Below are 144,179 nucleotides of genomic sequence, written 5' to 3'. Positions count from 1 at the left end.
AGTTGTTTGTAATGGCACAAACTTCTATGTAAAGCATTTTTGGGCTGACTGAACAATTGTTCTACAATTCTAGAAGATGTATATAGATGTATATTATGAATCCCTATGTAGTACATGCAACCAATAAAATTAAGGGATGTTCTAAGTGGCAAAATGGATTAACCACATTAGTTGATTCTAACCTAACCCTAGCCAACTTGTGTTTGCTTAAGGAGATAAATGCTAAATAGGTTGTATTGTGTGAAGAAAGAGGAGATGCAAGAGAGATGAATGCTAAGTGCAGAGAGAATTCATGTTGGCTATGGAGGTTGTGATAACGTTATGAATTGCAAAATCAATTAGAGGAGAACAAAGAAAAGAAAAGAGAGGACAAAGGAGACATATCTAATCAGAAGGATCAAGTATACACTAGGAAAGAGAAGACCTAACATCTAGCAATAGAGTGTTAACTGAAGGATCATGGTGTTGAATCATTCTAACAAGTGATTCATAGAAAATCTCCTAACATAGTAGTCCTAAAAGGCTTGTGTAAATATCTTAACTGATTTCTTGTTTTATTGCAAGTTTAAGTTGTCTAATAAGGCACACTTTTAGTAGGGTGTTTAAATCCTTTAACAAGGTGAAACCTAATAGTTTTTGAAAGCCTTTAACAGGGTAGACCTTTTAAAAGGTAGATCATAGTTATGGTCAAACTTCTTGTAAACTTCATTGGCTATACTTTACAGTTGCAATAGTAAAGATTTTTTGGTGTCATCTCCACCGCAGTTTTACCTTCTCATTAGAGGGTTTTTGGGTAACAAACTTATTGTGTTATGTGTTATTTGCTCCATGCTATGTATGAACAGTTGTAGTTAGCTATTTCAGTTTACATGCTAAATGATTAGATGGATGTGTGGTGAATGTTTTATGGTTAAAGTTTTGAAGCACTGACTCACACCCCCCCAAAGAGTTTACTTTTCCATTGTTATTTCCAACAATTGATATCAGAGCCTTATTCTCTAGAAAGGAAATCTTTGTAACTTTGAGGAAAGATCTTGAAGATGGAAGTCTACAAGTTGGGAAAGACTATTGAGAAACAGAAGATTGAAATTTAGCTTGCCCTACATTGACTCATGGAAGAAAGAGATGAACTGCAATGTTCATTAAAGAGAAAGAAAGAGATAGCTATTGAGGAAAATGGCACTCATTACCAAGAGGAAGACACTACTAAATTATTTCCAAATGGGAACTTAAGAGACTTTGATGTAGCAATTATAGATCTGATGGAAAAGAATGGTGCCCTAACTGAAGAGGTCAGAAATCTTAAGTTAGAATCAGAAGTCCTATTAGTATTGCTATGTGAAGTGACCGAGTAGAAAAATAAAGTTGAGGAAGGAAAATTCATGATTGAAGATGACAAAAGAACACTGACCAACAGATTGGAAGAGAAGACATTAGAGGTATAGATAGTTGCTAACATGAAACTAGAAACAATGAATCAAGTGATGATTTCCAATCATGAATTGAATGGAAGGGACATTGACACAGCCCTAAAGTTACAAAATGAACTGAGAAAAGAAAAGGACTTTGCTGAAAGTTTCAAAAAACCTAGTAAAGCCATCAAATACTTTGAGAGACTGATGAGATTTCCTAGATCTAACAATGATACTATTGGATTAGGATACTCCAATACTAAGGAAGGAGAATCATCTAAAAGTAGTGAACAAAGAAACAAAAAAGGTAAGAACTACAAACCCACTTGTCATAATTGTGGAAAGTTAGGTCATGTAGCAAATGTTTGCAAGAGCAACAATGCAAATTAGAAACCTAAGAAAAAATTCAAGAGTTACTGTCATAAGTGCAACAAGCAAGGACATCAAGCACATGAATTTAGGACCAAGACCTTAACTACATAGAGACTTGAAGGATATTATCATAATTGTCATAAGTATGGACATAAAGCATATGAATGCAAGTATAATGCCAATTGGACATCAAACAAGTAGACAAAGGTACAACACAACGGAAAATCCTACAATTGGGATTACAACATAAGGTACAGTTATCACTATTATCAAAAATATGGACATGCTCCTAATAATTGCATTAGAACACATTTTAGATGCAACTATGATAGATGGTTGAGTTAGACTACATGGTTAGTTGTTTAAAGACTAGTCATATCAGTAGAAATTGTCTAACCAGATCACTAACACTAAGCAATGGAAAAAAAAAATAAAGGCTAAGAAAAGGTCAATGTTGAAAAGGCCAAAGTGCAGATGAACAAGACATGGAAGAAGAGGAAAGATAGCAACACATGAAGTTCTGGTGAGGTCACTTCATCCAATGGATTAGGTGATTACATCACCTCCAACTAGACAATCAAAAGGTATATGTGGGACTAATATTTCAATAATATATTATACATCAATTACAAGAATCTAAGTTCTAAACAAATAATATATGCATTAATTGAGATGTAATGAATTGGTTAGAACCTGGTAAAAATCTATAGTTTTGTTAGTTTTCATGTTGTAAATGAGCATGAAAGGTTTCATAGTTACTAGCAAGTGTGAATGAAATTTTAGTTGTTGCTGAGTAATAAAGGTATGGTAGTTGCTATGTGAACTAAACATGATGGAAATCATGTTTAAGCTGAGTGAGTGGAAAATCCTATGTTAGCCAAGCTTACAATATTACAAGCATTAAGCATTTATTATTGAATATCAAGGGTCATATAGTCAATTTTTGACTCATTTTCATTCACCAGCAATTGAAAAGAGAACAAAGAGGATGAGGTGGATTGCACTTGGAGATTCTTGCGGTTGCAAAAAAAATTCAACTACAACTCGATATATTCATCAAATTGGAAAAGTATTTTACTAGTGTCGAGTTTCATTGTTTGGATTTTCATGAACCCTGAGTATCAACTATGGTAGCTAGTTCTTCTACAAGTATTAGGAAGGAAGGAAAGGAAGTTTTTAATGTGAAATTAATTAGTAATGATGTAAGGAAACCACCTTTCTGAGTAATACTTGAAATTGCATATAAAGGAGACCCGTCTAGTGCATTATCAATGATACCACCAAAAGTCTTAATGATTTAGGATGTTAGGTGTTGCTATACATGCAAAGTTGGAAGTATAGGAAACATGGAGATAAGGGATTTGTTCAGTCAACTTGTGTAGATGGAGTCTTAATGGAAGAAAATAAAATTGTAGAAAGGAAAGGGTTGACCCGCACCCTAGATTTCCCTAATGTATTCAAGAATGAATGGATAAAGATTGTGCTCAATAGAATACATGATGACTTCATATGGATGTAAAATGGACCAATTAATATCACTAAAAGTATCATCAATCGAGTGATAGGGCATCCTACCCTAGACATACCTAAGAGAATGCAAAGTGATTCAAAGGAGATTATTGAGAAGAACAAAGGTGCAATATGGAACAAGAGGACAATGTCTATAGATTCTATCTCAGACCCCCTAATTGCCTTTTTTTGTGAGAGTGATAGCTCACAAGTTCTCACAAGTTATTTCAATCTAGTAGATTGAATAGTGTGTCTTGCATGGTTGTAGATTTGGGATACAAAATAGTGAAGAAAGACCACACCTATGACCTTGCTGAGTTACAACTTTAGCAACTGTTTGAAAACCTAGAGGCCATAAGGAAAATAAATAGTGCATCTTACAAATTTGGCTCTTTACTAGTTTGCATATTCTTTTATGTGCAAAGCACATTTCCTTCATTTGAAAAAGTTGCTTGGAAGACCAATAGGTCTATCACAGTGCAGATTGTAGAATTCATAGAGTAACTTGGAGATAATTGAGTCAATGATGACTAGTTATTTTGAGGATTTTAAGAAATCCATGAAATAGAGAATAAGGATTCCTATGTCACTACTGTAGAAACATTATAATGATGTTTTCTTCTTAGTGGATGTAGATTATATGTATGTGGAGGTGGCTATTCTTAAGGTCAGATGGCTTAAGCCCTTTCCATATGAGGTTAATGTTGATGAGGCATATTTACCTATCACAAATCTACTAGAAGAAGAAATAGATAATAATGCCACTTCATTTGGGAATTATGAGGAAACCAAGTCTAGAATTATAATTGACTTGAAGAAAGCTTTTATGGTAATAAAAATGAAAAACTTGTGAAGAAGCTAAAGGAGAGATTTGGCAAAAGGGAAGAATAAGAAGTAGGTGAAGAAGATGAAGAGAAAGAACAAGTCCAAGCCCCTTTGTAAATTACTCAAGGACAAGGAGAAGATGAGGAAGCAAATGAAGAAGGTGTCAAGGGAGAAGAAGTCAAGGAAGCACCTAAGCCTATTGAGGAGAAGAAGAGAAAGGCTAAGGATCCTAAAGTAGAGAAACCAAAGAAGAAGCTTGTGAAAATCTCACAACAGAAGCTAGTAGTACTTGCTACCAGGTTTAGCACAAGGGAAGTCACTAACAAAGTCAAGGTTGCTAAGAAAACCTAAAGGAAAGAGGACTATTGTTTTAGCAAAGCTGAGCCAGCCAACCAAGAAGACATATGCAAGGAGGAAATACACTTGAGTGGCTGAGTCAAATGAGGAGAAGATTGAATCTAATTGCATAAGTCAATTCAATGTGGTAAGCCATAGTCCCTCCTTTGATTTAGATAATCTGTGTGACAATACAAAATCAACTGCAAATTTATTTGGTTTTGCACACATAGATTTTGATAAGCTAGGAAAGGTTGAACAAAATACTATTAAGGAATCCATATATGTGATGATGGCTACATTCAAATCAACTCCTATTGAGATTTCCAACTCACTACCTAAGAGTTTATATGACCGAGTTGACCAGAAATGGCAATATAGTTTACATACTAAGACACAGATTAGGGAATCCAGTCTAGCCCAAGTAATGCTAGAATTGAATAAGAGGATGATTACCAAAGTAATGGAAAAGCACAAAAAAAAATTTGCCCCCAAATATAGAGTTTTCAATATACTAAACAAGTAGATTTAGAATATGGTAACCAAAAGAACATTTATTTGGAGATCTATTTATGGGTTACCTACTCTTGTAATAAAAGAGAAAGGTGAGAAAGAATTGCAAGAACTTAAGCAAAGTGAGAAAGAGACAACTGCACAAGTACAAAAAGTGTTAGCAAAGGATGGTAGTGTGGGAGGCACTAATGTAGCAATAGTAGAAGAGGCTACAATTGAAGGAAAGTAGTAGGATGATCAAAATGTACAAGATGTACAAGTGTTGAGTGTTAGTCCTCCGCATGTAGACCAAGTGAGTCAACATGACTCAATACAAATCAAGGATTTTCTTGACAATTCTGCTTAGAACATCAATCCTTTGACTGATGATGACTTGAAGAAAATATTAAAGAGTTCCACCATGGCAGTATAGTTATGCACAAATCATGTATTGGTGAGAACATATGAAATTGATAAGGCATAAGTGGTAGCAGTAGGGAAAAAAATTTGACACATCTAGTGTGCCCCCTATATCTACAAAGACAGAAGATCAAAGTGCAAGCACTAAACAACTAAGTGTTATTACTAAAACACCTGTAGCATTGTTTGTAGTGCCACTCATTTCAACTAAGCAACCCTTAGTTACAATTGAGAAAGATAGAATAGAAATCAAATTAGGTCAGGAATCTAGTCATGCACCTACTCCACAAATTCAATATGAAGATCGATAGGGAATGAGTCAAGTTGATAGGACTGAAGTATTGAAGGTGACTAATGTTCTAGAGGAACAAATTGCTATATAGATTTTGGTTACCTTACCAGTTTCTATGACTCCTACCAGTAGTCAAGACCTTCATAGGTCAAGCACTCATTCCACACCATTGTAGATATCAAGGCCTAGTACAGACACATCAAGGAGCTCAGAAGAGATAACTTATGGAAATATTAGCCTAGATGAGGTGATTAAATTACCCAATTTTTTGATCTTAACACAATCACCATTAAGCATATGATCATTCTATAGGAAGGTCTACATAGGAAGAAATAACAAGAGTTGCTAAGAAGGGAGCATAAGCACAAGTAAGTGCTTCATGACATCAAAGACATATTTCTCGATGCCTTCAATCTCCTAGCTACAAATGAAGACAAACCAATTATTGAACAATTGGTACATACTGTGGATAATATTAGTGATGAAGACCTAGATGAAAATACTAAACTATTAGAATGATCTAAAGGTAAATTTCACACTAAAGTACTTGAAAATATATCTAGTGCTCTTGCACTATGACAGGCTGATTTAGCAACCAAAATGCAAAATGTGAAAAAGGTGTTAGATAATATCTTTTTTCTATACAAAAAGCTTTGTGGTGTGAGTTTATTCAAAAAAGAAGTATAGAGGGCTATTGACCAACTACAAGGAGATCTATAGTCAATAGGAACAACATTAAAACTATCTCTTGTTCAAAGCCAAACTCATTTTTGGAGATTACTATCTACTCACGATAAGTTGGCCACACTTCAAGCACAAGATTCTAACATTCATGCTACCTTGATCAGCATCCAATCCATGTTGACCCCACACATGGAAGTTTTGAACAAGGAACTAGACCATGCTAAAACATTGATGAAGAAAGATTCTCATCTTTCCAATCATGATGGCCTAGTTAAACTTGTTGCCAAGCTAGATATCCAATATCAATCTCTAGAGGTAGCATGCAACAATTGGGAAGTAGAATAAAAATAAAAATGGAGATCCATAAATCATTTTTGGATAAAAACACTATCAATGTACCACCCATGACATAAGTTTCAAAAATGGAGGATAATGAATATAAGGGGCTATAGTGCAAAAATAGGTACAACAAATATACTCAGAAGGAGTATCAAATTCAGATATAGAAAGGGAACATTTACTCAAGGGGATTAATGGATTAAGTAATGGAAGAATGAGGTAAGATTGTAAGTCATCCATTTTGCAAAATTTTGAAATTTTGAAATTTAGTATGAGAACTGGGTCACTGATATATATTGTCTAAGTTAAGCTCATAATATAGATTGTATATGCATGACAGTGTGTTTCTTCCACTCGTGTCAAAGGGGAGGATTGTTAATCTCATATTAGTTTTGACAAGACAGTGACAAAACACTTTGTCATTATTTAGAAAAAATGCAGTACAAGCCAAGTGATCAGAACAAGCCAAGCAATCAATGTGAGTTGACTGATCAAAGTATGTTGAGAATAAGGTGCCAGACAATACATGCCAAGTAATATACATAGTTAGTGTCGAGCACCAATATCTGTCGAGTGGATAGTTAGTGTTGAGTCACTCTAGAGCTGAGTAAACAAAGTATGCCAAGTCATTTAGGATCTAAGTTACAACATTGAAAATAAAATGAATGTCGAGCATTAGAGACTTTAATTGTTGAGTGAATAGTTTTGGAAATAGTTGTTTATAATGGCACAAAACTCTATGTAAATCATTTTTGGGTTGACTAAATGATTATTTTATGATTCTAGAAGATGTATATAGATGTATATTATGAATCCCTATGTATTACATGCAACCAATAAAATTAAGGGATGTTCTAAGTTGAAAAATGGATCAACCATAGCTGTTGATTCTAACCTAACCCTAGCCAACTTGTGTTTACTTAAGGAGACAAACCCTAAATAGTTTGTATTGTATGCAGAAAGAGAAGGAGACACAAGAGAGCTGAATGCTAAGTATAGAGAGCATTCATGGTGGCTATGGAGGTTGTGATAATGTTATAAATTGTAGAATCAATTAGAGGAGCACAGAGAAAAGAAGAGAGAGGAAAGAGGAGACATATCTAATTAGAAGGATCAAGTACACACTAGGAAAGAGAAGATCTGACATTTAGAAAGAGATTGTTAACTAAAGGATCATGGTGTTGAATCATTCTAATGAGTGATGTAGAGAAAATATCCTAATAGAGTAGTCCTAACAGGCTTGTGTAAATCTCTTAACCGAGTACTTGTTTTATTGCAAGGTTAAGTCCTCTAACAAGGCACACTTTTAGCAAGGTGTTTAAATCATTCAAGAGGGTGAGACTTAATAGTCTTTTTAAGCCTTTAAAAGGGCAGACCTTTCATAGGGTAGATCATATTTTATGGTCAAACTTATTGTAACCTTCATTTTCTACACTTTATAATAACAACAGTAAAGATTTTTGGGTGTCATCCCTACCCCAGTTTTACCTTCTCATTGGAGGGATACTGGGTAACAAACTTATTGTGTTATGTGTGATTTGCTTCATGCTATGGATGAACATGTGTAGTTAGGTATTTTGGTTTCAATGCTAAATAATGAGATGGATGTGTGGTGAATGTTTTATGGTTAAATTTTTGAAGAACTGATTCACCCCTCCCCTACCCCAGAGTTTACTTTCCATTATTATTTCCAACATATTTAACTATGTAGTTTTTGAGTCAAACTCATTGACCCATGTATCATGACTAGTGATTCACACATGAATCCATCTCTCATTAGAATAATTGTAACACTTAGCACTCATTTGATCTAGGTGATGCTCACATGGGTGAAGTATTGGGACTTCCCAGAAGGTCACTTATCTTAGTACTACTCCAACTCTAGCATGCTTAACTATGGAGTTTCCTCCACGGTTAAACCCACTCTACTTGCAACGCCATTTGTAAAACCTTCATCATGTGTTGTGCCTTATGAACCATTCATTAGAAAGCTCCTTAAGCTCATCAATTGATAAATAGGAGATATTTTCCCAAGCAAGTCAAATAATGATATTGTTGTCAGGATTTAACTATGTATTTTTTGAGTCTAACTAATTGACCTCTATGAACATCACCTAGATCTAATGAGTGCTAAGAGTTTCATTTATTTTCACAAGAAATGGATTCATGTGTGAATCACTATTCATGATACATGGACACAAAAACTACATAGTTGAATCCTAAAAGCAATATCATAATTTGACTTGTAGAAAATATTTCCTACTTATCAATTATATTAGTTGTTAATATCTTCCTTTTCTCTCTTTTTTAAGAGTTTATTATTTTAGACTCTCATTCTCTAATATAATGATTAATCATTGTATCTTTTTAGCAGTGAAATGAAAGCACTCTAATAAGATGTATACCTCCACTTCATGTGATAAAGCATTCAAATATGTGTGTAGGGAAAGGGAGAATCTCCAAAAATGATCCCTTTTTAAATTCAAATTAGATTAGAAAGGCCCAAAAGGAGGAAAGGATGCCAATACTAAATTTGAATTATGAAAAGGAAGGGAATATAGGGGAAAAATATATTTATCTCGTATGTGATAATGTGTATGTAAAATTAAACTAATTGACTAAGTAATGTAAATCTAGACATCAAATGTATACAATCATCCCAATTAGGATACTAATTATGCTAAAATTATGAATTGAAATGAAAGATAAATGACTCACCTTGAAATATGTAGAGGAAAGTATTCTTTTCTTTAAAAAGTGTAAATATGGACCTATGACTAAAAATGTAATTACGGATCTCTAAACATAATAAAAAACCCAAAATAACCCAAAAACTAATTTTTTGGTCAAGAAGCAAAGAACAGGTTGACTTGGTGGAAATCCTTTTGGAAGGATTTTTGTGATGTCACCATCTTCCCGAGGCATTGTAACAAGGTCAACCTAGATTTTTTGGAAATATTTTAGGGAGTTAATTCCATATTTGCAATTACCATTTCACTATCCTTCTTGTGCACACATGAAATTAAGCTTTTTGTTGTTGGGTGGATAAGGGATTTCCTTGGCCAAGCCCTAGATTGAGGAATCAACCTTAAATTGAGAAATGTAAATGTATGTAAATAGAAAAATATAAATGTAAGTATTCACACTACTTGTAAAAACCCTTGTCAATAAGGACTTTACCTTGTTGTATGTTGTAGATGTTGAATGTGGTATGTGAATGTAGGATATCTCCACAAGTTGCAATGGAATCTACTATAACCATATCATGGAGCCATTATTTTAAAAGTTCATCAATGAAGAAGATAATGAATATCTCAATGTATATATCCTCCCTTCATGACTAACAATATGCTATATCTTGAAGAGGAAATACTAACAAAGAATCCTTCAATTCTTGATGAAAAGTCCTTTGCTTGAATGCTTGAAATGCTTTAGTGCTTGAATGCATTGATTTCCTTGATTGAAAAGTGTAAGTTTACCTTGCATTTATATGAGATATCATGAAATTCTAGGATGTAAAATGAAGCCTTCAAGTCTTCTTGTATACTAGTTTTCGAAAAATAATAAAAGATGATTGAAGAGTGTGAGTTTATTATTTAGAACCCCAAGACACTTCACACACTAAGCCCCACAATAACCAAGGAAGAGGTCAACTTCTTCTAGAATAGGTCATTCTAGAGTCAACCTCTTTTAGAATAGGTCAACCTTGGTTGACCTATTCCCTAATAAGGAAACAAAAGGTCTTAGAAGTCTTAGAGGGAATGCAAATAGACTTAAGAAAAGGTGGACAAACACATGAGAAAGAGGGAACTGAGAGAAAATTCACCCATGGTAAAGGAAGTTACTATGAGATGGGTGTTAAAAGGTCTTAAAAAATGAGTGTGTCCATTTTAATATGGTACATTTAACCCCCACTTTAGGAGGAGTATGAGTTGCCTTAAACTCATGGTAAAGTAGATTAAAAAGAAAAGAGTGGATCTTATCATGACTTAGGAGACAAAAAAATCATCAAACCCCTAAGAAAATTGAGCATTGATAATATCCAAAATCACAATAAGAGAGATAGCACTACAAAATGAGTGTATTTAATTTCCCAATAATTTTTGTGTGCCTTATTGTGAACCGCAAAAAGAGAGTAAAAAGAGTGTGCTATTGTAGGAGATGGCGTTGAATAGTCTAGACAGTGTGTGTGGCATGCTAATGAACCCATAAAAGATGAATTGATTGGCCTAGTAAGTGTGTGTGGAATGAAATTCAATCCATCAAGGGATCCAACTTCAAGGGAACTCCATGTCCTAAAAAGAAGAATAAAAAAATTGAACCAAGCATAAGGATGTATGTGTCTCAAGGGATTAAAAACTAGATCAGACTTCCCAAACTATTAGTAGTCCAAAGATGGGTAAAAGTAAAGGACCAAGCCTCCCAAACTCTTAGTAGTTTAGAGAGTGATCCAAATAGACCAAGCCCCAAGAATTTTTAATAGTTCATAGAAAATTATTAATAGTTCAAAGAAAATTGATAGTGCACAAAAGGAGAGAGAGAAAGAGACGAAGAAACAATGCATAGAGTTGAGGATAACCTAGAAATCATAGCAAGCATATAAGGATAAAGTACTCGAAGACATACTCATAATTTTTTTGCTACTCCATGATCATAAAGACCCCCCATGTTAAATTGTTTACAAATACCTTAACTAGAGTAATATCTTTAACATAAGTGTTAATGCATCCACTAAAAATGTCTCCACTATGAAATGCCCCTAAGAGAAAGAACATATCAAGAGAAATGAATACATGATATAAGAGAGATCACGAAGGGATCTGCCAACTTGGGGATCAATATGATCATATGATAATATGCAATATTATATCAAGTGTGAAATATCATCATTCCTCAAAGGAAGTAGAACTATGACACAATAGAGGAAAATACACTTAAGAGGTATAAAAAAGAGTTTTTTGAGGCCAATAACATGGAGACCAAAAGAATCGGTGGTACCATGTTGTAAGAAACCAAGAAGACTATACAAGATCATTAGTAAAAATAGTATCACATGCACAACATAACTTCTAACAACATATAGAATAAGTGAGATACAAATAGAAGAATGTATACAATATATTAAATTACTTTATCCTCTTGCACCAATAGAGAAACAAGGATTGTCTAAAGCAATATAAACAAAACATATAATAAAGAGAACAACATAGGGGAAATACAACATGAAAACATAGAGACTACCATGCTAAAGGAAGTTCAATTGTTCCACAAGCCCCCCCCCTCCATCTTAGTCTGAAATGCTAGAACAAAGATGATGGCTCACAAGAGGAATGACATCAAATATTGTAGAAATCACAACTAGATCCAAGAAAAGGACTCTAGTTGGAGTCACCATGCTCTTCACTAGAGGTCATTATAAGCTATGTAGAAATCATGTTAGTCAAATCATAATCCAGATCAATATATACATCATCACTACTAAGATGTTCATCATCAAGAGTATCTTCCATATAAAGAATAATAGAATCTAAAATATGAACAAAACCATTATTTTTGTATTCATTTTCATACTATTATGTTGATTATCTTATTCTAAAGGCTTAAGCATGGGTTGATCAAAGGAAGTAAAAGGTTGAGATGTGACGTGCAAGAAGAAAGAATTTAAGCCTTAGCCTTAACTTGATGATTCTTACAATGTTAGAAATCATGTTGATGATGAATGGTTTTTCAAGATAGACTAGAATAATTAGGATCAACTGCCATAGGTTCTAAAGAGGGAACAATTATGGATTTAAGAACACTAGTTGAAGTTATAGATGGAGAAGGTAAAACAAGTTCAAAAGGGGTGGTTGAATGGACATATGGGTCAACTAAGATAGGTATAGGAGAATCACCCTTGGGAAGGCTAATATTAATAATCTTATCTATCTTGTATTGTTGATAGGATCTATAAAGATGATTAGGGTAAGTAGGTGGTTTTTCAGGAAGAGATGGCCAATAATTTTTTTATAATATATATCTTCATTGAATTATCTTAGCTTTTAAACCAAGATATATATATATATATATATATATATATATATATATATATATATATATGGGGCATATTATTGATTCTTATTATTTAATTATTTCAATAAAACATATTTATTTTTATCTTTATTGTTATTCATTTCATTATAGAGAAGGGGACATAACAATCCACCCTTCCCAAAATTGTTCATCCTCAAGCAATATAAACCTTCAATGTAAGAAATGTACACAAAATACTTTAATTAATTTTATTTAATCATCAAAAGTTAAATATATTCTCGAGTGAAAAAATGATTGAGTTTGCAATTATATACTTATGAGAAATCACATTGATAAAAGGGGTTATTTTTATCAGTGAAGGATGAAATTATGGCTTAATAAACAATATGTTTGAATTATTTTACCAAAGGAAAAATGTTTGGAGAAAAATTAATGGGATTTTTTTTCAAACAATAATATGCAAAGAAAACAAAGATAATATTTAGGGTTTGTGTTGAGTGAATGAAATGCAATTGCAAATAAAGTAATGAGGAAGATATTCTTGTAATGAGAATTGTTATATATTCAATGAAGATAAGTGAATTGTGGTATAAATAAGAAGGATTATCCTAGAGCCCATGTATTTTCATAAAACGTGATAAGAGTTATTTTTTACATGAGCATAAAAAAGCCAAGTTGATCTATATTAAATATGTTAGAAGTAGTGATTGATGTTGTATGAAAAGATCAACCTATTAATGCATGATACAACTATTATACTTTTAGAGGACACAAGAGGTTATTAAACCATGTTGCAAATCCTCATGAAGGAATCCCCTCACAACATTACTCATGCATGATCTTCACAGATTTAAACCTATGACCAAGCTCTAATACTACTTATTATAAGTAGTAACTATTGTTGTGCCGAAGATCAACCTATTAATGGTGCCAACGATCAACCTATTAATGCATGATACAACCCCTAGACTTGTAAAAGACACGTGAGATTGTTGGAAAGTTTAAGAAATATGAGATTTTAAGAGAGGGAGTGAATTAGATCTCTTAAAAAATTTAACCCTTAATAACTTTTACCCTCTTGAATACTTAACTCGGTTTACATGTATGGTCATAATAACATTTATTGAATAATATTAAACAAATATATGAACTATGATAAGAACACATCACAATAATTCATCAATATGAATAACACATTTGACCCAAAGACTTGGTCACACAAAAACCTTTGGTTAGAGGGAAAACTATGGTGGGGATGACGTCCACAAATCCTTCACTACTATGGTAAAAGGGTTGTTTGTTAGGGCATACAAAGATGTCACTTCTAGTGCCTCACCCTATTAGGAGTAATACAATAGAACTTTTTAAATTTCACCTTTTTAGAGTATTTAGCAATACTCTTCAAGTGTGCACTCAGTTAGAATATTTTTGTAATGCCCCGCTCGGGAACCCAAGAGAAATAAACCTAACATGTTACAATGTTTACTGAACTTTTTTTTTTTTGAAGTTTAAACAACATCAAGATAACATTAATGCGGAAGCAATAAGAACATACATATCAAATACACATAATCAATTACAGATATAGTTTCAATTCCTCAAGAGTTCCTTTACGTTGAGTCACATTTAATGATTTTAAATTAATTAGTTTAAGTTCTGAGTACAATGTCTCATGATCATAAAGAAATAACAGATACATAATCGCATAAGCAAAGCATAAGTATAAACAATACAATGAAAGTACATCCACTAAATAACATCCACTGCACATGTCGCAGAGTATGTGAAAATAGATACAATAAATCAGAATACATGATAACATATATACATCATCTGAAAAGAAGTCTCTAAGATAAGAAATAAGAATGATAAAGGTACATCTTCTGCAACGAACATCCAACAGCTGACAATGGGAAGGGGGACCCAAATGGTAAGAAGGCACTACCTCCTGACCACGTGGTTACCTAGTCAGGCTTCCACTCCCACCGTGCAGGCAAGATAATGAACGATCCACAAACGGCTATCAAACATAAAACATTCCTAGGCAAGGTACCCCTAATAGCCAAAACTACCTCAAAGGTAACACATGCTACTCAAGAAGATAAAATAATCCAAAAGTAAGAACGCTCAATCCAATACCGACACCACATAACCAAACATCATACACAAACCAAGTATAAACCAAATACCAAGATCATAAGATAAAGTCAACGAAAGATAATCATCTCAAGTCAAAAGCCACATGTCAAAAGTACAACATCCATGAATCACCAATCATCCTCAATGAAAGTAATTAACTATAATAAACACATCCGACAATGGATACACCACCAATAATAAGTACACCACCAGAGGTACACACAAAATCTACAGAGGAGACTCAGGCTAAATACTAGGGAGTGTCATCACATGGCTGCTTGAGTTACCCTGGACTGATCTCTTAAGAGACCCCGGACCCTCAAGCGTTGAGTTACCCTAGACTGGTTACTATGAACCCCAGACCCTCAACATCACACATATGGAAACTAGAAAGCCCTCTCAAGAAGACAAGGCACTCATCTCATTCCCATCCTTAGTCTATACAAGCACTAAAGGCATGGGTAGACCAAATATCTCTAACTTATCTTTTTAGTGTATTTTTCCCCCCATAAATTTTAGTTACTAGATTATCACTTATTACATAACTTGCATTAGGTTACCCTGGTACTGACCACTTTGGGTCCTGGACCCCTATGCAAGCCACTCCCAAGTCACATACCTAGAAAACCTCTCCTAAGCACATAAAAGCATAGTTGCGTCCCATACCACAACACCCATAAAGATCAAACTGGGTTCCTTAATAGGAAACCTGATAATAAGATCGTTCTCCCATCCAAGTACACATAAATGCTCCACAAGATACACCTCATAAATATAATCTCCAATATGAATCACAAAACTCATCATAACATCCAGCCACTTAAAATAGTATCAAAGAAATCTCACAAGGCCTTTGGTGTACATCCTAGACTGGTCAACATCTAATCGACTCCAAAAACCCAAAGCATAGACAGTATAAGCAAACAATACAGTTTCATAGTTTGGGTTTGATTTAAAAAGATATTGTTGATATTAAAGTAGGGTTTAAGTTCTAGTGCATATATTTTCAAGTAATAAGTTTCCGCATTTAGCCCTTTCAATTAACCTATTTGTCGTTCTTATAATTAGAAAATCATATCATAACTTAAGAGCAATAGTAGTCATTTATTAAATTAACAATTTATTGATTATTAAATTCAATACTCCCAATTCCATTAATAATCCAATTATTAAATAATAAATATAACTAACATCATTAATTGATATTTATCATTAATTCAATCTTATTCTAATAATTGCATACATTATTAAGTAATTAATAATCAAGTTATTGGTAAAATTCTTAGATAAATCATAATAATCAAATTAATAATTAATATTTAAAGTATGAATTAAATCCTTTTGTAAATAAGATTTAATAATTCACCACTTAAATAAATAATTAATAATAAAATTATTAATTAAAAATTAATAATGACTAATGAGTTAAAAATAAATTTAATTAAGTAAATTATATTATTTTAAATGAATTCATATTAACATGGATATATAAAAATATACTATAGGTAATTAATTATATAACATTAATAATAAACTTATCTAACAATTTACATTGAATATCATATAGAACATTTAAACAAAATTAATTAAAAGAAATGGTTTTAACCTAAACCACCACGTGCGGCCTAAATTAATGCAGGCGCCATATACTCGCTTTGAATTAAAGACTGGCTCCCACGCTATATGCTCGGTTATATCAGCCGCTTAAAATGGTAAGTGGGGTATGGGGTAAAATGAAGATGTGTTTTATTTTTATGTTTAAAGCAAAATAACCCCCATTGCATGCAAACTGCGATCCACGCAGGCATAGAAAACATGAAGCTGCCGACAGTATGAGAGGTAAGTCGGGAGTGGTGAAAACCCTCTCAACATACATTATATTATATTTAATAATTAATTTTGGTTTTTATTTTATTTTTATAAAAAGATTTAAAATAAACAATCTCCCCTCTAAAGAATATATATATATATATATATAATTCAAATAATTTTGTTTTATTTAATACAAAACTCTCCTTCCTAATAATAATCAAATTTTAATATATATATTTTGCAATTATCATCTGATAGAGAAAATCCTATTAACCATTCAAATTTTCAATTTAAAATTTTTATTTCCAAAATCAAACATTTATCCAAATTTAAATTTCTCAATCCCATTTTAATTCAACCCAAATCTCAATTTAATACTAATTCCTTTCAATTGTAGAAACAAGGTTTTCTAAATAGTTGTTTCAACCCGGGATTCACAGATGAAATCGAATAGTAAAAGATCCAGAACGAAGGATGGCAAGATTCAGACAACAAAATTTGAGAAACAACTTTCAACAAGCACGAAGAAGACAAAGATCTGAAAGTGTTTCTAGAATGGTTCACAAACCCTACCTTGATCTGATGCTAACAATCTGGTGAAACCCTTGCTATTCCGAACCCTTCCAAGCTTCCAAAGATTTCTTTGTTCCCCTTTCCAAAAGTGTGTTCCCTGAAACCTGTCTCCAAAAAATCTCCCTTCAAAAATGAACCCTCAAATTTTGATAAGGAGTTCTCTTCCTAAAATTGGGGCACTAATTGTGTGTTTACCCAAGAGGTCTCTTGATCCATTTCGTTAACTCTAAAATCAACCTTTATTTATCTTATCTTTCATATTTTCATGCATGTTAAATGGATTATTAAATCTCTTTATTTAATTTCCACTCAACTTCTATTTTAATCAATTTATAACTTATAAATCTCATGCGCACTTAATTCGATTAAATATCTTTATTAATTTCACATGTTTAATCTTTTCAATTAATTTCTTTTATTTTCAACTCATGCATAAATCATGCGAACTATAATCTTTATGATAATTAAATATCTTTTCACTTTTAATTTCATTTTTAGAAACTTAATTGATAAAATATTTATTAACTTAAATAACAATAATATTTAGCATTTATTTAAAAATGCACTCTAAATATATTATTATTAAATTAAATAAATATAATCACGTTCTAAATTTAAACTTTAACTTTTATCTCCAATATTTAATTCTCTCTTATTTAATTAATTCATTCATGCACAATTAATTTCCTTTTTAAATTAAAATATTTTTTTATTATTCCTTCATGCACTTTAAGTGAATTGTTAAATTACTTTATTTAAATTTCCACTTTACTTTACTTTAATAAATTTATAACTTTAATCTCATGCACACTATAATAAAATATCTTAATCAAGTTCACATATTTTTTCTTTTAAATTAATCTCTTATATTTAAAACTCATTCATGCGAGCTTAAATCTTTTCCATAAATTAATATCTTTTTCCTTTTTAATATATTTTTGAACGTTTTAATTTGATAAATATTTATTAACTTAAATAACAATAATATTTAGCATTTATTTAAAAATGAACTCTAAATATATTATTATTAAATTAATAAATATTATTACGTTCTAAATTTAATCTTAAAACTTTTATCTTCAATTTAATTCTTTATATTTAATTGATTTCTCAATTAATTAAATATAATTAAATATTCATAATATCATAATAATTTTCCATTAAATTAAATCATTAACTTAATCTTTTAATTTAATTAACAGAAAATTCATCAAAGACTCACAAAACAACATACGCACAAAAATACTCACGGGTTTAAAAAGGGTAGACAGTCTATTACGAGTCCTCCTTGCAGGACAAGTATTATAGGCTTATGGCTAGGATTGGACCTGATCATTATCTTCCCATTCTCAACATTTGAGTATTTGTAATAGGGCACGCTCATCCTGGCAATTCAGGGAAGTCGATGCCCGGTACCTGCATCCTGCATAAAAGATGAGCATGTACATGTATATAATATATCTAAACTAAACAGGCAATGGTAGAGAGTGGTTCATCGTGTAGATCCCGACTAGCAGGTGACTACGACTCCCTCCCTTAACCACATCAAACACGTCAGACAGAAAGATAAAACAAACACGCACACCATACACATGCAAGTATGGGGTAAGTATTGTAAAAATCATAAGTCTAACATCAAATGCGTACATATAATAATGCATCTCTATCAATACAACATAATCATCATTAAAGACATCATGTTAACATTTTTATGAAAGAAACCATATTTACTAACTAGGATCATTAAGACATCATTAACGTCATGTGAAATGAAATCAACAAGTATATATATATGTAATCCAAAACATGAAATAATATCATAATATTGTAAATCCAGTATCTCTAAACTAATCAAAGCATAAAATCAACCTAAAGCAAATTGACAATGATAACAGAAATGCGATCTAGGGGCAGGCACTACAATTTTACAATGATACTTTTAAGCCCACTCTATTAGGAGATTTTATGCTACAATGGTAAGAAAGTAAGAATAAATTGATCTAGATTTATCCAACTTACTTTTCTTGATTCAAATCTATTTTTCTCTATATTAATATCACCTTCTTGTGATTGATTTCAATCAATCTTCCCGTGTTCACTAATTGATATCTCTCTTCTCCTTTTAATTATCTTAATCTAAAAATTATCATCTCTTTAACAAATCTTCAAAACCTTTAAATTTGATCTTAATCCTTCCTTATACAAGAATCCCATGGCTTCTATCATACATAACCTAATTAAGATTTAGATCCTTCTAGAATGCTCGATCAAATGAATCAATAATCTCAATTCATTCTCCCTTACCAATATTCCTTGCTTTATTTTCATTGGTTCAAATTGTTTTCTTGGGATCCATAAAGTCATGTTTTATTTCCATTATATCTTGACCAAATCTTCATATCGATTTGTGTAAACCATTTCTTAACTCAGTAGGAATCAAACACATAAAATTATGTGCAATTATAAACACTCATGATCATCTTGTGTTACTCAATAAACACTAATTATTCTTCTTGGTAAACTTGTTATCCTTCAGTTATAAACATTATTAATATCCATATACGATTTGGTTACTACAATGCTTAGTTTTCATTCTACTTGCTAACTTAAACTTTGCATGGTACTTGCCTCTGTTTAGTAACATTCCATCTGCTTGGTATCAAGGTTCACCAACCAATTTGTCTTATATTAATATACCTTCCTCTATATCATAGTTTTCATATAATGAAAACAATTAAATTCATATAGGAGTAACATTCTTCCACTTTGGCATTAGTGGCAAAAAAATTCTCTTGTGATCAAAATTGAACTTCATGAAAATTTGAAGTGTTCCCTCTAAACTTGTGCTTCTCGATTTACTTGAGGTTTTTCAAAATCATTTTCAAGATTTATATCTTCCTTATTTCTACTTTTCTTTATAACTCATTATTAAAAAAATTCACATATCATCCCCTTTAATCATACTATATTATCCTTCATTTATTCACCATACTACACGTTATCCCCTTTTTTGACAATAATGTCAAAAAAGCATGTCAAAAATGAAATTATGTACAAGGTGTACTTACAAATTATCAAACAAAGTCTTGTGTTCATTTTTTTCACTATTCATGGTAAAGTTACATTATTACTTTATAGCTTAGAGCGCTAGTTGGTATGCTTGTAGTTGTGATGATAGCTGAAGCATGTGATCCATCATCGACATTTCCTAAATTGTGATAAATTCTATGGACTTCTTGACATTCTTTTGCATTACCTCCAATAATGGTATGAGGAATGGATGTAGCTCAAGAATTTTAGCTCTTATTTTAGCCTCCTCTCTCCTAATTTCTAACTGTAATCCCATAAAGTGCTTAAGCTTTTGATAGTGAGCCTAGAGTGCAAGGTTCCTTGGCTAGTTTATCAACACTTGCCTTCAATTCCTCATCAAGTTTCCTCAACTTCTATAAATTTTATTGTGTGAATTTGAGGTACATCATATAACTTCTAGAATAGTTGGATAAGATTTTTTGATATGGTCTCCTAATCAGTTGTCAATATATCAAGTTTAGCTTCCTAAACTACAATGAACTCACTCATTTCTCCATTATTTTATGCTCCATCTTCTTCTTAGCTCTTTCCATTAGTTTCTCCAAATCATCTACATTAGGAGCATTTACTTCCTTAACAAGTTATACAATTTGATCAATTATCTATGCCTTATCATATAGTGGTGTGTTGGGATATTTGACATCTAATAGTGCTTGTTTGTTTTTCACTTCTTGCTTTATCTTGTCTTGAGTAGACTTTCTCTTGCATATTTCACCATACTTGGATAACTCATTAGAGTCAAGCTTTGTTGGGTCACATTGAGGTATCTCAATGACTTCATTAAGTGTGACATGATCTCTCATAGTCTTCTTCTTCTTCTTCTTCTTCTTCTTATGCTTTTCTTGAGAAGTAATCAAGCATGTGCTTGACGATGTTATCTTGGGTGACATTGGAGCCTATTGATCCACATATTTTTTTGGTTTCTCAATATTGGAAGGTTCTACCTTCTCCATTTTACTTCCTTTTTTTTATGGAGGGGCCTCAGTGCCAATATCTTGTGTAGAGTTATCCTCCTAGTGAAGTTGTTGCTCAATACTTGATTCTCCTTTTCTACCTCTTTTCTTTCCTACTTATTTTTCTTGGGATTATATTTATTTGTCCTTATACCATTATTAGATGTGGAAATTTAATTCTCATTAATGTTATGTTTTCCCATCTTAGTGGCATCATCACCCTCATTTTTCTTGGTAGACTTAGGCACTTCATAATTGTTTGTAGTATTTAGTTTCTCAATGGTCTTCCATGTATCATATGTATCTATTGGAACATTAGAGGGTAAAGAATTAATAAAATAAAAATAATTTTTTACAATTTCATAGATACTTTGAGGGGTTGAATATGTTTAGGCTTTTTCGAAAATTGGTACATCACTAGTTAATTATACAGTAGCTGACTCAATAACTAGAGTCTCTTTAGCTAGTTGTCCCTTGCCCTCCATTACATCCCAATCCTTATTAATAATATCATTTTTATTATTCTCAATAATATCAACAATTTATATCCTTTCTTCTTCACCTATTATAATGATGATTTATGGAATGTTATCAAGTACTTCATTTATTTGATTAGTAGGAGTCACAGTTGGATTTTTCAACTGAATTTTTCTTGAGGTGCAACGTCTTGTGTATCATCCTTATCTTTGTCAGCTTGTATATTATTATCGAAAGCTTTAAGCTTTCTTCCTCAATATCTTGTCTTCTCCCCATCATTATCTTTAATACTTGACCTTTCACCTAAAATTATGGGGTATATTAGATTACAACTTCATAAATCTCTTCTAAAGTGAGGCTTGGCAATATCACCCCAAGAATCCTCTCTCTTATTTTCTTCTCAGTGGGTAAAGAATATTTCTATCATACAAAGATTTTATTATACAGATCATCTAGACATAGCTTTTAATTTCAATGGCAAGAAATTTCTATGTGTACATGGAATAAATAATAGCTTCATCAATTTTTAATTCGTCCTCACCATTTAGTGTGAGATATTTTAGAAGTATTATAAAGCCTATTCCTCTAGTCTTCCTTATTGCTTATGCATGCTCATTTATAGTTTTAGGAACTAAATTTCTCGCCACTTTAAATTGGCTAATATCATCTGACTCTATCTATTCACTATCATCATCTTTATTTTAATTCCTCTATTTCCTCTGTGCCTTTGTCAATGACTATTGAGAATTCTTCATTTTATAATAGGTTTTGGTCTGTGTTTTCTCAATTTGAGCATATTTTATTTTACTTCTCTTGGTAGGGGGTGTGGAAGCTATAAAAAATTTAGTCCTAACTTGGGTAGCCTTAGGACTTTGTGGTTTTTTATCTTGAAATTTCTTCCCTTTTTTTGTTATGAGCTCTTTAGGCTCGATTTCCTCTTATTTTGCTTCTTCATTTAATTCTTCTTCATAGACTTCAACTCTTTCTTCTCCTTCACCAAACTTACTTTCCAACCTATCTATCATTTTCTTCAATTTCTTCTCTATCTTGGGGACCAATATAACCATCTTAAATATCTTCTTGTATTGTTCATAAGTGTCATATGGTTTGACCTTCCTATCAATTGGTTCCTTTAATAATTCTTCAATGGATTTTGTGGCTTGGTTAATGTTAAGTTCATACTCCGTTGGTTCATGACATGTTTTCTCAATTAAAAAGCCTTAATCAAAGTTATATATGTATCTACTAGGAATAAAGTTGTGTCCTTACATTTTTATACTAGCTGGGGAGGTATCGTGAATCTCTTATGCATCTTATCCTTGAATTAAGTAAAGTGCTCATCCATGACTCATTCAAAGTTATCACCAAAAATCTTAATGTAATCATTAATTTGATAGGAAACTAGCCTATTTGCATCGTAATCCACATTTCCAATAGTATGGAAATAGTTCTACAAAAAAAAAAGCATCCACACCAACAATGATCCATATTTACATGTGTTGTTTTTTGCGACTCGAATTATCTTCATGTTCTCCTCAATTCATTTTAACAATACCTAAAATAAGTCAACTTTAAGACCTTACTTTACAATCTTGCATGTTAGGTCTACTGCACTATAGGACACATTATTTGTTTTGTTTCATTAGTATATCTTGTATCCAATGATACAGGTATCAAATTTGGTTTTAGGATCACCGATTGTTAACAGTTTCAGATATCTACCATCCCAAACAATGTCGATATTTTCCTTAATTTCTTTCCTTAGTGCAACTCAAATTTACTTGACCTTTTCGATAACTAGATAGCCTATCACCATGTGCATCACATCCTTGGTAATTCCTTGGTTCATCTAAGCACATTGTTATCCCATGTACTCTTCTAAGCATGGTTAGTTTGTGCTAATTGATCATGAAAGAACTATACACTCACCATGTATCCTCATAGGGGTTTGGGATATTTTTCTAGCTATTTTTCTAGGGGCTAACATGTTGTAATTATTCTAGTCCTAATTTTGTAAGCGACAAAAAAATATTGTATAAAATGGCTTAGGATTATGGATTTCATAATCAATGATGAGATAATAGCTTCTTGTGGAAGTATTGAATCAAAAGAGATTGCAAACTATAATTACATTATAATCACTAGATAATAAGAATATTGGACTTTTTTTTGGTGGATGCAACCTAGGGATTGGGTGAACTACATTGAATATTTGTGTCTTGTGTTCTCTTCTATGTGCTTTGTTATTTTTTGATAATGGATATATTTTCATGTAATTCTTATTTATGTCTCACTATTCCTAACAAGTGGTATAGTAAGGATATGTGTCCAAAGACACAAGAAGAGGGGGATAAAATGTCCAAGGTAACTTATGCTTCAAATATAGGAAGTTTGATGTATGTTATGGTATGCACTAGGATAGATATTGCACATGCAATGGGAGTCATTAGTAGGTATATGATTCATCTTCGGATTGAGAATTGGAATTTAGTCAAATATATTCTTAGATATTTGAGAGGAACATCCAAAAAATGTTTAAAATTTGGGGGCTCTACTAATGATTTACAAAACTATATTGACTTGGATTTGGTAGGGGATCTAGATACAAGAAAAAGTACTACAAGATATGTGTTTACACTTGATGGTAAAATAATGAGTTGGGCTTCTCAATTACAAAAGGTGAATACTTTATCCACTATAGAGGTAGAACATGTCATTGATACAGAGGGAACCAAGGGGATGATATGACTTCAATTCTTCATGTAGAAATTGGGGCACATACAAAAGGATAATTATTTATTTATAGATAGCCAAAGTATCACTCATCTTGCTAAAAATTTGGCTCTACATTCAAAGATAAAACACATACACTTGCAGTACCATTTTTCATTTAGTTAGTCTTAGATGATAGATAGTTAAAAATGGAAAAGATACACATAGACGATAATTTGACAAATATGTTTACAAAGGAAATGGCATGAGAATATTTGAACTCCTCTTTAGCTTTGGTTGGTTTTCTTGACTAAACAAAATAAAAGAACAAATGAATCCAGGGTGGCTCGATCCAATGGGGGCTTTGTAGGGTAGTAATATTGTTAGAATGTTTAGAATAATTGGGAGGGGGGAAAATTAGTTATCTGAGGTCTAGATGTACTAATTGAGCAAACAAACACTTCAACAATTTTAGATCTTAACATTCAATAGCTCAATTTCTATAATCAACTTCTATAAACATCAACTAGCTATCCACTATCCTAAATTTAACATACTTGCATATGTTGGAAATATTCAAGATATGACAAGTTACTGAGAGGGGAGGGGTGAATTAGTAACTTTTAAAACTTTTCTTTAAATTTACCACACATCCATCTATGCTACTGCATACATTAGTACTGAAAGATAAAACATTTATCACACAAAAGAACACAATATTTTGATGACCCAAAAACCTTCCAAATAGAAAGTAAAATTGAGGTGGGGATGATACCCACAAAACTTCACTACTACAATATAAAGTTGGCTTGTTAAGGCTTTCATTGATCACTTCTGGTGATCTGCCCTGTTAAGAGCACAAAGGACTGCTAGGTCCACCTTGTTACAGGATTTACAAACATACAATGAAGTATGCACTCGATTAAGCGATTTATACAAACACTGTTAAGTCTACCCTGTTAAAGGATTTAGAAACCGATTCACTTGTTAAGATGAAGCAGTGGATCTACTTACAACTAATTGCTGATAAGATCCTTTATGCATTGATCATCTTATGTGATGGATATACCTTTTCTACCTATGTATTGACCTTGTTGTATTCTTTGTATTGCTGCTGATAATCCTTCGCATGTACTTCTCAAAAATATTTCACATTACTTCTCTATTACTTGATACACAATGACATCTTACAATACACCTTACATATATACCTTTCAAATTCACAAAACTACAAGGTCAGCCAAAACACAAGTGAACAACATATTACAAAGTCGGCCCAATAGTAAATAACTCAGGTTCATTGAACTGACTCAGTGACCTTCTGATACTCAACATCCACTGCATTACTCGACATCATCATGCACTCGGTAGAAGTGAAGGCTTGGTCCATACTAATCACTCGATGTAGTTCTGAACTCGATGACCACTGGTGACTCGATAGATGTAGTGTCACTCAGTAGATACTGCACACTGAGTTTACCTTGCTTCACTCGATAAACACTACTTCTTCCAATACTCAGTTTACACTGAATCTCCATCACAAAAACTTACTACTTGATAGAAATTGTGAAGCTCGGTAGACACTGTTGGTCTTCAAATTGTTTGTATTCACTCGATAGCTTCAGGAATGCTTGATGTGAATTACTCAACTGCTAAGCTTACAAGGTAACCACTGAATGCTCAGTATAAACTGTAGACTAAGTGATGAGCTCGGTAAGCATTTAGAATCAAATAAGTGTTGTCACTAATGACAAATACAACATAATGCCAACAATCTCCCCCTTTGGAATTTGTGACAAAAACACTAATGAACCAAAACTTATGTTCATTGACATTCTGATTTTGATTTTTCAAAATTGATCTTTGTAAAGCTATTGTATATACATATCTTATATATCTCCCCCATATATATGGAATAATATACACATAGCTTTTATCTGTACATATATCAATTTTCTTATTTGTTATTTCTCCACAAGTCTCTTTTACTCCCCTTATTCATCTCATACTCCCCCTTTTTGACAATAATGCCAAAGATTATATACAATAAATTCAAATAGGGACACTAAAATGTGAGAGAAACTCAGAGTGCACCTTGAGAATAAGAGACAATGTCTTATCCCAATTTTCTTGCAAAATTTTGTAGGTGGAGAGTGAGGAAGGGAAGCAATGACTTCTGCTACAATCTTCATTGGATCATCTTCTTCATCCACTTCCTCCTTGTCTTCCTCTTTAGCTTCTTCCCCTTTCTCTTCATCATCAGCCCTTAGTGCCTGATAATCTTCAACATCGACAATAGCACATGGAGTGCTATCATCTTCTTCATCATCACTATCACCATCATCATCCTTGATCTCAACTAGATCATCACTAGGCTTATGTAGATGATAGATATTCTTCCACACGTTTGTTGAATCTCTTACAACATGCTCAATGTCCTTAATTAAAATAAAAAAATGTGTGAAATATGATCATCATTTTACCTTCATTATTCTTCATGGTTTCCTTTACTTCTGCCTCAGTGAGATTTGGCAATAGTTTCTTCAAGGATTGTTCATAGATATCCTTGGCTATCTATGTGGCTGACTCCCACCTTGGCTACAATCTTACTAACAATTCTTTTGAGATCTGAGGAGTAATCTGGTCTGGGGAATGCTTCCACTTTCCCATTTTGGTGAGTTCCAGCTCCTCAATCTGCATCTTCTTGGCATTAGTTCTGGTTTCAAACTTTAAAGCCTTGAAGTTTGTGATGCCAGCTCCTTCATCTATTTTAGCCTTTCTTGGAAGGTAAGTTGGGGCTTGTTGAATATTACTTCACCTTTATCTTTTCCTTTGCCTCTCCTGGTGAAAATAGTTGTGGAGGCCTTTGGAGGTTTAGTAATGATAACCCTCCCTTTTTTCTTAGCTAGCTCTGCCTCCTTTTCTGATTCATGCTCTTCATCTTCTTGTTCTTGATCCTCTTCTTCATCCTCTCCTTTTTCCTTGGTAAGCATTAAGGGACCAGTGGTAGTTTTCATCTTAGCAGTCTTCCTCTTGCCTTTGCTGATTGCTTGAGGTAGCTTGATTTCCAATTCAATTCTGGCTTTTGCCTCATCATATGTGCCAAAGACTAGTTGCTTGGGATCTATAGGCTCATTTACCAGTGCTTCAATGATGTCCCTAGTTTCATCAATATTGACCTCATAAGGGAGAGGTTTCACCATGCAACTCGGGGCCCGACTGCCTAAATGTATACTGTATCATAGTCTACCATGAAACACACATCATCTTTATAATCCTCAACAATTTTAGGAGGAATCATGAACTTGTTGTTCATTCTTCCTTTGAAGTCTTCAAAATAATTGTCCATTATACTATCAAAATTTACACCCATTTCTGCAATAAACTCATTTATTTGATACAAAATGGGAACATCCTTTCTCCATATGATAGAACCTTTGGATGGAAAGAATTTTTGCACATAAAAGAAGAGACATGTCAATAAATAACCAAATTTGCAAGGATTATTCTTTGATGACCTGATGCTGTCCATATTCTTGTTTAGTTGCTTCAATAGTAGCTCTGACAGGTCAAATTCCAAGATTTTCTTCACAAATTTGAATGCTAAGTCCACTGTCTCACATGGCACACTATTTAAATGACTGGAACTATAGATTTTGTGGGCAATCACATGAATTCTGAACCTCAACTATACATTAGTAATGGTGCTAATTTTCAAACCTCTACCATCCCACTTGGCTAGGGTTTTTTTCTAGTGTTCATCCCAACCTAGGGTTTTGGTGGATTTAGCTTTGCTCAAAATGGGAAGGTCAATAATCTTGTGAATCATCTTTTTGGTGATCAATACGAGCTGCTCCAACCATAACTAACCATTGCGTACACGACTAAGAATATACCTAATCCATTTTATCTGAAAGCTTCTTGGTAGGTGTGATATGTGTTAGAGTAAAGCATTGATTTAATTTCATTTACTAAATTCGCTTTACTCCCTTCTTAAGATTTTACTTTTTGCATCTTTTGCATCTCTATTTAATAATTAATTATTAATTATTAAATAGCTTTTCCTTTTAGGTTACCCTTTTTAGGGTTTTGATCTCCTTTTATAAGAATTGATCTCCTTTGTAATTAATTATCTTTTTCATTTCTAAAAATACATTAGGACATTTTCAGAGAAAAACCCTTTGCCTTCTCTTGTCTTTTTCTTCTGTGATAGGTTTTTGCATGCAGGTATTCGAAGGCTTTGTGGATTTGTGTTGATCAAATCCTTCATGGTATCAGAGCTTGGAGTACATTCCTACTACTGAGCAAGTTGCAGATATCTTCACTAAACCTTTTGCATCCCCGTGGTATCTTCAGTTGCATTCTATGCTTGGGGTGAAGGAAGTTGTCCTTGGGGGGTCTCAGTGATGAGTCCTTCCTTCCTTCTTTTTACTGCTATCTCTTTTTGGAGTAGAGTGATCTTATGTCATTTCCCACTCCATCTTTTTCAGGTGCTTGATATGTGCTCACCTTCATTGATGACTTCTCCAGATGCACATGGGTGTACTTTTTGAAGTACAAGACTGATGTCTTTGATTCATTTCGAATCTTTAAGACCTTTGTGGAGAAGCAGTCTAGTTTTTTCGTCAGGCATATCCGCACTGACAATGGGGGGGGATATGTGAATCATTCTTTCAAAGATTTTTGCACTAAGCATGGTTTATAGCATCAATTCTCTATTTCCCATACACCTCAGCAAAATGGGGTTGCTGAGAGAAAAAATAGGACATTACGGGAGATGGCCAATTGTATAATACAGTCTCGTGCTATGAGTTCTTCATTTTGGGCTAAGGCTATCAATTGTGCCAACTATATTTAGAATTGGATGGCTCATAAGGCATTGCGACACATGACTCCTAAGGAGGCTTAGACTCATGTCAAGCCTGATGTTTCTACTTTCTGCATTTTTGGTAGTGAGGCTTGGGCATTTATTCCAATTGCTCAGCGAAAAGCCATGGAGAAGAAGAGTTGACCACTCATTTTTTTTGGCTATTATGAGGATGTGAAAGTGTACAGGTTGTTTGATCCTGATTCCAGAGATGTCTTGTTTCGGCGAGATGTTCAGTTTGATGAGCATTATCCTTCTATGGATCCTCCATCTTTAGCTACTTCTTCACTACCCAATCCTTCATCTACTCCTCTATAGGATTATGCCTCCTCTAATGATGATCTTGATATTCATCCCCCTTTGCCTCCTCCACCAGATGTTCTGTGAGTGCCCAAGTGGGCTCGTGATACTGTTGATGCAGCTGGACCTCTGGCAGGTGATCCTACAGATGTTCATCGTACTCGTTCTCAAACTGCAGGTAGTGGCCTTTTGAGTCATGACATTTCTAATGATCCTCAGAATTTTTCACAGGCGTTAGGACACTCAAAGTGGGATAGGGCAATGAATGAGGATTATTCTTCTTTGATGAAGAACCACGTGTGGGATCTGTGTCCTCTTTCAAAAGGAAGAAAGTTGGTTCGGTGTCGTTGGGTGTATCATACCAAGTATGCTACAGATGATTCTATTGATAAGTACAAGGCACGTCTTGTTGCAAAGGGTTTCACATAGGTTGAGGGTATTGACTACTCTAAAACCTTTGCCCCTATTGCCAAGATGAACTCTATTTGCCTTGTACTCTCTCTAGCAGCTTCACAGAAATGGACAATTTTTCAGATGGATGTGAAGAGTGCCTTTTTGCATGGAGACCTACATGAGGAGATCTATATGGAGTAGCCTCATGGTTTTGTGCAGGACTCTTCATTGGTATGCCAGCTTTGAAAGTCTTTATATGGTCTCAAACAGGCCCCTAGGGCTTGGTATGAGAAGATGGATTCCTTCTTGCTTGCTTCCCACTTCACACAGTGTCATTCTGATCCTACAGTTTACATTCAGCATCATGGGGCTGACTTATTGATACTTGTGCTTTATGTTGATGACCTCATCATCACAGGAAGCTCAGTCTCCATGATATAGGGTGTTCAACAAGCATTGAGAGAGCAGTTTGAGATGACAGATCTTGGCCTTCTGCACTATTTTTTGGGGCTACAGATTGTTCAGTCTTAAAATGGGATAGCCATACTCCAGCAGAAGTATGCTCATGATATGCTTCAGAGATTTGGCATGCTTGATTGCAAGCCTACCCCCACACCTTTTCAGTCAGGTGTTGTTTTATCTACCACTTGCTCTACTCCTACCATGGATTCCACTCTATATAGACAGCTTGTGGGTAGTTTGTTGTACTTGACACACACACGTCCTGATATTTCCTTTGCGGTTGGACTTGTCTCTTGATTCTCCCATGACCCTCATGAGAGTCATTGGCAAGCATCCAAACGTATCTTAAGGTATATTAGAGGTACAACATGTTATGGCATTCACTACACATCAGGGGATCCTCACATTGTTGGTTTCACAGATTCAGACTGGGCTGGTGACATTGATGATCGCAAGTCTACTTCTAGTTTTGTATTTTGTCTTGGTTCTGGTCCTATCACATGGTCTTGTAAAAATCAGCATGCTCACACATTATCATCTACAGAGGCAAAATACAGGGCAGCTGTATTAGCTAGTCAGGAGGTTTTGTGGCTTCGACAGTTGATGACAGAGTTTGGATCTCCTCCTGATAGTCCCACCTTTCTATGGTGTGACAGTCAAAGTGCTATACACATTTCATGCAACCCTGTTGAGCATCAGCAGACCAAGCACATTGAGCTTCACATGCACTTCATCAGGCATCTCATTCAGGATGGTGCTTTGAGCTTGGAGTACATTCCTATTGCTGAGCAAGTTACAAACATCTTCACTAAACCTTTTGCATCCCCACGGTATCTTCAGTTGTGTTCTATGCTTGGGGTGAAGGAAGTTGTTCTTGGGGGGTCTCAATGATGAGTCCTTCCTTCCTTCTTTTTACTGCTATCTCTTTTTGGACTAGAGTTTTTCCCACTGAGTTTTCTCTATTTCTCCATTTCATAGAGATTTAGTTGTTATTGGGTACCTCATCAGGCCTTGTTGCCGGGACCCAAGATTTTTTGTAGTTGCATTGTTGCTCATCTTAAGGAGGGGTGTTAGAGTAAAGCGTTGATTTAATTTCATTTATTAAATTCGCTTTACTCCCTTCTTAAGATTTTACTTTTTGCATCTTTTGCATCTCTATTTAATAATTAATTATTAATTATTAAATAGCTTTTCCTTTTAGGTTACGCTTTTTAGGGTTTTGATCTCCTTTTATAAGGATTTATCTCCTTTGTAATTAATTATCTTTTTCATTTCTGAAAATACATTAGCACATTTTTCAGAGCAAAACCCTTTGCCTTCTCTTGTCTTTTTCTTCTGTGACAGGTTTTTGTTAGGAATAAGGTGTCTCAACCTTGTATAGTTCCTATTCTTATTATTATTTTTTTTGTAAAATGTATTTTTGCAAATAATATGTAAATGTGAGTGTACATGTCTAGTTGGCATGTTGATCACTTACATGTGTCGACATCTTGAAGTGTATGAAGGATATCATGGCTAAAATGGTTATGACAGATTCTTATGACACGTAAGAGCTATTTAAGGAATAAGCTATGATAGGTGTAAGAGCATCTTATGACATGAGGCCTATTTGGGCGCCCAAGAATGAGTGGTTGGTGTGTGTAAGAGAATATCGCAAAAATAGGTTGGTATGACAGATTCCCTTACACTTCTCTTGTGACCGCTATTTTTGGTGGATTCTATGACAAGTTGTCATTGCCTATTCAAGGGATGGACACCCTTTTCTTGGTATTGGATGTACATGTGGCATTGTGCATGTTTCTTGGTGGTTGAGCCATGAAAAATTCCCAACTCCTTTGTGGGCATTTTGTTGGGTCTTAAGATGTTCATAAAATGAGTATTGCATGTTGTAATGCAATAGTGTGATAGATGAAAGTTTGCAGGTACTGAGGTGCTGCTGGAGTCTTCTATTGTTGATGTTGAACTTGCATTGCAAGTGTATTGTAATCTTGTGTTGAAGATAATACATTGTGCAGGTTCTGGAGGGGTGGGGTTGTTTTACCGAAAGGTTTTTCCCCACCGGCAAATCTTTGTGTTATGTGTTTCTTTCTCTGTCTATTTTCTATATGCATGGTTGGATGCTATATTGGTATTTACATGATATTGAATCTGTAAGTGTAGAAGATTTTAAAAGGATTTGCACCATACTTTCCTTATGAGATTAGTGTAGGACGTTGTTTTCGCACCTGAGTTTCCTTACAATTTTTGCATGCAGGTATTCGAAGGCTTTGTGGATTTGTGTTGATCAAATCCTTCAATATGTTTGTCAACCCTTTTGTTTCCAAGTGCTTGTGATTGGGTTTCAATGAGCCATCAACATGCATTTCTTATAAAGCACTATCCATTTCTAGGGTTCCTATCTCTTGAATTGAACACTTAAAGTGAGTGTGGATATCGTTAATTAGAAATACCTTTGGTGGAATTTCGGATTACGCACCATTAGGGCTGAGTGCCTCTACCACTTCTAGAACTATCTTAAAATTTGGTGCTTTCCACTCTACACCCTTGACCAATATCTCTAATCCTCTTTTTGCCTTACTGCTACTGGTGCTTTTGGATGCCATTGCTGCTCAGTAAGTGATGGAAATTTTTGAACAAATTCCCTAGCTGCAAATTCACTTGAAATCACTTGAATGCACCTAGAAATCTCTTTGCTTTGAAGACATGGTGAAAAAAGAAGTCAAAATTTTCCCATTTTGATGAAAATTTCCATTAATGTTAGGTACCATACTAACATAGTGCATGATAGACTGTCATCCACTGATCTAACTCAGCAAGAGTATCAACTCGATAGACGAACCAAATTCCTTTTACTCCTAACCTCAATCAGTAAGGTCTTTAACCAACTTTTCTCAATGGAGTCTAATGAAACTCGGTGAATCATAACCTTTCTGTGATCCTGGTGTATCTGGAATACTGATTGGATCATTTGCATTCCTCATATTTCTTGGAATTTCTTATGATTTTCTTACTGAGTACAACTCCAACACATTCTTAGGAATTTAGTTTGAGGGGATGGAGTCACCCACTTCTTGAGTGACTTCACTTCCATGATTTGAGCTTGTATCCTTAGTAGATTTAGGAATCCATTGCTGCTTCATTTGTTTCCTTATGTTGTCAGCCCTTACTTTCTTTTCAACTTCAACTTTGCCTATATTCATGCAATTTTTAGCAATATGACCGAGTTCAATGCATGTGTAACACCTTATAGTAGTATATTTATTTCTTAGGTGATGCCTTGCACAATTTAGACCAGTGTCTCCATATTCTCCACAATAATGACATCTACACTAGGTATTGTAGTCCCATCCAAATATTGCCTTTACAAGTTGTTTAGCTGAATTGAATGATTTGGATCTGCATTGAGATGCCTTGTGACCATGCTTTTAGCATTTGTGACATTTACCTTCAAATTTTGATTTCTCCTTGGATTTCTTAGCTTTGTGACCATGTTGATTGCAGTTGTAGCACTTTCCATTGAATTTTTCTTTTCTATTGCTCCAGCATTTGCATGATGTATGACCAATTTTCCCACAATGATTGCATGAGGATTGTTTATTCCTTTTGCACCTTACTTGGAAGATTCACCTTGCTCTTCATTGTATCCAAGTCCTGCTTTACCTTTTTGCCTATGAAGATTCTATTCATTTTGTTGATTCAATTGATTCATGTCTTCTTGTAATTTCAACATTCTTTCATTGATTTATCTTTTAGCATTTAGGTCATTCTTTAATTTTTCAATGATTTTCTTTTCACATCTTAGTTCTCTCATTATTCTCTCATTAATTTCCCTTTCATAATTTAGATCACTTCTTATTCTTTCATTCTATGCTTTTAGAATCTTGATTTCTTCATTTGGTCCAATGATTTGATCAATGAGGTCTTCATGTTGATTGGATTGATTATGTTCTTCATTGTTTCTTGCCTCCAAGTCTTCATTTTCCTTATTCCTTTGTTCCCAAATTTCCCATAGCCTGATTGATTGAATTTCTTGTTCTCTTTTGAGTTTCCTTACTTCTTCTTGTAGAGAGCCATTCTTTGCTAGGAGTTCTTTGATTGCCTCATTAGCTTCAACTGAGCTGCTTGATGGGAAAAAGACTTCAATCGTTTCTTCAACATACTGATGGTCATCCATTTGTCTTGCAAGTTCCTTTCTTCTTTTCAGGGAATGGGAAAGATGCTTCTTTGAGTTGAGTTATGGCCATCTCTAGATCTAGCTTTTCATTTTCAATTGCCTTGTCAAGTCTAAATATCTCCATTTTTCCTTAGATCTTTGCTCAAGCTGCCAAACTTTTATCCTAAGAACCATAAAGCTTTGATACCAATTGTTGGAAATATTCAAGATATGACAAGTTACTGAAAGGGGAGGGGTGAATTAGTAACTTTTAAAACTTTCCTTTAAATTTACCACACATCCATCTATGCTACTGCATACATTAGTACTGAAAGATCAAACATTTATCACATAAAAGAACACAATATTTTGATGACCCAACAACCTTCCAAATAGAAAGTAAAACTGGAGTGGGGATGATACCCACAAGACTTCACTGTTGTAGTATAAAGTTGGCATGTTAAGGCTTACATTGACCAGTTTTGGTGATCTGCCCTATTAGGAGCACAAAGGACTGCTAGGTCCACCTTGTTAGAGGATTTACAAACATACAATGAAGTATGCACTCGCTTAAGAGATTTATACAAAGACTGTTAAGTCTACCCTGTTAAAGGATTTAGAAACTGATTCACTTGTTAAGATGAAGTAGTGGATCTACTTACAACTGATTATTAATAAGATCCTTTATGCACTGATCTCCTTATGTGATGGATATAACTTTTCTACCTCTGTATTGACCTTGTTGTATTCCTTGTACTGATACTCATAATCCTTCGCATGTACTTCTTAAAAATATTTCACATTACTTCTTTATTGCTTGATACACAATTATATCTTACAATACACCTTAGATATATACCTTTCAAATTCACAAAACTACAAGGTCAGCCAAAACACAAGTGAACAACATATTACAAAGTCGGCCCAGCAATAAATAACTCGGGTGCACTGAACTGACTTGGTGACCTTCTGATACTCAGCATCCACTGCATTACTCGGTATCATCATGCACTTGGTAGAAGTGAAGGCTTGATCCATACTAATCACTCAATGTAGTTCTAAACTCGATGATGACTGGTGACTTGGTAGATGCAGTGTCACTTGGTAGATACTGCACACTGAGTTTACCTTGCTTCACTCGGTAAACACTACTTCTTTCAAAGCTCAATTTACACTAAATCTCCATGACACAAACTTATTGCTCGATAGAAACTGTTGGTCTTCACACTACCTGTATTCACTCGGTAGCTTCAGGAATGTTCAGTGTGAATTGCTCAACTACTAAGCTTATAAGGTAACCATTGAATGCTCGGTATAAACTATAGATTGAGTGATGATCTTGGTAAGCATTCATAATCGAATAAGTGTTTTCACTAATGACAAATACAACATAATTCCAATAGCATAATGTAAACATTAACAGTAAATCATCACATATAACATCCACACAAGTTTGACACTAGGATTTAATGTTGAAACACAATTTGGGAAACCTTCTAGTAACATTTCACCAATTTTTTACTCTTTTGAAGTAAGTTTTGTTAGGATCCAACCATGTTAAAGGTTACAAACACACTATTAAATATGACCTTGTTAAAGGATTTAATCACCCTATAAGGAGTGGCCTTGTTAGAGGACTTTAGAACATTCCATTAGAATGCCACCTTGATTAAAGGATTTACATATGGTTGTTAGGTCAACCTTGATTAAAGGATTTTAATATTGATACAATGGTTAAAAAGTAAGAGAAGGTTTTGAGGTATCAAGTACAACTCACTTTGCAAATCTAGATCTTAATTCGGCTCACAAGTTGATTCACTATCTGGCCTTCATTGTCATCTTAGTCTTTGATTCACTTGGAAACCCTTCAAGAAATCACACTTCTCCTCCTCTCAACTCTTTTCAACCTTTTGTTAAAATTCATCGGTTAATAGTATCAGCAACAGCTCCAACCTTTAATCTTGATTGAAGTTAGCCCATGTACCTCCTTAAATAGGTAGTTTTGATCTTTTATCACTTAAAAACCACTATAAATCTTATAGTTATGATCAGATTCAACACATACAATGAATTTGTCCACCTTGTTCATCCTCTTCTTTTCTAGAAACTTCTTCATGAAACCTTGCATAGAAATGTGCAACTATGGTTTCCCTTTATTTAAATGTTCCAAGTCATCCATCCTTATCTTCAACATGCTTTCCATATTCCACGAAATCAATTATGTTAACTAAAAATTATAATTTCTCATAAAATGTTAAAATGTTGTTCCTTGGCCAACACTATGTTCTAACACTCGATCATCACTAGGTTACTCAGTCACTACTAAATTTCATGCTTAACACATATGATGTCACTCAATCAATATTAATGCTCGATCAACATTGTTTTACTTGGCACTTAATGTGGGTCAATCGACACTAGCATCACTCAACATATATTTCAAGATCCTTAATCTTCTGCTCTATTGCTTGGTCAAGCCTATGCATTTGATTTGTCTTTGATCTCTTCTTCAAGGCTTTAGTGTAACTATCTTCTCCACTTATAACATTATTTAAATAATCACTTTATCTTGTCAAAGTCCAACTAATAAAGTGTCCATTTATAGTTTCCTATTCATATCTCAACCTTTCTTCTAGATACTTTTGTTATGACCAACTTCACAAATCCTCTTCATCAATCAACTAGATATGACACTTAGATCAGATAGAAAAATGTCTCACCAATAGGGTTTGACATTAATGACAACATAACAATTATTCCAATTATAGTTTTCAACAATCTCCCTCTCTGGAATTGATGGTAACACCTCTAGTTACTATGCAATTCAAAACATGTTCTGTCTCAAGCAACTCCCTCTTTGGATAGTACCACATCTTCATTAATATCCTTAGTTTTTTACTAATGCACATTATTGTGTCTAAAAATATCTTTCTTTATTTTCATTCTAATTTGCATCCATGCAACTTTAGTATGCAACACATAAGCTCCCTCTATCATATTAGATCATGAAATCAATCGTATTCTTCTATATTGTAGGCAACGCCTGACATTCAATTTCTTCCTCTTAGTAATATCTCCCTTTTGCATGGGTAACTTACATTAATTATCTCCCTCTTTGACAACAATGCCAAAAATATTTCAACTCATGCATCTTTTCTATATAAATATCTTCATGTCAGTTTTGAATTCATCTTTTATCATCTTTGTATGACTCATTCAACATTTTTTCCTTCTTTCTCACTACTACCTTAGGCAACTCCTAAAGTAGGATTGTCTACATCAATTTGTAAGATAGTTTGATCAACATATTTGATGCAGAGTACCATTTTTCTTAAGTAGCTTTGTCTAGGGGAATCACCCCTAGTTTACCTCTAAGATATCCATGAGCATCTTTAGGTAAATCTTTTGTGAACATATCAACTATTTTTTATTTAGTGTTCACATACTCCAATTTCACTTCTTTGTCTTGAACTAGTTCTCTCAAGTGATGATACTTGATAGCAATATGTTTTGTCTTTGTGTGCATTACAAGATTCATTGATATGCTAATAGTACTAGTGTTATCATAGTAGATAACTATTGGCCAGTATTCTCTTCTTTCGTACCTTTCAACAATTATTTGAACAATTTATTGTTGTTGCCACATATTTAGCTCTAGTTGTTGATTGATAAATGCAGTTCTACTTCTTTCTTGTCCAAGAGATTAGTCTGGTTCCTAGAAAGAATTCACCTCCATTTGTGTTCTTTCTATCATCAACATTTCCTACTCAACTAGAATCAATAAATACTTCCATAGTATTTTGTTCCTTTCATGTATCTGAGTATCCTTTTCACTACCATCATGTGATTCTCCTTAGGACTTGCAAAAAGCCTTGCAACTAGCCCCTCTACTAATGCAAAATCAGGTATGTTGTGAACAACATATTGTAGTTTTATAATCATTGATCTATATAATATATAGTTTACATAAGTAGAATCATCATTCTTAGATAACTTACATATAGTAGACATAGGTGTACTAACTAGTCTTGAATAGTCCATTCCAAAAAATTTTAGTATCTCCTTGATATATTTGGATTGAGTAATGAAGATACCTTGCTTCATTTGATATACATGTAAAGAAAAAAATAATTTGATCTCACCAATCATTGACATTTCAAATTCCTTCTTCATCTCATCAGCAAATGATTTGCATAATTCTTCCTTGCCTCCAAATATGATACCATCAACAAAAAAATTAGATAATAACACCTCATTGTTCTTACGAATATTCAAGTACAAATTTTTGTTATCATTAGTTTTTGCAAATCCAATCTTCACCAAATAATTGTGTAGCCTTTCATACCATGCTTTAGGAGCCTGCTTCAAACCATATAGAGCCTTATGTAGCTTGCACACCATATTCTTCTTATTGGGGTCAACAAAACCTTCATGTTGCTCTATGTACATTTCTTTTTCAAGTATTTTATTAAAAAATGCACATTTGACATCATTTGATATACCTTAAATCCTTTGTAAGAAAAAAACGCAAGTAGTGTTCTAACTCCTTCTAGTCTTGCAATAGGGGAAGATATCTCCCCATATTCAATATCTTCTTCTTCTTGTGTGTATCCTTTGCATACTAGTATAGCTTTGTTTCTTGTGACTTCATGTTTTTCATTTAGCTTGTTCCTAAATACTGATTTTGTTACAATAACATTTATGTCTTTAGGTCTAGGTATTGGTGTCCATGTTTTGTTCTTTTCAATCTGCTCAATTTCTTCATTCATTGCTTGTAGATCCAATCCTTGTTCTCTAAAGCATCTTTCACATATTTGGTTTCAAACTCACTAAGTAAGCATGTATCACTTCTGAGTCTCTTTCTTGTCATAAAACCAAATTATTTATCCCCAATAATTTTCTCAGGTACATGATGTCTTCTCACATATTTAGCTAGTATAAGTTCTTTTCTTCTTTGTTCTTCAATAGGTTCATCTTGAAAAATGATTTTAAGCTCATTATCTCTCTTTGATTCAAGTTCTAGTTCATTTTTTGCATGTATGGCATTGTTTTCTAGATGTTTGACTCTCTTTGGAAATGACTCGACATTGATTCACTATTGCTAGACACCCACACTCTATTGCTTGACAACTAGCTATTGCAACTCAGCATTCCCATTCTTTTGCTGATTTGAAGCTTTGTTCTCTTGTTCAGGTGGGGTGTTGGGAGCACTATCAGTCACACATATGAATGGACTGTGGTCTTCAGGTTTTTTTTTGCATTCAACTTTATTCTTTTTTGCATATTCATCAACTTTCACATTTGTTATTTACACAACTTTGTTAGTGTTAGAGTTCAATCAAAAAGCCCAAGCACAAGCACAATAGTAGACCAGAAAGAGTATGACAACACAAAAGTAAGCAACTCTAATTCAGCACATGGTGTCTACAACACTGGAGTTTGCATAATTAACTAAGTTTTCATGTAGAAAACATAGTTATTGGCACTCCTATTTTAACACATGGTGTCTACAACATAAATTTGTGTGCTACACCTTTGTAGGCTTATCCTCTCATCGTCACACTTACTCCTGTGCTTAATAAAGGATAACCCATACCTAGTGGACATGTATCTAGTTGTGTGACTTATCATGTTGATTCCTATGCATTCTAGAAGCATTCTAGAGGCATTTATATACAAACACTCCTAGTGTACTTTCACATTGAATCAAATACATATCATTATTTTGATCATACTCTTTCTAATCTATTGTTGTGCTTGTGCTTGAGTTCTTTGGTCTTGGGTGAATTTTTCCCTAAAGAAAATTCTTACATGGTATCAGAGCTTGGAGAATTTCTTTTCACATAGTTGTTCAAGACTATTGTTACTTTAGCACCTTGGCTAGATCTAGAGTATCATGGTCATTGGGAGCATCTACAGCCAGAACATACCTCGTCATTATGTCTAGAACATCAATTCGATGAAAATTGACTATAAATTCACCTACCCAAGGCCAAAGTCAATTTTGAGGCAAATTTTTTTTTGTAAACTGGCACCTAAAGGCCCAACTTGCAACCCTGAGAAAAAAAATTTGTACAGACATCAGGCAGCGACACCCTAGCCCTACACCTTGCAAGGAATATTCAATTTAATCAGCAACATATTCCACTTTCTTTTTCAGTGGGCGCATAACACTCCAAATTCAGCTATAACACACACTACCAATCTACCACTCCAGTAGGTTCACTTTATTTTAAGTCTATGGATTGTGCTTTCTAAATAACAAAGAACCTAACTTCAGGGTGCATGTGGGACTAAAAGCCCCCAAGCCCCCTTCACCAGCATTTCCAATTGACCACCATCACACAAACTTTCTAGCATACTCCCGGCACTGCCCATCTTCCACTATGAATGCTAGTCTATGCACTCCCTGCTAATCAAGTCTCTGACACCAATACTCCAAGCTCTAGCACCTCCACATAGACCACCCTAAATCTCCACATGTTATTCAGACTAGGCCACATGACGCCTACTCAACCGTAGTGACTCAACAAACTCTGCCCAATCAACACTCGAGTACACATCATCCTAATAAGTACACCACATCAACAAGACATGCAAGTAGGCCACATTTTTTTTGCAAGTCCATACAATTTTGTACACTGATGTCATCATTTTTATAGGACATGTCAGCATGACATCACCTAGGATGGCTATTTTTTGTTGACGTCAACATTTCACGGTGTTAAAATTGATAATCGTCTAACTATCATTTCCAAGTATTTTTTAATTGCTGCGATGACCATTTGACCATCAAATTTAAGTTCATAGTTTTCTTCCTAGACCCCTCTCTAGATGTAGTTTTGATTTGACAGTTCGACTTTGGGAGGCCATAACTCAGTCATTGGGACTCCAAATCAGGTGTCATTAATTTTTTTTAGGTAGAATTTCTTGAATTTTTTAGTGGTGCAATTATTTTTTGGTTTTGGTGCATGGATTTGTTAGAAATTGTGTTGTTTGGTGATTGTACCTATCCAATCCTACATTTTGCAACTTGAAACACTTCGTACAGGCTCATCTAGACTTGAAAATAGGTTCTATTTTTTTAGAGTGCTTAATTTTTTGTCTACTTTCTAGATCTGCAATTAGATTATAGGATTATGTGGACAAAAATATCACTTTCAAAGTTAGAGCCTTTTATACATTGTAATGCTTTGATTACTTTTCAAAATTGTTGTACATTTGAGCTATAGTTCTTAGTGATAGATTTGAGCCTCAAAAGGTAGTTGTATACAACAAAATCATAAGTCCACTTTTTACATTTTGACAAGTGGCCTATTGTACACACACTACATATAAAGTGCCAAAAGCATCTTCTTCTTCTTTTTTTTTTTTTTTTGGGGGGGGGGGGTGTTCTTTGATTGAGTGAATAGGGGGTGTGTATTGTGTTCTTTTGTCTCTCTTTTGTACTCTTTTTAATTTTTTGCATCATGGGTTCACCTAAAGGTCCACTTCTAACTTCACACAATTATTCTACATGGAAAGATATTGTATGGAGTAGATTAATGGCAAAAGGTTTAAATCTTTACATTGATGGTACAATCCCCAAACCCACTGATGCCACATCACTCTCTAATTGGAAAATTAAAGACCAACAAGCTTTAGGAATTATTAGGACTTGTGTACATAGAGATATCTTCTTTTACATTTCCAATTTCAAGGAAGCCAAACCTGCTTGGGACAAACTTGAATCATTGTATGGTAAAGTGGATGACGAAAAGAGATACTAGATTGAGGATGACCTACTTCTCTTGGATCCTAAGAATTTTGACACAATTTAAGATTATATCAACAAAGCCAATGAGTTTAGGACACTACTTAAAGATTGTGGTAATCCCATGAAGGATGATAGGTTGATTCATCACATCCTAAAGAGGCTAGCTTCAGAGTATGCTTCCTTTGTTTCAAGTTATAACACTCATAGGTTAACCACGGGAAGTGCTTTCAAAAGCCTATATTTGATGGTTTTGTAGAAATGTTGATTTTTGAACAATCCCACTTGATACATATGGGACTTCTCACGTCATCAAAGACCAAAGCACTGGTGGCTAGTGGTGAGAACCACTCAAGTCAAGGAGGAAAAAGTTCTACCAACAACAAGAAAAAGCAATGGAAGCCAAAATCACAATCTGAGACACAACAATCCTCCTCATAGCAAGGCAATTCTTCTTCAACCAAGAAGGGAAGTAATGAAAAGAAGGACAATTTTTTTGGTGCATATTGCAAGAAACTAAATCATGATGAGAATCATTGCAAGACTAAGAGAATTGATGAGTTGGAAAACCTACTCAAGAAGAAAAAAATTCAAGTGTCAAATGATTCAAAGGATCAACTCCAACCACTTCAAAGGGAAAAGGGCAAGCACTTATGGCTGGTTCAAGTTCTTCATTGGAATGGATTCTTGACTCAGGTGCCTCATTTCATATGGGTTCTTCAAAGGGAGACTTTTCTTCATTGAAGCAGTCATAGGTACCATACATCTTTGTGGGAAATTATACAAAAATGGAAGATGAAGGGAAAGGACATGTGGAAATGGAAAATGGGGAATTTAAAGAGGTTCTCTATATTCCAAATCTTAGCTCTAATCTCCTCATAATTTACCAAATCACTCACCTTGGAGATGGCAACAAAGTTGAGTTCTTTCCAGATTTAGTAATGGTGTGAAGTCTAAAAGATGATTCATTGGTTGTAGTGGGGAAAGTCAATCATGACAAGATGCTTTGTTCCTTCTCCCACTTTGTGCCTAAGTCTCCTTCGCATGCCTTGTTAACTCAATCTAATTCACAAACCAAATTATGGCATGAGTGGTATGGTCATCTTGCCTTTCGCTATCTTCGGAAACTTTTCTCAAAAAACATGGTTAAAGGTCTACCTATAATCAACTTTTCTAAGGGTGAATGTCCAACATGTTTAGTGGGTATGCATCTTGAGAAGTATGATAAAGGGGAGCCTTCAAGAGCACTAGTTGTTCTTTAGTTGGTTCACATGGTTTTAGCAGGTCCTTTTGAAGTGACTTCGGTTAGCCAAGACCACTACATCCTTACTTTCATTGATGATTTTTCATGCTACACATGGGTCTACTTCCTTCATCACAAGAATGAAGTGGTTGATAAGCTTCAAGCCTTTAAGAGCCATGTTGAACAACAATCAAGGAAAGTCCTCAAGGTTCTTTAGATGGACAATGAAAGCAAATATGTGGACACAAGACTTAAAAACTTTTGCAAACTTGAGGGTATTGTCCTCAAAATCCACTAGCATTTAGTTTGCACAAGACAAATATTGTAGCATTAAGGATACGAACTCTTAAGTCCATGGAAAGTTGCATGATACAAGCCAATTCTCTTGATCCTACACTTGAAGTTGAAGCTATAAGCAGTGCCACTCACATATTTAATAGGTCTCCTCATAATGCCTTAGATGGTAAGACTCTTTTTGAGGCATGGTGTAGTAGAAAATCAGTTGTGAAACACTTCAGAGTCTTCGGTTGTCCAACATGGGCAAACATATCTTCTAGGGGATGTAAGGCACCACCACCTAGGCCTTGTACTTTCATTAGATATGAAGATGGAGTTAAGGCATATAGACTTATGGATCTTGAGACTCATGAGATTTTTGTAGAGAAGGATGTACACTTTGAGGAAAGTTGACCTAGCTTATCCTCTAATCATCCTCTTTGCACTTCATACATTATGGAAACTGATAGTGACACTAGTGATAGTGATTCAATAGAATTAGATATGTGGGATCCTATTGATAGATGCAAAGAGAGGTCACATCATCAACACATTCCACATGCATATATTGCCATAGTGATAGGTCCAGTACAACAGGGGATGACTACATAGCAGACATTTTAGGTTTGTTTGTGGAGTCATACAAGCAAACTTGGAAGACATCATTGATGATATACATATTCTCTTTGATGAAGAAGATCCTTCTTCAATTGTTGTGAGGGTTCACTCTAACCCTCATGTCTATTCTCTACATGATCAATCTTCATAGGTTAATATGATTGTGGATCCTTATGTACAATAGTTGTAGGAGGTCTCTTTATCATTTGAGGAGACAATGGGTTCTTTGGGATAGGTTTCAAAGGCATCATTATTTTTTGGGATTCTTTCTCTACACATGGGAAGCATCTCACTTGTACCTTTGTCATTGTTTCTTCCAAAAGGCATGAACATTATTCATCACTCATGGACCAACTTCTTCCTTGTAGTAGCTATCACTAATTGGCACTCTTCATTGGGGGGGACTACCTTGTCTCTCTTCTTCTCTTTTATGGGGGGACCTTTTCCTCTTATGGGATTTTGTCCTTCTCATATTTCACTTTTGTATATACTTGATGTATGTCACAATGGGGGGGTCTTGATTACTCCATCCATCCATGCATCTTGTTTTTCATCTCTCTTTTTGGGGGAGGGTTTTTCCCATGAGGTTTTCCCTCTTTCTCCACTTTATGAGAGGTTGCATTTCATTATGTACATGGGTACCTACCATGGCCTAGTAGCCGGGACCCATCATGCATTTTCATCCTAGCTTTCGTAAGCTTAAGTGCATTCCCCTAAGTTGCACTTAAGGGGGGTTGTTGGTGTAAATATGTATTTACTATTTACACTTTACTTAAGTTTACTTAGGTTAATGCATTATTTTATTATTTCTTAGGTGAGACACTTAGGAGTTTGCATAATCTTATGAGTTGTCATGTTGACAACACAAAAGTAAGCAACTCTAATTTAGCACATGGTATCTACAACATTGGAGTTTGCATAATTAACTGAGTTGTAATGTAGACAACATAGTTATTCATACTCCTATTTTAGCACATGGTGTCTAAAACATAAATTTGTGTGCTACACCTTTGTAAGATTATCCTCTCATCATTGCACTTAATCTTGTGCTTAATGGAGGATAACCCACACCTGGTGGACATGTGCCTAATTGTATGACTTATCATGTTGTTGATTCCTATGCATTCTAGAAGCATTCCAAAGGCCTTTATATACAGGCACTCCTAGTGCACTTTCACATTGAATCGAATACATATTGTTATTTTGATCATACTCTTTTTGATCTACTATTGTGCGTGTGCTTGAGCGCTTTGATCTTGGGTGAATTTTGCCATAAGTAAAATTCTTACACAAACACTTATAAGATTTACTCTTAGTGGAATGACCTAGGAATATGTCTTCATTAGTTTTAGCATCAAGTTTTCCATTTCTATTGTCCTTAAGTATATAACATTTGCTTCCAAAATTTTTGAAATATTTTACATTAGGAGCATATCCATACCATAATTCAAAAGGTGTAGCATTTGTACCTTTCTTGACTTGCACTATGTTCATAGCATAAAATGTTGCACTTACAACTTCTCTCTAACATTTTTGTGATAGATTTTTTCCATCATCAATGTTCTAGCATGATCCATGATTGATCTATTTCTTCTTTCAGTTATTCCATTTTGAGGAGGGGTCCTAGGTCTTGACACCTATCTCTTGATTCCTCTATTATTGTAGAATATGTTGAATTCATTGGAAATAAATTCACCACCTCTATCAGATCTCAAGCACTTAAGACTCTTTCCTATCTCCTTTTCAACTTTGGCCAAATGCCACTTAAATAATTGAAACAGATCATGCTTTTCTTTAAGAAACATCATAGTCATCATTCTAGAGTAGTCATCAAGAAATAGATTGAAATATTTGTCTCTACAATAGCTTTGAACACCAATAGGTCCACATAAGTTATTATGAACCAATTCCAAAATATCATTAGATGAATATTTCTTACTCTTGAAACTAGACTTTGTCATTTTTCCCAATTGACATTGTTCACATATGGCATTATCAAGTTTCTTTAGTTTTGGAAAACCTCTTTTCATCTTACTAATGCTAACCAAATTGTCAAATTTTACATAACACAACCTCTTGTATCATAACCAAATTATATCTTCATATTGTGCAAACAAACATGTCTCATCAGATAAATCTAGATAGAACACGTAACCTCTTATTTGGTCACCACTTACAATTAGTTTACCATTGGCATCAAATATCTTGGCATTTCTATGATGGAATTCAACTCTGTAACCTGATTTGATCAAATGTGAAAAACTCAACATATTATAGTTAAGTCCTTCAACCCAATAAATATTCTCATATTTGATCTTATCAACTAGTTGTATTGATCCTTTACCTTTCACAAGACATGGTACATCATTACTGAATTTAACACAACTACCTTTGTATGGTTCCATATTCTCAAATTTACTTCTATCACCAGTCATGTGATTTGAACAATCACTATCAATTACCCATCTACCACTTTTATTAACATAAGAGATTAATGTAGTTTTCTCATCTTCATCATAATCTTCTTTCATAGTGACATAGACTACTCCTTTGTCATTACTTTTAGATTTTGTATTAGTTTCTCCTTCAACAATATCACAATGTTTCTTACCTTTAACTTTGTAGTCCTTGTTTCACTTTTTATCTTGGTCATATCTTCTCCCTTTCTACTTGCTTTCCTTTCTTTCATCCTTGTCTTTCTATCAGGACATCTTGTAGCAATATGACCAACTTTGTTACATGAAAAATAGATTATAGGAAGTCTACCTTTATATCTCCATCTGCCTCTTGAAATTCTTCTAGCCATCATTGCTTCAAGTTCATCGAGGTTCATCATTAGAAGTATCACTATCACTCTTTACATGTTTCCCTTTTCCTTTCTTGCTAAGAACTAGTTATGATTTAAATGTAGATTTAATAATAGTTGGAGTGTAATTATTAAAATTAGACATCTCAAAAGCAATAAGCCTGCTACTCACACCTTCCAGGGTTAAGGCATTACCTAGAGTACATCTCATTTCATATATTATAGAAGCTCTAATAGCATAAATAAGAAGTAGAGTTCTCAATAGCTTTCTTATTATTGTTTCAACCTCAATCTTTCCATTTACACCTCTAATAGAATTGACAACCTCTTTGATTCTTGTACAATACCAAACTATATTCTCACCTTCTATTATTCTCATTTCATTAAACTTACCTCTCAAGATTTCTGATTTGGCTCTCATGACATTATCATCTCCTCAATATATGATCTTTAGTTTATCCCACATTTCCTTTGCATTCTTGCAATCTTTTATGTCATCAAACTCAACGTAGCTTAGGGCTGAAGAAATCTCCAACATTGCCTGATTGTGCTCTTACTTCTCTTTTAGCTTTTGAGTGGTCAAAGGGACTATTTTTATCTCCACATATGCATTGTCCACAAAATGTATTGTACCTTTTCCAATTATTTCTCTATGTAGCCTCATCAATCTTTGTCATGTAGGGAAATTCTCACCTTTCAACTTTGGTACCTCCTTTTTGTACATAATGATCTTTGGCTTTGAGTACCTTCAAACTTTTATCTACAAGAACCAATGCCCTAATATCAATTTTTAGAATGTTTATAATAACTAAGAGGGGGGTGAATCATTTATCCAAGGTCCAAATGTACCAATTAAACAAACACACACTTAAACAACTTTAGATCTTAACATTCAATAGCTCTGATCTCTATAATCAACTTTTAGTAACATCAACTAGTTGTTCACCATCCTAAATATAATAGACTTGAATGTAAACATTAACAATAAATCATCACATATAACATCCACACAAGTTTGGCACTAGGATTTAACATGGAAAACCAATTTGGGAAAAACCACTAGTAACATGCATAATATTTTTCTGGATTTGATTGTGTTGTAATTTTTGCATCAACATTTCGGATCACACTTTGTGATCCATCATTAGGATGAAGAAAGAGAACATGAATGATCACAGAGTGTGATTCATGTTCTCTTTCTTCATCCTGATGATGGATTGCAAAGTGTGATTTGAAACATTGATGAAAAAATTACAACACAATCAAATCCAAAAAAATTCTATGCATTCTATGGATTGTGGAAATATGCTCTCCACTAGTAACATGTAACCAATTTTTCACTCTTTTGAAGTGAGCTCTATTAGGATCCAACCTTGTTAAAGGTTGCAAAACACACTATTCAATGTGACCTTGTTAAAGGATTTAATCACCCTATTAGGAGTGGCCTTATTATAGGACTTTAGAACATTCCATTAGAATGCCACCTTGATTAAAGGATTTGCATATGATCGTTAGGTCAACCTTGATTAAAGGATTTTAATATTGATACAATGGTTAGAAAATAACAATAGGTTTTATTCTGTCAAGTACAACTCACTTTGCAAATTCATATCTCAGTTCAGCTCATAAGCTAATTCACTGTCTAGCCTTCATTGTCATCTTAGTCTTTGATTTTCTTGGCAACCCTTCAAGCAATCACACTTCTCTTCTTAACTCTTTATGGCCTTCTTCATAAATTCACAAGCCAATAGCATTAGCAACTGCTCCAACCTTTAACCTTGATTAAGGTTAGCCCTTGTACCTCCTTAAATCTATAGTTATGATATTTTGTTGCTTAAACACTACCATAGATCTTAGGGTTACAATCAGATTCAATGCATACAATGAATTTGTCCACCTTCTTGTTCATCCTCTTCTTTTCTAGAAACTTCTTCATGAATCCTTGCAGAGAAATATGCAAACATGGTTTCCCTTGATTTAAATGTTACAGGTCATCCATCCTTATCTTCAACATGCTTTTCATATTCCAAGAAATCAACTTTGTCATTTGGAAATTATGATTTCTCATAAATTGTTAAAATGTTGTCCCTTGACCAACACTATGTTTTGACCCTTTGTCATCACTGGGTTACTCGATCGCTACTAAATTTCTTTCTCATTACATATATTGTCACTCGATCAATACTGATGTTGAATCAACATTGTTTTTGCTCCACACTTAATGTGGCTCAATCAACACTATCATAACTTGACATATTTTTTGAGTTCCTTAATCTTCTACTCTATTGCTCGATCAAGCCTATGCATTTGGTCTATCTTTGACCTCTTCTTCAAGGCTTTAGTGTAACTATCAAGTCTTCACTTGTAACATGATTTAAACAATCACTTTATCTTGTCAAAGTTCAACTAATCAAGTGTCCATTTGTAGTTTCCTCTTCATAACTCAACCTTTCTTCTAGATAGTTTTTTTATGACCAACTTCTCAAATCCTCTTCATCAATCAAATAGATATGACACTCAGATCAGATAGAAAAATGTCTCGCCAACGAGGTTTGACATCAATGAGAACATAACAATTGTTCCAATTGTAGTTTCCAACACTCTTTAGCTTTGGTTGGTCTTCTTGAATAAAAAAATAAAAGAACAATTGAATCCATGATGGTTTGATCCAGTGGGGACCTCGCAGGGTTGTAGTATTGCTATAGGATCAATCTCAAAGTGGGAGGTTGTTGTTTAGTGTGAAGGCTAACCACTCACCAAGTGAATGATTGCTAGCTTGTGGTGATTGATTAGGAAAGTACTATACATTCACCTTGTATCCTCACCAGTGTTCAAGGATAGGTTGGGTCTCAAAAAAGGGTTTGGGGTTGTAGCCCCCAAGGAATTTTTTGGGGCTATTTTTCTAGCTATTTTCTTGGGGCCAACATGTTGTCATTATTATAGACCTATTTTTGTAAGCTTCAAAAAAAGCTTGTATGAAATGGCTTAGGGTTAGGGATTTTATAATAAATGATGATATAATAGCAAGTCTTGCGGTAGTATTGAGTCGTAAGGGATTGTAGATTGTAATCCTCTTTCAATTGACCATTTGTACACAATTTTGTATATGTTTGTTGTAGCTCATAATCACCAACTTCATAGATTTTATAATGAATGTGGCTCAGATGTCTCATACTAGCAAAACCGTAGGGGGTATCGATGATAATGCTCATGTCTCATAAATTTGGGAAACTATCTCTAGATGTAGCTTGCAATTCAATTCTTCACAATCCTTATTCCTCACCAATTTCACATTGCTCACATTTGATGTTTTCACTAGTGTAGAGTTGGATGCCATTGTTGTAGTTTCATAGTTAGGATTTTGGAAAATATCACTAAATTATCTCAGAATCACTTGAATCATTTAGTAAATCATCCACATGGCTTGAATCATTGACAAATTTTCTGAATATAACTTCGAATTCAATAATGCACAATGATAGCACACAATCAGGCAAATTTTCTTTGAAATGCTCATGAACGCAAGGTAAACAATGAGCTATTTGAACCCTTATTTATAGGTAGCATTCATTTAGGATTAGATAGGGAATACAAAATGACTATTTCCATCCTCGATTACATATCAACTTCTATTCTGATAATCTTTCTATCTTAACACTATATTAACATTGACAACCTTTCTATCTTGGTTGAGCTAACTGACCAAATTGTCTTTCAACTATACATGAGTTTTCCTAATGCATCTTTCCTTATGATAATATGGACTTGATTCCATGATTCTAAGGAACTAATAAATCATCTAACATTTCAAATGCAATTCCCATACTCACCTTTGTGGTTTAGTTTGAGGTTGTGGAGTCACCTAGTCCAATGGATGAGGTTTTGCCAACTATTTCAGTTGTAGTTCCACTATATTTTGTCGTCCTTCTCCATGTCATGTTTATTTGGTTTCTGATTTCTTTAATATTAACCTTACCTTTTCCTTTGGTGTCTTCTTCATTAGGTTTTGTTGCTCAATATCTGCAATTCTTGCTTAGGTGATTGACCTGATGACAATGAAAACATGGCATGACAAAGTTCTTCCAAGTTCTAGATATTCCTCTCATGTGTATTCTCATCCAATTTTCTACAATGTGACCATATCTTCCACACATTGTACATGTTATCCATGTGTTGTAATCTTAGTTCATTGTATTACCTTGTTTGCTTGATTTCCAGTTTTTCTTTTTCTGTGATTTGTAACCTTGTACCCTATGTCCATACTTAATGCATGTGTTGCAATAACCATCAAACTTCTACTACTTAGGAATCTTGTTGAACTTTGATCTACACTCAAATGCTTGATGACCATACTTATTGTAGTTATAATAGTAGCCATCAAACTTAGGAATAACATTAGTCTTATTGACCTTGCTCCTACATACATTTCTAGTGTGACCAGTTTTTCCACAATGATAGCATATTGGTTCTCTTTGATTTTGAATTGGCATACACATTCCTTTGCTCAACTTTCTTTCATGATTCTCCTTGCTTAGTTGTATACAACTTGGTATAACCTAGTCTAGTGGTATATCTCAGTCTTCTTTGACTTTTTAGTTGTTCATTCAATTTCCCAATACTTTCATCAGGTATCTTCAACTACTCATTTGTTTCCTTCTCACCCTTCAGCTCATTTCTCAATTGTTCATTTTCTGACCTTAATCAAACAATATCTTCCAGCTTTCTAGCAATCTCATGATTAACACTGAGTAGTTCATTTACTATGTCATACTAGTTTTGTGTCAACCCTTGAATTTTAATGTCTTTCTCATCCATTCTTGTAGTTGTTTGCCTCTTATCTTGTTCATTCATTCTCTTTTCCTCTTCATCTTGTCTCTTTTATTTTAGGACTTCACACATTCTCACAAATTAAGCATCTTGTTATTTCTTCAATGATTTTCCCTGCTCAGTTAGAATTTGATTATTTTCCATTAGATTTGATATAGCAACTTCAAATTCATTAGATATGCTTCCCTTAGACATTTCTTTAAACTCTTCTTCCAAATATTATGTTTTATTCTATTGATGTGCTAATGCCTTCCTTCTGCTTAATGAATCCTTTAGCTTCTCTTTCATTTCATTGATCTGACCTAGGGCAATCCTCAGTTCCAATCTTTGATTCTCAATCAACTTGGCAAGCCTATACCTTTCCATCTCTTTTCTCTTAAGTGGTAAAACCTCTTATATTCATTATCTCTTAAAAATTTTAGCCCTTAATAACTTTTACCCTCTTGATTATTGAACTTGGTTTGCATGTATGTTCATAATAACATTTGCTTGAAAAGTTTAGGAAAGGTGAGATGTTGAGAGAGGGGTGGGGGGTGAATCATTATATCTTAAGACTTTTAACCCTAATAACTTTTACCCTCTTTATTACCGAGCTTGGTTTGCATGCATGTTGATAATAATATTTGTTGAATAATATTAAACAAACCTAAGAACTGTTATAAGAATACATCACAAGTAATCATCAACATGCATAACACATCTGAAATAGAGATTTGTTCATGAAAAAACCCTTGGTTAGAGGGAAAATTTAAATGAGGATGACACCCACAATTCCTTTAAAATTGTAGTATAAAAGTTGCCTATTAAGGCATACAAAGTTGTTAGTTCTAGTGACTTACCCTGTTAGGATCAATCAAATAATAGAACCTATTAAAGTTCACCTTGTTAGAGGATTTAGCAACACTCTTCAAGTGTGCACTCGGTTAGAAGAGTTTATAATGAGATTGTTAAGTCCACTATGTCAGAAGAATTTTTGCTATAATAGCAAGAAAGTAACAGTAAATTAATTTGACAATATATAACTTACTTTGCCTGATTCAGATCCAATCTGCTCTATATTGATATCACCTTCTCATGATTGATTTCAACCAATTTGCCCTTGTTCACTATTGGTAGCTTTGTTCTCTTCTTAGCTTAATCTTCAATCTGTCAACCCTTTAACAACTTTAAATATGATCTCGATCCCTCCTTATATATGAATCTCATGGCTTCCATCATATGTGACCTAATTAGGGTTTAGATCCTTTTAGAATTCTCAATCAAAACAATAAATGATCCATATTCATTCTCCCTTACCAATATTTCTTGCTTTATTTTTATTGGTTCAAACCTATGCCTTGGGATCCATAAAGTCATGTTTTATTTCCAATAAATCTTGACCAAATCTTGATCATCTCAATTTTTGTAAACCATTTCCTGTCTCAGTAGGAATCAAACACATAAGACTTTGTGCAATTGCAAACATTCATGATCATCTGGTGTTTCTCGATAAACACTAATTAATCTTCTTGGTAAATTTTTTTCCTTCGGTTATAAACATGATCGGTATCAATATATTGTTCAGTTACTACTATGCTTGGTTCTCATTCTGCTTGCTAACTTAAAGTTTACTTAGTACTTGCATCTATTTGGTTACACTGCATCTACTTTGTATCAAGGTTCACTGACACTTTGTCTTATATTAATTGACCTTACTCTAAATCATAGGTTTGCACTAATGCCAATAATCAAACACATATAGGAGTAACAAAGGCAACTAAACCATGTTGTGAATCCTGCGAGGGATGCTGGCACATTGCCAACAAAATAAAGGCATGCTAGAGATTTATCAGAAAATAGTGCATAGTTTTTTTTGTAATTTAGGGCCACTACATACTTCTTTATTTCTTAAAAGATGTAATGGTTTGAAGCAGCTCTTAATGTTAAAAATGGGAAATCAAGACTGAGAAGGATTGAATCATGAATTATAATAATTAATATTGTAAGCCCATTTATACGTTTTTCTTTCTATTGGACAATGGAATATAATTTAGTATTATCAAGATTCTTCTATCATATTGACTCAAGTAGCCAAGATTATTTGATGTTTCCTATGAGTCATGGCTTTCCTAGTTATATTAATTTGGGTATCAAGGAAATTGTAGATTAGTCAGAGAACTCTTATTATCTTTGTTTGATTTTCTTGTTTGGTTCTCTCAAGGATAGATTAGACGCATGTACACAAGTCATACTAATTAGCATATGATAGTAGATGTACAATGATTCAAATAATTGACAAATTCACTCAAGGTGTGAATTCAAACATTATTTGATGGGGTGATGCAAAACCATTGAAGGGCTATGTGGTTGACTCTATTTCTCAATAGAGGGAAGACACTGATTGAATTCCATTTCAATACCAATCAAGTTATTTTGCATTTAATTTCCATTTGTAGAGATAAAAGTAGGAGTTAGTTTTGTATATAGTTATCTATTGCAAACACTTATGTTGGTTTGGGGTAGAGGATAATTCAAGTTAGTTTTGTATATAGTTATCTATTGCAAACACTTATGTTAGTTTGTGGTAGAGGATAATTCAAAAAGAGAATAATCCACTTAATTCATCAAAATGTATACCTACCTTGGTCTAGTCCAAAACTAGAATTGTAGGTAAGCAAAAGTATATTGGTTTATTTTGTTAGTTGACCAAAGCTGAAAGTTAAACTTGATTATAAAGCTTGACACACTTTTAGGGTTTAGCAAGCTTGCAATTTTGAGTTCCAAAAGGGCCACCACACGAATAAAGACCCCAAAAGTATTCCAATAATACTTGTATCTTTGGGGAGTCAAAGAAAAATACCTCTCACAATTGCATGAGCTATAATCATACATAAATCCTAAGGCCAGAGGCTACAAAAAGTAACAATTGATATTACCTAAATAGAAAGGTAGGGGCTAACATTCACAACCATATCCAAAGTCAAGTCATTAAGTGACCTTTGCATTCAACTCATATTCTCCTTCAAGAGGTACTCTAACTTGCAAAACAATCCATGTATACATATAACGAAAAAAAGAGGACGCTCAACTAAAACAACTTTATCTCTTATAAATCAAGGTGTGAAACTCTCAGTTATATCTTTGTGACATTTCTCCTAATCATCTCACCTATAGCTTTCAAGCTATATAATTGCTTTGGAAGCTTATTGTCTAATCAATTTGCATTTGATTGTTTTGCTATATATGCATTCTCTAACTATAGTATACCATATTGTTGATGGCCATATTCTTATAAATAACAAATAACAAAACTACTCAATTTTATCTATTTAGCCGATTTTATGCTTCAATGTATTTTGGAATATACACACAATGATAGGGGAAAGAAGGGAGTTTGGTTACAACGAGTATTTCTTAGGAAATTAAGGTGCACAACTCTATGTCTTGACAACCTTGCACCTCAATTATTATCGAAGCATTAATTCCATTGCCACAAATTTCTCTTATGCAGAAATCTACATCAACCCATGAGAGAAACAACTAAAAGTAAGTTAATTTCAAGATTCCAACATGCACATTGATCAACATCAACACTTGCACTCCACTCAACAATAGAAAGACATCATTTTGTTATAATTCTTGAGTCTTAAAGATAGCAAATACTAACAAAAGGATCGTAAACAAATAGTGTATCAAATTAATGTTTAATGTGTCTTAAAAAATTATGTTAACTGTCCTCTAGTGTTGATTTAAATTACTCAAACTTTTCTACATTGATTTCTTTTCATTTACATAACCATTCCACATTATTATTATTATTATGAATAAAATACCCATCTTCTTTTAAAAAACAAACAATTTGTAAATTTTAAAAGAAAAAGGAAAACATTCACCTCTTCTTCTAAAAAAATATAAAAGCAGTTCAGGGAAAAACAAACAAACATGAAGAACTTGTAAATGTGTCAATCATAATTAAAATTCCTGCAGCTTCATGTTAACTTTTCTTCGCAAAAACTGGACGAATTCTACGAGTTACCACCATTAGACTGATAACTACCACGCTTATAACAGCGATAATTTGCTTTGTTTTCTAATCATCTCCAAAGTCCTCTGGACGAACAAACTGAAAAAGTTGCTTAAAGTAGCTCGAATTTCCTGTCAGACACATTGTCGGGGGCGGTGGCGACTCACTCCGAGCTCTGTGGAATTCACTCCAAGTTCCCTATGATGAATCTACACCTTACACGTTTGGAGATTTGAGCCACTTTAATGAATGCCAAACTATACTGTTCCCCATATAGTGATTGCAACGACATTTAGCTCATCCGAGCGAGAAGAAAGGGGGCAACCCTGAGCAGGTATGGCGCATTCTTTGGGCATGAAAAACATCTGCCTGCCTTCGAAGTCATATTTATCATCCCATTATACATTTCAACTTGAACCACACTCATCGTATCTGTTAAACGTGCTCAAATGTCGCAACTCGTCTCCCGTGTTTCCTGTATTTATTAACAAGCTGGATGGTAAGAGAAGCTACAGCGTTCTGAAGATAAATTGCCTGTCGGGGTCCTCTGCAGCGGAGGTACATGATACTATCAAGGCCCAAGTCTCTCAGAATCCAGTTGTAATCTACTCCAAATCTTGGTGCCCGTAAGTGCTTTATTTTATTCTCTGAGATTCCGACTGTTTTGGGCTTTTGCTTCTTTTTGTTTTTTAGTGAAATTAGCACCATGGAATTGAATCCGTGACCTGTCAGTGACAATTTGTTGGAAGAACTGTACTTGCACTCTGTTGTGAAGAGATAAATCGCCCGTATTAGCAGGTGGATAGGAATTCGATTAGTCTTCAGAAATCAACAAAGTCTCATGTGGGAACAAACTAGTTTGTACTGGTAGAGATGTATTCAGGAACTCCACAAATTCACAGTTGAGAGCAAACCAATTTGAACCTGTAATATTCCAGAAAAAAATTAAAAAGATAATCATGGTAAATTGTGTATTTAAAATAATATAACAATAAAAAAGAAATGAATAGAGAGTTTTAAGATGAGATCATTCTAGTCTAATTAGTATGATTTAGTAAATTATATGTAACATCTGTTTTAATATGTTTCTATATGGAAGAATTTTAAAATCTAGAAAACAACAGGGATATTCTGATGCCTACCGGATTTGGTAACTCTGGCCAATAGCCACATAAGAGCCTTGCGCAGGTGTATCCAGAATGAGCCGTGGTGCAGCCTTTTTGGAGAGGGAAATTTAGTATTTTCTACAGGAAACTTTAGTATCCGAACTGCATTCCGTATTCCGATATAGTTAAATGTAGTACGATTCTATCCTTCCTTTTTTATTCTATACCCTGATTTGGAATGATGTTTCCATTCCTGTTTCCATTCCCTTTCCCTCGCCCCCATACTGGTGCATCGTTTCGTAGGGTGGCAGTGAAATTAAGCACAGGGGAGTTTTTTAATCAAAACTAGAAACAGCAGATCTGTACTCGAGGAAAATCCACTAAAGATTGTATGTAGGTCTATTTCTTGTGTATGATTCTTTCTGTATGTTTTCAAAACTCTCTTAAGGCTTGTATTTATGTCTATTGCTTGTGTATGATTGTTTCTGTACTCTCCCATTTTTATAACATGTAGCAGGATTCTGTAGCAGGTTTGCAGGCCTATCGATTTTTTGATGTCTTGTTGGCATGAAAAAGTTCCTCCTCCTGCTATTCTCATCCCATTGCTTATCTTGGTACAGCTGCCCTGGCCCATTTGGTTGCTAGCATTAGTAAATGCTGCGTTTGTCTTATATCTGGAATTTGGCTTATATTAGGAACCAAGTCATCAATAGGTCCATTTCCCATAAACCATGGTAGGGTTTGGACAAGAAAAACCGCAAAGAGGTCCTGGAAACTGTCCAGCCCAATTCAGCAGTGCGCAGCATTTAACTAAGACAACTTACCTCTTGGCTTACAAATGGTAGAAATAGCCAACTAAGACAATTCCATCACTTGGGGTGCCCTACTTAATTTTGAGCGAACCCAGGTTATCGAGGACAACTGTTCAGCCCAATTAAGCCCAAGAGAGTGGAGCATTCTGCTAAGACAACTCGCCCCATGGCTCACAAATGCTAGGAACATCCAACTGAGACAATTCCCAGTTGGGGCGGCCTACTTAATTCAAGGGAATCTGTCTTCTGTCTCCCCTGAAACATATTTCCTTTCATTCCTGTATGATGGCTCGTGGGAATAAAGATTAGCTGAAATTATTTATTATTTAAGAAAAATAATAAATTTACAAAGTTCATTAACAGCTTGGTAAAAGATATATTAAGGAATATAGATGCCTAATAAAATTATCCCTATTGCATATCAAATACTTGTTATTGCATAGGTCTGCTGTTTTTCCTTAAACCAATCTAATCTGCTGCTTACACTTTGATATATATATGTGCGTGTGTGTGTTGGAGAATCTTCTCTTACTTAAGTTGATCCGTTACTTCAAATGGAGTTCTTTTTATAGCTCCCAAGGGTAAGAAGTCACACTCCACCTTGGAAGGATGCCACTTTTCAACTAATCACTTTGTTGTTAACCCTGACATGCATCACTTAGCCTCAATGAATAATTCTTAAGGGGATCACTGTATTAACTGTTGCTTACACCTTTTAATCTAGTCATGGCTCCTCCTTTTGATCACAAGTTTTTTTGCCACCTATTCCATTCCTTTAGGGTGAATCAACTTGTTTGGTGCCCTTTTTCTTACCTTGTCTAGTGCAATTTTTAGTTTTGCACACTTTTCCTTCACTTTTGTGCATGTACCAGTGAGTTTAGATAATATTTGTGTTTTGGTGAACTTTTGCAGTTTCGTTTCTACTGTGCACCCTTCTACTAGAGGCTTTAAAGCATTTTACCTTGGCAAGTTTGGCTATATTTGCTTCCATCTTTTCTTGTGCCTTAATGAATGAAATGTCTATCCTTTTGTAGTGGGTTCCATAACAATATCTATTGATTACCTTTATTCTTCTTGAACCTGATCACAAGCATTAATTGTTTTCTAGGGCTAATTGGGCATTTACCTAACTTAGTCCAACAGTTGCAAGTTTCTATATGGCATGCAATGATGGCATACAAGTCATACTCAGTTTTCTCAAATCCAAGAGAGTAACCACTAGATGCTCCCAATTTTCAAAACTCATCTACCATTTCCTTAAACCACATTACTGCATTGTTCATGTAGCTCCTGGATTGACCTAATAATGTAGGCTAGTTGTCTAGCTTAACACATCAAAGTTGCCATTGAACTCAAACATCAACATGTTAACCTTTGTATTATGGAGGACCCTTAATGGTTGTGTCATGGTCTTATTTTCCATGAGCCATAATTTAGATACTTACAACCTTGTGAGTAATCTTGTGATATATTGGGCAAGTTACTTTAACTTGTTTGAGAGTTGGACAATTTCTTTGCAAGTGACTGATGAACTTGCTAAAACTTGTGAGATTGATTGACAAAGAAACTCATCTAGTGATGCATAATAATAGTTGACAGAAAAAATACCAGCAAGATACTCCATTCTTCTCAAATTTTTCTTCCAATCCTCGCTTTTTAGACATGCCAACAAGATTTAGTGTAACAAGGGATTCAAATTTTCAATGGATTTTGCATAATCTTTGATTTACTTTGAATTTCAATGGATTTTGCATAATCTTGGGATTTTTAGTCTTTTGATGATTGACAAGCTTTTTGGTAGCACTTGCAAGGTACATAACCTAACAATGTAACTACTTGAGTTTCATAATTCAAATTTTGTTTTGTTTTTCCTTCTCATGCTACAGTTTATATTTTATAATTCTTTTTTTTTATTTGATTCTTGAATCTTTCTTTTCTTTAACTAGATGCCAGGGTTTACATTTTAAAATTTAATTTATTTAATTATGTAAGGGTTTCAAATTGTCTTTGGCTTGAGATATAGCATTAGGTGGTCACCCTATGGACCTTGCTCAGAAGCATAGAACCCCAGAGGAAGTAGTGGGAAAACATTCTGGGAAGAAGGTTAGAGGCATCAACTGCTTGACATGTTATCTTGCATGGATCTGTGGAAGCTATATTTTGCATTGTGATATAATAGACATTGATGTGCTATGATAGGTTATAGCTCTTATTTGTTCATATATATAGAATAAATAGAATTGACAATAATTAATATAGTGAAATGAGGTGTTATTATGATTCTGATTTTATGTGAAGTGGGATGCTTTTCTGGCCATAATGAGATATTTGAATTCGTTTTGAGCCACTATGATTGCATTCCCTGATAGCGGATGTTGGAAATCGGGTACTGTAATGTTTGAGATCTGATTATCATATGATTGTTGAACTTGGCACTAATTAGTAAAAGTTATGACTATGATCACTGATGTGTATTGGGAACTATTCCTTTTTAAATCTTTTAATGAATGAAAATATACTATATATAAAGGAAATACATATAAACTACTTTTTTGAATTGATAATATATTATTACTAAGGAAATCAGAGTACAAGGAGGGCACCTGCTCAAAATACTACCAGCAAGGCCATTGGTTCAGCACCAAAGTACAGTGCAAAGGTCCTTTACATCCTATTATATGCCAAATACAATCCAAACAGAAAGACAGAAGATATCAGAAAATCTATCCCTGGTACTTTCTGCAAAAATTGCATCTTCAGGAAGGCATAGCGTTAACATCCATATTATTAGCACAGGAGGAAAAATGAGTGCTAGAGACTGTAATAACCTTGACCCCAAGATCAAAATCATAGAGCATTGTATAGAATCAAGCAATAGTTTCACAGTAGGAATCCATATCAATCCACCCTATAGGTAACTCTATATCAGAGATCTCCTCATTAAGCTTCTTGCTTTCAGGTACGAGATCTTCAACAGCCGGTAAATGAATATTGGGCACATTATTGAAACCAGTGTTCCAAAGGAGTGGATTGAAACTTTTGGTTGTATAGATTTTGGAATTCTAAACGAATCTTTAGGAACTGCTCATTAGCTTTCCTTGACTGTGGCCAAAAACTAGAAATAATTATCTCTGATCTGATGGCAGTGGTGTGGCCAAAGTCCCTCAACTCCTCGAAATCTCTCTGGACATTTAAAGAGTAGTGGTGACCTGCATAAATACAGGACTGAAAATGAGTCTTGTACTGTTCCCCATTTCTTAGCTTCCACAACAACCGCTTAATTGTAACTGACAAGACAAGGCAGAAATTATTATTCCAGCAAGATTTCAAACATTCAGTGATTCTTGTTAGAAGTTCAAGAAGTCAATCTAGAAAGAAAATTAGAGGAGACCTCAGTAGCAAAGAGATGAGAAGAAAACATGATCAACATTCTTAGGAACTCTGGTGGACAAGAATTAATAGAATGGCTATGCAATGGAAGCTTTTTTAACAACAAGAGCCATTTAAAGCAAGACTTCTTGTTGATGTTATAGCGCCAGGAGCTATCTTTCTCTCCTAAATTCAAATTAAATAAATGACTGTTGAAGTAATCTCTGTCTCGTATTGCTGCTACATTTGCTGTTGAATTTGAAGCAACACAGTCATTGCAGATGTATTTCTATATTGGCAGATGCTTTCACTTGTAATGGCAGTCTTTTCATTTCTCACAGAAGACTCTTCATTTGTCACAGCAGTCTCTTCAATTGACACGGCAGACCCTTTTGCATATAAATAGAGTTCAACTATGAAGGGTTTTTCTCTGGCCCGAGGTAGTTTGTGTGAACTGTAATTCAGACTCCTGCTTACTCATTAATAAAAGTGATATTTTTTGTGGTTGGGTTTTCTCCCTCAAGTTGGAGGGTTTTCCATGATAATTGCTGTGTTTTTTGTTCCTTTATTTTTTTTCTGTTTATCTTTATTTCTGGTTGGGATATTCAACATGGTATTAGAGCCATGGTTTCAAATTTCTTCTTTTTCTTCATCTTCCCTTGCTTTCAGCAATGGCACTAGTTGTTATAGAGGGCTGGATGGTAATTTGGTTCATCTGGAAGTGGTAGATTCAAGACAGAGTCTACATTTGTGCCAATTTGTGGAGTTTGATCCAGAGTTATTTACAGCTTTTCTGAAAAGAATAAGCATTGCATAACATTATGACTGGTATTTCAATATTATTATTTTGGTAATAAGACTTTGGGTGATTGAATAAATATATGAATATCTTTACGACACTTATTGTGGTTACTAATATATCGTTCGAGCCAAGAAATACAAGTTTTCCTGTGGAGATTATCCTTTGCGTTTTCAGATATTTACTTCTGCCTGTGATTTGGGCAAGTGCCGTGGTGGTATCATACTTCCTTGTAGCTCGATTTCTATATTGGCCATCTATCTTATGGATGGGTTTTTAAATTCTAATTGCCAGTAAATGAGTGTGTGATTTTTACTCAATGAAGAAGTGTTGATTATGTATTTGGAAATTGATATAAATTATTTTGGAGACCATTGCAAGTATTGAATAGTTTAATCATTTCCATGATGACGATTGTTAGCTAACATCATTCAGAGGGAGATTATTGGAGAGTTGAGTCAGATATCCAAATAATTATTTGCATTGCTACTGCGGGGTGAATGCTATTGCCTGAGTGTAATACCAGTGTGGGGTGGTGTGATTGTTTATGAGCTCTTACCATTTCTGGGTGCCTTCAAGATTCAATTCAAATCAAATAGTATTAAGATTTGCACTTATTCTCTCTTGCCCACAAATTCCATTTTTCAGTTCCTATCTTCATCATGAATATTAAGGCAATCATTTGTATGGTGGTGTGAGTAAGTTTTTCTGTAAAACAACTCTATTGCATCTGGCAATTATTATTCGCTATAAATAAAACATTGCTGTAAGGTTTGAAGAGCCGCTCAAAATAAATATCTCATTCATTTGAAATAGTGGTTCAAACATTAGTGTGGAGCGTAAGAAGGTATCAATTATTATCTGTTGAATTATTAGAAAGGCTGAGCTTTGGAATATATATCTAGAAGATTCATAGAGGCACTATTGTTTGCTGAGCTAGTTTCGTCCTCTCGCATTTCAAATGGGGTGCTTTGGGGCTTCGCCAAGTGTTCGAAGCTACCTGGAAGTGAAATGACATCTCCCTTAAATATTTGTGTTTTGCTTGGATGATTGATGAGGGGACTCTAGTGCGAGCTATTATGGTGAATTATGGACTCAGGAGATATCAAAATGTTCCATATCAAATCAGATCATTCGCGAGCAAACTTTCGGGGAGAGAATACAAGGTGAAGGATATATCGTAGGCGGATTTTGGTCGTATGGATTTGGATTTGGCCAAGGTGGAGATGCTAGGGCTCATGGCCTGCAGGGGAGACTACAGGCCCTCACAACTGTTTAAGGGTTGAGCTAAGCATTATTGCCGTTCTCGAGAGGAATGAAGTGGATGGCTTATTTGAGAAGATTCCACCATGCAATATCTGATGAGCTATGCCTATGCCATACATGCTTGCTAGAAGCAATGGTGAAAGAGAATGCTAGTGAGAGTTCACAAACAACTGTAATTGTGTTCAATATGCAAGCATAGGATGTGATAGAGTCTTCCATCACCCAATGTTTCTATTCCCATGCCATTGCATTTAATGTGACATGTTCTTCAAACAAACGTTTAAAGATACAACTTGTATTGGTCCTTCATTCACCCCCTCAAAGAATATAAACTATGAACCATCTTTCTTGATAAAGAATATTCTAAGGTGAGTTAGGTGCTGGAGGATATTAGGTAGACTTTGCTTAGGAAATGTTGCTCTATTGTCATGGATGGGTGGTCTGATATTAGACAATCAGCACTCATCACTCATAAAGATTAGTCACATGTGTCATTGTCTCTTATTTCTTAGAGATCTTGATTGTTCATGGAATTGCAACAATGTAGACTCCCACTTTCACATTTTGAGAGTGGCCATATTGGAGGTTAGTGCTTCATTATTTTAACAGGTGATCATTTTTGATGCATGTATGCAAATCGGATGGCATATGGTAGAGGACACTCACGATTACAAGCACATCTTATGGACTCCATGTAGTGTTCATGTGTTGAAACAAAATGCACACAAGATAGATAGATTGGGTGAAGCAAGTGGTTGCAGAAGCTAGAAATATTCTGGTGTTTATTTGCAATGAGCACACCTCATGCCTCTACTGAAGACTTTTTGAAGAAAGAATCCCCCAAACATGTGGAGACTTGATATGCCAATTATTTCATTTTGTTAGGGAGGATGCTTGAGTCGTAGTGGAGAAGATGATCAAATGTGAACACCGCTAGAGTTAAATATGTCAAATAAAAGATCCCTGATGATAAAATCACTTTTCTATGTTTTAATTTGTTGATCTAATAATCTTGATTTTTTTACCATATATTTTGAAGGCTTAACTCCTCCATCATATGATTAGTCAATTTGGAACTTGCTATACTATTTTCATGTCGCCTTCTTCTCCACCACATGATCATCTCTTGGCTTTTCCTTAATAACCTGCATAATGTCATTTTGAACCATTTGCTCATAATGATTTGTAGTTGTTTTTAAACACTTATCGTTCTCTATGCAATTTGCTAGAAGCCATTCTACAATTTATTGAAGGAAAATTTCCTGTATGTTTTGTTCATTTATATTCTTTTGCTATTGTTACATGGTTTGGTACATAATATTTTTCAGTTCAAACAATCTTCGCATCATCTACTGCATCTTGACAGCCTTCTATAGTTGGCATTTCCTGAGATTGTGGATTTGCTAGAACTAGGGAGTTATTCCAACAAGCTGCTGAGTGGGGAGGGGGAACTTCCCTTTCCTTTGAGAGAACTGAACAATGTTTTCATCGTGTGAAGAATGCTGAAGTGCTTGAAATGCCATCTTTTATTGCTTCGTGATAGCCTTCTACAATTGACTTTTCCTTAGACAACGGGTTTGTCAAAACTAGGGAGTTATTCCAACAAGCTAGTGAGTGGGGAGGAGGAATATTCCTTGTCTTTGAGAGAATCAAACAAGACTTTCATGGTGTTAAGAATTCTGAAACGCTTGAAGTACCATCCAGGCACAATGATTAGCTTGGTAAAACATATTTAGAGTAATGCATATTAAACCTGACTACTTGTTGTTTGTATGGTCCTTTATTAATGATTATTAAATTTTATGGCCACTAATGACTACATTTTTTCGTACAATGCCATATGTTCTGAGTTTGTTTGCTATGTTGATGATCATAGTAATACTTCATAAGTTTTGCTTTGCATAGTTTATGTGTCAAGTTGTGGTTAGTTGTTAGTAGTTGTTGACTGTTGTTTTCTCGTTGCAATCATTGAGTACTTTAAATAGTTTTCTTGCAGTTAGGAAAATAAGTATAATTCTTGGCTGATCATCTCTACTCTATTTTTGTGTAAGAATTTCATATGAATAATGTTATACTTTTGTTATCGTATGTGGTATGCATTTTTGTACATGTTATTATGCAGTGTTTCATTTTTCCATAATCTATTTTGTGGTCCAAAATGTCCATTTCCTATTACCAAGATTCCTTTGCTCCAAGTTTGTGTACAAGTTCTTCCCCTCTACTTCTCATGCATTTGCTTAAGATCCCCAAAGCTTAAGGACGGATGCATGACTAATTTTCTATGTTAGTGTGAGCCATTGGAGTTGTGGAATTTCTCTTGCCAACATAGTTTTTGATGAAGCGCAAGGTAGGAGAATCCCCAAAGGAGATGTCCTAGCCCCCAACAATAAAACCACACAGCAAAAACATAACAACAAGAAACAATAATGCAAGATCTGATATCAAATCACAACTCTCTAATTATAGATATGACTGATTACATGCAATATGCCCGGCTGTAAGGCCTTTCGAGTTAGGGCCAAATACAAATAGCAATTACAAAACAATCAGTTCTACAAGATCCAACAAGATCCAACTTACAAACCCAATCCCAACTAGTCCAGATACACAGCTAGATAAGAACACCAAGAAGAATCCGCACTTGTACCCTCAGGTCCACCAAGCAATCCTTTGGTTCCCAAGCCGCAACCCTAGCTTTCCAAAATTCGCCTCCACACTTCCTCCAAAAAACTGAATTGCCAAAAGACTCAACAAGACCCTTATTTATACTTGCCAAAACTGCTTACAAAACATTCTAGAACATACAAAATAGGAAGGCCGACCCAACAATGGTCAAGACACATCCCAAGGCAAGATCTCATCATAAACGTTGCGGTTGAAATAAATCCTGCAAGTCAGCTCGCACCAAAAACGCAGAAATAACGTCCAAAATGTTGACACTTAGCATAAATAGGAAAACTCAACACCCACTAAGTGCTACAGTAACTTGGCACCAACTAAGTGCTATAGTAACTTGGCACCAAGTAGAGCTACAGTAACTTAGCACCAAGTAGAGCTACAGTACACCAAGTGCTACAATAACTCGACACCAACTAAGTGCTACAGTAACTCGGCACCAACTTGAGCTACAGTAACTCGACACCCACTAAACAGTTCGGCAGCAACATAAGATCCAAAACCACTGGCACTCGGCTCCAACATGAAGGATTGCAAGAAAGCCTAGGATGCTCCTGCATTAGACACCCCAAGTTCAAAAAGATGTTCAAATAATTGGAAGAACATCTTTTGGGATTCAACACATAAATCCCAAACTAGTTCTTCACATAGATATCCTCCAAATCTTCAACTTGTACACTCTTCCCCTTGTTCTTCTTCTGCTTCTTCACATCCATCTGAGGTGAGCATGCTTTGGAAGTGAGGGAGCAGTGCCTTGTCGATTTCTAGATTGGGCAGTATAAGGATCAAGTGTTGTGTGATATTGTGGACATGAATAGTTGTCATGTGTTGCTTGGTAGACCTTGGCAATATGATTGTAGGGTTGTGCATGATTGTGTCAAGAATGTGTTTACTGTTGAAAAAGGTGGCAGAAAGTTTTCCCTGATTCCTTTGTAGAATGAAGAGCTTGGTAGGAGGAACTTGAGTATTGGCAGCCGAGTTGAGTTGGCAGATCATGAGAAGGTTGGAGATCAGTATGGAAAGTAGACCTTTAGCACACAAGGTTCAGAACCACCTCTTTAGCATCAAACCAAGTTTCTGAACCACCTCTTCAGCAACAAAGTTATCAGTACTACCACCATCCACAATCACCTTGCAAATTTTGCCACTAGACTTACAACAAATCGTGAACAAACTAGTCCTCTGACAAGGATCCAATGCCCTCTCACCAACCAGTGCTCGTCGAGCCAACAAACTTTCTCCTTGCTCAGGCTGACTATCCTGGACTTCAACCTCATTTACAACAGCAGCTATCCTATCAATCGAACATTCAAAAGATCTATGCCCTTCTTGACCACACTTGAAACAATTACCTTTGAACTCACCTCCACTTGTCCTTCTTTTCTGTTCAACAGGTTTTGGTTCACCTTCTACTTTTGGTTTAGCTTGTGCTAAACTATCCTGCTTCTCCTTCCCTCGGGAACTACCTTGATTCTTTCTCTTTAGCTTCGCCTCTGATCTCAAAGCATACTGATAAGCATCCTCAACTGAAGAAATATTCAGCATACCAACCTCATCCTGAATATTGAATCTCAAACATTAATATACCGTGCTACCTTTTCCTTTGACAATTCTCTATGACCAGACTGAATAGTCAACTTGTAGAACTCCTCTGTATAGTCCTTTACAGTCATATCCTTCTGTTTCAGATTCTGCAACCTCTTAAATAACTTAGCCTTCAACTTAGTCACCATCAATTTCCATCTAGTGATCTTCATTTCACCTTCCTCTTCTTTGTCTCTTTGCAGTTCCTTTCACCAAAGAGTAGCATATCCCTTCAACTTTGTTTGTGTCAACCTCACTCTAAGTGGATCCTCAATATCCTCAAGCTCAAAGTAGTCTTCTAATTCACCAATCCAATCAATCAAGTCTTCAAGATTCAAAGTACTCGAGAAATTAGAAACCTCCATCTTATGCTTTAGCTTCAACTGAGATCCAAGTTTAGAAAACTAACCGGCCCTAGCTCCCATAGGTCTCTCCACACGATTAGTTCTGTCCTCACCACTAGATCCAGTAGCTTCAAAGTCTTCAACAACTTGCTCATAACTTCTTTCAGTACCCACATGTCTAGGTACACCACCTAAAGCACTTACAATTTCAGCAATCATGTCACTTTTCAACAATGCAATCTCAGATCTGAACTCTGCTCTCATCTTCTCTGAGATCCGTTCTTCTACAACGTCACTACGATCAGCAATTGCCCTAGGGTCCAATCTTCTTGGAGACATCTTCCAAAATTTTAGCAAATCCTAAGCAACAAATCCACCACTTCAGAAGATCAATCAGCCACAAGATCAACCTTCTTTGCAAATCCTGGTGTAAATTGCCTCAACTTTGGCGATCTGTCAACGCACTCAAGAAAAATCTTCACTCTGATACCATCTGATGCAGCGCAAGGTAGGAGAATCCCCAAAGGAGATGTCCTAGCCCCAACCATAAAACCACACAATGGAAAGACAACAACAAGAAATAATAATGCAAGATCTGATATCAAATCACAACTCTCTAATCATAGATATAACTGATTACATGCAATATCCCTGGCTGTAAGGCCTTTTGGGTTAGGGTCAAATACAAATAGCAATTACAAAAAATTAGTTTTGCAAGATCCAACAAGATCCAACTTACAAACCCAATCCTAGCTAGTCCAGATACACAACTGGATAAGAACACCAAGAAGAATCCGCACTTGTACCTTCAGGTTCACCAAGCAATCCTCTAGTTCCCAAGCCCTAGCCCTAGCTTTCCAAAATTTGCCTCCACACTTCCTCCAAAAACTGAACTGCCAAAAGACTCAACAAGACCCTTATTTATACTTGCCGAAACGGCTTATATAACATTCTAGAACATACAAAAATAGGAAGACTGACCCAATAATGGTCAGGACACATCCCAAGGCAAGATCTCATCATAAACGTTGCGGTTGAAATAAATCCCGCAAGTCGGTTCACACCAAAAATGTAGAAATCATGTCCAAAATGCGGACACCAGGCATAAACAGGAAAACTCGGCACCCACTAAGTGCTACAGTAACTCGACGACAACTAAGTCCTACAGTAACTTGGCACCAACTAAGTGCTAAAGTAACTCGACACCAACTAGACCTACAGTAACTTGGCACCAACTAAGTGCTATAGTAACTCGGCACCATCTAGAGCTACAGTAACTTGGCACCCACTAGATAGTTTGGCAATAACATAAGATCCAAAACCATTGGCACTCGGCTCCAACATGAAGGATTGCAAGAAAGCCTAGGATGCTCCTGCATCAATTTTCCTCCCAAGTCTGTGCTATTTTGTACTTTTTTGTCAAATGTTTTAGACTTCCCCATGTAGGCATACTCACATCCATTCCTTGCCTTCATTCCATATTTCATTGAGCTGTCAGACTTGTCTATCCCACTATTCATCTCCCTCAAACCCCACCCCTTCACAAGCCTTTGTTGAAGAATTGGACTTCCTTTCACTAGCTTGTCACCCTTTGGGACCCCAATCATTGATTTGTGTAATGATATGTAGGCTTAACTTCAACCACTCTTGCCATTTCTCATTGTCCATCCCACCTATTGTGTGACATCTTAGTATGCGTCAATGCTTATTTTTGAAATGTGGCTTCAACTAGGGTACTAAATTGTCAACAACATTATATGCTTGGAGGACAAGGCTCCATGTATATTTTCTCATTGGGGGAGTTAAGCATTTAACCATATTTGTCATTAGTGATTGTTAGAGCTTATGGCTGCAGATCTTCATGTCGTTAATGTTAGGAGTTGTTGCAAGTTTAAACTATCTTCCTCCATACCTCTCTAATACCTTTTCGTGCATGTGGACTAGACTTTGGGCATGATTGAAAGGAAATTGGTGTTACTAGGCAAGGGGCTCTTTGCTGCGTACCAATCAAGAGATATTGGAATTTGATGCAAATTTTGACACTTGTGTTGGAGATTGTAGCTGCAATAGAGATCTTTATCTTTGGGCTTTTATACCATTGTGGTCACCTTTTGTTGAAAAGGAAATTTATGATTAATTGTAATATTAAATATATAGACGTGTCTTACAATGTGCGTTAAGGCATGGAAACACAAAGAATTGTATTTAAAGAGTTATGTTTTGGAAATTGAAGAGACCTTTAGTTAGAATGTGAAGAGTCTCTCTTTATGTTATATACATTGCTTCAAGCGAAAGGCATTGTACACTTGAATATTTTATTATCAATAAAGTGATCCTTTTTGTTGTGTGGTTGGGTCTTTCCCTTCATTCTCGAAGGGTTTTCCCAGAGTAATTTTCTGTGCTCTTGTATCTATTTTACGTTTTTCTTATGCTATTTCTCTTAATTTTTGGGCTCAAAATCCAACATGGAATTAGAGCCAGGTTTGATATCAGTAAGAAAAGAGAGCACTATGATGGTTGTTAGAGTTACTCATGCATGTTTATATTGTTTTAAGTTCTTTCTTTTATGTTCTCCTAGTAGTTCGAGAAAGCTCCTTCGTTCATTTATATTCATTTCCACCATCTGTGATTATCGGGATTTTTTGCTTACTTCTATATTTGTGTGGATTGATTGTTGTCTCTTTTTCAGTGGATCTCAACTTTGGTGGAATATCATTTTTTTATCACTTTCTTTGTTCCCATGTTTGCTGGCTCTAAATGATGATTTCAAGCTTCAGATGGGTCTCTTATGTCATTGTGAATTTCAGTGTGGCTTCATTCGCACCCAATATAATGTTTCCTGATATCTTGCGAAATATTTTGTTTTTGTCTTCTATTCATTTGAATCCTTTCTAGACACCATTTATCATTGCATTTGTTTGGCAATTTTTCCCGCTGTTTTGTTTTCTCTAATAGACATCTGCCTGTGCAGTTGTGGTTAACTGCAAGGTCATTTGCACATGTGCAGTAGTGTTTAGATTTCATTTTATGCTTTTTTTATGAGGCGATAGAAGCTATTGCCATTCTTTCATACCGTTTCATCCTTGCATGTGTTCGTTCGTTGTCAAGACATGTGTTTGCATTTTTTTAACTCTTTCTTGTGGGTCATGTCTTCATTGTTTGTGGAGTGACCTTCGTGGAAATTCAACAATATCAATGGAGTCTAAGCGTTGACAATGAATTTTGAATTTTGATTGATTTTGATTGATATTGCCTGATTATAGTTATCTATCTGACATTGTGCGTGTCTCTATTCATGCTGGTGGTATTGAATATTATCATTTTGCATCTTGTTTAGGATTGACAATGATTAGTTTTTTGTTGCCTTTTATGTGTGATGATCGCGTTTTTTTCATATTGTTTTGATTTCAACCAGAGATGAGCAATATTCTTGTCAGTGTTCAGTGTCATGATTTCTGGTCTCAAGCTTCTTGTCAGCATATATCCTTTGCTTTGTTTTAAATTCCTCTTCAGGACATCTATAGAATTAGGTGCAACAACCATTTTTCTGGCAGCTCATTGTGTATGCATCGGTTCATTTCTAGCATCATATGTTGAGAGTCTTGCTTGAGATCTGATCAAAGAGCATTGTATTTTGGTGAAATCAATTGTGACAAAATTTCAGATGATTTTTGGAATATATCAAATCCATTAGAGGCATCCATCATTATTGTTGTAACTGCTCAAGCATCACAAATATCAGTGGAGTAGACCAGTGCTCATGTTTATGTGGCATCTTCATTCATGTGGGATGAGTTCTTGATGTTTTGTTGGTTTTAACAGTAAATTTCTTTTATTACCTGATGATGCTTGCCTGTACAAGATTTATGATTGGTAATCATTGTTATCACTGGCTATTTTGGTTTGTAATTTGGGGTTGGTTGATTTTTATGTTTTCGGGTAGCCTTCTTTCCTTAAAAGTTTATACTGTGGTATCATATGATTCTATATACTATGATAATATTAGATAAGATTCTACTTGTGAAGATGGTTGTGATGATTTCAATGACCAAGATCTTTTATTTTATGTCTCTTAAGGGCTTGATGGAAATTCTTGGAATATCAAAGTAATGGATCATATCTCTGCCTTCCTGAATTTTCCAATAATGATCAATCTTCAAACATCATCTTTTGCTGAAGTCTATGATATTGATTATAAATAGTAATTGCTTGCAAATGTGCTTTATGAGTTATCTAATTTCTGGATGTAGCAACATGATTCTACATGCATTGTGTTTCATATTCAAAAATTTCTCTGCTTGTATCAGGTGTGATACATGAGCTGCAATCGAGTATTCTTGTGACTTAGATGCAATTCTATTGCAATAAGAACTTTACACAAAATGTTGAGGAAAGACCACAAGGATGATGTACAATAGATTGATCAGGATGCAACAAGAATATTGCATTGATGATTTATATTTGTGTTCAGAGGGAGATGTTCAACCTCATAGGGAGGTTACATCAGCTATCTTCTTATGATAGTTAAGAGGGAGTATTTTTGGAATCCCTGCGACTCTTATACATTCTGTAAATGTTTGGTATTGTGGAATTTGAGACTTTTTGGAAACGAGTTTTCAGCTGTAGCTTCCTTTTTTGTTAGGTTTTAAGACTCTTGTTAAAAAAGAGTTTTATCTGTGATTTTATGATTTATTATTCATGTAAAATTAATAATAAGTTGTAAGGACAACATGATAACTCTTTCACTTATGAGAGATTCACAGTGAACATGTAGAGAGAGGCCATGATGTCATCACGTTGAGAGATTCCGTGATGGGAGTTGGAAGTCATATTGAGAGAGTTCATGACTGTATCACTTCGAGAGAGTCTGTGATAAAATGCTTGTTGTAAACCTCATTAACTTGTCATGTTGAGAGATTGCATGACAACATCATGTTGAGTGAGTCCGTGATGAAAGGTGTTTGTGATTTTTGTTGGTTTGTCATGTTGAGTGATTCCATGATTATTAACAATGAGTTCTCTTAGTGTCATGTTGAGAGATTCCATAAAAGCTGGTTGTGTTTCTTGCAGGGTTTTCATGTTGAGTAATGTCATGAATTTTATAGTATCTATGTGATTAGATTTTATCATTGACATTTTGGTTGCAGCCTTGTGTGACTTTTTAGCTAAAGATCTCTCTCGCTAAGAAGGAGTGTTGAAGATTATAATCACGAAAGAAATCTTTATCTCTGGGCAGTAATACTATTGTGGTCATCTTCAACTAAAAATGACATTTGTGATTGATTGTAATATTAAATATAAGGACATGTGTCTTACAACATGCGTTAGGGCATGGAAATATAAAGAGTTGTATTTAAAGAGTTATGCTTTGGAAATTGAAGAGACCTTCAGTTAGAATGTAAAGAGTCTCTTATGTTATATATATCACTTCAAGCAAAATACATTGTACACTTGAATATTTTATTATCAATAAAATGATCCTTTTTGTTGTGTGGGTGGTTTTTCTCTTCATTCTTCAAGGGTTTTCCTAGGGTAATTTTGTGCGTCCCTTGTATCTATCTCATGTTTTCCTTATTGCTGTTTTATCTTAATTTCTAGGTGCAAAATTTAACATCTTGATGGGTGTTAAGGATATGATAGTAAAAAGATAATATTATTACAAAAATATGCAAACCTTAAAACCAAAATTGTTTTGAACCCTAGTGTTTGAGCTCACAGATTCAAGGATGGAAACCCTTAGTCAAAAGATGAAAGCCTAGAAGACTACGTGCCAAAGGATGAAAACCTTGTTGGACAATGATTCTCTCCCATAGGTTCTGTTTGAGCTATCATAATAGATGATATTGGCTATATTGAGTTGACATTGTCATCGGTAATTATTTTGTAGCCGATGAGATGTATGTTGTCGGTAAATACTGTGTAGCCAATGGGGCCTTCAGGAAGGTTCTTGTTATGTAGCCGACGGCCCTTCGGGAAAGTTCTTAGGAAAGTATTTATACACCCTCCAGGATCATTGTAATCATCATCAGAAGCACTATGTAATGTCTTTAGCATATGCGAATAATAAAAGGAGTACTACTGTTCTTGTCTATTGTCTGTATGCATTAATCTATTTACCCATACGGTAAACATTTGGCGCCGTTGCCTGATGGACCTGGAAAGGCAGCAGAATGAAGAGTAATGCCGAATCGGCTGAACAAAAATAAGAATATGCTGAAAGAAAAGGATGAAATACACATAGCACAAGGAAATCTAATTTTGTCACAAGGGGAACGCAAAAGGAGGTTTCAAAAGATTGCCGACAGACACAGAAGTGCTGAGGAATTGTTGGAGGAGACTTGATAGCAGGTGGAATTGGTGGAAGAAGCAAGGGAGGAATTGTTGAACCTCTATTCGCTGAGGGAAGAGAATCTAGACGGAAGGGAATTAACTCACACGGCTTGGAGTGCTGAGGGAGCACGAGCGTGGAGTGAACTTTTCATCCGTGATACACTTCCAAGATGGACCAATTCACTTAACAGAGACCCTTCACCAAAAAGCATAGTTGTCGGAGTTGGAGTGCAGAGCGTTGGTGTCGAAATACAAAGCGCTGGTGTCGGAATACAAAGCGTTGGTGCCGGAGTGCAGAGCATTGGTGCTAGAATACAAAGCGTTGGTGCTGAAGTGTAGAGCGTTGGTGTTGGAATACAAAGCGTCGGTACCGGAATACAGAACGTCGATGTCACCGTGTAGCGCCCCTACACAAAATCAGATAATAATAGCAGGACCAAAGGAGAAGTTGCCCAAGTTTGATGGTGATGGAACAACCAATCTAATCAGACACTGTAAGACATGCGAAACAATTTGGAGGGTGAATGGCATAATAGATACAAATGAATGGGTCCGACAATTTTTGACAACCCTAAGGGGTGTAGCAATTGATTGGTTTGTTGATACAGATCCCCAAAAATTAACCAATTGGGACAGCATTAAAAAGGAGTTTATTACCGAATTTCAACTGTTGCTCGACGACAATGAGATTGTAGCTGAGATATACAACACAAAACAGGGGAAAAATGAAATAGTCCGAGTATATGCCGAGAAATTAAAAGACTTGATAAAATAAAATGGAAAATAAGCCGGCTGATGGGCTGCAAAAAAGATGGTTCATTGAAGGCCTACACCCAAAGTTGCAAATGAAGATGAAGATTGTGCCGCCATCGTCATACATTGAAGCATACAATCGAGCAATGAACTTAGAAAGTGAGCAGAAGACAAAAAAGAAGAAGAAGAGTAGCTCATTTGATTCAGATGACGACGCATCTTCGGAAGAAGAGAGCAGCGATGACGAAAAGGGTAGCAAGAAGGTCTGAGCCCTCCAAAAGGATATGATCCGAATGATGAAAGAATTTAAGAATATGCAGAAGGAGACCAAGGGAAATGAGCTATGGTGCATAGACTGTAAGATAGAAGGTCATACCAAGGAATCCTGTTTGAAGAACCAGTTCTGTGAGATCTGCCAGATCATGGGGCATTCCACAAAAGAATGCCTCTTCAATATGAAAACAAGAGGACCTCAACAAGTGTTCCTGACACAGGAGGCTTCTGCGTCAGGAGGGAGTGGAAACACCAGTACGAAGGGTGCCACCTCGGGAGGGTACAAAAATAATAGATGAGGGAAAAACAACAATGCCAACAATAATAATGGGAGCCGTAGCCGAATTTAGTACGATATGAATGGCCGCCCGATGGTACAATGCCAAGCATGCAATTTGTGGGGCCACTTTGCCCAAGACTATACAACGGCAAATGCACTGAAGCTGTTATGCAGATGGTGCGGTCTTGAAAATCATGAAGATGCCAAGTGCCCGAAATCAAGAGTGAATCTAATCACCATCGGGATGGACAAAGAGGAGGTTCTAGCAATCACAAGGAAGCAAGCAAAATTGTACCTCGACCTGATGGAGGAAAAGAAGAGATTAGAGGAAGCACGGCTGAAAATTGAGAAGGTGACGCAAGTGGAGAAAGCACACTTGAAGGACACTACTGGTACCTCAACAAGAACTGTGCGAAACAAAACATTGTACTATAGATATTACAAATTGAAGTACCGATCAAGATAAATGATTTGTTGCTCACAATGCCTCAACTCTAATCGACACTCACAAACATCACCCCAACTGCTAAATTACCAGGAGAACATGGAAGGGAGAAGGAAAGTGGAGCAAGTACAGCGGACCGAAGGGAGTAGGAAAGCAGAGCAAGTGCAGTGGACCCAATGCTGTTAGCCCTACATTTGGACGGCATTTGGTGGTTGTCGAAATGAGAATTCTGGGAACTGTTTTGACAGACACAATTGCGAACGGAGGTTCAGGGGTAAACGTCCTACCAGAAGATACCTGGAAGAAGTTGGGACAACCAACGTTGTGGCCACCTACATTCTAGTTGCTCACGGCAGACCAGCACGGGATCAAACCATTGGGAGTCCTGATGGCACAACCAGTAACTATTGGAACACAGCCGTTCTGACTCGATTTCGTCGTCATCTCGTTGAAGAGGGGAGGATATGATGCCATTCTGGGTTGTGGATGGCTTGTACAAGCCAAAGTTAAACATGACTGGAAGAAGAATACTCTATCACTAGAGAGCAAAGGGAGGAAATTCATTATTAATTTGCACATGCAAATGGTGGGCGAGGAAGCGCTCTCATCTGATTCCGAAGACGAGGATGAAGGGAAGCAGCGAATAGAACCAGATCCAGAAGGAGTCCTACGATTGGAAGGCGGATTGACGGACGATGATTTGGATTCGATGAACGAATTATTTCATTGGCAGATGGAGGATTATGAGCTATTTCGAAGTTGTAACATACTCATGATAGAGGAAGGGCACAACGGAGACAGATTTCCAAAAGAGTTCATAGAAATAAAAGGAGAGGCACCACTGGATGAAACACTTGCGCATGAATTCAGTGAAGAGAAGCAGATAAAATATGATGAAGCCACGGTATAAACCATGAATTTTGGATATGAAACAGAACCAAAGAACATACTGGTGGGAGATAACTGGGATCCAGTAGTAAAAGTAGCGGCGTTTAAAATATTCTTGGAATACAAAGATGTATTTGCTTGGACATACAAGGATTTGAAAGGAGTATTGCCGGAGTTGTGTACACCGCATTTCATTGGTCGAAGGCCCAATTCCTATACAGAAGCGACCTTACAGGATGAACAAGAACTATGCGGCACGGGTTATAGAGGAAATCAATAGGATGCTGGAGGCCGGTATTATTTTCAAGGTTCAAAAAAGTGAATGGGTGTCGCCCATAGTAATCTCCCTGAAGAAGGATACGACCTAGATCTGGATATGTGTCGATTTCAAATGCCTCAACGTGGTAACAATCAAGGATCCCTTCCCGATACCATTTACAGACAACATATTGGAGGAGGTAGCCGGACATGAAGTTTAGTCATTTATGGACGGGTTCTTAGGATACAATCAAATTTACATAGCAGAAGAAGATAAGCTTAAAACAACATTTGTGGTAGGAGGAGGGGTGTATGCGTACAGCCGAATGTTGTTTGGTCTGTGCAATGTGCCGGCTACGTTTCAGCGGATCATACTACACATATTTGACAAGATGTCTGTTGGTAACTTCAAGGCGTTCTTGGATGATTGGTCTGTGTTCAGCACCAAGGACAAGCATTTGATGGCGTTGGGCGAATGCATGGAGAGATGTCAGAGGGCACGACTAGCTTTAAATCCAAAAAAATGCCGGTTCATGGTTCCACAGGGAAAATTGTTGGGACATATAGTTTGCAAGGAAGGATTGAAAATGGATCCAGACAAAGTCAGGGTGATATTGGAAATGCAACCATCCACAAATATCACGGAGGTGAAGTCTTTCCTCAGACACATAGGCTATTGCAAAAGGTTCATCAAAAACTTCGCCAAAGTATCATACCCGTTGAACAAATTAACATGCAAAGGAGAACCGTTCAAATGGGAGAAAGAACAGGATGAATCATTTGAAGGGTTGAAGGTATGCTTGGCCACAACACCTATCTTGGCGTACCCAGATTGGAACAAGGAATTTCATGTTCATGTCGATGCATCCAACTATGCAATAGGCGTAACCTTGGCACAGACAAGTAACCATGGACTCGATCATCCAATGTACTTCGCCAGTCGACTACTATCTAAGGCAAAGAAAAATTACAGTACAACGAAATGGGAAACAGTGGGCATGGTTTACGTAGTACAGAAGTTCCAACACTACTTGCTGGCAACACTGTTCATGTTCTATGTCGACCATCAGGCTTTGTTGTATCTAGTTAATAAACCTATCATCCAAGGAAGAATTAGTTGGTGGTTACTTTTGCTGCAGGAGTTTACTTTCAAGATCATTGTACGGCCTACGAAGAAACATGTCAGCGCAGACCATCTGTTGCGTCTCAAAACAGGAGAACCCGCGGACCGAGTGAACGATGATTTCCTTGATGCACAATTATTTCAGATTGCAGTACTGCCAAAATGGTACACAAGCATTGGAGAGTACCTTTTGATGGGACAGTTTTCAAGTGACATGCCACCAAATGAGAGAAGGAAGTTGGTATTGAGGAGCCGAACGTTTCAATTAATCAATGGGCTGTTATACAAAATGGAACCTGATCAGATCCTACGGCGATGCATTCTAGAGGAGGAAATTCCAAGGATACTAAAGGAAGCGCATGAAGGATCGATAGGAGGACACATGGGACCAAACACAACTGCATGAAAGATACTCCTAACAGGACTATGGTGGCCAACAGTGTACAATGACGTGCGCGAATGGGTCGTCGAATGTGACACTTGCTAAAGGGCCGGGAAACTGCTAAAGCGGGACTTCATGCCGTGTAACCCCTCACACGCACAGGAACTTTTTGAAAGATGGGGGTTGGACTTCATTGGACCTCTGAAGGCGAGCAAAACTAGGTGCCAATACATTATCGTAGCAATAGAGTATCTGACCAAGTAGGTGGAGGCACGTGCACTACTAGATAACTCGACGGTAAGCACAACGAGATTTATTTATGAGCAAATAATTACCAGGTATGGGATTCCACTACAGTTGACAAGTGATAGGCGAGGACACTTTGTTAACCATGTTATTCGGCTGCTCACCACTGAATTTAAGATCTATCATTCATTGTCGAGCCTGTACTATCCAAGAGCAAACAGACAAGCTGAGGCTACGAACAAGGTCCTAGTAGCAATCATCTACAAGTCATGTGCAGTTGAAGGTGAAGACTGGGAGGAAAAATTGCCCTCGGCCCTTTGGGCATACTGCACGACATACAAGGTGACAACAGGACACACACCGTTCCAATTGATGTTCGGACAAGAGGTAGTGGTACCGGCAGAATTCATGATACTGAGCCTGAGGATTGCGATGGAAAATAAGTTGGGCGACATGGAAAGCCTAAGAGAAAGGTTGCATAATTTGAACAAGCTAGAGGAAAAGCGGCTAATGGCACAATGGACCACGGAGGTGACACAGAATAGGCGCAAAGCATGGCACGATAAACACTTGAAACTAAACAAGTTCCAACCTGGACAGTGGGTGTTGAAGTATGATGGCTAGAACGAGATCAAACTAGGCAAGTTTAAAGTTAAGTGGGTCGGGACATCAAATTCGGGAAGTGGGCGATAATGGAGCAATCAAGTTATGACGCTGGATGGAAAGGAAGTTCCGAAAATAGTGAACGATTGTAAGTTAAAAATTTATCATGCACAACCTAAGTCGCCATCAGTGAATATCAAGGAACAGTAGTAGGAAAAAAATAAAAATTGGAAGGAAAAGTACCATAAGGTGGTCATACATATGCCTTCACCGTACAGCCTTGTGTAACACCGTATGGCATGAAGGGTGATTCAAAAAACATAAAGGGAGGCAAACATCAGCCATACGGTCCTTTGCAAATGAGGCATTGTAAGCTTTGGCACCGTACAGGCATAAAATCATCCAGAGACGTACGACATGAACACCTCTAGGCAGGCACCGTACGGATGCATAAGGGAATATAAAGTCCTCTAGTAATTGCCGTACGACAACATTTGCTTGTTTGGAGGCAACATACGGCAATCTTCATGTAGTGTACGACACATAAGTAGTTCCTGGAGGCACCATTCTTTCTAGAGGCACTGTATGACACTAGTAGTTCCTGGAGGCACCATTCTTTCTGGAGGCAGTGTACGGCAGATGAGTAGTTCTTGGAGGCACTATATGGCACATATACTTTCTGGAGGCATCACTAAAGTCCGCTGTATGACAATATAAAATAGTTCTACAGGCACCGTACGACAATTGAACTCCTGGCATAGTACGGCGATCAAGTTAAGTTACATTCATTTTAATGCCTCCGTACATAGGATAAGTTCGCACCAACTTTTGTACAGGCTTAGGTAGGCCTTCGACTGGAAGTTTTTGTTCTTTTTCTTAATGTGTGGGTGTTGTTTGAAGTAATGAGGAGAGGGAATGTAGGTGGAAAGAACAATTGATGGGTTGCATTTAAAGTAAGAATCATTGCTTGGGTTCCAGAAAATTGCGGGTTTAAAGGAGGTACGAGGGCTTTTATCTGGGTAGTGATGGAGAAAAATGTAAGTCGCAGGAATTGAGTAAATACTTGGAATGATGGAAATTGTGGTTGATTCAAAAATTTGCAGCTTGTGATATACCTTGGATGTATCTACCGTAAATCCTTGTCACTAGCAAGTAAGAGGAGGCTGTATGACTATATGGCTTAGGAGTATAGGGAGTGCAACCATACCATGAAAACCGTACCTTCCAAGATAAAAAAAAGCTACAGTTCAAGGGAGGGAACAAAGTCATACCAGAGCTCAAGGCATTAGAGGAAGACTATACAGGTCCATACGAAAAGAAAGGAATTTTTCAAGATATAAGGCAAATGCAACTGACCTAATGGTAATTCATGCAATTAGCTAGAAAAAGGCATGGAGGAAGAAACTTGATCACGATTCAGCCATGAGTCAAAGTATGCAAGCAGGACCTTCACAAGCGCAGCTAGCTAGAAAAGACAAGGGGAAACAAAGGGCTAAGGTGCAGAACCAGCCGAATGTACAGTTGACACCACAAAATGTAGCATTTGAAGGACTAAATGGGCTGAATGCACGAAATGGTGGAATGAAAATCCGGATGACCACCTTGTCAAAGCAAGCATATAGAAGGCGCAGGTAGAGTGGGCAATCCAGATGTCAGTGATTTGTATTTGAGATTTCGAAGGTGTCTTGCGTATCATGATCGAGGCATATGACAGACACTTGTAAAAGTACAGTTTCGTACTTGGGATACGATGTAGTGGTATCGTTTCGGCCAGCTGACTTTACCAGAGTATTTGGCATACCAGGAACGACACAAGGAGGCAAGAAAATTGATAGCCACAAAAGATGGACAAGGAGAGGAAATTGAAGCTGGTAGAATTAGTGTGCCAGGATCAGGTATAGCAGCAGAAAGATGCCCTTACTCAGAACTCCAAGAGAAGAGGGTTGCGGAAATCTGACATCAAAGAAGCCCATTGGAGGTGTCTCATGGACGTGATAAAGAGTAGACTTACAAGGTCCAGTAGGGTATCGGATATCTCCTTTCCACTGGTCAGTATGATGAACGGACTCATGAACGGGAGGGTTTATAACTGGGCTTCTCTATTGGCCACACGCATGGATGAGTTTATGACACTGTAGCATAAAACATTTTACATGCCGCACTAACTCTTCTTACATGCCGCACTAACTCTTCTTGGAGCATAAACTCTTCTTGGAGCACTAACTCTTCTTACATGCCGCACTGTAGCATAAAACATTTTACATGCCGCACTAACTCTTCTTGGAGGCAATTGCGAAGACGATACCCCAAGAAAAGTTGGAAATACAGCCAAGTCCGGCAGTACATGGTGAGCCTCTGATAATGCAGTGGAGGTATTTAGACTCCCTTGGAGGGCAGAAAGGCATTGGCCAAAAGAGGGTACAGCGGGAGATGGAGGAATCGGGTAACACAGATAGTGGCCACTAAGATACATCTTGTGAGGAGGATGACTCAGAGCATATGGAGGAGGTGGAGCAGGATGAGGAGGATGATGATGAGGAAGTTGGGGTGATTTTAGCAACCCCACTTTGATTTCCGCGGCAATTGATGGCTGCACTAGTAGTAGCTACACCATCATTTTCAGCTCTGCACATGCACACTATGGCATATGTTCACATTCTAGGTTTCAGACAATTTCGGCATCCTGTGGTGATGACCCCAATCACTCTAGATCCTAGATCATGGACAACAACAACAGTAGCAAGATTAGTTTCACATTCAGCGGCTGCCCAACCTTCAGTAAGCCAAAGGATAGCATCACCAACGGATACACCTACGGGAACACAATCTTAGCTAGTAGTTTAGGAACTGACCCTCGTACCTCCAGAGTAGGGATCACTTTAGTCAGTAGTAAGTTTGCCATAACCATCTCCTATAGTAGAGTTGACAGCCACAGAGGGAGGGGTCAGTCAGGGAGGCGCAGAGGAGTAGGTCTGATTAGAGGTGATTGGGAGGGATGTAGTAGTCATGATAGCCGACACCCTATTGGATGAGGCAGCGAATCAGGATGCTGATTTGAGCATGCCAAAAGCAGAACCCCAGAGGCCAGCAGTGGAACAGATTAGCTCAGCGATTTGGGCGAGTGAGTACCTGAGGCGACAGCTACTTGCTCCTATTGCCAGAGGTCCCTCCATTCAGTCTCCTATGCGAGAGGATCTTCAGTTAGAAGCAATTTGGTCAAACAGCGAGGTGGTCGAGGTCCCCACATCACTAGAAGCAGGCGATCATAGTGTAGAGGCACCAGAAAAAGCAGAAAGGAGGGTACAGACGCAACATCCTACGCCTGTAGCAAAGGAAAAGGATAAGGATATCCATTCATGCCTTAGTGACATTGCCGAGAAAAGCAAGTTCTTGGCAGAGTTGGTGCTTATAGAGAGACGACAGGCATAGACTGGGCAAGAAGCTCGGGAGGCTGCAGAGAAGGCTCGGGAGGAGATGGCCGACCGACTTGCTACCTAGCAATTGGCATGGGAAACAAAGTGGACAGCATTGTTAGCCCAACTCGAGGAAATTAGACGAGGGAAGCAGGAGGCCGATCAGCAACTTGCAGCAGCATTATAAGAGAAGGAAGTAGCAAAGAAAGATCACAATCAGAAAGAAGTTGAATGCCATGAGGTCACATTGATGCTAAAGGAGGTAGTAGAGGAGAACTCCCAGATCAGAGCTGATTTAAAGGTCCGGACGGAGCAAGTGTATCAGCTATGATGCAGCCGGTCTACATAGTCAGAGACATAGCCTTCTAGTTCATGATGTTTATGTTGTTTTTATGCATAAATGTAATTAGTTGTTTTGAGTTTTGTTGTATTGTCATCCGGAGACGACTTTTCTTTTTGGGGGGATGATGTCATCGGTAATTATTGTGTAGCCGACGAGATGTATGTCGTTGGCAAATACTATGTAGCTGACGGGGCATTTGGGAAGGTTCTTGTTATGTAGTCGATGGCCCTTCGGGAAGTTTCTTAGGAAAGTATTTATACACCCTCCGGGATCATTGTAATCATTATCAGAAGCACTATGTAATGTCTTTGGCATATGCGAATAATAAAGAGTACAGCTGTTCTTGTCTATTTTCTGTATGCATTAATCTATTTACCCATATGGTAAACAGATATAACACATACAACAGACATGGAAGAATAGATCAATCATATTGAAGCTTTCATGGCAGCACAACTCATCTTTATCCCATCTAGGTGATGTGTGTGTTATTATAGAACCCTAGACGAGTAGCACGACTTAGTATTGTAATTATAATATTGTTGTAGACTAAATAAAGTAGTTAAGATTTTTTGTTATATCCATGTTCTTATTTTATTAGAGCTATTGTATTTCAATTGGATATTATTGTGATACCAAATGTTTTGTAAAGCATTTGTGAACTGTTTAATATAAATGTAGTTTGTAGTTAATCTTCCGTTATTGGTCAAATTTATAATTCAGTTTATCCATTTAAATGTACATATGGAACGCAATCTTGACAGGTTTGCTAGATTCAAGTAGTACATGTTAGGATTTAATAATGCTCCACGGAGTTTTTGGGATGGGGACGTGTTTTCGGTACGGGGACGAGTCAAAGCCAAAATTTAGGGGATGGGACTTTAGGGGACGATGATCAACAACATAGGGGAGTTTTTTTATATAGAGAGACAAAATTCAAGTATGCATATCATAACATTGATAAATCATTCACTATAGACATTTGAGAAGATCAATACATGGAAAATTATCAAATGACAAATACTAAGAACCTCCATTATAACATATCACATACATACATAGTAAAATCAAAATGCCTAAAGTCTTCAAGTATTATGCATGAAATTAGAATGGAATAAAGAGAAGTGCAACTAAAATTGTAAGCAGTAAATAGAAATACTAAATGCAATCTTTCTTCATTGCTGCTATTGCTCTATGTTTATTTTTCTCTCTTAGCAAGTACATCATATCTTAAAATGAGTAGAAGAGTTAGTGTTTTAGTGTTCTAATGGATAAATATGGTTTGCACATTTTTATTATGTCTTTAAGACAACTACGGACCCACACATAAAGCAAAATTTACTGTTTTGCCTTTACCTGAATAGCTGGAAAAAAGGGGACAGCTAGGGAACGACAAAGCCATCTTCGGTACTGCTGGCCGTCCCCAAGTTTCTTGCCCAATTTTTTTTGCCATTTTGGGGACTTTTCCGAATTTGGCAAAAAGGGGACAGCTTTGGGGATGGCAAAAATCTGTTCTTGCATCCCCGTTTCGTCCACAAGACGGGTACGAACCTAAAAGCATAGGGAACGTGTCCCCTTGGAACACTGGGACTTCGATTTATCATTTTAGGGCCTAATAGTTAAGTCCATAATAATGGTATATTAAAGTTGTGTAAACGTCAGTATAATCTAGGTTTTTTTAAGGTTTGGTTTTACATATTCCAAATTATTAATGTTGTAGGTAAGCATTGATACAAATTGTGTTTCTATGAAGTCGACCTTTTTTATAGATTAGTTAGTGAGGGTTTGCTTTTGGGTCACACAACTTGTCCACTAGGGAACAATATGTCCAACTGCGAGACTTATAATTCCAATGAAATTACTATAGACCTGTCAACTTTGGGGATATCAGAATAATCATGGAAATACCTGCTACAGCATGCACTCCTAGGCTTTGGTTTCGTTACATGGTTTCAAACTGGTTCACCATTGTAGAAAACAAGGGCTTATCTATTTGAGCATCTACCCCTTTGGTGTTACGTTAGAATTTGAAAAGATGAATGACCCAAAATGACTATAGTGCAAAGAATAGAAAAATTGTGAATACAAATGATACAAGATTAAAATAATAACACAAAGTTAGCCTCCAAGAGAGCTGCAAATGCTGAAGAAGCAAAATAGCATTAGGAGAAATGCAAGAGATTTCAAAATCTACAGAATGCAATTACAATCTAATAAAATGGATCACCAAGACTAGCTTGGAGTGAGTATGTAGAAAATGAGAGAGGGGAGAGGTGGCAAAGACAACAAATGGGAAGAATCCACCACAATCGTCTAAAATAGGCAAGTGAAACTCCCATATAAGATACCAATACTTTGGGTCCACTCACACTAGCACTCTCTTTATTAGTCCCAAGCAAGCTAAAATAGAGCTATAGGAAAAACCTAGCTATAGGAAAATAAAATAACCAACTAGGAAACAAAACTACACTAGCACATTGTACATCTACTTTTTACCTCATCTTGAATTTAATTTCATTGTTAGAAGAAAGGTAGAATGCACTTTTAATAAAATAAGAATTATTTTCTACATAAGTTTCTTTGATTTTTTTGGTTTCTAGATAGATACAGAAAAACAAATCAATTCAAGTAAAAGACCCAGCCTTGTTTTGTTTATTGATGTTAGGACCTGGAAAGTTGTAAGCTATGATGCCAAACCCTCCGTCGCTGTCAGAGAGACTCTTTAAACCTTGTGCAACTTCAGTATTTTGCTATTGATCCTAACAACAGCAGAAAGACAACTTTATTAAAATAACTGTGATTTCTAGACTGACTATAGTTTTACCCGTGCATCAATTATTTATTATGTAAAACTACCTCTGATCATGGAGAGTCTTTGCAGAGTATTTGCATATTTCCTGTAGTGTGTTGAGTGATTATGTTTTATCAGTGGGTTTAATCTCTAGAAACAAGTCAGTTGCCAGCAATTTTCACAGAATTCATGGCTTACTGTTGTGTACAATGTGTTTTATGATAAAAAACAGGGTTAATTTTTTATCTATATTCATCATTGAGTTTATGAAGAGACCCAAAATACAGCATGATTCAGCCATACACAATTGTTTGTATAATTTTTGCTATATATGAATTTGTTTTGGCATATGCCCATATTGACATTGCTGGACTTAATTCACTTATTGTAGTTTAGTCCTTTGGATGCTAACGACCTTGTCATCGCTGAATAAGTTATTGGGTTCTGTCCGGTCCTAAAGCAGCTTTACTAATGGTTTTTTGTCGTTCACAGGATGTGGGTTTATAAGTTTGGAGAACTCTATATGCTGTAGGATTATGAGGATCTGATTTGTGGAGTCCAGTGTTTCTCCAAGTTTTAATGAGTGGCAAAATTTTCCCTGGATTTCCAGGATGGTGGGGGGACAGCTATCAAAATAATACATTTTATAAAGAAATTTCTTACAAGTGCTTTTTGTTTTTGTGTCAACTTGAAAACATTTTAATGATTTATTTAATATATGAAAATTACTACTAGTAATCTAATTTTAAATTTTCTTTACTTTTTTTTTCCTTCCATTAAATGCATTTTGTCCTTTTTTGTTCTTTTCTTAAATGCATTTTTCTAGGTACACCTTAGCATCCTTGGGATTGCTGGGGATTGTTCAGAACCCATAACCCTGCCCCCCGGCTGTCCCATGGGTTCTATGGTGTTTCCAAAAGTACTGCTAAAACAGGTGGTGTTCCCTTGACGTTCCCTTTTAAGGGCCATCTCCTAAAGAAAGTGGGACAGGGTAGAGAGACAGGGGATGTTCTCTCTCCAAACATCTAGGTCATGGTACAGGTCCCTCAAGATGCATCACCATGGACCACAGTCAAGATCATGTTGTATGGGTAAATCTCACAACCCACATTATAACTGTACACATAGTAAGTGCGAGTTACACTTGAGGCTTCAATCCATGAAGTAGAATCAGAGAAGTTCTGTGTTGTGTGCGACTAAACTGTTGTATGTGAAGAATTGGAATTGCCTAGTGTTTATTCCTATCAGCATGCTATCTGATTCAAAGTTCCATATTTATCTTAGAATTTAGTTCTATTTCATCAATAAGCTATAATGTTATATCTAAGTAATGTATTTATACTAAAAAAGGTTTTATGTTAAAAAAAAAATATTATTTTGAGAAGAGGTGCATCATTCAGAATAAACCGTGTTCTTTTTTTAATGATTTAATCTTTAAGGCAAAGAAGGTCAACTACTGAAATGTTAATAATAGCATTGCAGGTATTGCCAGGAAGCAAAAGGCTTGTTCCAAGAACTTGGTGTGAAGCCCTTTGTTGTAGAACTTGATGAGTTAGGTGAGTGTGAAAGCTATGTTGATATTACATGGAATTTTCTTCGGTTTAATTATTCCAGGGTTAGAAATAATAGTACTTAAAAGTTGGTGCTGCAAATATTGAAGGTATAATGCTTAACAATTAGTTATTAGTAATTTGGTATTTTGATATTCAGTTATATTTTGTATTTTTAATGTTTTCTGTGTTTATCTTAATAAGTTGTACTTAAAAAAAGATAGTGTAGGTCAATTGAAAATCAATTTATCGTACATATAAAAGATGAGCTAAAATATGAACATTAGCTTTTAGATGTTGAACCAGATTATGTAAATTGGTTGGAAGTATTATTTTGATGCATTTTAGAGTGAGTTGATTCTCACATCTCTTCTGATTCAACAACTTTTTGCTCCATGAATTTTTTGTCGAGATGATTAGTAGTAGTTAGTTGTTGTCGAGGTGTCTGCAGTTGGCCAGTGGTTGCTGACCATTGGCACCTAAACACCTTTATATGGCAATTGTTATGTGGTGATGTTGTCATAGTACCATTGCCGTGACCATTCTGGAGATACATTGTAATTTTGTGATCAATGAATAGACGTCTGTGAGTTTTCGATACATTGTGCATGTGTATTGTTATATCTTATTTGCATTCTGTTATGTTCTAAACACTATTCTATGGGGCAAACATTTGGTGTTGTTGCCAAAACAAGTCTAGGAATGAACTACCCAAGGGGATAGTAGACACATGACATGGTGAGAACACTATAATGGGAAACCAACAAGCGATGAAGTGAACAATAATGAATAATTCAAAGGAGAAAGAGCATTGACGAAGGATTTTGCCAATATACTAAGGGCATTTGTCAAGACTTACGTCCAAAGGAAGATGGAATAAAAGTTCTTTAGAGTGTGGTCTGGCTACCCAAGGGGATAGTAGACATTTGACATGGTGAGAAAACTATAATGGGAAACCAACCAAGTGAAGTCAACAATAATGAAGAATTTAAAGGGGAAAGAACATTGACTAAGGATTGTGAAAATATACTAAAGGCATCCGTCAAGACTTACATCCAAAGGAAGGTAGAATATGAAGTTCTGTAGAATGCGGTTTGGGATAAACTTAGGCTAAGTCCAATAGTGGATCGTCTTATGTGCTACTTGCCAAGGCTTCTGGCACTACTCTTTATTGCCATCCACAATTTGTGAGGAGGAAAATCGGGAGGATCACCCTCAAAAAATATTACATTGATACAAGGAGAAGACTTGAATGGAAGATGAGCGCAACAAGAGTCATCAACAACAACACATCCTCAATCCATATGGTGGAGGTAATTGATGTCACTGACTTGGAAAAAAGATAGGAAATGTATTCCGAAGGCACAAGAGGACAAGTAAAAAGCCTGTCAAAGAGCACTATGGTTAGAAGAGTTAGTCAAGTGAAGATGGCGGCTATATTGCGGGAACACAAAAGGGTTACCTGAAGGGGAACTAGGAGTGTGCAGAAGGGTTCGAAGTGGACCAGGGTGCTGAAGGGTACACCAATGGGGGATTGATTAAAATTGACATATTATTTGAATTGATTGAAAATACACTACACCGTCGAGGACACTTGGCCCTCACACCACAAGGAAGTAGGGACTATCGAAGAGTAGAACTAGAGACCCTATACCGAAGGGAGTCAAGGTGATTGGAGGGCAGAAGGACATAGAGTGCAGAGCACATCAAAGATAGATGCATAGAGGATACATGCACGATTGAGAGCTTTTTTAATCAAAACAATCTATTCAAGTCCAATGCATTAAACTTGGGAGCAATTCCAACCGGATCTAGTACATAGAGTAGGTCATAGGGAGCCACCTCAATGTTGAAAAATTAGAAGTTGCCATAGTTTGTTGTCAGGAAAATGGGTAGTAAGCAGTTGGCATATCCGAGGGAGTTGCACGATCGCGATGGTTTGCCTTGCGACCCCTCAGATACTATATGTACCCTTTATTTCCTTTGATAGAGACATGTTGGTATTTAATACTATTGTAGATGGTGATTATTCTCTATTTTATGGTTGAAGTACTTTTCCATTCTGAATGCATTAGTTCTGTTACACAGTAGAGAAAACATTTTGTGCCATTATTGTTTCGAATCTAGTAAAGCGACACAATTGATGGCATATGACACAGAGTCAACGGGAATATCTTTGGAGGAGAACATGAGTGTAAATGAAAATGGAATTCCCGAGCTGTTCCAGGGAGAGCACGAACTAATGGAGAATTTCCATATTTTATTCTGGTCGAGCTTTGAAACCTTTGTGTGGAGAGAAACTGTTTGGGAAGAGGTTACAGAGGATACAGTTCGGCACTTCGTCAATGTGAGCCCCACTGCCAATTGATTGCTGCATCAATTTCCTAGACTGTTTGCACAAGCCTTCTTGGCACAACAGCATCAACATGAGGAGATAAAACAGGAACAACAAAGGCAACAGATCCTTTAGAACTTTTGGGAACACATCCGATGAGAAGTGGAAGAGCGTGATGGAAGCCATTGACACCCCCACCCATGAGCTCGAGGGCGTGGGAATGTGAGTAAAGTGTGTAGGAAAAGAGAACTAACCTCTGTAACGGTTGCACAGATTACCATAATGATGTACAGAGACTATATAAATAAAAGTGTTCTTTTCTATATGTGTTGTTTTCAAATTCACCCATGAAAAGTATATATGCCAAACACACTAAATAAGGATAGAGATAAGAAGGAACAAATCGATGTCGTACAAGCTAAACATCAAGCCTTAATTCTTGCACAGCAAACCAAGCGACGACATTCTATTTACTCTTATTGTTTGGGGAGTTCTGATTATGCAGAGGATTTTGTGACATTCTATTATGCCCTTGTCTTTGTAATTCAGTTTTGGGAATACTCAATATATGAATTGAATCATTTTGGAGCAAATTTTCTTTAGATTGATTATAAACCTTCTATTTCTGCAAATTTTGTGTAAATGTTTGATGGATAAGAGAAAATAGTGAGTTTTAGGACTTCTTTTGATCAGTCTCAACTCTTATCAGATTGCAAAACTGTAAGTTTGTTTGCAGGTTGCAGTGTGTGTGTCACGTCTTTAGGATTGTTAAGTGAAATAGTATCTTTTCCTTAGCTTTTTCTTCAGAACCCCACTATGAAACATTTATGTAAGCCTTAATAAAGAAAACGTGTTTAAGTCATAAAAGAGATGCTACGAAGTGAAGTCATTCATGTGTTCTATATCAATAAGTTTTGGTGTATCACTTAGTAGCTAGGTTCAGTTTTTAAGGTTTTATTTCTGCATCTTCTTCCCTTTTCCTATCAAATCTAGTTTGTTTTAGTATTCAAAAACTTAGGTGATTATCTTAAGGAGCCGACCTATAACTGAGAGATTCACTCAGTTCCATAGGAAAATCCCATTGCCTATGAGTGATTCCATGATACTTGAAATTTCCAGTTCATTTCACAAAATTTGGTAGGGTGCAAATTTCAGGCCTTAACATAAACAATCCTAAGGATTGTTCTTAAGTGCCTTAAACTTGACGATGACATCACACACTGTAGGAAGATATGAGATTTCCATTGTCTTTGATATAGCTTCAATTCTGATTATGTCGACATATGCTGATTTTACAACTTTACAATTTGCCTCCAGAGAATCTTGTAGGTGCTTTGCTAAGGATTTGTACAAAGAAAACCTATTCACTGTGTGAGAACCAAAATCTTCAAAATTGAAATCAGCATTAACTTTGACTGTATATTCTGAAGTCACCTTGACTATTGCAATCAAGTTGTCATGCTTAGTAAGAACTTGATATTCCATCTGTTCCAGGCCACACATTACCTCAGTTTCAATTGACTGACAATCTTCTAAAGATGCTTGGAACTTTCTTACAAGTTTCCTCAACATCTCTTCCTTGTAACCCATGAGTTCGTGACACCTATAGAACAATTTGCAAGATGGGACAACATCACATGCAACCAGGCCATCCAAATCAGAATTGGCGATTTCATCCCAATCACATCACAAAGAATTTCTTTGAAGGTGTTAGCTTCTTGATTCAGAGATGCAATTAGGTCATGCAACATCTCTTCAATGCGTATGATATGTTCAAGGATTTTAACCACATCTGTGATGGCCTGAACTCCTTCAAAGACAACTTCTCCAAACCAAGTTTTTGCCGCTTACATTATTCGTTTTTCTTGAGGTGGCTGAGATGTAATGAGTGCATGTTGCAAAGACTATTGTTGAATAACCTCATTTAGGCAAGCAACCTCCTGCTTGAGTTGATTCTTCTTCTCCCATAACTCATAATTGCTCTTTGATACATTGGCAAGTGCATCACGAGCATCTTGTAGACAACCTGTGATTTCTTACCAAGTTCGATTTTGGTGAACTAGTAATTTGAACGGTTAAGTTCTTCAGTCGGTTTGTCCACCAATGGTTCAACCTTTGCAAACTTAGTCTTATCGGAATCAACTACAATCCTTGAAACAATCTTATCTTTCAAAGATTCAAACTTAGTTTCCTTGATAGGAAGATTATCTGGGGGCAACAAAACCTTCCTTCTCTTCATAGTGATCTTGCCCAACCAAGCAGGCAAACTAATACCTTCATCTATCAAATCAGGTACAATGGCAACCATTGACATTGATCCTGATTGTATTTTTGTTGTGACTGATCATGCTTCAATTTGCTTGATCTTTGCTTGAAATTTATCACCTTTCACCTAGCAACCATTGACATTGATCTTTGCTTGAAATTTCCAGTTGGGATTTCCTTCCAAGTGGTCCAAAACTACCTTAGTCTACCCCAAGATTAGGATTCACCCTTTTTAGGCCTTTGATTTTTAACCCTTTATTGGTCTTTACCAAGACAGATTGAAATATATCAAAAATAGCTAAGCTTTCTTTTTGCTGCCATTGTATAGGAAAAGGAAACTACTTGTCAAAACCAACATGATGGTATTTTGGATCAAGAATATTGCCATCATCTTCAATCTGGAGATTGGATGGGATTTCGAGCATGTTAAGATCAATGATTTGTAGCAAAGTGAGTCCGTAGTAGTCCATCCTCATGATGTCCAACTCTGTGCATAGGTCAATCCATATGTCCTCTATGCGACACAGATGGGTGAACGCTCTTTTGATCATTGAGTGCATTCTTCGATAATCAAAATCATACCTAGCCTTGAACCTCTTTAATGTGATAAGCTGAAGTTTTGACTCCATATTCTTCGCCTTTTAGACTAAATTGATCATATACTAACCAATTACCAAGGGTTTGGTTGTAGTGATACCAAATCCTAGCCTATGTTGGGTATTCTGATATGATTGCACATCCAAGAGCTGTCTAACTAATTCCATTAGTATGATATTGTCTATGGCATATCTTGGCAAAGTTTATGGTTCTCCTTTGAAGTAGCCAACTCTCAAATAAGTGAAAGTTAGAAATTGCAAAAAGATAGCACTAAATTGATTAACCCTATTCCAAGCTTCATTTGACACTCGCTTGATTACCAACTTTTTATCAAATAAAAACCATAAATATCCAAAAAATGCATCTTGTCTTGTAGTGATACTTGTTGTTTACCAAGGTGATTTGATCATAATAGTCCCAGATAGGAACTTGTAACCGATCCCCTTTGGTGGAAAGACTCAAGAAAGATCCCATGGATGCAGCTATGTAGACCAAGTAGGAGTTCATATAGAATGGGGCTGAGGTTCCCACATTAAGCAACTGCTCACAAATAGCAGTACTGATAAGCTCACCCCATAAGATAGGTTCTTCATTGTCGAAGATTTGAAAGATGAATTTGGACATCCATGGCTTGAAATCACTGGAATCTTTGAGACCACATATTCTGCCAAGGAGAGTAATCAAGTCTTTGTATTTTGGCTTAAACTAGATCTGTGAAGGGTTTTAGGGCATCTTGAGAAATTGTTTCTTTTAGAATCCAACCAATATAAGTTTATATATTTTTGATAAGTTGTCTTATTATCATTCCATATCTCCTATGACATTTCTTTTGTCAGATCCACACATTTTGCACTCTGAGGTACCTTGAAGATTTGTTCAATAACCTCAGGATCAAGGCTAATGATAACCTTCTCATTTGCATCTTTGATAGTCTTGGACTTTGGGCTGAAATGCTATGTACATCTCAAAACAAATTCTAGTTCCAGGGCAGCCATAGGGAAAGTAGACACCAAGTGAATATTGCTCTTTTCGATACGTCTCATCTCTCAATTTGTAGGGGCTTCAATCCTTTGCAAGAAATCAACCATGTCAACGCACCCAATCTTTCTGTTAGAAACGTTATTTAGAGGTGATGAAACTTGAGATGCAGTTGCATGAGCTAACTCTTTGTCGTATTGGTACTTCATCTTTCCTTTAGATTTCAAGGATGAGGGCATATCTTGTACTGCAACATGAAAGTTCCAAAATGTGAACACATTATTGGAGAATATTGATTCCATAAAGACGTTGATTCTGGATCAACAACAAAGGATCTATGAAGGACAAAATGCTTGGAGTATGGATCAAATACTCAAAGATTTTGTGTAATGACCGTAATTGAAATAATAGGCATATGTAAAGGCTGAAATGTGATTCAGGGAGATGAAAGTATGTGGGAAAAGATTAAGAATGATTTCTTATATAAAATGGTTAGACACATGGGGATGCGTGCAAATGATGACTTTTGACTTTTAAAGATTGACCTTTAGTCAAAATCGGGTTCCCTGGATGCAATTGCATGTAAAGTGATTTACATGTAATTATGACTTGATGCAATCATGCAATGAGGTTCGAAGAATAAGATTATGTGTAAACGCATATGAAGGATGAGATTACATGTAAATGCAGATGGAGGATGGAATTACATGTAATTTCTTTCAGAATGTAGTTGCATATGAAAGGAATGTTTGCAATGTGCCTTGACAGTAATGATGAATGTGGAGTGAAATGATGCACTTGCATGGAAAGGTGAAAAATGGAATGAAGTGAAATCACGTAAGTTCTTGGGAAAGAACTTGCAACATCTTCAAAAAGAAGAAAAACAAATAAGCATGCAAACAACCAACAAATAGAAGCACAAAAGAAGCACATACCTTTGGTCTTAGACTCAAACACGTTAACAAGCAAGTTGCTCTTTTATGCAAATTAGAATTTGGATTTTGGGAAAAATCCAAGCATGTGAAAATAAAGGTTTTCATCTTATTTAAAGAAAATTTGCATTTTTTATGGCATATATTTGGATAACTGTGCGAAAACAAGCCATAATATGCAGCAAAATAATAGGATAAGCATGAATTAATGAGCAAAGTTGAAAAATGTCTACTTGGAGATCAAAGAGCCAAAATAGCAAGATTGGTAGATTTGAAGGCCAATTCTTCTCCAAATTTGAATTCAGAAACAACTAACTTGACTCTTCCAACCTTGCAAGTGATGGATGATTGTTGGGCAATCGTTGGACGTTTTGACATTGATTTGCCAAAAAACGTTGTCAAAGATCTCCAAGAATTAAATCATTTTTTGCCCAAAAGAAGTCGTTTTTAACAAAAACTTGATTTTACAAAGCCATGGCATATAACATTGTTGGCATTGAAAGGCACAAACGTGATCATTAATGGCAATGACATAGATAAAACCCCCCAAAAGATTCTTCTTTGGACAAAAAACGTGATCAAAAACCTCCTAAAATGGACTTTTTTTGATGAAAATCTGGCTTCAAATCTCCATAAAATGCAGCAATTTCTTCATGGATACCAATGTCTAGGGCATGAGAATGTCAAAAGATACAAAGAAGACTTTGTGCTTGTAGATTTCAAAGCCATATTTTGGGCAGATCTGGGGTTTTTCAAGAAAAGTGTGTTCTTGGGAAGTAAGAACATGGAGTTTTGCCCTTCAATCTTCAAAATTGGGTTCTATTCTTGCATTTGCATGTGTCTCCAAGGAAAATCACACTCTATAATAGAGATTGCATATTTTAAATATCATAAAATAGAGTCTCTCATGCAAATTGCACTCTTGGAGTGCATTTTGCATGTTTTAAATTACATGCTTTTGGCTTCTAAGTGTGAATCGCAATCTTCAAGTGCATTTGCATATTTTAAAACTTGCATTGGAATGCCTTGATACAAATTGCACTCTAGTAGTGAGATTACATGTTTTAAAAACTTGTTAAAATGAGCCTATGGTGCAAAATCACTCTCTCCAATGGCATTGCATATTTTAAAAAGGCTCCAAAATGCAAGTCGCACTCTTGGAGAGTTATTGCACATTTTAAAATGCATGCATTTACACGTTTAAAGTGTTTCAACATGCCTTTTCAGTGCAAAATCATGGTCTCTAGAGGCATTTGCATATTTACTTGTAAATGGGTTGAAAGACATATAATTGAACAACAAGTGATCAATTAAGCACATATCTAATTGATTTTTGAGGAAATATCACTTAATTGGGTCAAAAACAATATTTGCACAATAGAAGTAACATATTATGAGCAAACATCATTCCAAAAAGTAATATTTAACTTATATGTTTTAAATAAAACATAAAGTTACTCCAAAAATAAATCAAACTATATAGTTAATATAGTCACTTAAGTGAAAAATAAAAAAACAACTCAATTAAAAAATATAACATAAAGTGCTCTATAGTTACTTTAAGTGATAAATTTAAATGATAAAGTAACTTAAAAACATTACATAAAGTTATTTTAAGTTATATTTTTCAAAAAGTGAATGTCAACATTAAAATATCCACTTTTTGGACACTAAAATGACCATATTGTTTGATTGCCAACTTCGATTAAGCCCTAAGATAGACCAAATTGAAGGGAAAATCGAAAGCAATGATTTGAGCAAAACCAAAACACTAAAAGCTAACAAACACACTCAAAAATGTGAAAAAGGATGTTGAAGGCTTTAAAAATCAAGCATAGGCTCAACAAACTAAAAAACTAAAAAAACTTGATGAAAGCCTTCAGTGAAAGGATTCATTATATCAACTAGAGTCAATAGGTTGATCAATGTTATCTAATTAAATAATGAACTAACTCAGATAAAGGCAAAACTAAGTTGAAAAAGTTTCGTACTATTACCTACATTTTGTGGTGACAAAATGCAGGACAACAGGTATTGAATCATCTTTCTTTGAGGTGTACTTCGTCGACATTGAAGCTTCTTCTGCTTTGTTTCTAAATAATATGGTCAAGGGGATCAAATCCTATTGAACCTTAGGGCAATCTAGTCTCTTTGTTTCCTTCTGATTTGAGGATCATTGGTTGTATATACATGATTTATGCAATATTTGGAGAGTATGATTGAGTCCTCCATGCATCATCTTTTTTGTTTATTTTCTCTCTTTTGGAGGGTGGTTTTCTCTCATACGTTTTTTTCCCTTTTTTTGGCTTGTGAGAGATTTTACCGCGTTTGCATTGTACATGGGTACTTAAAATGGTTGTGTAGCCAAGAACCACATTGCATCTTCCTTTCATATTGCATGATAATCTTCTCTCTAGCAGTCAAGGTGGTGTGTTGGAGTAAATATGAGTTATCCTATTTGACCATGATTAAGATTACTTAGGCATAATTATATTTCAATTATTAGTGCATTTAGTTTTAATAGTTGGTTGTCGACTCTCTCTCTCTCTCTCTCTCTCTCTCTCTCTCGCCCTCTCCCTCTCCCTCCTTGCCTTTATTAGCGAAGCTTTGTTAAATATTCATAAGCATCTCAATACAATTCATCTTACTAGTGAATTATCATTCTATTTTTCTCTTTTTGAAGTTATATTATAGATTGTTGATCCATTTGGAGCCTACTCCTACACTTTACTCCATTCTCCATATTTTCTTGTTAAACAATATGATTATGTTGACAAGGACACCAGGAACATCTCTTCTATGAGGCTTTGTTCAACTTTGAAACCCTCTATTTGTCAGCCACAGAATGATGAGAGACCTTCTGTTAACACACCTCTTCATTTGAATACCATTGTATTTGGCATTCAGCCATAGTAACCTAACAAAATCTAAAATGAGAATACACAATAAATCTTATAAGGTCTTTAGAGTGAATCTAGCCAGTATCTGCCCTTGAAAACCTTTGATTTCCTTTGTGTCCTGTTTATAAATTTTGCAGTTATTACAATGAGCTTGGGAGACTCTAGGGAGCTAAGGAATATAATGACTTCCAAAATATCAGAGAGACAAAAGTATTTAGTAAAATTATTTTTCCTATTTAGCTGTTGCTAACAAATCCCTTGCAAATCCACATTTCCTATCATGGTATCTCAAATATTTACCAAATCACTGAATAAAAATATTGTTCTTTCAATCATTTATAGGTTCACCTCTAATCGTTTTTTTGATAAATTAGTGAGTCCAAATCCTTCTCATTTACCAACTTGGGTTGTTAGATTCAAAACATGAAATGGTAAACATAAGAGGAAAGAAAAATCTTACCACGATCTTTCTTGCACAAATGCATAGGCATACACCACTTTTCTTCCATATTAAGCTTTAAAAACAGTAATAAACTCCTTCCAAGGGAGTAATGTGTTTGGATGATTGTAAATGCATTTGCTGTAGATTTTGGTTGCAAGGAGACTAGTACTGATATTGGTTCAGGAGATTGGTACTGATATTGGTATGTATGTTTTTGAAAATAAGGAGATGGTGGCAATTGCAAATGCCATTTTTAATATAATTTAATAATTTAATGACATTAAAATATTGTCAAAACCACATTCAACACTTAAAATTGTTAATCTTCAAAAATTTTGATTTTCACCTAGCATAAACCATCTGTGAATTAGTCAGAACTGTGTTTCCTTTCCTTTTTCTGCAAACTTGAAGGAAGTGTGGGCAGGACATTTCCCGAAAGCAAGGTTGTCTCCTGCGTTCCTAACATGGAAAATGCTTTGCAGTCCCTGAGATGCATCTCCTTGTGAAAATAGTTTTTTTAAAGATTATAAGTTCCAAGTAATGAAAATGATGAAAACTCTAGCCCGTTGAATAACCTTTATCGCTGTTGTTATTTTAATTTGTCTCTTTGAAGAAAATAGAAAATAAATAGTGTGTATGGTAGAGCCATTTTTCAAATTGTGTGGGGAAGTTTCCTAAGAAACCAAACCTGAAACTATCACATATATGCACATTTTACAAGATCTCATGTGGGTTTCACATTATATGTAAATATTTCAATGGGTATGTTTTTATCTCATGTGCATCATGAAATAGTCAATAGTCAGGTTTTGTAGAAAAAAAAATAGATTTAGGGGGATAAACACTTGAAGTACAAAAATGCACAGCCTCATACTGGTCAAAAAAGAAACCAGTATTCGGTTGTAAAGAAAGATATAAAGTTATGAGACCAATATTCTATGTCAAGAGGGAATGATAATATAGATGAAGAACAAATATTTCTAGAAGATAAACTGCTAAAGCATTAGATGAATTTATTACTTTAATTAATAATGAGCATCACTGCAAAGCTTAGCAGGGATAACTGATTCGTTTTAACACATGATATTACAAGTATAAGTTTAATAGTATTGAATAATAATAACTGCTAAATGGTTTATGTAGTAGAAGCTCTACATTCTCATCCATTGCTACACACCATTACATGATGCCTGGACTTTCACTTCAAAATGGAAACCTTTGTGAGATAAGTTTGGTATTCATCTCCTCCTTTGATTGTGTGCTCAGGACCCTTATTTATGATTCTACAATTGTAGCTTCCAGAGCTGAGACAATAATAGAATAATTGCTCTAAGGCATTTTTTAAAACAATTTAATCTCATCCTCTTGCAAAAAAAATGAAATGCTTGAATTGCCTCTTTTCAACTGTAATTTTGCTTGTGATGATAAGAGGCTACAATTTATTGCTTTAATGCTTTGAAAAGTTTTGCATTCGGTGCCAAGTTTTGGTTTTGGAGGGCTCTATGTAAAAAACAGCATTCTTGTAGTTTATTTCACCCCTGAACATTGCTTATTTGGTTTGGTCTCGCCACTGAAAAAGGGTGAAATATATTATATTATGATTTTACATAGTGTTTTCCATAGTATATGCGGTTTTTATGTTGTGAGAAAAGTGTTTAGAATTTCAATTTGCTTATGTCATGATCTACTAACATTCTTGTCCTGTTTGTTTTGGTCAGCCTTCCTGTTTGCTGTGGGTTTTACCAAGCTATGCATCTTTAAATAAACAAAATTCCTTTTACTGTGATTTCAGTAAACACGAGCCATCCCTTGATACGATTCTCTTTCATTGAACCATTTCAAAAGATGCTGATGGTTACACTTTTTAGTGTTTTCCTTTGGTTGTAGCTTCATATTTTATCACGTCTTGGATTGCCATTTTCTAATGACACACACTCAAAAGGACTGTTTTTCACTTGTTTCTTTTGTTGGCCTGCTATCACTTATTCACCTTGATTTTACAACCCCTTTGTCACAGTTACTTATTTTGTCACTCTGGTTCCCTTTTTTAATTGGCCAAGTCACATGGAATGTGCGATTCCCACTTATCATCTTTTACTTATCATGCTGATTGTTGTTTCTCTCTAACTTTGCTTCTCAAGTTCTATTTTTTTCTGTTCCATGGGGATATTTCCCCACCCCTGGAGCTCACATCCCTGTCCCCCATGGCATTTTGGGGATGTCCCTATACCGACCCCTTTACTGGCCAAATCGTTGGAAAAACAAGAAATGTCTCAGAAATTGGAGGGGATGCCTAGCTGTCCTTTGGCTGTATGGTAAGTCTGAGGGGATGATCAGGCGACCCTCACAGCTGCAATATGTTTTCTTTTCCCACAGCCCCTCTATTGTTGGATTTTTCTCACCTGTAACACCTTGTGCAGCTTATTATTGGGATCTCTTGTTATATAAGGAATTTGATTACAATAAGGAGGATTTGGGAGTGGAGACCAGAATTGAAAACTAAAGACAACTAATTTTATCACTATTATAATATCTATTTGTTGTCTTTTAGAATACTGCTGTCATGGTTTATTTTTGTATTTATATTACTGTTATCAGTTATTGACATCTCTCTCTCTCTATGTATGTATGTACATACGTTTATATGTATGTGTGTACATACATACACAAATCTGTATGTAGCTACATAGGATGTAGGTTTCCATGTATGTATGTCTGTACATACGTACATAGCTATGTATGTTTGTAAATATGTATGTCTTTATGTACATATGTACATATATTTGTACATGTTTACATATGCACTTATGTCTGTATGTATGTATGTATGTAGGACGTAGGTATGTAATGTGTGTATGTATGTATGTTTTGTAGGTATGTATGTGCATACCGTTGACATGTATGTATGTATGTATCAATGACCTGTTGTCCCCCAAAATGGTCCTTGGACTGCTGCCTCCAAAACATGTCCCTGCCATGGTCTTGTCCCCATCCCTGAAATGCCATGGAACTTAGGCACTGGAATTGCTAGCATAAAGTTGGAGATTTAACTTAAATTTGTTCATCTTTGAAGTTTTTGGTTTGGTTTTATTATGATCTTTTACTTCAAGTGGAGCTTTGAATGGATGTTGCCCCGTTTGGATACCCTTCATTCTTTCTTAGGCACTATCAACTAACGAAACTAGCATCTTCTCATATGCCCCTTGAATCGAGTACTTAGAAGAGTTTCATGACCATCCTTCTCTTGGAACTTAGCTCCTCCTCCTTACACCACCACCTATGTTGGAGGCAATCATTCTTCAAAGAACTGATCTGTAAATATTATTAGTGGACAGGCATAGATTTATACTTGATGACCTTCAAAGATGAGGATGACTGCTGTGATGTTCCAAACATGATGAGAAGGGAAAGATACCAAATAGAAAATGATGTACATGATGCACAACTTTTGGTATGCGTTGGGTGCCTATTGATTTTTTTAAATTTCTTTTGTTTCAATGTTTTGAACTTGTCACTTTTAGTTTTAAGTCAGTTTGGTCCGCTTGACAAATTATCTGACCTTTTTATTAAAGCTACCATTTCACATGTTTATGCTGAATTGACTTTCTCTTTCTTCTCTTGGTTGATGAAGTACACTGGCAGAGTGTTTTGGCACTTTAAGCCCAGGTTGCTTTTTCCAAAATCTGATTTTACTACCAGACTCAGATCAGAAAACCCATGTTGCCTGTAAATTTTCATCAAAATTGGATATAATTGATTTTTGATCATCATTGTGTGCTTGGAGGAGGTTTTGAAACTACATCTAGTTTTAGTTTTTGGGCCTGAACCCCTTCATCCTTTGTTCTGGATTTATACCTGCAAATAATGATAATGAGGTGATTGCATAGTATTTATTTTAGTCCACCCAGATCACTGTAATGATGCTAACGACATCTTAAAACAGCCAAAATGAAGTGAAACAGTACTAGTGACAAAAGGTGAACAGGGTTTTTTGATATGGTACTACACTATCTCTTTCCAATTTTTATATGTCTACCTAATATGCTTTTCTCCTCTTCTTATGTGATTGATGGCTGTCTTTCTTTTTTAATCACTGTGCTTGTTGATTTTGTTATTGATTTTTTCACATCTTATTTTATCATATATTTCAATTTTGTTACAACAGAATACATATGTTTGCCAAAAAATATAAATCTTTCCTCCTGTGTGTATTTACATGTTTGGTTACAGGGACTGGAGAACGACAAGTACAAGATGCATTAAAGGCACTAACAGGGCAATCAACAGTTCCTAATATCTTTATTGGTAAGAAGAGCTGCTTATTTTTTGTAATTGAATTCATTTAAGAAGCAGTGCAATTGGAGTCATTTAAGCAGCAGCACACTTTGGGGTTGATTGAATCTATGTTCCATGGGTGTCTCTCCACCACTTAGTCCTGCAGCTCTGACCCCTGTTACTCTGCCTTCTCTATTTAGCCATGCCTTTTTCCTTTTTATTAATTGCTTCTATGATATTGATGGTTCTTCTCGGCAATCCCTTGTGTTTCTGTAGGTTTGAACATCGGAATTTTGACTGTAATAATAGAAATAAAAATCCTTGATTAAAAATTTAGGTGACTGAGTGAGGCAACTTTTCATGTTTGAAGGCATGGACACTGAAACATTGAAAATGTGCTCTCTTTTACAATCTTCAAATAGTAGAGAAGACAAGATTTTAAAGTGGATATACTGTTATAAATGTGAAAGCATTTTCACCATGATCATCTGCATTAGTTTAAAATGACTTCCCGCTTTCAGTTATGCCATCATGCAGTAAGTCTAGCTTAGCCATGGTTTTATCATCAATTTAAACCTATTAGTACTGATTAAAATTCCCTTTCTTTCTAACAGATAAGTGAAATGAATAATGTGGTTTGACAATAAAGGATGCAATACCAATAACTATGGATTCGAGTGTAATATCTGTAGATTGTGTGGAGAATAAATAGTTAGTAGTAATATAAGTTAATGATGTAGAAAGCAGTGAAAATAATTGTAGGAAAGAAAATATTTTAATATAAATTAGTGCTGTAAGCACTTAGCACCCATGTTTATGTAGACAACACAGTTTGACAAAGGGAGTAGGATATTGCCATATTTAGTGATCAATTCTGTAATTTATGCTTTTGAAATCGAGGATACATAAATAGTCTGTAGACTTGCTAATTCAGAATATTCTAATTCATTACAAGAATACTTTTAATTGCTTATAGTCAGAACATCCTTTGGTGTTACATAAATTCTTGATATGATTATAAGGGACTTTAATTGCTTTTTGTTGGAACATCCAGTAGCCTTGCAGACATTCTTGTTAGAATTAAATAGACTCTTGATTTATAGTCATTGGAACCTTTAATGGTATTAGAATAATATCTCTAAATATCTTATTTATTATTCTTTAATGGTCAATATTATGTATCTTATAAATATTAGAATGTTTATATGTCCTCTTGGAGGAATCCTCCTAGAGGTTTACGTTTGAAGCTGGCCTTCGATGCTGAGCACTTTCTGGAGATTCGGGATGGGGTTATTGTTCGTCCTAGCTACCTATCTCAACGTTGGTGTCATGCCCTGCATATCTCTTTGGGCTCCTCTAGAGTTGGTTCTCACCGTCTTCAGGCCTGGATTGATCATCGTATGAACAGAGATGACCAGATCTATCAAATATGTACTTTAGCTAAGGTCGAGACAAAGACTCACTTTATCTTCTGTTGCCCTATCTTTTATGAGATCAGAGGGAGATTTCATTGCCTGTTCCGCAACTGCTTCTCTCTTTTAGTGTTCTTCAGTTACATTGATCAATGGTGTCTTGCACTTTACCTTTACGAAGCCACCCTACTCCATGATAGTACTTTGTAGTCACTCCTTCCTCATGGTCATATCTCAGATCAGCTCATTATTGACTTTTTCTCACCCTTGTCTCTGCTACGGGGTGTGAAAGGGCCGTTTACTACTACCACCATCGGTCACTCTAGATTTTTGAGACCCCGCGACAGTTTATCCTGATAGCAACACTCCTCCAATAGCTCACAAAGTGCAAGGCTCATTTGTAGTCATATCCTTCTGTGACCAAATTCTTCATGTCTACAAAGGATTCCTAATCCTTTCCTTTGCACTTCTCTTTTCTTCTTGTTTCTTGCTTATTTTTCTCAGACACCATTTGGTGCTCTCGCTTCTCTCTATTTTCTTGTTGTAAGCTCTCAGTCCTATAGACCCTTTTGTGGTCTTTTGTTGGACATTAATATTATTATCTTTTCTTATCTAATATTCTTTTGTTATAAAAATGTTTATAATAAAGTATCTTTGTAAAATCTATATATGAGCATGTTGCTCATTTATTAATCAATGATTTTACCAAATTAATATGCTATCAAGAGCAAGGTTAATATATTTTTGAAATTTATAATTTTGTATGTGAAATTATGTCTTTAATTTTCTTGAAAATAATTCACAAAGGTTGTTCAAAATATGTCCACATGATTGGCGATTTTCTTTGTAGATCCCATGTGACTTGGAAATACATGTTAGCACATTTTTTTTCCTCTGTTTTTATGTCGCAGGTATTCTTAGCACAATCCATGGGTGACTTTTTGCATACGCGGGTCTGTTTTCTTCAATTTTGGATGCTTGTATTGAATTTGCAAGGGATCAAATCTTCTTCAATTGTCATCTATTTTCTAGTTGTTGCTCGACGGCCACAGACCTTTCTTTTCCGAGTTCTTGGTCTTTTTTCTACACCATGATCACCATTGCTTCCCCTTTCTATGCAGATCTGATGTGACCTGGAAATACATGTTATCTTGGTTTTTTTCTCCATTTTTTCTGTCACAGGTATTCTAAGCACAACCCTTGGGTGGCTTTCTACATATGTGGTCCATTTTCTTCTATTTTGGGCACCTGTATTTGAATCTGCAGGCACTTGGATCTTCTTCATTTGTCATATGGTTTCTAGTCATTCTTGCTTGATGGCCTTGGACTCTTCTTTACATCGCATTTTGGGTCATTTTTCTATACCACAACCACCATTGTTTCCCATTTTGTGCTCTACAACTTGGAGTTTTATTGTTCTGTGTTTAAAAATGTGCGGGCTTTTGATTCGATGGTCTTTTCTATTGAATACAACTGTGTGAACTTCTCATATGACTTGCATTTTGTTTTATGCCCCCTTCCTTTCAAAATGCTGCCATTCTTTGACGTTTTCTTTGCTGAAAGCTTGAATCTACGTACCATCTTTTCTTTGCTTGATCATTTCTTAAGGCCATTTTATAGTCGTTTCTGCTCAAAACGACTAAGCTTTTTAGTGAATGCAACCTATAGTTTGTGTTTCTTGATTTTCTGCCATTTTTGTACTGATTATAGATAGCCAACTATGGGTTTTTTCCAAAACCCTCTGATTTTTTCATTGTATTCAAACTTTGATTATAGATTCTTCTTTCAATTTTTAAAAGTTTTTTTTGAAATTTTTTGCATTGGGATTCATGCTCCGAAATCTCTTGTTCTGTCTCAAAATTTGCTCTTGTTTTATTCCTTAATCTTATTCAAAAAGTGATTTTCACATGTTGAACATGCTCTACCTTAGTATTCATGCCACTATTCGGTCAACCATACTTGACCTTAGTTTTCTACAATAGCATTTCAAATCAATATCCTACTTGAGGAGAGTTAGAAATCCAATGATAGAACCTACAATACCTAGAAGCAATGTATGATGATGATTTTTGAATACAAAAGTCTTGACATAAATGTTTGGGCAAGACTAATTGTTCTAAGGAAGAAGGCAAAGACCAAGATAAATATGATGCGCAACATCGAGAAGCTGTTATGCTCATCAAACTTTTGGTCATTGATGATCAACTCTCATAGGTTCCTTTCGGTTAAACAACTGCTGAAATTTGGATGCATCTCAATTGCTTACATGAAACCTCTGATAATAGTTGTGCGTTCTTCCTCAAAAAATTTCTTCTCTCAATGTGGTTTCTCTAAAAATAAGGCACTGAAACAAAAGAAGGCTTAGTTTCTCTAAAAATGACACTTTTTGAATAAAAGACCTTTTGTGAAACAAGATCCAAAAGCTTCTATCCTTTCACACCATAATTGTATTGGATGAATATACATTTAATAACTTTATTAACAAATTTTGTTATCTTCTCCTCTGGCACATGAGCATATGCCTCACATCAAAAAGCTCTTAGACGTCTAAGTGAAGGCTTGTGGCTCGACTATGCTTCCATTGGCATCTTATCAACAAGAGTTGAAGTAGGAGACCTGTTTATCAGGTACTAGGCAATGGCTATAGCTTGAGCCCAAAACTTTTGTTCCTGTCCAACACCACTCAACATACTCCTAGCTTGCTCCATCAAGGTCTGCTTCATTCTTTCTGCAACTCCATTATATTGTGGAGAATGCAGAGTTGTCTTTTGTTTCTTAATACCACAATCTTTACAAAATGCATCAGATCATTGGAGCAATATTCACCACCATTATTTGTTGGTAAACATTTGACCTTCTTTCTAGATTGCAGCTCAACCATTGCAAACGATTAAAAACTTCAGTTTTACTCTTAAGAAAATAATTCCATGTTCTATTAAAATCATTAATGAAAGAAACATATTAAACTGATCTACCAATTGAAGGAACATCAACTGGACCAAATACATTTGAATGGATTAGATCCAAAATACTTGAAGACTTATGAGAACTTGAGTAAAATTGAATGCAATTTTGTTCACCACAGAGGCAATGCTCACAAAAATCAAACTTAAGATTTCAATCATTCAACGCAACAGCCATATCTTATTTTTCAAGGTTCGTAGACCCTTCTTACCTATATGGGTGAGTCTCTAGTGCAATAACATCGTCTTCTCAGCAGGCAACTTTGTTTCACTAGATAGAGAACTCTTAGGTACCCAAAATCCATGACCATCTGCTGAAAAAGAAACTCTCTTATTTTCCAGTGGAGTAACCTTTTTACAACTTATCGAAAGTACTATTGAATGCAATTGTGCATGCTTTAAGCTGGTACAATGTACCAATTTGCTTCCACTTGCTATGACTATACACCTCTTGCTATTTTTACTCCTGCTTTAGAAAAATGTACATGCACACCCTCATCTATTAGCTTGCCAATAGATAAACAATTTCTTGCTAGTGCTGGGATATGCAAGACAACATCAAATCTTCTAATTCTACCATCAGAAAATTTCACAATAACACTTCTACAACCATTAATATAAAGAAAGGAGTTATCACCCAAATACACCTTACCACCATCAAACTTTTCATATTTACTAAACCAATTTTAGTTAAGAGTCATGTGGAAACATGCACATGAATTTATCAACCATGCATTGTCACCTGCATGAGTAGCCAAAGCTACAATAAAGGCATCTCCGCCTTCCTTCTCAGACTCAAAATCATAATCTTGCTTCTTCTTCATTGTAGTCCTTTCAAAGTGACCAGGTTTGCCACAGTTCTAGCAAATTACCTTGGACTTACTAGGGGATTTGATCTCCCCTTGTTCTTGGACTTAGAACTGCCATGCTACTTTTCGTTCTTGCTTCGTTATCTTGGTCTTCCTCGAACACTTAAAGCTTCTTTGGCATGAGAGACCTTTTAATACTTAATTGGGTGTCATGTGGAAAGATGCACTTGAGTCTATCAACCATGCATTGTCATGTGCACAAGTAGCCAAGGCTGCAATAAAGGCATCTCCATCTTCCTTCTCGGGCTCAAAATCAGAATCTTGCCTCTTCTTCTTTCCAGTCCTTTTGGAAGTGATTAGGTTTGCCACAATTACAGCAAATTGCCTTGGACTTACTAGGGGATTTTGATCTCCCCTTATTGTTTGACTTAGAGTGGCCATGCTGCATTTTGTTCTTGCCTTGTTATCTTGATCTTCCTTGAGCACTAAAAGCCTCTTTGACATTTAGAGAGTCCTTCTTTGTCATTTCCTTAGAAAGTAGAGAACCAATAACATCCTCCATCGTTAAGACAACTAAAGTGTTCCCTATGGCCATGGCAAGGCTATCCCATGAGTCTGACAACAAACATAGCAAGATTTGGCACCTTTCTTCTTGATCCATTGGCACCCCTACTAAGGTCAACTAAGTCACCAACATATTAAAACCTTCCAAATGCTCAAATATTTGTCACCTTCTTGTTACAAATAGGGAATACTGATGTGGGGAGGGGTGAATCAGTGTTACAACACTTTTTGCCCAATTATGGAATTCAGCAATTAACCATATACTTGCATAAATTAACAACTTGAAAAGAAAAGTGCATAACACAATAAAACTCATAACACCATATTTTGTTAACTAGGGAAACTTTAGCCAAGGGGAAATTCTAGTGGGGATGATACCCGCAAAATGATGCACTAATATAAAAATATTCTGTAAGAAGTATTGACCCTGTTAGGAGTCTTTTACATATAGTTTAGTACATCAGTCCTTGTTAGAGGTCTCAACCCTATTAGGAGTTGTATTACAAAAGGAGCTCACTGCTCATACAATGAATTACAATTTGTATAAGAGATATAGGTACTGTACCAAAACTGAGTACATTGATATCTTCAATATCTAATTAGGCCTTGTGTGTTCCTCCCATTTGATCATGTCCATATAACATCTGATCATAACATTGTCATACTTCGAATATCCAAAATGCCTTCTTATATACCCTTTATATATACTCTATCCAATTGGCCTTAATAAAAAAACGTGTAAACTATTATCAATACTTATTATTAAGATCTACTAAGTGAGGGTTAACATCTAGAATGTCACCCCAACAGTGCCAAGTTCTTGAATTGTCAAGATAATTCAATTCCTTAGCTCACTTTTTTGTTCTTTGCCTCATATTGACTTTCCAATAGAAAACTGACTTCATACTTTTCATCCAAAACTCATTCCAACTATCATTCTAATATTAGCAAACATAGATATATCATCTATACCCTCTATTTTACCATATCCCAAAATTGTGACCATATATCTGCTTCCAATGAAGCTCGCTAACTAAAAGTGTCCCTCTGCTTATAGTTATCTTTTGTTATACTTAGACAATTTCTTCATCAACTCTAACCAAAACTGTACCTTTACTTTGTGCGACTCTTAACTAATAAGAGTGTTGCCATAAATGACAGCATTCATGAATCCATACTTGCCAACTTGCCAACACTTCTTCCATTCTCACGGAATATAACTTCTTCCTCAAGAAAATCTAATTCACAATTGATTATGCTTGATATATCTCACTTAACTTCTTCTAAAACTTCTTTGAAGTAAATTCTTCATGGACATTTATTAGAATTGAATCTGCATGACATAATCTTATGAGAACTTTAATTTTTCTATTTGTTACATCATACTGTGTAACTAAAGTTGGATCCCTAGGTCTTGGGACATTTTCATCATCTGCTTCCCATAGATCTTGATAAATTAGCAGATCTTCCATCTTCAACTTCCACATGTCAAAGTTCGTGCCATAAAACTTCTCCACATCAATCCTCCCTGACATGATTGCCATCTTTACTATCCTGCAATAATAGAAAATGAAATACTTTGCACGGGCTCCCATTCAAACCTTCATTAGCTCAAAAAACCTTGTCCCCAACCAATATGATCAAAGTTGACTAGGCTCTGATACCACTTGTAAGGAAGCAAAGGTATGCGGAATCACTTCCTACGCTAATCTTGAGAGGACAATTATGCAATATGAACTTAACTATTACAAAGATTTGAAGAAACAAATAAGAGTGTAATGAAATAACAATTAACACATAACACATTGATTATTGTGGGGAAACCCTTACAGGAAAGAAACCCCACATTGTACGATCTGCATAATGTATTATCAAATCAATGAAGATTACAACACACTTTCAATGCAAGTTCTTACGAACATATCACCTCAACTCAAACTTGGAGGAACTTCACAAGCACTCTTCTAGCACTTGATCTTGCAGACAAAACTCAATGCTCAAACTCCTTCCCAAGCCCTCCTTTTATAGGCTTCTCACAACCTCAAAACTACTTGTGGTTTTACAATACCATGTGCAAGACCTCCTTGACATGTGTTGCACATGCATAACTTGTGTTGCCCAAAATAGGCATAAACTAGGTTTAAAATAGTGTCTCACTTCCAAATTCTTATCTCCTATTTTTTACCCTCATAGTCCTCATGACATGTGTCATATAACTTCTGAAAATGGCCCTCCTATATTATAGTATGGATGTGGCATCTTTTGATAACTCATTTTATCTTTTATGAGACACCGACATGTGGAAAACTTTCCAAGTACATTTGGAACTATCTAGAAAATATTGCAAGATTGAGACAAATGTTTTCTCAATAGTTGATTCAAACCTAGAAAGTTAGGGCTAACTACATTGCAAGAGAATCTGAAAATGAGGATATTAAAGTCCTCCCTTTGCAAAGATTGTGTGTTCTCAAGCAATGCAAACATAATCCCCACAAAAATTAGACTGGTGGAAGCTGAAACCAAGAACAATCTAAGGGTTTCAAGTCAACCTAGGAGATCTGTACCACCATCTATTCAAAGCATCTTGCAAAGTACCAACACAAGAAACCTAAAAATCTCATTTAAGAAGAGGATTAGAAACCTGCATAAACTCAATGAACTCCTCACAAGGCTGTCCTTTGAGAGGACCAACCTGATTTACCATAGGAGTACTCAATAAACTCTAGAATGTCAACATTGGTTCTGACATTCACAATGACCATTGGATTGCAAACCAATCTACTCCCAAGGTTCCAAATCAGAATAAATAAAAGATCTACAATGTTGATGCTATGCTACTCTAATCACAACTGTTGGGTGGATATTTTACAACTAATAGTTTTGGGTAAAACTCCAGTTGCAAAATAGGATGACCAGCCACAGCGTGTGAGACAGTCTCTCCTACCTCAAAGGGAAGGCTCCTCCTTCTCACCGTTCCTTGAATCACTTCAAGGTAAGCAAGAAGTCGAGAGATTTTATAAAATAGTTGGTACCAATATCCTTTCTTATCTTTCAAGAAAGAATCCACTTACTCATGGAGCGAGTAATAGGCAGGGTGAATCTTGTTGTTCTGCATTTTGTGGTGATGCAAGTAACAGTACAAAACTTTTTCAACTTAGTTTCACATTTTTTTGAGTTTAGTTTGTTATTTAGTTGATTAGTATTGATCAACCAATTGATATAATGAATCCTTTTGTTGAGGGCTTTCGTCAAGTCTTTTTCATTTTTCTGATTGTTGAGCCTATGCTTGATTTTTGAGACCTTCATTATCCTTTTCTTTTCTTTTGAGTTTGCGTTTGTTGGTTTTCTTCATGTCATGCCTTTCGCTTTTCCCTTCGATTTGGTCTAACGTAGAGCTCAATCGGAGTTGTCAGTCAAGAGATATGCTCGTTTTAGTGTCTCAAAAGTGGACATTTTGGTGCAACAACACAAATTAAAAATATGATGTTATATTTTTAATTTGATTTTCACTTTTTGACAAATATAACTTATATTCACTTTTTGTTATGTTTTTAAGTTACTTTACTTTAAATTTTTAACTTAAAGTGACAATAGTGCACTTTATGTTATATTTTTAAGTTGAGTTACATTTTGATTTTTCACTTAAGTTACTATATTAACTATATAGTTCAATTTAATTTTTAACATTTAAATTAAATGCTCTAGTAAATATTACTTTTAAAATGCTATTTACATGTTATATTGTTAATATGATATGTAAATTTAATTTATATCCCACTTAAGTAATATTTTAATGAATTTAAATTGACATGTGCTTATTAAATCACTTAAAGTCATCAAATGTGGACATTTTATATTCAATTACATGTAAAATCCATCAAAAGTGGACATTTTACATGTCACTGCATATAAAGTTCATTTTGGTGGACCGTTATAATGCCATTACATCAAAAGTCTATCATAAGTGGACCTTTTTGATGCTACTACATGAAAAGTGAAGTTGTTATGCTTTTACATCTAAAAAGTGCGATGTATTTTAAAACATGCATCCTCCCCAAAAAGGTCCATTTTTGCTTATGTGCATATTTTAAAATATGCAATAGCACCCAAAAGGTGCAATTTTGATGAGATAATATTTTAAAACATGCAAGTGACTTGAAAAGGTCCGATTTTGACCAAAAACATGTTTTAATATATGCAATGACACACAAAATGTACGATTTTGAAGAACATGTTTTTGCCCTCCAAGAACCCGATTTTGATCATAAGTAGAGATTTTCTCAATGGATTTGCATGAGATTTCTTCTATTGGAGGCGTTTTTATTGTCAATGAGTTTTTTTTGCATTTAAAATGGATTCAACAAGCAAAAAAACGTTTTTGGAAGCTTCCATCTAGGGCACTTTTTTGGAGAAATCAACAAATAAATCCATTCTTGCTCCATGTTTTGACTCCAGAGCAAATTGATTTGGCTTCTTTTTGAGATTGCATTGCATATTTATGCATATTTTGGTGTTTAAAAGCCAAAACATTTTTGTTTAATGCCTTTTATGAATCACGTTTTTGCTTAAAACACCCAGAAAACAGAGGTTTTTATCTACTTTTTGCATTTTGGAATCACTTTTTTGCATTTTGATACATGTATATGCATTTGGGGAATTCGTTTTTGCTTTCACAAGTCAAAAATGACTCAAAAACATGCATTTTTTGGCCACGTTTTTGTAAAAATGGCCCAGATTTTTGCATAAAAAAGTCAATATTTTTGTTCAAAAAGCTAAAAAATGACTTTTCAGCCCATACATTTGGATCAAGAGGGGTCGTTTTTGAGTTTTAATGCATGCTATTGTCTTTGGAAACCATGTATTTGACACTTTCATGTCAAATTCGACCCTTCACTGCTTATTAATTTTTGTTAAATGCAAGTACGGAAAAAGTAAAAAAGTTGTTTGAAAATTCAGATTTGATGAAGAATTGGTCTTAAGTCTATAAAACTTGCTATTTTGGCTCTTTAACCTCCAAGTAAGTGGACATTTTCAAACTTGCTCATCAATTCATGCTTATCTTGCTATTTCCATGCACATTATTGCTTGATGATTGCCACTTGTTGAAATCAATGCCATGGAAAGTGCATTTTTTCTTTAAAAATGAAGAAATTGGGGAAATTCAAATTTGAGTGTTGAAGTGCATTACATATTGGCATGTTTGAGTCACTTTCCAAAGGTACATTTTTATTTTGAGTTTTTGTGTTTTGTGCTTGCTTGTCGATTTTCTCCACTTTGGAGAAATTGCTTGTTGTTTCACTTCATGTGAAAGCATCATCACGTTTCACTTCCATCTTCCATGTCACAACACCTCATATCTCATCCGACAAGGGCGATTACATGTTTTCCATCTCATTTACCATCCGCACATGCATGTGATCCCATTTTCACTCATCTCACTTTTCGCATCCACTCATATGACACGATTACACGTAAAAGCTATTCAACTTGTGGCGAATAGGAAAGAAAACATATGATCAATGCAAAATACTATTTATTATCAAATGCTTTTCCGTACACAACAATGATATTCCATACAATGATAATGATGCTAAAATACATAAGTGTCCACAATATTTATAATGTCCAAAATGGTGCCAATGAAACGACACAACCGTTGCCGCACCGGTAATTGTCTAACTACCCGTTTTGCCGGACAACATCATCTCCCTCAAAACAAGAAAAGTCGTCTCCAGGCGACTTCAAAAACTAACAAAATAGGAGACAACAACATACAACATAGAAACAATATAAACTAGGGAAGAGGTGGCATCCCTGAAGTGCTCTGCTGTCAGCGCAACTCATACACTTGATTCGTGCAGATACATAAATCCTTCTGAGTCCGCATATTAACCTCTACTGCTTCCTTCAGAAGAAGCACTGTGTCAATGGCTTGGGCCTTAGCTGTCTGCAATTCCTACTCGGTGGCCTGTAGTCTTTGTTCGGCCATCTCCTTGTCCCGCAAAAGTGCTACGCACTTGGCTGCCCACGCTACCTATTGGCTAACCAAGTCAGTGGCTAGCTTCTCTCCAGTCTTCCTCTCAATCGTCACAGATCTCTTAGCTGCGTTCCTCTCCGATGCCCTATTTGCCTCTGCACGCCTATGAGCATAATAGACGCCTTTATATAACTCCACTATCTTGTGTGCCAGCTTCTCCATCGGAGTGTTGCATGGTCCTAGCTCAGGCTCTGTAGCCCAATCAGCCAACATCTCCAGTGTCTCCACTGTTGGCCATCCCCTGGCCCCAAAGCAGGAGCGAAAATGCTCAGAACAAACCCCCCGAATGTAAGCTCAGATCAAATGTAATTCCCTCCTACGAGTTAAAGCTTGGCATGCAACGATGCGTCCTTTCTCCATCACAACCTGCATAGCTTTGAGGTATGCCTTGCATCTAGCCTTATCCGACCCATAATGTTTTTTTCCCACATCATTGAGAGTCCACTCCCTGTTGGTATCCATCCCTACCTCTCCTGCGGTAGCCACGTCCACATCCGATGTCGCCTCCTCTTTGGGCGCATCCTCGGATTGTGGTACTCCCACCTCTTGTGGGTCTAATATGATAGCTGGTCCTGGGGATACCCCTCCATGCCTTGGGGACTGAATGGAAGGACCGATCTTTGCAAGAATGAGTCGGAACTGCTGTTGTAGGAATGTACTAGCTCTGTCCATCACCTCAATCTTCTCGGGTTGAGCTGCTTGTGTCGAATGAATGCTCTCATCTGGCTGTGTTGGCTGTACCAGCAAAACTGGCTATATTGGTTGAACTAGTTGGGCGTCGGCCAACAAAGAGGAAGAGATGGTGACCATAATGTCAAAGCCAATCACATCTAATTGAACCCGAGGTTCGAGCTTTGGCATTGGCAACTCTACTATCTCTGGGGCTGGCTCTGCTAGTGCAATTGAGTTTGGCGAAAAACTCTGTGGAGGCATAACATCTGTCATGGCTGTTGATGGAGTCATAATGACTGGCGCATGTCTCTGGCCAAACAAAGGAATGGGCGAAGTGGTGGCTGTCAAGTGTGCCAAAGTTGGCAATTGGGGCAGGGTGAAAAATGTGGACCCACTGGTCACCGCGTCGTTGCCAACTTCTGCCAAGTTACTCTCTTCCTTAGAATCGACCCCACTGCTCTCTGTGGTTTCCTCCCTTCTGCTGTCCATGTCCTCGTATGCCTCTAATCCCTGCAATACTTTCTTCTGCCCGACCGCGGTTCCACCTGTGTCTAAATGTCTCCAGTAGAATATTGGGGGTTCTCCTAGCACCAACTTCCCCCTCTATGGAATCTCAAAATCGTTGACTGGAACTTGATGAAGGGCTGCCTCCAAAAAACAGCCTATGGCATGATGTGGCATGAAGAATGTCTGATGTTGGAGTGTCATAAACTCCTCCACCCTGTCGGCAAGGACCGTGACATACACGGTACCATTCATGATGCTGTTCATGAATGTAATCTATGACAAAGCTATATCTGAGGCTCGACTTGCCCTCGTTAACCTGCTTTTAATTACATCCATGATACATCTCTAGTGGCTCTCTCGAATAAAATATCTCCGTAGTCCTCGGCTCTTGGCACCCTTTACCACAGACTCCATTTTCTCTAGTGTGAAGTCGTGATCTACTAATTTCACCCAATATTCCTTCCGTTCTTGTGACAACTTGCGATTCTTGTTTTCCACCTTCCGACCTCCTTGGCCAAGAATGTCAAAAACCCTATTGAAATCCCGTGTTTTGAAAGAGACTGTTATACGGTGCTTCTTGTAAACAAATGTACTCGTTTTGCTGTTCCTATCGTATGATTCTATCATAGTTCTTAAAATTGATTCAAACAACCGTATTTGCCCAATGTACTTGTCCTAGTACCAGAATTTGTTTGATTAAATCTGTATTTGCAGTTTCTTGCCACCATTTCTGACACTTGCTGCCATTCAGTCCTTCAAATTGGATTGTGAGGTGTGATAGGTCAGCCTTCACTTTCTGCTTCTTATTGCTGGATGCTGTTGGCTCTGCAACTCGGACTTCAGAAGCCAACACTCTCGCATTCTTTTGCATATTTGCCTTTAACTGATTTTTCCACTACTTTCTTTTTCCTGCAGACTCCATAATAACAGTCTCTTGTTTTGTCTTTTAATGTAACCACAAAAAATGGTTAGGGTTTCTCTTTCTCTTTCTGTCTTCCACGACAGTCATTCCCTGGTGGCATTGGTTCCCATGTTGAATGCCTTCAGTGACCTCTACTTCCCTATAGATATTCTTTTCTTCCCGCAGATGATGTGCCTGCAATATGTTCCTTTTCCATGGACCATAGCTTCTTCCTTTTCTCCTTCAACACTTATTCTTCTTATGACTTCCTCCTGTGGATGCTCTTCCTTTATGCTGACACTAATGTTGCTACTGCGGACTACCTTTCTCTCCTTGGCATAAACTTCTGTTCCTCCTATTGCTGGCTTACTTGCGTCGATTAACCTTAGGAATTGGTATGTATTTAAGAGACTCACACTACTTTGATTTCTTTTTGTTTTTCCCTTGGCATATTACCCCGCAGGATTTATTTTATTCCCAGTGGTTCCGTCCATGGTCACGCATCCGCAGGACACTTAGTGTCGTCTGCGGGACACAGGTGTTCGTGGCCACACTTCCACGGGACACTAGTGTCCATAGACTTCATCCCTTTTTTTTTAATTTTTTAATTTTTTTTAATCACCTAAGTTGATTTAGCGATTATTTCTTACTTTGCCTCCTTGCTCCTGATAAATTTTTTAACTTCGATCCATTGATGGCCTTGGGAATTTTATGCCTGTCCAAGGTCCACAGTTTTATGGATCCATTTTCGCCGACTTCTCTCACTTTATATGGTCCTAGCCACTTAGCCTTGAATTTCCTTGGTTTTATTTTGTTGCGCCCATTGTACCGAAGCACAAGTTGGCCTGGTTGGAATCTCGACCTTTTCAAATGTTTGTCGTGCTACGCTTTTCGACGGGTCTGCGCCACTTCTGTTGCCCATTGCGCTATTAATCTGCATTTATCTAGTTTGTTCAATTGGTAGAGGCATTCTCGTAACCTCTCCATATCTCTTAGTGTATTGTCAATTGCAACTTGCATGCTCGAGACCATAAATTCAGCCAGTACCACTACTTCTTGGCCAAATATCAACTGGAATGGCATATGTGCTGTTGTGACTTTGAATGTAGTACGGTAGGCCCATAGCGTCGAAGGTAACTTCTCCTCCTAGTCAGCCTGTTCGACGCCACAAGAGTTGTATATGATAGGCACCAAAATTTTATTTGTGGCCTTTGCCTGGCCATTGGCTCATGGATAGTAGAGACTTGAAAACGAATGAAATTTTTTGAATTCTGTTGTCAATATTCTAATCATGTGGTTGACGAAGTGACCTCCTCTATCACTTGTCAACTGAATAGGTATACCATACTGTGTGATGATTTGTTCATACAAGAACTTGGTTGTGTTGATTGTAGAATTATCAGGTAGTGCCTGTGCTTCTACCCACTTTGTTAGATACTCTGTGGCTACCACTATGTATTGGTAGCGCTGAGCCCTACTCACCTTCAGGGGACCGACGAAGTCTAATCCCCAATGTTCAAACAATTCTTGGGCATGGGATGGGTTTAATGGCATGAAGTCCCTCTTGAGCGGTTTGTTGGCTCTTTGGCATGTGTTGCTGCTTAGCATCCATTCTTGTGCATCGTTGTAAAGTGTGGGCCACCATAACTGGGCAAGAAGAACCTTCCGTGCTGTTGTGTCAAGTCCCATGTGGCCACCTGCCAGCCCTTCATGTGTTTCTCTTAGAACACTTTGCACTTCTTCCTCCATTACACATCGCTGTAGTACTTGATCAGGACCCATCTTATAGAGAAGACCATTTATTAGCTTAAAAGCCCAACTTCTTAGAACTAGTTTCCGCCGTTCGCCTAGCGGCATCTCTCTCGAAAATTGGGATGTTGATAAATACTCCCCTATAGATTTGTACCATTCGGGAAGAATGGCGATTCTAAACAAGTGTGCATTTGGAAAGTTGTCATTGACCCCTTTCGGTGACTCCCCAAACTTGATTTGGGAGAGTTGGTTGGCAATGACACGACTCTTCCCAGGTTGCATAATGATGGTGAAGGTAAATTCTTGTAGTAGCAACAACCATATGCTAATTCTGCCTTGGATGTTTGGTTTGTTCACCAGGTACATCAACCTCTGGTGATCCATGTAAAAGGTAAATAGTGTGGCCAATCAATAATGTTTAAACTTTTTTACCGAGTACACCATCCCAAGAGCCTCTCTTTTAGTGGTACTATAATTCCTCTCAGCTTTTGACAGTAGTCGACTTGCAAAAGACACTAGATGATCGAGACCATGATCACCAATCTGCACCAACGTTGCATCGATAGCGAAGTTCGATGCATTCGTGTGGACGTGGAACTCCTTGACCCAGTTTGGATACACCAGTATGGGTGCTCCCAACAATCTATTCTTCAGTTCTGAGAAGGTGGTCTCTTGCTCAGAAGTCCAGATGTATGGTTCTCTCTTTCGTGTCAACTTGTCCAGGGACAGAGCAATTCTAGCATAGTTCTTTATAACTGTTTGTAATACCCAATGTGTTTGAGAAAGGACTTGACTTCCAATATGTCCGTCAGGGCTTCCATTTCCACTATCACCCTTTCTTTATCCGGGTCAGTCTTTAGTCCCGTCTTGCAAACAATATGTCCAAGTAGTTTTTCCTGAGGAACCATGAACCGACATTTCTTTGGATTTAATGCCAACCTTGCCCATTGACACCTCTCCATACATTCCTGAAGTGCATTTAAGTGGTTGTCTTGTCCACTGAAAATGGACCAATCATCCAGAAATGTGTAGAAGTTGCCTACTGACATTTTGTCAAATATGTGCAAAATGATCCTCTGGAATGTGATAGTTGCGTTACACAATCTGAAGGGCATTTGGTTGTACGCATACACTCCATCCTCCACCACAAAAGTAGTCTTCAATTTGTCTTCCTCAGCAATGGAGCTCTAGTTATAGCTAGAAAATCCATCCATGAAGGAATATATCTTGTGTGGGGCCACTTCTTCCAAAATCGTGTCGGTGAACGGAATTGTGAAGGGATCTTTTATTGTGATCGTGTTGAGGCATCGGAAGTCCACACATATCTAGATTTGGATCCCGTCCTTCTTCATCGATATCACAATAGGTGACACCCACTCGCTTGTTTGAACTTTGAATATTATGCCGACCTCCAGCATGCACTGTATTTCTTTATCTATGCAGGCTGCGTAGTTTTTATTCATTCTGTACAGGCATTTCCGCACAGGTTTGGCTTTGGGTACCAACTGTATGTGGTGAACACACATCTCTGGTGGGATTCCCTTTAAATCTTCATAAGTCCATGCGAATACATCTTTGTACTCTAGAAAATTTTTGAATGCCGCAACCTTCAGTACCGGGTTCCAGTTGTCTCCCACGAGTATGTTCCTTGGATTCTCCGCATCTCCAAGATTAGTAACCTCTATGGACGACTCTTCGTATCTTATCTCTTTTCCTTCAAAGTAATGGGTGGGACTCTATCTTCGCGTTTCCTTCTCTGTATTCCACAAACTGTGGTGGGAATAACTCCTCATCTTTGGGTTCCTCGACGCCCAACATGTATGTATGGAAGAGTTCATAGTCTTCCATCTGCCAATGAAAAAGTCCATTCACTGAACTTTTCTTGTTCTCTGAACACTCCTCTAGCTCTAAAACGCCTTCTTCGTTTGGATCCATTCTTCCCTCATCTGTCTGGTGTTCTCCGTTTGACTCGGACTCGGACAACGATGCCATCTCTTCACTTACCACTTGAGTTCGGAGATCAATCACAAACTTCTGCCCTCCACTTTCCATTGATAGGATGTTCTTCTAGTTGTGATTTACTTTCGCCTCCACCAACCATCGTCTTCCAAGAATGACATCATATCCCTTTTTCTTCAAGGGGGTTACTACGAAATCTAGCACAAATGGCTGCATCTTGATAGTTACTTGTTGAGCCACTAAGGTCCCCAGGGGTTTTATCTCCTGCTGGTCGGCGCTAAGTAGATTGAATGTGGATGGCCACAGGGTAGGCTTTCCCAATTTTCTCCATGTCTCCTCAGGAAGAACATTTACCTCGAACCCACCATCCATGATGGTGTCCGTCAAGATGGTTCCAAGGATTCCCATCTCGACCACTGCCGGATGACAGTTGTTGCTTACTGTCAGCAACATGGAATTTGTCACAGACCCTCCTGGTACAGTTGGCTGTCCTTTCATGTTTGTTGTGTGTGCGTGGGTATTCAATAATGTCATCCTTAGTTGTACTACTTGTAAGAGGTCTTGAACTCTAACGAGCACCTCCATTTGTAGGATCTGATTCACTAAGTTGTTTTCTCCCCTTGATCATTGAGGAACATCCTTAATATCCTTTGTAGCCTTCATTGCTTTCTCTACATCCTCCCGTGCCTCTTGTAGCCTTTGCTTCTCTGTGCGGGGGTCAAGATAGGTGGTTTGCTTAGCCTGGTTGCAGGTGACAACTAGAACCTTTTCCTCGTCAATGTTAATGAGATTTACTTGTTTCGAGCAATTAGCATCTTTATGGTCCCTGGATCACACCATCGATATAATTTTTGTGGAATGTCGTTCTTTGAACACTCTCTAGCAAAGTGGCCCCACTGGTTACATGCCTAGCATTGGATTATGGGCCTTCTTTTTGAATTATATTGTATTCGATTTCTATTGTCATTCCCGCCCCATCCTCCTCGGCAATTGTTCCGGTAGCTGCTGGATGTGGCATTATTGTTGCCCTCGGTCTCATTGTTTGTACCAAACGTGGATGGTTGTTCCTGTGTGAACAATAGCTGTTGGCTTCTAGTCTTCATGTTGAACAGACATTCCTTTGTAGAATGCCCTAAGACTTGGTAGATATCACACATCGCCTTTTTGGGACACGCTTCTTTTGAATGACCTTTCTCTTTGCAATCCGTGCACTAGATTTCTCCTTCTTCCGTGTGGCCACTGGTTCCCATCATGGATTTGAATTCCTTTCGCATCCGTTCTAAGTCTTTTTGAAGTGCTTGTACTTTCTTACTGGGCTCCTCGTTGTTTGCACTGCTACCCTCATTAGAGGATTCATCGCTCTTGGAGGAGGATGAAAATTTACTTCTCTTCTTCTTCTTTGCTGTTTTACTTTCACTTTCTAGATTTAGGGTAGGGTTGTATGCATTGGTGTAGGACGTAGGCGGAACTATCTTCATTTTTCTTCTCAACGCTCTGCGGAGGCCTTCTACAAACTAGCGTTTCTTTAGTTCATCCACCAATTGAGTACACATCTGGCTAAGATCTTTAAGCCTTCAATTGTAGGCTTGAACTATGTCCTTAGCTTGTTTGCAGTTGTAGATTTTTGCTACAACCTCATTATCATCTTGGAGCAGTCGAAATTCTGCTTGAGTTCTTTCTTCAGATCATCCCATGTGGAGATCTTTGCCTTGTCCATGTTGGAGAACCAATCCATTGCTACGCCTTTAAGTTGGCGGGAAATTGGTTCAGCCATTCATCCGCATCTGTGACTGCATTGGCAGTCCATATCATGTCACATTTATGGCAATGCCATACGAGATCTTCTTTCCCGTCGCCCATGAACTTCGGGAGTTTTTTCTTTTGATTACCACTAGATCGTGTTGCTGAACTATTAGAAGTTGATCTTGGTGGGTTACTTTAACCACCATGCAATGCCGCTTCAGCACTTCCTTTTGCCCTGGTGTCATCTGTCGGCATCGCCTTTTCTCCTACTTCTTCACAGGTTCGCTTTCGTAGTGGTGTACGTGATGAATGTGAAAATTGCTCCTTTGTCTCCTCAAGCACTGCCAATCGATGCTATGTTTCCTCGAGCAACTCCTCATTGCTTCGTCCTCGCCGTTCTGGTGAACTGAGGCACTCTTCGTTGGTTCTCGTGAACCTCGCTACGACCACCACACTAGGTGATTCCTTTGGTTGCCCCTCAATGGGTGAGTTGTCTTATTCTCTGCCGTTGCTCGGCTTCGCCACAAACAATTTGTAATTCGTTGATTTCTTCTCTCAAATTCATATTTTTATTTAAAAGATTGGGCATTTGGCATATAGTACCATTATAAAACAAAATCAAAATAGAACACTCTTTTATTTATTTATTCTATATACATCATGTGTCGATTTATGTGACAATTACAAATTTCTAAGTGCCCTTGACACCACGACGCAACTGCTCATGGTTCAGTTTTCGGTCGCCATGCATCTCTTTCCTTGTAGAACTTCTTCAATCTCCTGACGACGTTCCTCGCATTCCACTTCCTCCCGGCATCTCTTCTGTGCCACGTGGGCTTGTGCGATTAGACAGGGAAGTTGGTCTAAAAATTTGTTAGTGGTGGGGCTCACGTGCATATCATCCCACACACTATCTGTCATAATCCCGTTATCTGTGGCTTCCCTCTGTACGGAAGTTTCTAGGCCTATGTGATACAAAATATGAAAGTTTTGCGCTACCTTGTGCTCTCCTTCAAATTTTTTTATTTCACCGTCATCGTTTGTCTTTCAGTTGTCTTATACTATTCTTCCCATTTATCTTCGTTCTTCCATACTACCCCGAATTCAAACTAGCAACGACACCAAATGTTCAGCCTGTGGCAAACAGGAAAGAAAACATATAATCAATGCAAAATACTATTCATTATCAAATGCTTTTCCATGCACAAAAATGATATTCCATACAATGATAATGATGCCAAAATACATAAGATTCCACAATATTTATAATGTCCGAAACGGTGCCAATGAAACAACACAACTGTTGTTGCACCGGTAATTGTCTAACTACCTGTTTTGCCAGACAACAAAAGCTTTATGTGTAATTCCATCTTGAAAACCCATTTTTGACTAAAAGACACTTTTTAAAAGATCAAAAATGTCATGTGCACGTTTTCCCATGTACTTTGACCTTGCTTTTCCTCAAAAGTGTCTATGAAGTTCACTTCACCTCAAGGCACATTGCATTCGTTCCTTCCATATGCACTTACACCTCCATAAGAAAATACATGTTATTCCACTTCCCGTGTCATTACGCATTTCATCTTATCCGTCATCCGCACTTACATGCAAGCTCATCCTCCATCCACATTCGCATGTCATCTCACTTTTCATGCCTCATTACATGTTGTATTGACATGTAATCCATTTTCTGTGCAATGACATCTTGAAAGCCCAAGTCACGTTTGAAAATCAACAATCTCCATTTGCACGCATTCCCATGCACCAAGCATTTTACTTCAAAGAAAAGGTGTTGATGGAAAGTTATTTTGAGGTTACATTCGGACATTGTCAAGAAGGCTTTCAACTGTCAGAGATTCTAGAATGTGCCAATCTACAAAGGAGAATTCATGATAGCTTGAGTGAGAAAAGTTGCCTTACATCAAGCTTTTAAATGACAATGGACAATTCAGCAAAGAGAGTCATGCTATCAAAAGACGCAACACCATGGTTATTAAGGTGAATGCAGCAGTACAAAGTATAGGAACTCCCGATTCGATGATCATTCAAGATTGCATTATCAAGTACAAGGCCCTTTAGGATTGTTTTCTTTTTTTCCATCTTCTTTCTTCTTCTTTCATATTTGTAATTGAAGAGGATATATTACATGAAAATGTGTAATTACATGTAATGTGAGTTACATGTACATGTAAAGATGTAATGCGAGTTGCACATGCAGTTGCATACAATCCTATATTTTCTTTTTAGTTAGACTAGGTTAAAGTTGGTTGAGTTGCTCCCACTTTTTTCTCCACCTTTTTCTCAACTCCTGTGCGTATATAAAAGAGTGCCTCCTTATTGTAAAAATCATCTTTTGTTGTATGTAAGAAAGCTCTGCCACATTTGTGCAAGCATAACTTTGATTTTGTAGTATGAATTTGGGAGAAAAGTGAATAAAAGAAGCAATTGAATTTGAAGCTTTGTCTGGAAGCAATTGTGATAGAGCAAATTAGAAGCCTTGACTGTAATTTGTGCCTATTGTCTTTGATTCATGGTATTATTGTGTGTTCAATAAAAGAGCATAGTGATTTAAGAAGCAATTGGAGCCGAAGCTTTGACTGGGAGCAGTTGTGGAAATATATAGCTAGAAGTTTCGTCTGTAGCTTATACTTCTTTTTTAATTCACAAAATAGTTAAGTTATTCTTAGTTTTAGGAGTCTTTGTGCTCTAATTGTAAAACTTCTCCATAGAAGTACGATCGGACTTAGAGCCAAATTGGTACATTTTCAGCTAGTCTTTGAGTTAGTGAAGGTTTATCGGTATCACTATTTCTAGCTCTTGATAGAAGTGTAGTTGGAGATTCGCCTTGCCCATTACTTGCTCCACGAGTAAGTGGATTTTTTTTTGAAAGATAAGAAGAAAGGATATTGGTAACACCCATTTTATAAAATCTCTTGACTTCTTGCTTACCTTGAGTTGATCCAAGGAACGGTGAGAAGGGGAGCCTTCCCTTTAAGGTAGGAGAGACTTTGTCTCACATGTTGTGGCTAGTCATCCTATTTTGCAATTGGATTTTTACCCAAAACTGTCGGTTGCAAAATATCCACCCAACAAATCTCTAACTACACTTCTATCAAGAGCTGGAAACAGTGATACCGATAAACCTTTACTAACTCAAAGGCTAGCTGAAAATGTACCAGTTTGGCTCTAAGTCCGATCATACTTCTATATGGAAAAGTTTTACAATTAGGGCACACAGACTCATAAAAGTAAGAATAACTTAACTATTTTGTGAATTAAGAAAGTATAAGCTACAGACAAAGCTTCTAGCTATATATTTCCATAACCACTCCCAGTCAAAGCTTTGGCTCCGATTGCTTCTTAAATCACTATGCTCTTTTATTGAGCACACAATAATAACATGAATTAAAGACAATAGGCACAAATTATAGTCAAGGCTTCTAATTTGCTTTATCACAATTGCTTCTAGACAAAGCTTCGAATTCATTTGTTTCTTTTATTCACTTCTTTCCCAAATTCATACTACACAATCAAAGTTATGTTTGCACAAATATGGCAAAGCTTATTTGCGTACAACAAAAGATGATTTTTACAATGAGGGGGCACTTGTTGATATAGGCATAGGAGTTGAGAAAAAGGTGGAGGAAAAAGTGGGAGCAACTCAACCAATTTTGACCTAGTCTAACTAAAAGAGAAAATATAAGGTTACATGCAACTCACATTACATTTTTACCTACACATGCAACTCGCATTACATGTAATTACATATTTTCATGTAATACATCCTCTTCTATTGCAAACATGAAAGAAGAAAAAGAAAGATGAAAGAGAAGGAAACAATTTTTCTGAAGGGCCTTGTACTTGGCGATGCTATCTCGGATAATAAAAGGATTGAGAGTTCTTGTATTTTGTGCCACTGTATTCACCTTAATGATCACGGTGTTGCGTCTTTTGATAGCTTGATGTGATCAAACTTTTCTTGCTCAAGTTCCCGTAAATTTTTCTTTTGTAGATTGACACATTCTGGATTCTTTGACACTTTGAAAACCTTCTTAATGATGTCCGGATGTAAACTCGGAGTAATTTTCCACCAACACCTTTCACTTTTTTTTAGAAGTAAAGTTTTTGGCACACGAGAATGCGTGCAAACGAGAACTTTTTGACTTTTAAAAAGTGACAAGCTTTCAAGATGTCATTGAATGGAAAATGGATTACATGTAAATGCAACATGCAACAAGAGATAAAAACATGGAAAGATGTGGAAACATGTATTTGCTCATGGAGGCATGAATGCATGAGGAATAGAAATGGAAAATGGAAAAGGGATAATGAGCTTTATAGTCACTTTTGGTAAAAAGGGGAAGTCAAAGTACATAGGAGATGAAAATAACATCTTTTTGACTTTTCAAAAAGTTACTTTTAATCAAAATGGGACCTTTAGATTCAATTACACATAAGACATTTCATGTAATCGTGTCGTGCAAATGGATATAAAAAGTGAGATGAGCGAAAAATGAGATTACATGCATGTGTGGATGGTGAATGAGATGAAAAATATGTAATCGCATTTGTCAGATGGGATATGAAGTGTTGTGACATGGAAGATGGGAGTGGAATGTGATGATGCTTTCGCATGAAGTGAAACAAGAACAAGTTCTTAGGAAAGAACTTGTAATTTCTCCAAACTGGAGAAAACTGGCAAGCAAGCACAAAACACAAAAACACAAAGAAAAACGTACCTTTAGAAAGTGACTCAAACATGCCAAGATGCAAAACACTTAAACACACAAATTCGAAATTGGAACTTGGGAAAGAACCAAAAACATGAAAATGAACAAATTCTTCATTTTTAAAGGAAAAATGCACTTTCCATGGCATAAATTTCAACAAGTGGCAATCATCAAGTAATTATGTGCATGGAAATAGCAAGATAAGTATGAATTGATGAGCAAGTTTGAAAATGTCCACTTACTTGGAGGTTAAAGAGCCAAAATAGCAAGAATCATAGAGTTTGAAGACCAATTCTCCTCAAAATCTGGATTCTCAAACAATGACTTTTTCCGTACTTGCATTCAACAAATATTAATGAGCAATGAAGTGTCAAATTTGATTTGAGAAGGCAAAAAACGTGGTCTCCAAAGACGAGCATGCATTAAAAGTTAAAACTCAAAAACGACCCCTCTTGATCCAAATGTATGGGCTGAAATGCCATTTTTTGAGTTTTTGAACAAAAACACGACTTTTTTATGCAAAAATCTGGACCGTTTTTGCAAAAACGTGGCTAAAAAATGCATGTCTTTGAGTCATTTTTGACTTGTGAATGCAAAATCAACTTCCCCAAATGTATATACATGGATCAAAATGCAAAAAAGTGGATAAAAACCTCAATTTTGTAGGCATTTTTAGCAAAAACGTGATTGAAAAAAAGAAAAACACAAAACAAAAATGTTTTGGTTTCTAAAGTAAAAAATGTGTATCACAATGCAATGACAAACACTTAAAATGCCAAATCGATTCCTCTTTGGGCAAAAACATGAGCCTAAAGTTATTTTTTTTGTTGATTTTTCAAAAAACGTGTTCTAGATGTGAGTTTGTAAAAACATTTTTTAGTAAGATAAATCCATTCTTGATGTTAGAAAATTCATTGCCAAGCAAAAAATGACCCTATTGGAGAAAATCTCATGCAAAACCATCAAGTAAATCTCTCACAATCTCCAAAATTGGATTCTTGGATGGCAAAGACATGTTCTTAAAAATCAGACTTCTTGGAGGTCATTGCACATATTAAAACATGTTTTTGGTTAAAATTGGACCTTTTTGGGTTAATTGCATGTTTTAAAATGTGTAAGTCATCAAAATCGAACCTTTTGGGTGCTATTACATATTTTAAGTTACATCTCACATTTTAGATGCAAAAACATAAAAACTTACCTTTTGATGCAATGACATCAAAAAGGTCCACTTTTGATAACCTTTTGATGTAATGACATTAAAAAGGTCCATCAAGTTGAATTTTATATGTAGTGACATGTAAAATGTCCACTTTTGATGGATTTTACATGTAATTGCATATAAAAGGTCCACTTTTGATGACTTAAATATGCAAAGACATGGAAAAGGTCCACTTATGATGGATTTATGTTTCCAAGTTGAACTTTATATGTATTGACATGTAAAAGGTCCACTTTTGATGGATTTTACATGTAATGACATATAAAATGTCCACTTTTGATGACTTTAAGCGATTTAATAAGCACATGTCAATTTAAATTTGTTAAAATATTACTTAAATGGGACATAAATTATATTTATATATCATATTAACAATATAATATGTAAATGTCATTTAAAAAGTAATATTTTCTAGAGCATTTGATGTAAATGCCAAAAAAAATAAATTGAACTATATAGGTAATATAGTCATTTAAGTGAAAAATCAAAAAGTAACTCAACTTAAAAATATAATATAAAGTGCACTCTAGTTACTTTCAATGAAAAATTAAAAGATAAAGTAACTTAAAAACATAAGATAAAGTGAATTTAAGTTATATTTTTCAAAAAGTGAATGCCAAATTAAAAATATAACATGATAATTTTAATTCATGCTGTTGCATCAAAAAGGTCTACTTTTTGGGCACTAAAATGACCATATCTTTTGACTGACAACTCCAATTATATTCTAGGGTGGACCAAATCGAAGGGAAAAATGAAAGACATGACATGAGCAAAACCAAAGTACAAAAAACCAACAAACGCAAACTCAAAATCAAAGAAAAGATAATGAAGGCCTCAAAAATCAAGCAAAGGCTCGACAGAAAGAAAAACAAAAAAGACTTGACGAAAGCTTTCAGTAAAATGATTCATTATATCAATTTGTGTTGTTTGATTGATCAGTACAAACCAATTAAATAATGAAATAAGCTTAGAGAAATGCGAACTAGTTTGAAAAAGTTTCATACTGTTACCTACATTTTGTCACCACAAAATGTAGGACAACAGCAACCATGAAATTGACATGTCTAAATTGCACTCTCCTCTACTTGAACTTTAAAAAGTAATCATCAAATACTAAGCTTGGAATACTTGAATGGGCTGAAATCAATACCATGAAACATACCCTACCAAGCCATTTCAGTGAAGTCCATATCTGCAATCCTACAGCTAGACTCAATATTGGGCAACGAAAAAGAAAATCTGATCAACCATAAAATGTCTCAAAATCTCCCCTCATGAAGCCTTTCTAAAGAAAGATCTACCACTATTAGGGACATGGTATTGAAGATGTCAGCATAACAAACTCTGAAATTAGCTAACTAGGTAGTGCCGCAATGGTCACCCATTGGTAATATAACATTGACAATTAATTGGAAGTTATATCGTTAGCTGTCCATCATGGAATTGAATGATTTCCATTCTTTTATTTCTTTTATATTTCTTTTAGGAGAAGTTAAACCATTGATCATCTTTTTTGGAATTGAATGATGGCCATTCTTTTCATCTCTTTTAGCCTTGTGTTGTCATTTGAAATCTAGATGTTCCTCCAAAACACTTGGAGTGTTCCTAGCTTTGGTGGATGCTTTAATACCCATTGAGAACTTTATTGGCAATTCCTACATACCTTTGAAGCACTTGCTTGCTTTAACAATCAAATCTCAAATTGCCAAGAACTTGGAATTAGTCTCATTTGGATCATGGTTACTGCTTTAATAAGATTCTTTCAAAGAAATCTGATTTGCCTATTGCTAGAACTCTTGAACTCTTAGGAATTGAACACCGAACATTTTATTGGGGGTTATTGCCTTTGTTACATCCCCTAGTTTGTTGATTTTAAAAAATATCTTTTAACCATTGATATTTCAAGTGATTAGTTAAATCAATTACTCATTTTTGAAGTTCATATGAATGGAAATATTTGTTGATTGTTATGTTTCATATGAAGAGGAAGATGTTAGTCAAATTACCTACTATAACAATTAATTTGGTTATTAGCTATGATAACTAATTTTAGTCGAACGATATGGAAGTATTCTTTCACCATGCTGATTCTTCTTGTAGGTAGTGCGACAACGTGGGTAAGTTTTGATAGAAAGGGAATTGGGTATGAGAGTAGCATCTTGCTACCAAAGCTAACAAGTATGAATCTCAACCACCATGGTCAGGGAATGCAAGCTAGGACAAATTAGACATACATCAAGTATCAACCATGAACTAACTAGGTCAACAAGCTTAATATGATATATAAATATTCACTTGAGCATTAAAGCGAATAAAAAAATAATTGGTACCTTTGAGAAATGAGTCGATCTCAAATCCTTCTTGTAATGTCATACATGTTCTCGTATAATGGTACCCTTGGTGTTTGCATACATCTGTACATGTTACGTACATCTATATGTATGTATGCGTATATTAAAAAATGACGTATGTGTATGTATACCTATACTTCAAATACAATGTATGCATAAAAATATGTATATTTGGAATATTATGTGTATGTATGTATATGTGTGTGTAACACATACAAATATATGTAAATAAAATAATTATCATTATAGTAAAACATGAGAAGTAAATTATTATTTCCATCTTATGTCAATGAATTATTATTTAGAGTCCATTGGCCATATTCGTTTTACTCATTATTTCGAGATTGCAAGTCTTGTTTGCCACCTTGCACTTTCTTTCCATGCACATAACTCTTTTGATCAGACTCATTTTTGAGTAACCAAGCCTCATTTTATAAGATGCCCAATCGCAACCATTCAGAGGTTGCTTCAGAGAGGGTACACTTGCATTTACTACTCATTATTCTGCAAATATTGCCTTGTTAGTACGATACCGCCTTAGTGGTAGTGATTGAGAATCATCAATAGTTCAGAGAATATCTTATTGGTATTGCATTTCTGAGTGACCTCTACCATATCAGCTCACAGTTGGATCATTCACATCATACTTACAAATCTCATACTCATCAGGTTGCATCTCAGGTTTCTCATAATGCTCTTATTTGATATCATGTTTGGTCTTTTTGAAAGTTATTGGGTCTACAAGTACTATTGAATTTCTTATGAAAGATCTGCTATAGCATGATATGAAATTGCATAACTAGTTCTGATATAAAATACGAACGGCCTTGTGAGAGCTGAAGCTTGCTGTAATATATCATGGCCTTGTTCAATATGTCTTTATGTATTGATTGGCTGGGAAAGCTGCAAGTACAAAGACATTAATCATCTGTATGTTTCTGAGATTGGTGGGCTTACCTCTAAGCAGTGTACCTTCTAACATGATATTCATGATTTGAACTAGGGAATAGTCTCATAATCTCATTTAATAACCCCTTGAGGAATGGGGAAACTTGTTCTGTACATAGAAAATTGTAATTACCATGATTGTTGAATGGGTACATCAATGATCATCAAGGACAACCGAGTAAGGCTGAGATGAAAGATGTAAGTCATGAAGTCATGGACTGTGTGGGAATGTCTTGCAAGATTGAGAATCATAAAGTAGAGCTAACTCTAGAAAACTATAACCTAGTCAGCTCATGGTGGATCGTTGAGGAATGTGTTGTTGAGTCGAGCATGTGTGGTCGGGCACACAGTGTCCATGTAAATTCCTAGATAGGATTAGTGGCAATTGATGTTGTTGTGATCACTAGAGGTCAGAATAGCCACCGGTTGGATGGATAGGATGTTAGGAGGGAATCCATGGTCTAGCTGGCTGAGTGGTTGACACTCCAAGATGCTCAAGTGGTAGGATGAGATGGTGTTCTCGTGTTGTTTTCTGTACAGGGTAGGGCCTTTCTTAGTTGAGAGTGAGAGGGGATACATTAGGTCCGTGGTTGGGTGGTTAAGCCTCTATCAATGCTTTTCCTCTCCACCAATGCCAAGATTTGCACAAGACAGATCATGATTACATTCTTAGCCTAATGCAGTTAACTAGTCTCTTATTTCCTTTCATGTGCATTTAAATTCAGTTAGAAGTGTAATTAATTATGTTGCTGTTGCATTATTTCCTTAAGTAAATGAAAAGATATTTAAGTGTATCAAGTAGTAAATGATCTTTCTATTTCATGTACGCATCAGTTGGTTTTCAATTTCTCTTTACCATTGTTAGCTATGATATTTCCGAGAAACAGTTAATCTATTATAACAGCCAATTTCCTTGCTTATGAACATGTAATTTTCTCATTTTTGAATGATAATTAGAAGTTAATTAAAGGATAGGAATTTGGGTCATTACATATGGTATCAGAGCACTAGGTTCGACATTGAAGCCTGGGCTCATCATTGTTCACAAGGAAAACTGAAATGCAATGTTTAATTGGGAACAGGATGAGAACCCAAATGACACCTTGGAAGAAATCTCGTCACCCCATCCATTTCTTTCTAATAAAGAACGTGCCCAAATTTGACAATTCACATTGTTCCATACCCAAGGATGATGAGACATTAGCCCATGCTCTAATCGGAATCAGGGAGGAAAGAGTTAGGTGGACTCCTGCTAGGAAGGCAATCATAAGAAATGAACTCATCTAAATCTAGAATGCTAAACAAACTGACCCAATCATGATATATCATGTACTTTGTAGAGGGTAGGATAAGTCCAAGGAAGGAAACAAACATGATACCCAGGGATAGGGTGTATAATTTCCTTAAAGAGTTATGATAAAAAAAATTCTTTTTACCCATAGTAGATGGGAAGTTTTGTAAACAAATGTAGTTACAATTGCAACTCTTTATCTTTAATTATTGAAATCAATTGCAGTTTCAAAATTGCCATTGAGAGTTTTAAATTGATTCCACCACTGACCCTATCCTTCATGTTATCTTTTCAGTCCATCAAGAACATTGTGGTCCTTAGGCACTATTGCAATTTTGTCATTGACGAAGGAGATTGTTATGTTCATGTCATAATGGTTGTCATTGATGTCAGCATACTTCTACTAACTTATACTGCTACCAATTTCAAAATTTAAGTGATTTTGTTGATCTTGCTTTGCAACTACAATTATGGGTATGGGATTTTGATGTGTTTTGGTTTATCAGATGCTTCGATATGCTAGTTTTCATGTGTTCTGGTGCTTCGATCAGATTGCCACTTAGCCTGAAAGGGGGAGTTCATTATCGCCATTGGGGGTTTTAAATTGATTCCATCACTAACCCTATCCTTCATATGATCTTTTCAGTCCATTAAGAACATTGTTGTCCTTAGGTGCTATTGCAGTTTTGTCATTGATGAAGGAGAATGTTGTGCTCTTGCCATAATGGTTGTCATTGATGTCAACATACTTCTGCTAAGGTATACTACTATGGATTTCAAAATCTAATTGATTTTGTTGATTTTGTTTTGGTCGACGTTGCTTTGTGACTACAATTATGGGTATGAGATTTTGACATGTTTTTGATTATTAGATGCTTCTATATGCAAGTTTTCATGTTTTTTGGTGCTTCAATCAGATTGCTACTTAGCTCGAAAGGTTGTTTTACCAGTTGCTTAGATCCTTCAGAACAAAACATGCTATCAAATGTTCGCATTTCTTCTCTCAGATGTTTTTTGGTTATATGATTTTGGGACAAGGATAAGGTATGGATGACATGTGATTTCAAGTTAGTATCAATAATCGTTGTGTTTTGACTGACCTATGAGAGAAAAACGTATGGTATTCTTGGAATGAAATGTGTAAAGAATTATTATAGCCAACTACCATTAGAAGCATGTTTGGTCATTTTGGATGTTGGGATATATATATATGTGTGTGTGTGTGTGTGTGTGTGTGTGTGTGTGTGTGTGTGTGTAAGGAAACTTGCAACAAAAAATATAACCGTTTCCACATAACCCATAATAGAGCTGAGATAAATATGCAACTGAAATCCACATGCAAGAGAACAAACAACATTCCCACAAAAATAAAAAAAATAAAAAATAAAATATATGTGTGTGTGTGTGTGTGTGTGTGTGTGTGTGTGTGTGTAAGGAAACTTGCAACAAAAAATATAACCGTTTCCACATAACCCATAATAGAGCTGAGATAAATATGCAACTGAAATCCACATGCAAGAGAACAAACAACATTCTCACAAAAAAATGTGACACAAGATATACCTTGGGAAACCCTCATTGAGAGAAAAACTTAGGCTCCAAAAGCATCCATCCTCATGTATTATTCAGCAAAAACACCATCGCAATACAACCATAGAAGCCTTCAAAGCCATAACCACTACTAAACAATCCATGTGAACAAGTATGAATCCGCACATCCCATGCCATGCTTTCCAACCTTCACAAATGCTCCCTTGGCTAACTTGTCAATCCTTGTCCCGCTCAACTCTTTCTCTTTTTGCCTTATATCTTGTCATACAACTACCCTTGTGGCTGCTGATATAGTAGCAAGTCTCACAAAACCACCAAGTGTTATTACATAAACCATGTGCTACCTAACCCATGGACTCCACATTTAATATTGGAAATTTAATTCTTTTCCTCTATTAAATATTTACATGAAATATTATCACAATGTTACAATACAACTCATCAAGTATATCCCATGAGAATCTTTACATGTTGCACATCCATCTAGGTGCAATATTACATAATAAAATATAACAATATTATGCAATGTGTGCAACACCCATTATCTCAACAATATATATACCTTTAAGAAGATATCAAGAAATGTGTATGTGATCATGCGAAGGACATACAATAATATTTGATAGAAACAAATGTGAATTGCGGAAGTGCAAATGTGTGGTAAGTCTATTGTATGTGCTTCAAAGGAACTTTAATATTTGATAGAAACAAATGTGAATTGCGGAAGTGCAAATGTGTGGTAAGTCTATTGTATGTGCTTCAAAGCATTTGATAGAAACAAAAGTGAATTGCGGAAGTACAAATGTGTGGTAAGTCTCTTGTATGTGCTTCAAAGGAATTTTAATATTTGATAGAAACAAATGTGAATTGCAAAAGTGCAAATGTGCGGTAAGTCTATTTTATGTGCTTCAAAGCACAACATCAATGTGCTTCCAAGGAATTGATGTTATGCTTTGAAGCACATACAATAGACTTCCCGCACATTTGCACTTCCGCAATTCACATTTGTTTCTATCAAATATTATTGCATGTCCTTCGCATGTTCACATACACATTTCTTGCTATCTTCTTAAAGGGTATGTATGTCCTTTAAAGGAATTGATGTTGTGCATATGTCAGATGCAATCGTAATAGTTCATTTTGTTTACTTATTCTAGGGCAGTGAGCCATCCGGCAGTACACCTTTACTTATTAGGCAGTGACCATGTATAAGTTATACTGTACTTAGAGTTAACCCTCTTCATGGTTTTCCCCATTTGAGTTTTCCACGATAAAAATCTGATGTTCTCTTGTGCCTGTGATATCTTTTCAGCTATTCATTTGATTATATGTTTCTTTCCTTTATATGAAATATAAGAAGAATTTGGAAAGCTTTAAATGAATTGATCTGAAGGGAACACTGATTCACCCTCCCGTCTTAGTATTCCGGTTGTTCAACAAGACACATGTTGAAAACTTGTTAGTATCAAGGTCTTGCTGGTGGTTCTTGCTTTATTAGGAACAATGTCAACACTAAGAAAACTTGCTTCATTAGGCTCAAAGAAAGAAATTGTAACTTAACCGCTAATTGGGCACTTCTCGGTGCGACTAGGTACTAGAAACTATAAACCAGTTAGTGGTTCAGGTGGTTTTGCAAACTGCCCAAAGTCAAACTTCTGATCCTCCATAAATTTACTAAATTTTTAACCAAATTCCACATAACTTGAAACTATGCTACTCTTTTCGCTATTCACCATGGTGGGGTTGAACTTTGCAAAAAACTAAGGGCTAGAATTTGGTTGGCAATTTCAGAAGGAAGTTTATTATATTGACAATTCCAAAGATTACTGGAACCAGCTGTTCCTACAACTTGCTCCTGATGGAGGCCAAACCCTCAATCTGCTATAACTTTACTGATTTTGGCTCAATTTTCTCCAAATTGAAACCATGGATACCCATTAAGCCATTTAACAAGGCACCACCAACATTTGACCAAAATTCAACTTGGAAATTCACCTGTTGAAGCAAACACCAAAACTAACTGAAAGTACACTAAAATGGAATGAACATACTTGAATATTTTTTTGTTTTGGGCTATGCAGGATTTCCTGTGGACTCCGATGCTTTTGCATCAAATATTGAGGTTTCCAAAGGTACAGTGTTTTAAGTGATCTAATGTACAAAAAAAATCATACGAATATTCAATGACTAAGCAGATTAAGTTTGTTCATGATTGTTTATAGCAAATATATTTTATAGCTTTGAAGATATATCCATATATTTTACAAGGTCTTACTCCTTTCTACAAGCTTACATTTGGCCTTTGGTATTAGAATATTGTAATGTTTCTTTAATGGTCATCTCAGCTAGTCATTAGTTTCAGATAGTTTTTATTTCTGTATTTACTTCACGATCATTTCTCTTAGAAATATCGTCTTTGTAAATCCATATAAGGAGCTTTCATCTCCCATGTTTTATGACAACTACAGCAACAACATTGATTTACCATAACATTTGGTATGGTGGATTGTGGCATTCATGGCCTAGAATCCATCTGTAAATAAGTTTCCTACCAAAATCACCACTATATACCCTTTTCTACCCCACCCTCTTACCTCACACTTACTATTCTCTAGCCTCCCTTCACCTGACACACAGGTATATAATTGGTGACTGGTGAAAATTAGAACATGGCTTTGGTTCCCATTGGTACTGCTGCTTATCTGATGATCTTTTCTTGGGAGTTATTCACGTTCTTGCTTTGCTACTTTGACTGCTTGTAAAGGTTTGTTTTTTCATGTTTATTTTCTTTAGTTTTCTGTAGATGTTACCATTCCAATTGCTGAAGAAACCACTACTACATTTCGGTATTATTCTTTGATGATGATTTGACCGAATTTTTTTTCAATATTTCAAACCCCAAAACTGGTTTGCTTGTAAGACTGTAACTGTTAATGAATGACATGTTTTTTACAAGAGAGTATTGCATCTATTGAGATTCTAATTCTTTTTTCTCCAAGCAGGTGGAAAGCACATTGGAGGTTGCAGTGGTAAGTTTAAATTCTCACTATCTTAAACTTATGCAAGTTTCTGAGTGATGCTCTAAAAGAATTTGCTTCTAATAATTACGAAGAGTATTCTGTTGCTTAGTACGTGTTTCAAATTCTTCAGCATATTCAGTGTGCTGCTTTTACTGTAATTTTGTTTGCTAAGGTTTATCTGTACCAAGTGTGATTAATTCTCTCCTTTTTGCATGCTGGTGGCTCAAGAATTGTCAAAATCAGGGCCGGTGTCATAACTGCTGTTTTTTATTGCTTTCTAGATACTATGGAGTTGCACCAAAATGGAGAACTTGCTTCCTTGCTCTCAGATGCTGGGGTCAATGTTTCTTAATTCTGAGATGAAATGGAGATTTATGGTTCCCTGGAAATATAATTTTATTGAATTCACGCCATACAGAAAATCAGGGTTATACTTTTATTGACTTATTTAATTATACTTTGAAACTGAGACTTGTACACATGAAGTGGATCATTAATATCTTTTTACTCGTGCCCCCTTACCAAGATATGTGAGCTGTGTTTTGTAAACCAGAATTACGGATGTAATAAGATAAGTAAATCTGTTCATCAAATTCTGAATACTCTATCCATCCATGAAGTGACATGAATGTTTTAATGGTCATGTAACTACTTTGATAATTGTACCGTTCCAGCCTTTAGTAGGCATTCTAAAGCCTTGTATCATTTGGAAGCTTTCTTTTTTCTCTGGGATAGCATTAGATTCGCATATTTAAAATCTATCAGACTAGAGATGGGGTTTCATACATATATAATAAATTTGAAATTAGGTATTATGAATTTATTTAAGTATAAAATTGTTGGATTAGAAAATTTTGGCTGTAAACAAGTGCATTTAGGAACTGAATGCTTTCTATTTTGCTTGTATAGAAAAAGATAAAGTAAATTTTTTCTATTAAAATGTTGGAGTTGGGAGATACATTTAATGAGGATAAAGTAAATTTTTAGGCCACGGCCGATGGGGTTTATTTTATAGGCATAGATACCCCAAAACATTCTAGTTTCAAATTTGCCTCTTTTAGTGCACACACCTTCACCATCTTCCCTACGTCATTCTATTGTAAAAATAAAAGAAACTGCTAAATCGCTCAATGGCCTGGGTTGTATAACACAATGAACTCATATTTTGTAAGACACATTCACCATCATACCCACTTCATTTCTATTATAAAAATAAAAGAATTTTTAAATCTTTAAACAAAGCTGATTTATAAAGTTTAATGATCTTTTATTTTCAGTGTGAAGAACATACACCATCATCATGTTGTAAAATAAAATAATTACTAGACCTTTATAAGGGGGGTTTGGTTTGTAAAAGCTTATAACATAATGATCTCTTATTCTCATGCTGAAGGACATACACTATCACCACCATGCCGACATTTGTTTTATAAAAAATAAAGGTCTCTGAATGGCCTGGTACGACGAAATTCAACTATAACATAATGATTTGTTAATAATTATTTACATTGTTAAGTTTGTCTCTCTAACCATATATGAAAATGGTGATGTATTACTTTAGTCCATCTTTAACTTTTTAAAAATAAAATGATCCAAGTTGTAATGAATCTTCAAACAGAATAGAGGTTAATTTCAAATAAAAATAAAAATTTATCAAGCAAAATAATTAGCTTTCTCATTTTAATTGCAGCCATTTTTTATGAGTGAGGAAATATGATTCTCTTCATATTTTCCTTGCTGTGGCTTTTTTCAAGTTATTTTCCCCTCAAATGGTTCAAACATGTTCAAAATGGTTTTCCATGGTGTACTTTGGAAGATCGGGATGTTTCATGGCTCCTTGGTCACCCTTCTTTGACCCTGATAATGTGCAAATAACCTCTATCACAATTTAGCTGCAAACTTATAATCTTAATTCAATTTTGGGGAACTCTAGATTTCTTGAAAAGATAAAATTTATCAAAATAGATCAGGAATCTCTCAATGATTCAAAAGTATTTCCAATAATTTTTGCAATGATCAACACATCCAAGCCTTTAACTCATATGATCCGAATCAGTTCCTCAGAGGGCTTGTGGATGCACTACATAAATAACGAAGGCCTTCCTGAGAGTTGTTTCATGTGTAACAAAATACCTGGCTGTCAAGTTAAATATGGTTTTGGTCACTCTGCTTTTATCCTCAACAAATGGGTCATAAAGTTGGTAAACTTGATAGTGAATTGGTTTGGTGAAATCATGCGATTTTTATGGATTGCACTCTGCAATCCTCCTCTAATGGCAGGGTTCTTAGGGATTAGCGAATGAATTGTCTTGGTGGTGTGGCTTCTAGCCCTAGGTATTCCAAGATTTCAAATAGACCTCTGACGATGCTATTCAACAACATTGTAATCGCTTCTCAAATGACGAAGATAATCTTCATGATCTCTCTTAGGATCACTACAATTTTTTTACAAGTAGATGCCTTGCCATGCATGGATTTTCTTAACTTTTTGTACACTGCAAGAAAGATTCTCAAGCCAAATAGTAGTATACTTGGATTCTTTTAAGGATGGCTCTCAATGGCCTATGGACAAGTGATTTTTAATGCCTTCGAGAATTTGTGGAATTGTGATAGTTAATTTCCCATTTAGACTTCATAGATGGACTAATTCATTAGTGGTAAACCTTGAGAGCAATAAGAAAGCGTGTATGAAATTGTCTGAGGGTGATGTCATGAGGAAACAATGTTGAATCAATTCCTTGACCTAGAAGTTTATTCAAAGTCCAAATTACTAGATGCGAATTAAATGTGTCATTTTCTTAGTTTGGATCATTTTTGTAATACACCGCACTAGGGCATATAATTTGAACTTTACACTTTAGTGGGCTCATAATAGGTAGGGAAAAAGGTAATACAAATTTTAATTTCTTATTTCTTATTTTGCAAGTGAACTTTATATGCGTAGAACTATCTTGATCAATTGTATGATTGTATATTTAATTTAAACACATAAAAGTGGACATGTTTATGTAACAAAATGTGTTTCTATTTTTATTTACACCATTTTATAATTATACAAAATGGAATAATATGTTTAATAGAACCAATTTTCAAATTAGAAGGGGGTTCTTGCAGACCAAAAGCTAACCTAATATACATATGTAATTACTATTTACAATCATTTTAGTGTTTTTGGAAGGTGGCTAATGTTCATGCTAAATAAAATGAAATATGACTTCTACGACTATTAGGGCTTTCACTAGGGTTTTGCCTTTTGCTAAAGTGTTCTAGTCTGTTGGGACATTGTTGGCTTCAATTGGGACTTTGTCTTCTACTGATGGGGTTTCCCCATTTGCGGGTACTTTGGCCAGGATTCTTGGGGACTCTAGGGTTTAGTAGATTATTGGAGCTTCACTTTATATCGGGTCAATGCAGGATCTGCATGCTGCTAGGGCTTCAACTAGGGTTTTACTATTAGCTGGAGCTTCAAAGATTGGGGTGTTGCAGGCTTCAGTTTGGGTACTATTATTAACTGATTGGATTTAGTCATTCATTGGTTCATGGGCTAGGGTTTTGTTGTCTGTTGGGGCGTCACTATCCATTGGTGCTTCGTTGCCTGTTGGGGGCTCGTTGTCTAGATCTATGTCATCTACTGGTGCTTCCCTTTCCATGAAGACCTTGTGATATGTTGGCATGGTTTCGACTGGGGTTTCACCTTCTCTTTTTGGTGTATAGGAATGGTGGCAGCTCGGGTTTAAAAGCGATGAGACCTTGCTTTGTTTCGAATTCCATTCAGATCTCTTTGGATAAGGAAGTGATGGAAGATATTGAGTTTACCTCCTTTGAGTTTTCTTCTTGTGGTGTCATCTACCATTTCATGGGTTTTTGGCCAAGCCTTCTTGATTTGCACCAATGGATCTTTACTCATTGGGAACCTCTTATTTTTGGTTCTGTTCACATTTTCCCTATGTTTAAGGGTTTATTTTATTTTTAAATTTTAAATTTTTTTTAATATATATATTGTAAAATTCAACAATGTTGAAGATCAAAATTTGATTTTGTGCAATAAATCTTTTAGTTGGAAAAATTGCTTCATGTTGGTGGTGAAACCATGGTTCCTTGATTTTGCCCCCTCTTTGAAAATTTTCAACAAGATCCCAATTTGGGTGAGGCTCCCCTATCTTCCTCTCCATCTTTAGTTGACTCTCTTTTGGAAGTTGTCTGAAAGACTCTTGGAGATTTCTTGATGGTGGATGATGTTTTTGTTGATATTATTCACTCTACTTATGCACATATTTTAAGGGGTTACTAGAAATGATTATTTTAGAGCATTTAGGAGTGTTGTGGATACAAACCTTGAACCATGAAGGGATTCCCTTCAGATGTAGGAAGTGCTTTAAAGTGGGTCTCACTTGGCAGCTCAATGTGGATTATAGAAAGCTAAGACAAAGAGGTCTCTTAAGGATGTAGCTTCTGTCGGATTGATTTTGACATGAGATACCTTATTAATGGTAAATAATCTTTAAGATAAATATCTTATGTGATATAATATATAATATACGTAATACAATATATATTATACATTATTATATAATAATATAATAATATATTGCATATATGGCTAACATATTAATATTACATATATGCTTAAGATGAGTTACATATATGGTTATTTATATTACTATTATATTAATATGTTAACTAGTGTTGTTTAACTCTAGAGACATGTCTCTTCATGAGACATGTCTCCTTCTCTCATATTTATATGCCTTCATTTACATTTGGAAGACAATTAATATAATGACAATCGATATTACATTTGCAACGATCCTAGAATTTAACATGGTATCAGAGCCAACTGCAAATGTAAGAAATCCCTCCAAATATAGAATTCAAATCCCAATCACATCCTTGATTGCTTCTGACATGCTACTTGTGTGGCTAACGTTTAAGGCTTGTGAGTTCTTGCAAAATTGATTCTCACAGATTGGAGGCTCGACATTAATTCTAGAGCTAGATCAAAATTAAGGCCAGGCAGCAGAAAAGAAAAGAAAATAAACTGAAGGTCCACATCATTTGGACTAAAACATGTGACCTTCTATAAGGTGATCGAAGGAAGTAGATAGAAATCGAGGAAATGAAGAGAATAAAACAGACCAACGTAGACAATGGATAAAAGGACAAACTATATATTTACGTTTGAAATAGGAGTCGAATACTTCAATGTTATTGTTAAGCCACCCATCGAACGGAAGCGCACATACTTGACATAATTAAAAAAGAACATATTGTTTAAATTTTTGCGGAGAAATATTACAACTCAAAGATAAATATTTGTCGCCACAATAGTTCGGAAGTAATATTCTTATAAAGTCGTAGAATAATATCAAAGCATAATAGCATCGACCTTGAGGAAGGAAGGAGGACGACGACCAGGAGGAGGAAGTATCGCTGGCATGACAAAGAAATTGCGATCATCAAACCTGACGTCAACCAAAGTGAAGTGGGCAACACACAAGCAAATTCTGAGGCGATGTGGTTAGCAATGTGGCCCAAGGCTGACACGGGATATACAGACGTGGAATCTCCCTTATATCTCATGGGTGCGGGCCGAGTACCGTGTCTAAGTCAACATTCTCTTCAATGAGAATCCATCCATTGCAAATACACCTTTTACAAATTTTTTGACCTCCCTTTTTTTAAAAGGCAAGAATGAAACTGCATGGTCGCCAGGAAGAAAGATTGATTGACTGCAACTCTCTGTGACAATTAAGTGTTTTTGTCATTAATAGCATGACACCATTCGCTTGTGTAGGCAAATTGGATAAATTCATGACTACATCTTTTCATGCAACTAATATTTCCTTTGATGACATGAAAACAATGCGTTCTGCAATTAAATCAGTGGTCAAATAAATATTTCTGATTTTCTGCAAATGTGTGTTAGATAGTGATCCTTGCAAAAATTGCAGAGTTCAAATGGTCAACATTCTCTTCAATGAGAATCCATCCATTGCATCGACCACTCTAATTGTAGCTGATATTTTGAAACTTCCAGAACATGACAAAGAAGCCAAACTTTAGAGTGAAATGACTTCCAATGTTGAGTCATATGAGACACCTTTCTTGGTGGTGATGATTCATAAGAGAGCGTGGGTCCCACAAGAGTATGTAAGGTAATGTATTTTTTTTATATTATTATCGTTATTTTATATAATGATAATATGCATCATTGTTAATACTTATTTTGTAGTTATATTATATGAGATAGTATACCTCAAAAATATATGTTGGTTATATATGTGTATATAAAGTAATATAAGTCTTCTAAAAAATTTGGTTATGAATAATGATATCAATCATGAAAGTTATAAGGATATATGGACAATACATTCATCTTAAGTTATAGCTAGGACAATATTATATTGATCCCTTAGGAAAATAATAATATGTTGAAAATATCGATTAAAGTATATCTATAGAAAATAGAATACATGTATATATATTTAATGTATATTCTTAAATTACATAGTTATTATATTGAAATAATGGAGACCATTCTTAGATTAATGTCTAATGGAATGAAATATCAAATAAAAGGATTATTGATAGACAAATGAGAATTTATTATCCTTGAGTATTTTATCATTGTAATATCTCTCTTACTTGTATTTCTATATGAGCATTTGCCTTGATCTTTTTGTCTGAGAATGTTATTGCAGGAAAGTGGAGATTGATATCAAATTTAGAGGGAAACTGACATTTCTTCAAAGACAACTTTGGATGAGGAGGTCAGTTGACTAAGATTTAGAGGAAGCCCAACATTTCATTAAAGGCAACCTTGAAAGAAAGGGAGTGGATTAGATGATATGATTTAGTTAACCTTCGAAAATCTCGATCATATTGATTTAGAGGGAGTAAACCATAATGGATTCTCTAGTGATCAATAAATTGTAGCAATCAAGAGGACCATGATTCATAAATTTACCTTAGGTCTACTCGACTTATGAGTTATAGATTCATATAGGTGACACAATCATACTCAATCAAGATATTGATATATTAGAAAATGGAAGGACATGTTCTCTTTAACTATTAAGGTAAATGGATGTTTGGACCTTCAATGGACATAAAGAGCAAGTAAGAGCTTAGAAAGGCGTTATCATATTTGATATAAAAATGTTCAACAATATAAGAATGAGTGAAAATTTAATATTATGAGGGGAATATTAGTCA

At 35.8% G+C, this 144,179-nt stretch overlaps 1 protein-coding gene across 2 annotated transcripts; it reads left to right on the top strand.

Moving 5' to 3' along the window:
• Positions 1-56,090: 56,090 nt before the first annotated feature.
• Positions 56,091-137,658, top strand: LOC149555125 (glutaredoxin-like). 2 transcript variants are annotated; one of them, XM_089829149.1, is made up of 5 exons: positions 56,091-56,797; positions 87,738-87,811; positions 102,485-102,559; positions 136,947-136,973; positions 137,246-137,658. In XM_089829149.1, the coding sequence occupies exons 1-5, from the start codon at positions 56,508-56,510 to the stop codon at positions 137,314-137,316; spliced, it is 537 nt and encodes a 178-aa protein (XP_089685275.1). In that variant the 5' UTR covers positions 56,091-56,507; the 3' UTR covers positions 137,317-137,658. The 2 variants fall into 2 exon arrangements, with proteins under 2 accessions (XP_089685275.1, XP_089685276.1); XM_089829150.1 differs by lacking the exon at positions 136,947-136,973 and having other exon boundaries at positions 56,095-56,797.
• Positions 137,659-144,179: the final 6,521 nt, after the last annotated feature.

Source organism: Cupressus sempervirens, chromosome 5 (assembly GCF_028749045.1).
Source record: "Cupressus sempervirens isolate cs-2001-9-10 chromosome 5, ASM2874904v1, whole genome shotgun sequence".
Taxonomy (NCBI): domain Eukaryota; kingdom Viridiplantae; phylum Streptophyta; class Pinopsida; order Cupressales; family Cupressaceae; genus Cupressus; species Cupressus sempervirens.
This window is presented reverse-complemented; position numbering and strand designations above follow the sequence as displayed.

Excerpts from the sequence above, each read along its gene's own strand:
- LOC149555125 (XM_089829149.1), top strand. The coding sequence starts at position 56,508 with ATGGCGCATTCTTTGGGCATGAAAAACATCTGCCTGCCTTCGAAGTCA. Across the intron at positions 102,560-136,946 it reads AGTTCCTAATATCTTTATTG|GTGGAAAGCACATTGGAGGT; the intron begins GTAAGAAGAGCT and ends TTCTCCAAGCAG. Across the intron at positions 136,974-137,245 it reads GCACATTGGAGGTTGCAGTG|ATACTATGGAGTTGCACCAA; the intron begins GTAAGTTTAAAT and ends ATTGCTTTCTAG.